The sequence below is a fragment of the Ascaphus truei genome, chromosome 6 (genome assembly GCF_040206685.1).
Source record: "Ascaphus truei isolate aAscTru1 chromosome 6, aAscTru1.hap1, whole genome shotgun sequence".
Taxonomy (NCBI): Eukaryota; Metazoa; Chordata; class Amphibia; order Anura; family Ascaphidae; genus Ascaphus; species Ascaphus truei.
Genome location: NC_134488.1, coordinates 8,629,276 through 8,773,454, shown reverse-complemented (window position 1 = coordinate 8,773,454; position 144,179 = coordinate 8,629,276). Strand labels below are relative to the sequence as shown.

The 144,179-nt window shown below is 44.6% G+C and overlaps 1 protein-coding gene across 1 annotated transcript; it reads left to right on the top strand.

The window, feature by feature from the left end:
* The first annotated feature begins 36,322 nt into the window (after positions 1–36,322).
* ADAMTS8 (ADAM metallopeptidase with thrombospondin type 1 motif 8) lies at positions 36,323–95,487 on the top strand. Its single transcript, XM_075603363.1, has 9 exons — positions 36,323–38,329; positions 60,593–60,832; positions 61,407–61,539; positions 62,067–62,234; positions 83,770–84,068; positions 85,718–85,901; positions 86,708–86,880; positions 88,204–88,379; positions 90,699–95,487. The coding sequence occupies exons 1-9, from the start codon at positions 37,451–37,453 to the stop codon at positions 91,438–91,440; spliced, it is 2,994 nt and encodes a 997-aa protein (XP_075459478.1). The 5' UTR covers positions 36,323–37,450; the 3' UTR covers positions 91,441–95,487.
* Positions 95,488–144,179: the final 48,692 nt, after the last annotated feature.

Below are 144,179 nucleotides of genomic sequence, written 5' to 3'. Positions count from 1 at the left end.
ACCAACCCAGTCAGAGAGGGCTGAGCTACATGTGTAGATAGTCTCCAAAGCGGAGATAGGTTTTTGTTTGGCTTATTTGCATATGTTTTGCTGTGTAAAAGGGACAGGCGCAATAAAGCCTTATTTTAATTTCACCTTAAAACAGTCTCCATTGCATACCTCTGAACACGTCTCTTACAGGAAGGAATGAGGGGATGTGGTTTGTATGCAGGAAACTCATTTAAAAAAAGATATGTTTCCTACATTTTATGATGAGTATTATCCTAATTGTTATACATCCTCTGCAATTGTTAAAAAAAAGAGTAGCAATTTTGATAAACAAAAACTCCCCATTTACATTTCAAGACTCGTTTTCAGATGAATAGAGTAAATACGTCTTTTTAATTTGCTCTATTAGAGACACAATATTTACTATTGGAAAAAAATTTTTACGCAAATTAAAATCAATTAGAATTTCTCCAAACAAGCTCCGAACGGCTGGCAGCAGTTCATAGGGATCTGCTGTTGATCTGGGTGACTTCAACTTAGTGATGAATCCTAACATGGATAGGTCCAGCACTCCTTCTACAATGGGTACTTAATCAGATAAATGCGATGCTTGTAGAAGCATAAACCATAAGGAGAATATAGTTTTTATTCTGCCCCCATTCTAACTACTCTAGGATCCATTATATTTTTTACAATTATTCAATTAACGTCTTCCCTTATTAGTGTCAAGATCAGCCTAATTACTTGGTCAGATGATGCCCCTACAGCAATCACTTGAAATAACCCTCGTCTACATTTCGATAAACCACGGTGGAGATTAAATGACTTGATCCTAAACTTTCCTAGCAATGTTGAATACTTGAAAACACATTTACAAGATTATCTTTCCATCAATAAGTCCCCCGAGGTCAGTGACTTTACCCTTTGTCTGGCACATAAATCTGTTATGAGGGGTTACTTCATTAGCCTTTCCTCTTTTCTTAAGAGGAGCAGAGAGGAAGACATACTGTATGCAAACTCCAAAAACAGCTTGTCAAGCTTGAAACATTTAACAAGAGATTCACTATGAAGAAACTAATAAATCAAATAACCTTTGCTAGAGCTCAACTCAACTCTCTTCTACTGGAAAAATCACTAAAATGCACAAAACAAACGTTTATAAAGCAGATACATTTCTGGCAAAGGAGCTTAGGAAAAGGCTATATAATTAATAGGAACTTCAATTAGGAACCAAAAAAATGACTTGGCCTACAATCCGTGTACAACCAACGTTTTTGCACAATACTACTCGAATCTACAGTATATAACTTAAACACTGATGGAAATGATAATCACGTGAGAGAGGGTCTTATTGATGCAATTTGGAATAATATTCAAAAAAAGTTCATGGAATTAAACAAATACAATTAGATGCCCCTATAACACTCAAGGAAATGACCTTAGCTATAAATGATCTTACAACTACTAAGTCACCTGGCTCATACGGCTTTTGCTGACATTTTTTCACCTCATCTTGTTCTTATGTTCAATATATGCATTTCTCTCGCAAAACTCCCCTCTGAGATGTTACAGGCAACAATAGTCACGTTCCCTAAAGAAGGGAAAGATCACTGCATTTGTTCAAATTACAGACCTATATCTTTGCTTAACACTGACAGAAAACTATTGTGAGGAATCACCAACCCGGCAGTTCTGCCCCCTTAACCCTCACCTCTCCTGCAGGTTCCAGAGGCGGTCCTGTCAGGCACTCCAGTGCGGGTTCTCGTGTGCGGCGCGCAGTCGGTGTGCGGTTCCTGTCTGCAACCGCGGTTCCCAAGTCTAGGTTGCGCAGGCCCTCCAGCAGCGGTGACGCTTTACGCATGCGCAGTGAACGTTCCTCCTGGTCTTCCGTGGCCTCCGTTCCCCGACTCTGCCCCCACCCTGATGACAGTGGTGGGCGGCGCAGCAGCCGCACATGCTCCTTACCCTTCGTGTCTGGTCCGCCTCCGGTCTCCGCCCCCGTACCGACGCGGGTGTTGAGGCCTCCCTTGCTTCCTGGTTGCCTCCCATTGGTGGGAGGACCTATTTATACCCTCTCTATGCTCTCCTGCCTTGCCGAGCATAACTCCTGTTTGGGTGACGCTAGTTTCATCGCCTTGTGCCTGTCTGCCTGAACCCTGCTGCCTGACACTGCCTGGATACTACTCTGTGATACTCTCCTTCACTGACCTTGGCTTGGATACGACTACTCTACTCTCTCCTGCACTGACCCTGGCTTGGCTCTACAACTACTCTACGCTCTTCAATCCTGACTCTGGCTACGTATCCCGACGATCCGCTAATCTATACTCAAAGACCCGGCAAGTACCTCATTACACTGCCTTCTATTACCCTGATCCGGCTTGCAAGACTAATATACACTCTAGATGTGCCCTTGCGGTTGTGGTCGGCCTTCTATACAATTCCCTACCTCAGCCCCGCGGTCGCGCCTCGTTTGTGGTGAGCTACGCGTTACAACTATACGCCAAGATTTTGTCAACCAGCTTGGGGAGACTCGATCTTCATTGACTCACCCTGAGTGCGGGTAGGGTTTGTGCCTAGACGACAAGCAACAAACAACAGCAGGACAAATGTCAAACTTATCATGATGAAAAGTCTCAAAAAGCCCCTTAGTTCTCATTTCCTTAGAGGGAGGGGAGATTGGGGGAAATATTGTCTCGTTTATAGTGCATGCTCGCACGCAACCGCGTGATGTCACGCACGCGAAACATGCATAGCAGGCATTGGGAGGCTTACATGTAGGCGTGGCAATGATGTCACGGTAGCGGTTCACCCTCATTGGCTGAACCGCTCACGTGACGTGGCCGTCGCCCGGGAAAATCAATTTCTTAAATCTGTTAGAGATTTGCGCCCTTGGATATGTCTATCGTACGCACTATGTGCGCGCTCAATTGACACCATTACTTTGTTTTGGCATTGTGCGGCGTCGCACACATGCGCACTGCCATTATAAGCCTAAGATTCCCCTACTGCGAGGGTCAACGCTGCTTTTCTCTCATTGAATAGGACACACAAGGGGTGCTCCCTTTCTCCTTTGAGCTTTGCATTGGCTATTGAACCACTAGCTATAAGTATAAGCAACAATCCAGACATTTCAGGGCTCATGGTAGGACAGGCCGAAAATAAACTATTATAATCTATTTGCTGATGGTATTCTCTTAACACTAACAAATCCACTAGTATCCCTACAAAATTTACAAACAGCATTACAAAATGTTGGTATAATATCAAATTTCAAAAGTAAGTCCTCTAAATCAGAGGCTCTCGCTATAGGTGTGCACCAGGCCCTAGAGGAAGCTCTTAAATCTTAATTTTCCTACCGCTGGAAAAACTGCTCCATAAAATACTTGGGTATTTTACAAAGGATCCAGCTGATCTTTTCATAGAAAATTATCCTCATTTATTTGAGATACTTCTAAATGATTATTGGGACAAATTGGAGATTTCTTAGCTGGGCATAATCGCCACAATTAAGATGAATATTCTGCCCAAGCTGTTATACATCTTCCAGTTCCTCCCAATTGCTGTCCCTCAAAGAGAATTGAATATTTTTCAGACAAAAATAAACCAGTTCCTTATGGTTTGGAGAAAAAAATAGAACCTCCATGACTATATTGCAAAGAGCAACTATATTAAAGGTGGTTCATCTCTCTCTAACTTGACTTTCTATTTTGTAGTTGCCCCGATCTCAGCTCTCACTGACTGGCATAATACTATCAATTTAAAAAAAAAGGATGGAAGTTGAACAGACACTATACCCATTCCACTTGCAAATTTACTTTGGATACCCAAATCCACACTCCCTAGAGAAATGCATGACATCCCGTCTGTTTCTTGCTCCCTTCTCAACTGGGACAGATGGTCTACTAAGGCAGGCTTTACACAATGCCCCTCCCCGCTCCAACAATTACTTTTCAACCTGCAATTCCCAACTGGATGTAACGCTTAGAGCTTTCTCACATGGCAGGAAGCTGGAATTATGAGATCCACACCTTTTAGAGTCAGGAGTGCTATGATCCCTTACATATTGTGATAGAGTGGCCTGTAGGCGAGGTCAGTTAAGAGTCCACAAGATGCATTTTAGGGGAAACCAAAACATTGAGTGTTTTTATATGCTCCAAAACTACAACAAAACATTAGGGATACTGCCCCTTTAAGGCAAAACACAAAGCCTAAAGCAAACAACACCTACTCTTTTTTGAAGACTGACTAAACAGGACAGCCCTAACTCTCTGACTGGCTCGGTAGGCCAGTTCCCAGTTCTAAAACATATACAACTATACCAAGGAACAATATATAAAGTCTTATCTTAGTGTTGGTCCGGCATCTCCGGTTTCTCCAGGCATACTTAAGATGCAGGCGTTGAAGTTCTGCTTCTCCCAGGAAGTAATTTGCCCTATTTCTGTGTAGGCTTCTCTGCTGTGTGGGGCTTTGGGTTCCCAACTGTTCCCAGGCAAATCCCTGTGGTGAACAAGCCTGGATCTCTGCGGGCTGGAGCTCTGTTATAGCTGGGTGGGAATCCCAGCTGGGTCACGGGAAAGCCTCTGTGACCCTCTTCTCTTGCAGAGCAGGACGTCTAACAGAGACTCCAACTGGGACTCCGACAAGCAGTTATTTCCTGAATTTAATCCCTGCTCAATCAGGAGTTAATTACATCAACCTCCCAGTTCAGGTAGGAAACCGACACCAGTGCAGTTTCCTACCCTGTAACAGGAGTTTAACTCCTTGACTCCCTTACACATATATACACAAACAAAATATGGTCTCTCCAATTCTGAATTTTATTGATTTCTCCATTGAACACACTACACTCTGTCTGAACCTGCCTGGAGGGAAATTAGAACAGATAACTGTTGTCAAAGATTACCCACCTGGGTGGGAAGACAGCAGAAGGATCCAAGTAGCGTGAACTTGTTGCTTGTTAGAATAATATGTGTGGAAAAATTATACTCATATGAGACCGTGGCACAACCTATAACGCAATATATACAGGTCCACAAGGCAAAGAAAAAAGGTCCCACAGTGATGAGTTGTAAGGAGGAATAATTATAGAATCAATTTATTTCTAAATAATTAAATATTAAAATACTAGGGACCACAATATACATGATAGACGTCAAACTCAACCCACAAGCCCTATATAATGGGCAATAGACCGGGCAAATTAGCCCAAAAATGACTTTTGTGAGTAAGACTACTGTGTGAGTGTCTGGTGAGTGGGGAATTGGATGTAAATAGTTATCCCTGAATACATACACTGGCGACACACTTTATTCGAGCTCGGCTAGTCCCACGAATTCGGGTATACCCGGGTGTATTGAGGTTTGTGACTGTTTTCTGCCCGAGTGCATTGAGTTATTTTCCGGCAGGGATTGAAGCATTTTATTCCCGCTGGCTGCAATACTGCACAGTACATATATATATACTGCATTACAATTCATGAATTTATGCCATCTGGTAGACACGCGAAGCATTGCAGCCTATTAAATCCTAATCATTATCATTTAACAGATCAGCCGCCCGTCAGCCAGGCATGAACCCAGGCTGGGAAGGCAAATGCAACGGGGCTTGTCAGAGGTGAGGAGCGGCGCATTCCAGGTATCTGCCAGGTACATACCAGGTATTTGCTCGAATAAAGTGTGTCGGTGCAGTATTCCTACAAACAGAGGGAAACAGGGGATTATCGGGTGAAGGAAGGGAAGATACCCTAAGACCTAAACCTCCATTGACCCTATTTTCGATTCCCAGTGAATTGGACGTAGCGGAATAAATTCCTGAGAGTCAAGTGACCAATATCACAAAAATCAGAGTGGATTCACTGTACAATAGATGATAGTACTGCAACTAGTACGTATGGTCATAAAAGCAGATCATTGCAGTGCTATTGCAGACCTAGTATCAAACTGTGGTAATTAATAGAAACCACTAGAGTGCTGTTGTACAGTAGATATCACTGATAACAGGTATCAAATTAACCACTGTACAGGTTAATAGGCTGTATAGGTATGCAGCGTTGCATGGTTGATTTAAATGGGGGTGGATGTCAATAGTACCATTTATATGAACACTGAGAGTATGCCAATATATCAAATGACAGGTGTGTCGAATATAGACTTGCAATATCCACAAAGTATGTCTGTGGGTAGCCATTTATAGTGGAATGGAAGCAGAATAGCAAAGTGTAATAGCAATACAGCGTCCAATATAGTTAGTCCTTGTTACGCTGTGCTCACCACAAACAAGATGAGACCCTGGTACTGAGATGGAATAGGTTAACACCAGCCACAGACACGGGGTCACGTCCAGAGTGTAGAGTAGTCTTGGTAGCCGGGTCTGGGGTGGAGAAGTCAGGGTTGTCGTTATACTTGCCGCAGTCAGAGTAGGAGAGGTCCGGAGTGTAGAAGGAGCTATAGCCGAGGTCGGGTTTGGAGAGAGCAGGATGGTCGAGGTACAAAGCCGTGGTCAGGGTAGGAGAGTAGCGGAGGGTCAAGGATAGCCGAGTCTAGTAATCCAGAGAAGTGGTAGTCCAAAGGCAAGCCGGGTCAGTACACAGGTGATCACAAAGGGAGGCAAGGCAGGATATCTAGAACACAGGAGAGGTAATCACAGAGAACAAGAATCTATGCTCAGCCAAAGTGCCAGTGGTACAGCTGAGCATAAATAGCCAATCCCCAAGGTGGGTGGAGCGGAGGAGCGGCCTCCGCGGGGGTAGCGGTAGGCTGGAGGAAAAAGGCAGGAGAAGGTGATGGAGCTGATGAGCTCTGTTGCCACAGGGCTCGGGTGCGATCTGGAGGCGGAGGCTATTCCCGCGACATCTGGGGATGTCGGAGGTATGCTCATGCGTGTTGCATGAGTAGAGGACGCCGCTCTGTTAGGGGGAGCCGTGCGCGTTTGCGCGGGCAGTGAGGAAACGCACGTGAGGGCACGCGGCTCTTGAGGAGTGGCAGCGGGTGCCGGAGAGAGAAGCGCGGGTCTGTGCGTGTGCGGGGGCCGTGCGGGAGGAATCCACACAGTACCCCCCCTTCAAGAGAGACCTCTGGGCAATTACCGTAGGGTTTTTGAGGGTATTTCAGGTGAAACTTCCTGATAAGCTCAGGGGCATGGATTTGATGGTGTGGGACAGCGGTGTGCAAACTGGGGGGCGCGCGAGGCTGCCTGCGGGTGGCGCGCGGTTTACTGAGGCCCCGCGCGCTTCCCGAAGGCACTTAAATTAAGTGCCGGAGGAGCTGCAGGGCCTCTGTAAACCTTTACTTACCTTAGCTCCACACGCATCGCCATGGCAACGCAGCGTCAAATGACACCGCATGGTCATGTGACGTCATGTTGCTATGGCAACTTGACATCATGACGCCGGAGCTGAGGTAAGTGAGGGTTAGGGGGGATGAAGGGGTGAGGTGACCTCCAGCAGGGGGGCGCAGGGAAAAAAGTGTGCGCCCCCTGGTGTGGGATCCAAGAACGTTCCTCTGGGCCCTATCATTTCCAGTGGACTAGATACTGAGTGGTCCTCCTTGATATCCTAGAATCAATGATTGCCTGGATCTCATGCTCCTGTTGCCCCTGCACAAGTTGAGGGGCTGGTGGTGCGGGAGAGGGGTCCGGAAAATGGGAACTGCAGTAGGCAGGTTTAAGCAAGGAAACATGAAATACAAATGGTATTTTCATAGAGGAAGAGAGTTGTAGGCGGTATGCCACCAGGTTAATCTTCTCCAAAATTTGGAAAGGGCCCAATAATCTTGGGGCTAGCTTGAGTGTGGGGACCTTTAAGTGTATGCTCCTAGAAGATAGCCATACCTTGTCTCCTGAACTCAGCTCTGGGATCTCGTGGTGGTGGCGGTCTGCTTGGAACTTCTGTCTGGAAGAAGCTATCCTCAAATTCTTGAATCTTGGTCCATGAAGATTGCAAGGTCTGGATCTGGTTGTCTGCTGCAGGAACCCCTGAAGAAGAGGGAGTGATGGGTAGCCGTGCAGGATGAAATCCGTAATTCACAAAGAAGGTGGAGACTTGTGTAGATTAATTCCGTAAGGAATTATGGGAAAATTTTGCACAGAGAAGGAGATCCGTCCAATCGTCTTGAGTATCAGTGATGAAGCAGCGTAGGTACTGCTCCAAAGACTGGTTGGTCCTCTCTGTTTGATCGTTAGTCTGGGGGTGGTACCTGGATGAGAAGTGCAGGGATATGCCTAACTTTTCAGAAAAAGCGTGCCAGAATTTGGAGATAAACTGGGAACCCCTGTCAGAGACGATGGTCGCGGGGATTCCGTGAAGGCGGAAGATCTCTTTACAAAAAATATCTGCTAATGTGGGCGAATCCGATAGACCCTTGAGTGGGACAAAATGTGCCTCCTTGGTGAAGCGATCGATAACTACGAGGATTGTGTTCATGCCCCTGGAAATAGGCAGTTCTACAATGAAGTCCATTGACAAATTGTTCCAGGGGTGATCCAGTTTAGGAAGAGGGCGTAAGAGTCCCAGAGGTTTACTGCGGGGAACCTTGTTCCAAGCACATGTGGTGCATGCCTTGACGAACTCCTTAACGTCTGCTTTAATGTTGGGCCCACAGAACGTCCATGTGATGAGATCTGAAGTTCTCTTGGAACCAGGATGCCCGGCAGTCTTGGAAGAGTGACCACACTCCAGAATCTTCCTGCGAAAAGGTGGTGTAGCAAAGAGACAACCGTCCGGGACCTCCAGGCCCTCAGGAATGTTGATCTGATCTCGAAAAATGTCATCTAGTACGTCAAACATGTTGGCGGATATGATGACTTTGGAGGGAAGGAAGGTTTCAGTTCTGGCTTTGGTCTTGTCCTCGACTAGAAATTGACAGGAGAGAGCATCTGTTTTAAGGTTCTTGGAATCGGGTATAAAAGAAATAATATAATTAAAGTATGAAAAAAGAGACCAGCGGGCCTGACGAGCTCCCAGACATTTAGCGCTGTCCAGATACATGAGATTTTTATGATCAGTCAATATAGTAATTGGACTCTCCGTACCCTCTAATAGGTGCCTCCATTCCTCAAAAGCGAGTTTGATAGCTAGTAGCTTTCTGTTGCCCACATCGTACAGCCGCGGCCCCTTTTATTCTCCAACATCTCCGAATTTTTTCGGGGAATTTTTCAGAATGCCACGCACTTCACCGCACTTCACCACGTTCATGCCGCATGCTGACCGCATTCATACTGCATTCATGTTGCATTCACACCCGCGCTTGATGCGCGGTTGATAATGGTTCGGATTTAATTGGTTGCTATTCTTCGCGTATCCGCCAGATGGCAGATATTCATGAATTGTAATGCGCATGCGCTTCAGTAATGTGTCGACTTGCAGGTGTTTAAAAGAATACCACAGTGATCCATTGTAAATTGGCCTTGGGACTGAAGAAGTTACAATAATGTACAGTATCAATTTAGGCTTTTCAAATTAAAACTAAACGCGCAGTGTCTGGTGTTCTATTGTCCTGAGAGTTCCGAGATGAGTGCACAACTGCAGTCCATGTTGCAAAAACCCGTCAGAACGTACGCTTATTTAATATGGGCCGCGATCAATGCAACAGTTGATAAGATGGCAACAGTTGGTCAAATTTATCAGTATTTTATTGAAAACTATGACTTTTACAAATTTTCACCAGATGCTCATGTGTGGAAGCGTGCAATAAGGAAAAAGTTATGTATCGATCCATGTTTTTTTCGTATTGATCCCGATGTTATTTGAGGGTATTTGTGTGTATCACCGGGTTTTTCCCGTATCTATGATCATGAAGACTTCAAAAGGTGAAAGGTCATGTTAAAACCAACTAAGAAACGTCAGTCGCAGGCAAGCAATGCGCCAGCACCAGCACTGGCTTAAATACGGTCCGACCTTCAGTGAAAACCTGGTGACAGACAACACTTGCTGTCTGTCCCCGCCCGGATACCTGCAACCTGAGCGTACAGATCCCACCAAGCTTGCATGTACCTAAGCGATTTCCAGCCTTATCAGCTGACTACAGGTGTAGTAGTCCCGCTGGCAGTGACTTGGCGCCAGCTTATTGGCAAAGTCTATGGTGAGTAATGTTGCCGTATTTTATTCTGTTTTTGAAATATCAATATCAATGCACAGTCAAGCAATTCTCCTGTAAGCAATATCATTGGCTGAGCAGCTTCTACAATAGATAGACTACTCGTGGACGAGTAGTGGAGAAGATGGGCTGTAGATTTCAGGGAGAGCAGCGGCAGAGACATCAAAGCGTAATCGAGGAAGTGGCCTGCGGGTTCGATGGGTTGACTGCGATTTGTTTTGCCTTGAGTGTACATCACAGAATTTCTTCTTGACATAATAAGGCTTACGTGTATTAAAACCCTTAGCCTTTGGGATCAGCAGAAGGTTTTCTTTATTAGCCTTAGCCTGTCGCTTTGGCCTTGGCTTGGAAACGGCTGCCGCCTTTCGCCTTTTCTGTGTGATAGGCACGGCAGAGGCGAGTGGTTTCTTGCGTCCGTAGAATCGGGGTTGATCCATGGAAGCAGATGGCACAATGCAGTATCTGGACAAGGGCAAGTTCAGATACAGATCATCGAGTGGGAGGCTATTCAAAGTGTGTAACCTTTTATGCATGGCGACGAGGTACAGGTGTTGAAAGTGGGCGTACTCTAATGTGAGTCATTAACGTATAAATACACCATCCATTTTGTGGATTCACTGCACATTGAATACACATCGACTAAATATCGAATATACATTCTTGTGTTTCTATTTCTTTCTACTTGCAGTAATGCCTGTTAAAAAGATTTCAAAGAATCTCAGCATGAGAATTAAGGAGATGTACACGAGCGGACAACGAATTGCAGAATTCCAACACTGGTTAGCTGCTTCTGGCCTCAACCACTTTGTGTTATCATGCACACGGAAAAACCAAACAACGCACGAGGACACCAACGGTAACTAACGCGTAAGTATATTTATATAACTATATAATACAGTATATCTATTATTGTTTATATTGTAGATCTATCTAATTTTATAGTTATTTCAGTATATTTATATAACTACAGTATATTATACAGAATATATAAATTATTATATTATATTATTATTGTTTATATTGCTGCATATTAATAGAACTATATATTGTGTAGATCTATCTAATTTTATAGTTATTTCGGTATATTTCTACAGTATAACTACAGTATATAATACAGTATATCTATTATTCTTTATATTGCTGCATATTAATAAAACTATATATTGTGTAGATCTATCTAATTTTATAGTTATTTCGGTATATTTATATAACTACAGTATATTATACAGTATATCTATTATTGTTTATTTTGCTGCACATTAATAGAACAATATATTGTGTAGATCTATCAAATTTTATACTATTTTTTACTGTAAATGATGTGCTGTACTTGTGGCCTACTGCACTGTAACTTACCGGATTGTTGTTTTTCTGTACACTGTAGGGAGACAACTCTTCTGGTCGACAAAATAAGTGAAGAAAATGATGAGAAGAGTGCCTTAAGGGCCAAATACACCTTGCAGCAAAATTACAATCTCACTGTATCCGAGACCAGCATAAAGAAGATGAGACGCAGAATTGGATGGAAATATGGACGTGTGAGGTTAGTACTGGACAGTACAGGAGGTTAAAGTGTTGTTTAAGAAACTGTACTGTACCTATAAAATTATTCCTTGTCATTACAGAGCGTACCCTATGATAAGGGACGTTAACAAGATCAAGAGAGTGGTCCAGGCCCAGGCATGGATCGACAGTGGAGAAACTTTCCAGGATTGCATCTTCACTGACGAGTCTACTGTATCGCTGGAGAGATTTGCCACCTTTGCATTCCACAAAAAAGGTTGCATATCTATGAAGCCGCGTACAAAACACCCAGTGAAGATGCATGTGTGGGGTGCCATCTCTAGACGTGGACCAGGATGCATTGTCATCTTTGAAGGTAAAATAAGTCACACGCTTTTGCCTTATGCAGTGTATTGTACTAGTGTGCAGTTTTGTGAGCACTTATCTTTTCTTGTTATAGGAATCATGAATAAAGCTTTTTTCCCAGAGCAAATTGTGCCTGAGATTGTGGAATACATCACACGTGAGTTCCCAGATGGTCACCGTTTCTACCAGGACAACGATCCGAAGCACACCGCGTCAACAGCGCATATTCTTGAGCGCGGTATCAACTGGGTGAAGACGCCAGCGGAGTAAGTGCGGTAACCGTGTCTCATTTTTTCCCCACTGTTTTTACTGTGTACTGTATCTCTTTAACTAATTGTCCTTTTTTTCCCCCTCCAATGACAGATCGCCAGACTTCAATCTTATCGAAAAGGTCTGGCATTAGCTGAGGGACCATATCCGAAAAGTAGTGAAACCCTCCAAAAGGGATGAGTTGGTGCAAGGCATACTGAGTTTTTGGAACGATGTGCTCACTGTGGAACAATGCAATAAATATATTGACCATATTGCGACTGTGTTGCCCATTGTGATCGCGCGTAATGGGCAAGCATCAGGAAGGTAGTATGGTATAGTACTGTACTGTAGTATTGTAAGTACAGTATGATACAGGTAAGTATGGCACAGATTTTTTCTTTCCTGAGAGAGCAGCACTAACCATCTGGTTACAAAGTATTTAACAGTAGTCACAGTATACAGTAGTTCCAGTATAGACTAGTTTGACCGTACTAACTGTATACTGTAGTCCAATATGGAGTAGCTATACAGTACACAATGCCATAATATGCACCTAACTGCTCAATTTTTTTCTTTCCTGAGAGAGCAGCACCAGCCATCTGGTTGCAAAGTATTTAACAGAAGTTCCAGTATACAGTAGTTCCAGTATACTGTAGACTAGTTTGACAGTACTAACTGCATATTGTAGTCAAATATGGAGTAGCTATACTGTACAGTGCACAATGTCATAATATGCACCTAACTGTACAATTTTTTTCCAGTGTTCTTGATCATCCACAGCGATAGTTTGCAGCGGGACTAGTCCACCTGTAGTCAGCTGATGAGGCTGGAAATTGCTTAGGTACATGCAAGCTTGATCGAAACTGCACGCGAAATCTGACTCAGGCTCAGGGTTGTCACTGACGGTGGGACCGTTATCGGAAGCCGGTGCCGGTGCATTGCTTGGCAGCGACTGTCGTTTCTTAGTTGGTTTTAACACGACCCTTCGATTTTTGCCGTCTGCATGATCATAGATACAGGAAAAAGCCAGTGATACACACCAATACCCTCCAACAAATTGTGGCTCAATACGATAAAAACAGGGATCGCTACATAACCATTTCCTTATTGCAAGCTTCCACGTATGAGGAGCTGGCGAAAATTTGTAAAAGTCATAGTTTTCAATAAAATACTGATAAATTTGAACAACTGTTGCCATCTTATCATCTTTGCATTAATCGCGGCCCATATCAAATACGCGTAACTTCTGGTGGGTTTTTGTAATTTTGTAATACTGTAACCGAAACTGGTCTTTGTCTTTCTTTAATATGAAAAGCCTAAATTGATACATTTTTGCAACCTCTTCCTTCAGTCTCAAGGCCAAGTTACAATAGCACACTGTGGTATTTTTTTTAAACGAAACACCTGCAAGTTGACACATTACTGAAGCGCATGCACATTACAATTCACGAATATCTGCCATCTGGCGGACACGCGAAGAATTGCAACCTATTAAATCCGAACCATTCTCAATAAACGCGTCAACCGTGCATGACCCGTGGCTGAGAACGCAAAATGAATGCGGCATGCTCCAGGTGAAGTGCGTCGCATTCCAGGAAAAAGCCAGGGAAAAACCGGCGATGTGTTAGACTCAGATGCGCCGCAGCAGTAGAACTATATATTGTGTAGATCTATCTAATTTTATAGTTATTTCGGTATATTTATATAACTACAGTATATCTATTGTTTATATTGCTGCATATTAATAGAACTATATATTGTGTAGATCTATCTAATTTTATAGTTATTTCGGTATATTTATATAACTACAGTATATCTATTGTTTATATTGCTGCATTTTAATAGAACTATACATTGTGTAGATCTATCTCATTGTAGGCAAAGTAACCTCACCAAGGAGGAAGGACAGCGGGTACGGCCGCGCAGCAAATGGACAGAGGCTGGACTGTGCTATAGAAAAAACTTTATTACGGCATGGATTATTGGCTGGACTATCTCATTGTATACTATTTTTACTGCAAATGATGTGCTGTGCTTGTGGCCTACTGCACTGTAACTTACCGGATTGTTGTTTTTCTGTACACTGTAGGGAGACAACTCTTCTGGTCGACAAAATAAGTGAGGAGAATGATGAGAAGAGTGCATTAAGGGTCAAATACACTCTGCAGCAAAATCACAATCTCACTGTATCCGAGACCAGCATAAAGAAGATGAGACGCAGAATTGGATGGAAATATGGACGTGTGAGGTTAGTACTGGACAGTACAGGAGGTTAAAGTGTTGTTTAAGAAACTGTACTGTACCTATAAAATTATTCCTTGTCATTACAGAGCGTACCCTATGATAAGGGACGCTAACAAAATCAAGAGAGTGGTCCAGGCCCAGGCATCGATCGACAGTGGAGAAACTTTCCAGGATTGCATCTTCACTGACGAGTCTACTGTTTTGCTGGAGAGATTTGCCACCTTTTTATTCCACAAAAAAGGTTGTCCAAAACACCCAGTGAAGATGCATGTGTGGGGTGCCATCTCTAGGCGTGGACCAGGATGCATCGTCATCTTTGAAGGTACAGTAAAATGTATGTAACACGCTGTAGACGGACATTAACAGAGGTACACAATTGGAGGCTTTTATAAGGTGAAATTATAATAAGGCTTTATTGTGCCTTTTCTTTTTATCAGGAAATCATCCAAACAAGGGGGGGGGGGGACAAAGCTTCATTCACTTGGAAGTATTTCTAGTGAAATCCCATGCAATTCACAACTCCTAGTTAAGCAGGTCTCCCAGCCCCAAACACATAGCATGACATAAGCAGATATAAGAAGTCTCTTTAGAATGAAAGTCTTATCTGTTAGCTGCTGTAGAGTAAGCTTCTCTGCTCTCCTGAAACCGCACCCGTGCATGCACAGAAAATCAGCATCCAGCTCTGCTGTTTCTTCTTGACAGAGCTCAAGACAAGTCAGCTCCAGAGATCTGTGTTCTCCAAAGTTCAGCCCACAAGTGAGCTAAGGAGCTCCTTCCTGTCTCAACAGAAAGGCTTTTGTAAGCAATCTAAATCAGGCAGGTGGTGTTTCATTAATTGACTACCAGCAGTTTAACCACCACACTGCTAGATTAAACGCACATTACTTGAACAGGGATTACTCCCCTGTTACACACGCTTTTGCCTTATGCACTGTACTGTACTAGTGTGCAGTTTTTTGAGCACTTTTCTTTTCTTGTTATAGGAATCATGAATAAAGCTTTCTTCCAAGAGAAAATTGTGCCTAAGATTGTGGAATACATCACACGTGAGTTCCCGGATGGTCACCGTTTCTACCAGGACAACGATCCAAAGCACACCGCGTCAACAGCGCATATCCTTGAACGTGGTATCAACTGGGTGAAGACGCCAGCGGAGTAAGTGCGGTAACCGTGTCTCATTTTTTCCCACTGTTTTTACTGTGTACTGTGTCTCTTTAACTAATTGTCCTTTTTTTCCCCCTCCAATGACAGATCGCTAGACTTCAATCCTATCGAAATGGTCTGGCATCAGCTGAAGGACCATATCCGAAAAATTGTGAAACCCTCCAAAAAGGATGAGTTGGCGCAAGGCATACTGACTTTTTGGAACGATGTACTCACAGTGGAACAATGCAATAAATATATTGAACATATTGCGACTGTGTTGCCCATTGTGATCACGCGTAATGGGCAAGCATCAGGAAGGTAGTATGGTATAGTACTGTACTGTAGTATTGTAAGTACAGTATGATACAGGTAAGTATGGCACAGATTTTTTCTTTCCTAGTAGTCACAGTATACAGTAGTTCCAGTATAGACTAGTTTGACAGTACTAACTGCATACTGCAGTCCAATATGGAGTAGCTATACAGTACACAATGCCATAATACAGTATGCACCTAACTGCTCAATTTTTTTCCCCTGAGAGAGCAGCACCAGCCATATGGTTACAAAGTATTTAACAGTAGTCACAGTATACAGTAGTTCCAGTATAGACTAGTTTGACAGTACTATACAGCACATAATGCCATAATACAGAATGCACACAACTGCACTCATTTTTTGTTTTCTTGTCTTTTCAGAAAAAAAGGATGGACTGTAAAGTTTGTGAACTGTTTGTACAGTTAAGTGTACAGTATCTAAACTGCAGTCATGATGTACACAAAACCTTTCCTCTCTCAATGAACTACTATACTGTACACAGAATGAGGAAGAAGATAAAGACGGAAAAAAATATATTATTATATAAATATATTATTATATATTATATATTATTAATGAATATTATTAGCAATGTGCATTATTCATGATTATCCACCGGCCCTCAATTTCCATCTGACAGAAGAACTAAATAAAGACTGCATTTTATATTATTCATGATTATTTTTATATTTGTTTTTTTTGTTCCTGATAAAATAAAATAAATTTTTATTTACATTCATTATAATCATAATCATGAATCATTTTTTTTTTGGTCACTCACTCTTCAACTTCTCAAGCAAGCAGTGGTGAATTTACAGACGCATGCGCAGTAATTATCAGCTATGTACTGTAGCTCCCATCTCAAAGAGGATTACACGCAGGCGCAGAGATGTGATACTCGGCTAGGGACGGATTAAAAACACAATGGCAAGCTTTAGAAACGGAATGGCTCTGGAGAGGTGTCTATGGAGAAGAGGTTCAAATCCTTGAGCGAGCCTTGTGTGTGTGCGTGGAGGAGGGTGTACAGGGTACAGCTGCATGAAGGATTAGCTGTACTGCAGTTCAAAGAAATTACATATTTTCAAAAGGCAGGTCAACATAATAATTTGATCCCTACACCCCCAAATATAGTACATAAAAAGCACACAAATCAACCATGTGCAGTCAAACGCACAGTGTCGCAGTCAAAAGCTACAGCACAGATTGAATATCGTAATATCAAGATGGTTTAGGCAGGCTTGTGGAGAAAATAAAAATAAAAAATGAGGAGAAAAAAATATATATTTTTTTTTGGTCACTCACTCTTGAACTTCTCAAGCAAGCAGTGGTGAACTTACGGCATGTGCAGTAATCATCAGCTATCAAGCAGGAATGTGATTGAAACCAGAAAGACACACATTCAAAGGAATGGTGTGGGAGAGGTGTACTGCACTGTAGAGAAGATAAGAAGTTGAAATACTGCAGTGCAGTAAACTATCCTGTGTGTGTGCGGGGGCGAGCGAGGGGAGAGCGCTGTATATGCCGAAATGTGATACTGTTACAGTACTGTACACGCCTATGAGTTTCAATAATTTTCAAATGAGACATACAGCACTGCAAATGCATGTATAAATATGCAAATTTACAATTACTGCGCGCGCACACGCAGACTGTGTACTGATGTATGGTTGAACTGCTGAAGTATTAGACTTCAAAGACAACAGCTGGCGAACGCCCCTCAGAGTTTTTAGACGGTATTGCAGTATTGCAGACAGCGCTAATAAAATACTAATATTACGAACGCTAAAATACAGCAATACTCTCCGGACAAAAAAAAAACAAAATGCATCTGTCCGTGGTTATCAGATTTGCGCCGCTACGGCCACACGAGGCTAAAGGCGGCCGCCACTGTATGTAAAACCATAGAATTAAAAGAGGGTGTACTTTCTTATATACACAACTGTATATACAGGCATACCCCACTTTAACATACGCAATTGGACCGGAGCATGTATGTAAAGTAAAAATATACTTAAAGTGAAGCACTACTTTGTCCATGTCTCTCACAACACCCCCCCATGTCCCTCACATCACCCCCCCCATGTCCCTCACATCACCCCCCATGTCCCCCCATGTCCCTCACATCACCCCCCCCTTGTCTCTCACATTACACAACCCCCCATGTCCCTCACAATACCCCCCCCCCTGCATGTCCCTCCTCCCTTTCTTCCCCTACCTCAAGCAGCGTGCAGGTTGCGGGCGGCGGAAGCATGGCAGTAAGCAGCGGCACACGCACGCTAGAGAGCAGCTCGGAAGGGTAATCGGAAGAGCCGGGGAGGTGACCGGAAGAGCCGGGGGGGTGATTGGAAGAGCTGGGGAGAGGGGGGTGATCGGAAGAGCCGGGGAGAGGGGGGGTGATCGGAAGAGCCAGGGAGAGGTGATTGGAAGAGCCGGGGAGGGGGGGGTGAACAGAAGAGCCGGGGAGCGGTGGGGGTGATCAGAAGAACCGGGGAGATGATGAGCCGGGGAAAGGAAGAGCTGGGGGAGCCGGGTAAAGGACGAGCTGGGGAGAGGAAGAGAGGGCACACCGCTGCAGCACGCGCACGCCACCCCCTGGTGTCCATACTCGAAAAGCACGCGTACGTACACAGGGGGTAAGGTGCAATTAAAAAAAATGTACGTACTTGCGAGTGTACGTAAAACAGGTGTACTTAAAACGGGGTATGCCTGTACACAACAGGTTTACTGAACTCCGCTAAGCACCTGGGTATCGCCCAAGAGCATGCAGGGATCCGCTGATCCAGCGACATTGTTGGCAGCAAAGCCTCCACCTCTGCGTGGGGTGGACTCCCGCTGAAGTGTCCCACCATGAAGAGTCTCTAATTCGTTGTTGGTCTGGTCCCAGTCCACAGGCTGCAATACTGCGTGGCATCTTGCTGTGTCCCTGACACTTTGCAACTACAGGGGCAGTGTCCCTATCCTTTGGGCCTGTCCCTGTAACAGACACAAGCTTATGGGGGAGTCGGGGTCTAGCTGCGTTACGCCGGTGCTGCCCGTAGACCAGACCCGTCCCCTATGCTGAAGAGGGAAGTAGGAATACACACACCCGCAGCAAAGGGAGCGTGTCCGCAGTGTGGTATTAAGCGTGCCAGGCCAAATGTATGTAAGGTAGACAATACTTGCCGGTACCGGGTGTAGGAGTAGAATAGTGGTCGCCTTGCCGAGGTCAGGGAGCGGAGAGATGAGGAGGGTCGACGTCCAAGCCGTGATCGTGGGATGCCAGAAAATACGTAGTCCGAGGAGAGCCGAGGTCGGGAGCCAAAGGGGGTAGTCATACGAGCCGTGTCAGAACCTGTAGAATCACCAATGGAACACCAAACAACTTCCATACAGAAACTATGTCGAGCGATGAGTCAGGGCTCAGAGATGCCTGATAAGGCTGGACAGACCAATCAGGGATGGGGGCAGATCAGGAGGACTGCAGGAAGCCTTTCCGGATTGGTGCAGCTGATACATCCCAGGTGAGTACTGGTAGTACTCTGAGTACACCCGTGCGGCGTACGGGGGCGGAGTGGAAGCAGAAGAGCGGATGCTGGGCGCGTGCTCTGTAAGCTGCATGTGCATGCGACCAGCATTGGAGGAGGACACACGTGTGCGCGCGGGACGGAGGGGCCGTGCCTCCCAGTGAGCAGGAGGGGGAGCAGTGGGACTGCCGAGGGGAGCGACCCTGCGGTGACGGAGGAGCTGACGACCCGTGGAGGCAGGTAGGCAGAGGTTGCGCTGCACGCCCTGAGTCTCCCTGAGGGTTGTCTGTGTGTTGCGCGGACAGCCCTGAGAAATCAGATTCCTAACAAGCTGGGGCCTATATGCGGGTTTCTCACCTAGTGCATGGGCATTGGCCTACTGACATCCTGCACACACACCCCTACCCTTCCATGTCCCAGCTCTGACTGGCATGGTCTGCAGGACAACCCAGGTGCCTTATTGGCTGTTGTGGGCCATGTATCTCTATTCCCAGAGGCTCATAGAGTTGTTGTTCCCCTAAGGAGCTATGTGAGTAATGGTCTCCGCTTGCAATGACGTCTGTGCATGCGTGAGGTGTACCAAGATGTCCACCAGACCTGGAAACGCTTTGCGCATGCGCTACAGCTCTAAAGTGCATGCGCGACTACTAACAACATGGCGATGCCCTGCTAAGGGAGCCGCCGTGGACCTCTAGCGAACCGGTCGCCCCTCCAACTCCTGCAGCATTCCGGCAGCCTCCCCCACACACCACTGTCCCCTGCCTCAACCTCCACTGTCAGCCGCAGTCGCACCGGGAGGTAAGAAGATAGAAGGGGGACCAAGGGGAACCCAGGCTATACTCTCCCCCCCGGTGAAAGAACCAACGTACCCAATTGGGAATATTGCAACATATAACCATCAACATAACTTATATAATGAAAAATACATGACATGAATATACAACTTAACGCATTGCAATGGCTCTAAACAATATTACATACTTCAATGAGCTACAGTATGGCTATTACCAACATTAGTCTGCTACGAGACCACTGCTGAGACTCATAGTGGGGTGCCCCAAATGAATTGTAGGCCACCCTAGAGGGAGGGTGCCTGTGGTTGCTGCAAAGCTCTTCTTCGGCTACTCCCTCTGAGGAGTAATAATCATAAGGTTGAGGCTCTGGCATAGGGGGTGTAACCGTCTCTTTCTGGTATGAAACTTGGACTCCTTGGGTCCAGAGGAGGGCTTCCATTGGACCCTCAGTAGGTTCTATTACTGCTTCCAGGTTCTCTTCAGATCCCTCTGGCTCACTGGCCAATGGTGTAGCCTCTATTTCTGGATCATCATCCCCCACTTGCGGGACAGACAGGAGATTGTTGCGGTTCCAGACCTTAATCTTGCCATCCCATCGTGTATGCGGTAGACAGGGTGGACCGGCATCTGAGATTCCACCTCAAATACCCCGTCGCGCCAGTGGTCAATCAGTTTGTGTTTGCCGGGGTCCCTAGGTTGCGGAGGAGAACGTAGTCTCCAGGATGAATCTTATGGTCGTAGCGCCGTGTGTTACCGGCATTCAGATGAGCTGATGCTTTCTCCACTAGTTGGTATGCTCGTGGCAGGCTTTCTTGGAGTCGCTGTACGTACTTGAAATGCGTCCTGTTGGGTATCCCATCGATAGATACCCTCAGTCGTATATCTATTGGTAGCCGTGCTTCTCGCCCAAAAAATTAGAATTTAGTGAGTAAATCCTGTAGATTCGTGGCGGATGCAGTTATAGGTGTGCACCAAGGACTCCACGTGTTTACTCTACTCACTCTTCTGAGAGCCTTCAGGGTGCCGAGCATGTCGAGGAGGGTTAAACCTCTCCGGCAGAGCATCTCCCTCCGGATGGTAAGGAGTCGTTCGGGAATTGGTGATGTTTAGTAATTTCAGCAACTTCCATATGAGCTTGCTTTTAAAGTCCCGCCCTTGATCTGAGTGTCGGCAATTGGGTAGTTCGTAATGTATGTAGTACCGTCCCACAGGATCTTAGCCACCATAATGGCCTTTTGGTCTTTGGTGGGGAAGGCTTGGGCATAGCAAGTGTAGTGGTCCGTGATCACAAGTACATTCCCAATACCTCTGGCATCTGGCTCAATACATAAGAAATCCATGCATATAAGGTCCAGGGGACCCGAGCTCTTCAGATGAGCCATTCGAGTGGCTCTGTTAGGGAGTGTCTTCCGTTGGAGCATCGGCGGCAATGGTGTTCTACCGACTCTTTCATCCTTGGATAGAAGAACTGGTCTCGTATTAAGCCGAAGGTCTTGACTACTCGAAGATGCCCATGTTCATCATGTAACGATCTTAAGACCATATGCTGTAGGTTCCTGGGTAGAACCAGCTGCCTTCTATCTGGGTGGTTATGGTATTGAACCACCCGATAGACTAGACCCTTATCGAGCTCAAACATGTCAATTTTACGCATTATTATTGCGACTGTCATTGGGAGCACGTTTCATCAAGGAGGACTTGTTTTGCAGAAGGGCCTGGCGGATAGCTCCAGCCACTGGTTCCCTTGTCTGGTACCAGGCGATGATCTTGTCGGAGGTGATGTTCATTCCATATGGGTGGTAATAGGTAGCAGGGAGAGCCTTGGATTCGCATCCCAGTGAGTCAGCAACCCTTAACTCTGAGAATGCCACTTTGTCCTCTACTATGGCAGCAGTGGAGCATATGGCCCGCATCTCTGGTCCAGGGATTACTTCCCAGAGACTGTCGTCCGGTGTGGCACTCAGTCCCAGCCTTCTGGACAGAGCATCAGCTCCGATGTTCACGGGCCCCGGTTTATACTTGAGGGTGAACTGATAGTTCGAGAGGGCCGCCAACCACCGGTGGCCCGTGGCGTCCAGTTTGGCGGACATTAAGATGTACGTCAACGGGTTTGTTGTCCGTTCTTCGAATGTGACTCCATATAGGTAGTCATGGAGCTTGTCCACTATTGCCCACTTAAGAACGAGGAATTCCAGCTTGTGGACGGGATCATTTTGTTCTCTGGGGGTCAAGCTATGGCTGACGTATGCTACTGGCCGGAGGCCAGTCGGGTACTTTTGATGCAAGACCGCACCCAGGCCGTTGAAGCTCGCATCCACGTGAAGCATTTAGGACTGCTCTGGATCGGCGTAAGCTAAGACAGGCACCTCTGTTAGGCTCTTCTTCAGGCCAATGAACGACTTCTCACAGGCGGATGTCTATTTGTCGTCAAAGGGTAGCCTAGCAGAGGTGGCCTTCTGATGAGTATCCTCAGGATATATTTTTAGAAGTTTATTGAGGTTATTGGCCTTGCTCGAGTAGCTTTCCATGAAGCGGCAATAGTACCTGCAAAATCCTAAAAAGGAGCATAGCTCCATTACGTTTTCTGGTCTCAGACAGTTCACCACGGCTTCGACCTTAGCGGGATCAGTGTCTATTCCGTCGGTGGACAACACGTGTCCCACGTAGGTCTAGGTCACTTATGTGCGGCAGAACCAGCATTTGTCCAGGGACAACTTCAAGCCTTCCTTGCCCAGCCGATCTAGCACTTTCAGCAGGCGTTCCTCGTGCTCTTCCAGAGTCTTACCGAAGACGATGATATCGTCCAGGTAGACTAGGCACTCCTGTGGCTGGTCTTTTCCATCAATCGTTGCAATGTGGCCAGAGTAACACATGCCTTAGGGCATGCAGGTGAATTGAAAAAGGCCAAGGGGACATACAAATGCTGTCTTCTCTTGGTCTTTGGCCCTCATAGGTAACTGGTAGTACCCGATCTTAGGACCAGTACACTGACCACTGGCTTCCCGACAGCGCATTGAGTATTTCTTCAATCCGCGGCAGAGTGTACTGGTTGGGTACATTGTGATTGTTCAGGGTCCGATAGTCTACACATAAGTGGACCGACCCATTTTTCTTTTGGACCACCACGATCGGGGACGCGTAGGGGCTACGGCATTCCGTCACTATGCCCGCCATCTCCATCTTTTGTAGGATGTCCCTCATGTCCTCCACATCTCGGGGAGCAATGCGGCGGGAACGCTTACAGAATGGCGTGGTGTTATTCAGCCGGATAGTGTGCTGGGCATTTTTGCTACACCCCACGTCCATTTTGCTGGTAGAGATCACTTCCCGGCATTCTTCTTCTTGCAGCACTCTTCCTTCAGAACCAGATAGATCCAGAGAGAAGATAGGGGTTGTTCGCCGGTCTCCTGTAGGTAAGCCCAGATCACCGTGCGCACCACATAGGCGTTGGTCCCCAGGATGATTGGAGAGCTTGGATGTTCGTGGGGCTCTGGGCATATCAGGGCCTCCACATCCATGGTGTGAGACTTGCCGGTGTTCAGCTGCGGTATATCTAGCCGCACTTTTATCACGCCATCGATAGGGTAATCCTCATTGCTGAGTCCCCACAACTTCATCTTGTCCGCCGACAGCAAGGGCAGGTGCTTAAGATGTAGGTGATAGAAGGGGCTGTATACAATTGCCACTTGGGACCCGGTGACCAGCAAAACTGATGTGTAGATACCTTTAACACCAAAGTGATCTAAACAGGCGCTTACACACAATAAAGTAAAGGATAAATTATCCAGTGATGTTCTATTCATATAAATAGTGAATTAAAGTGAAAAAAACGAAGTCTCAACCTCCATGGAGAAAATGTACACAATCTCCGCTAACAGACAGCACTTCCAGGATTAGGAGGGAGCATATTCATCAGGAATCCACCCCAAATAAAGAGAAAAACAATATAGTGCACTTCTGTGTGTGCAGTGTGACAGGAACAATTTGCTAAATCTTGGCTCATATAGAGAGTCTACTTACAGACTGGCAGATGTCAAACAGCAGTGAGTATAGGTGGTATCAGCCGATCTGAATCCAATCTTGTCTTGTATGTCTCAGAGAAAGACAAATGAGAGCCAAGAGTGCTGACCAATTAAAAGTTTTATCATACATAAAACAAAGAACAGTAATGTACTCACATTCTGTACAGAAAATACAGGGACATTAGGTAGGGTGTAACTTTGATACTGCCGAGAAGATGGGTAGTAGCAGCCGTCTCTATCAGTCAAATCCTCCCGCAGCACGATCGCTTCGGATGGCGTCTGACGTCACATCTGCTGGAGTCACTGTCTCTTCCGGGTTCTCGGGGGAAAAGGGCAGATGTGGCGATGGCTGATCCTCTCGGCGTCACGTCACACTCTGTTAGCTCAACACGTTTCGCTGATTGAAATCAGCTTCATCAGGAGCACAATATTACCCATAATGGGTGTTCTATTTATATAGCAATATGCAAATTTAACCATCAATTATATATGCAAATTAGTAGTTAAATTAACCACAGGCTATCTCTTATGAGTACATAATACTGTGTTCAAATGCTAAAAATGAATTTAATAAACTCAAACATGTAAATGAAAAACAATGTGAATAAAATTATAAAATGTAAAATAATAATAAAGGAGGGAGAGAAAAAGAAACTGGGATTAATCACATGGGAATGATAATGTTGTCAGGGAGGGGGGAGTGAGACCCAAGGATAAACCATATATTATAGTAAATTATTTGAAAAAAGGTGCTAATTCAAATTCAACATTTAAACCATGTGGAATAAGAGTATGAAGTTTGAATATCCAATACATCTCACGTTTAGCGAGGCCGGTATCCCTACTTCGACCTCTCCAATGTTGGGCTACAAGCTCAATAGCTGTACTGTACATTTTAAACCTCTAGGATTAGACTGGAGCATCAACGCAAAATGCTTTGACACACTGTGTGTCATAACACCCATTTAACCAGAATCCTTATGATAGCGGCCAGTAACACGCACTGCCGGCGTCCGATTGGGATGTTCCCTCAGAGCGTGGTGCTGGGGCACTCTCTGAGGACGTGGAGGGTGTTTCTGTCAACAGTACCTCGCAGGTCATGGACTTGGGCTTGAATGTCCGGGTTTCTCTGGGCTTTGGGCAGTTCCGAGAGAAGTGACCCTTCTGGCCACAGTTGTAGCAGATGGCGTCACTCTGGTTCACCTCGGTCATGGAGGTAGGAGATCCTCTCCTGGGTATTCGCGGCACAGAGGCAGGTGCTCTCCGTGAGGAGCTGTCCATGGCAGTTGCTGCCTCCTTGACCTTTGAGGCCGACTTTGTAGGAGTATGCAGACGGGTATATGCCTTGTGCCCTTTCTCTAGCCCCAATAGCTCTTCAAAGGTAGGGGGCGGTCCTTGAAACAGGGAGCACCAGATCATAATGACGATGTGATGCGTAGGCGTGCCCCTCGGAAGAACTGCTTGCGACAATATTCATCCACTGTTGTTGTTGGAATTATATTGTGAGTCCTCAGCTTCCATAGGACCAACTGGATCCGTTGAATGAAGGTGGACAGGTCTTCCCATTCCTTCTGCCTAAGACCATAGTTCTTGGACCACAGTTCACTCTCGTCTTCTTCTATACTGTAGATGCACATCAGTAGGACCACGATCCTCTGGGCTGAGATGTTGGCGTTCTGATCCCAGTGCATGCTCACCATGGTGAAGGCTGGAGGTCGGAGGCTCTCCATTATCTTTTGCCGCTTCAACGCCTCAGTGCAGGATCATTCCTCCAGTACCTTAAGAGTGTGTTCCTTCCAGAAATCGATCCCTTCTTCTTCCAGGGGTGTGGGGGTTATCCCGAAGAAGGCATTGAGCTTCCTATAGTTCTGAGACTGAGAAGACATTGTTAAGGCCTCCACTAGCGGTAGGGTCACTCCCAGCTCGGGGCCGCATATTTGACAGATGACTGTAGTATGCTGGCACTGGACTAGGAGTCTGCATAGGGCTACTCTCATACCGGGTGTGGGTAGCTGATGGGTATGGGATCTCAGCTCGGCGGGATGCCTCTAGCAGGGTACTGGGAGTGAAAGTTACCCTGGGTATGGGAAAGTCTGCCCGTGTTGGCACCTGTACTTGAGACCAGGGCTTTAGTCCTCCATCCCCCAGGGGTGTAGGAGGAGGTGGACCCTTCAGCTGGATAGGGGACAATTGAGGAGAGTCTCGAGGTGGACGCGGCCATGGGAGGTGATAGCCCAGGGTATATGAATGGTTAACCCTCGGGCAGGGCTTCTGATTGATTTAGGGCCTGAGGAGCATCTTCTAGGCATATTTCTTGCCCGGTGGCCAGTAGCATGGCACTCCAACGATAAATCGGCCAGACTAGGAGAGTTTCTCGCGTGGTCGCAGACAGCAATTATGGACATAAGGGAGGGGTTACATGGCATTCTAAGGCCTAGTCGTGGACATCTTTCTGGGAGAGTACAAATATGATGTTCTAGTTTGGTTTGTTAATTGAACTGCTGATTCGGGCACCACAGGTCAGAATCTCAGCAGCGCCTCCGAATGTAGCCCCCTTTACCCCATGTCTAGGGTGACTACGTGTGGTGCGCTGTTACCTGTAGGCTCACAGGAGGCCTGAACCTTCACTGCAGGGAGCCAGGGGTGTACCTGGTTCGTCCGGTGACAGCGCCTCCACCTGTGAACGATCCTAGCACTGTTGGATACCCCTTGCACAGGACCCAATACAATACACACACACACTTGTATGTATATATATATATATATATATGCAAATAAAACTGTATGCTCATCTGCATGTCTTAGGCAGGTTTGCAATATATATTGTGATTCCGTCACTGCCTTCTAAGGGATAGAATGGGGCAGTTGTGGGACTTTACAGCTCTCATAGAGTTAATCATTCTGGAAAGGTCTGTTCAGCTGTGAGTTAATGAGCTAATTAGCCTAGCCTGTATAGCCAGATTTCCACCCCCCCCCCCCCCCACCCCATGCTGCCAGACACACACTGTTGAGAGTTATACAGTTAGGGTGAGAGACGCTGCTGCTATACTGATCTGAAGGCACACACAGACAGCCCAGTGAGAGACTGAAAGGGAACCTGCTGCAGGTACACTGGGTAAAGTGGGGAAAGAGTTTAGTTCTCCCACGATTAGTTAGGGACTAAGCAGTATTAGTCAGTACTCCTGGAAGGAGTTAGGTCTTTTTGTTTCTGTTTTGTGTTATGAGTTAACCCTGTACCTGCTTTGTACCTTGTTAATAAACCCCTGCTTAGAAAGTACAGTGTTTCCTGCCTTTGATCTGGACAAAAGATCCGACGCTGGGACTGAGACGTCACAATTGGTGGAGTTTAACGCGGGCAGTCCAGAAGGCAGTGGAAGGGGAAAATGGAGGAATTTCTGACCTCGCTTCAGTACAAACAAACAGAAAATTCTGCAATTCTAATGCAGGGTTTGCAGCAACTGGCAAAGACCCAAAAGGAGATGTCAAAATTCTATAATGAGAGTTTACTACAGATGACAAAGTCACAAACTCAAAGTACGGCGGCATTAGTACAGCAGATGGCGCTGTCCCTACATCAAACGCTAAAAGAAGAACAAAACGAGGTGCAACTTCACCTACACCAGGAGCTACGAGTATTGGGAGAGAAATTTACCGCCCAGCCTAGAGTGGCCCCACAGGTCGCTCACCAGGTAAAAAAGCACATCATTCAGAAAATGACGATGGACGATGACGTTGAGGCGTACTTGTCAATCTTCAAGCGCACCGCAGTACGCGAAGGGTGGCCAGCTGAGCAGTGGGCGGGAATAATTGCTCCCTTCCTGGTGGGTGACTTACAACAAGCCTATTATGACTTAGAGCCCGAGCAAGCTAAAGACTATGACAGCCTGAAGGCGGAGATTATTGCACGGCTAGGGGCCACCCTCGCGGTTCGGGCCCAACGGTTCCATTCCTGGCGTTTTGATATAGAGAAGACACCCCGCTCTCAACTCTATAACCTTATACACTCTGCAAGGAAGTGGCTCCAGCCTGAGGTATGTTCCATCGCTGCAGTTGTCGAAAGAGTCGTTATAGACCGATTCCTGAGGGGTCTCCCCCGCACCATCCAGAAGTGGATGAGCCAGAGAGACTCCAAAGACGCCGAACAGTTGGTCGCTTTAGTCAAATGTTACTTGACTGCCGAAGAGATGTCCAAGAGTTCAAGTCAGATGAGTGCTCCGGTTCTCGCTTCCTGCGCTCCAGGAGGTCCGATAAGACTGTTCAACCGAATAGGAATCCCCAAGGACTCATTGACTTGCGAAAAGGAGTAGGACGTCCCACAGCACCTAGGAGGGACTCTGGTCTTGTTGTTCCCAGTAGACTGGAGACAAAACACCGACCCAGTTTTGGAAGGTTTATAGAGTGCTACAGATGCCATGAACTTGGACACGTGGCTGCAGTTTGCCCTCGGAATGCGGAACCAATGGAATGTAACTTTTCTGTGGGGCATGGTTTGCGCTGGGTTTCTACAGTTCAGAACAGTTCTTGCAGTTCAGAAGAGGACGATGAGGAGTTCTATGTGGCCCCGCGGAAAGGAAAACCTTCGTGTGCAACAGAAGCTGCAGGGAAAGTTTACCCCGTGTCATTAGAAAAGACCAGAGGTGGACTACAACACAGAGCGCTTGGCGCAATCGTCACAGGAGTGACTACTAGCCTTGGTATGACAAAGGCTACCGATACCGCCATAAGCAGAAATCCAAGTGAGTCAGACCAAAAGAGTGTTGACTGGAAATGGTTCTATGAGGCGTTCAACGCCTCATCGGCAAGCAAGAAGTTTCTCAGCGAGAGGTCTGCACGTTAATAACAGAGCTGGGTAAAGTAAAAAAGCAAGTGCTACAGGAGCGACTGAGTACCCAGTGGGTCCCCGCCGAGCAGCAAGATAAGCTGAAGGCCACCCTGAGCCTTACCCGAGCATCACTGGAAGCAGAATACGAAAAAACTAAAAATGTCCAAACCTTGGAATCTGAAAAACTGAAGTTGGATAAAAGGCTTCTAGAGCTAAAGCGGATAACTGAACACATGTCCCAGCAACTCACAACTATAAAGGAGGACAACCTCAAGCTGGAGAAAGAGCTGGAGAAACAGAGAGCCTGCTCCATCACCAAAAATCAGTACTCTCAGGAGAAAGAGGCATGGAAAACTGAAGCAGCAGCAATCCTAGCGACAAAAACTACAGAGATCCAAAATCTGAAGGATGCGCTGACAAAAACCCAGAGCAAGCACCGGGAAGAGATGAAGGCCCTGAGAGGAATTGAATTGGCAGCTGCATTGAGCCAGAAAAGAAGTATAGAAGGACAGCTTCAAGACCTGAGGAAGGACCTGGAGTTTGAGCGTGCTGGCTGCAAGATGGCAGAGAAACAATAGCTTGACCTAGGCGAAGAGCTCAAAGCTCTGAAGACCGAGTGGGACACTACGCTGGACTCTATTACTGCTCAGCATGGGGTCTAATATGAAGAAAACCCTTAAGAAGAGGTGGATGTCAGACATGTCTGACAAAGAGGTTGGTGCACGGGATAGTGCACGGGCCGCTCACAGGACAGTGTTTCGTTGGGGGAGGGATATTGATGCCATCACTGCCCTCTAAGGGCTAGAATGGGGCAGTTGTGGGACTTTACAGCTCTCATAGAGTTAATCATTCTGGAAAGGTCTGTTCAGCTGTGAGTTAATGAGCTAATTAGCCTAGCCTGTATAGTCAGGAAGTGATACAGAGATTCCCCCCCCCCCCCCCCCCATGCTGCCAGACACACACTGTTGAGAGTTATACAGGGAGGGTGAGAGACGCTGCTGCTATACTGATCTGAAGGCACACACAGACAGCCCTGTGAGAGATTGAAAGGGGACCTGCTGCAGGTACACTTGGTAAAGTGGGGAAAGAGTTTAGTTCTCCCACGATTAGTTAGGGACTAAGCAGTATTAGTCAGTACTCCTGGAAGGAGTTAGGTCTTTTTGTTTCTGTTTTATGTTATGAGTAAACCCTGTACCTGCTTTGTACCCTGTAAATAAACCCCTGCTTAGAAAGTACAGTGTTTCCTGCCTTTGATCTGGACAAAAGATCCAGCGCTGGGACTGAGACGTCACAATATGGTGAGCCCAAGAAGAAAGCTGCCCGGACCATATTTTTCTTTTTAAAAGGACTCATATGGACATTTAAGTATTGTTTCATCATTTTCGTTTTTTGTCATTCTTTACATTTTTATAGAGATTTTTTCTTTTATGATATATTTGTCCCATATGATTAGATTTTTTTTCAATTGTTATTTTTATTGTTTATTTTTTAATAACTACACACTTTTTTCATTTTTTTCAATTAATAATATTTGTTCAATTTTTCATATATCATTTATACATCCACCTGTTCCTAACCACAACTTTATTTAATTCAATTGTTATTAGGCATCTGTGCTGGGTGTGTCATCTTGCTGTGTGGGATCAGGGTTGCAGCAATTTGGGTGTGTACTGATAAGGGCGCTGTCTTATATTTTTCTTTACATATATATATATATATATATATGTATGTATATATATATATATATATATATATATATATATATATATATATATACATGTAGAGGTATCAGTACCGTGTTAGCCGAGCTTCAATAATCAAAAAATAAATAGATGATACCGTTCTGTGGCTAACGAACGGTATCATTTATTTATTTTTTTATTATATATATATATATATATATATATATATATATATTATATATATATATATATATATATATATATATATATACACACAACAGGTTTACTGAACTCAGCTAAGAACATATATATAACTGAATACCATATACAATGTATGCCTCACACAGCCGTAACCCCACAGTGCCCCTGTAACGGAGTGCTCACCACAAACAAGGCGTGACCGCGAGGCCGGGGTGGGGATTTGATATTACACCAACCCACAGCCGCGTGGGTGCGTTTGGAGTGTAGATTGGTCGAGGTAGCCGGGTCGGGGTAGGAGAGGTCTGGAAGGTCAGTAATACTTGCCGAGGTCAGTGTTGGAGATTAGCAGATCGTAGGAGGTACTTAGCCATGGTCTGGATTGGAGAGAGGCGAATCGTCGTGGTACTTTGCCGAGGTCAGTATTGGAGAGGAGCGGATAGTCGAGGTATTTTGCCGAGGTCGGGATGGAGAGGTGCTGATCGTCATAGGTAGCTATGGTCAGGAGAACAGAAGAGCGGAGTCCGGAGGAATAGCTAAGGTCAGAAGCAAAGATCAGGAAGCACGACAAGACTGTGGAGGCAAGACAGCAGTAAACACTTTGCACGTAGGAAGGTTTATGCTCAGCCGATGAGCTAGTGGGCCGACTAAGCATATAAGGAATACTGGGACCAATGAGGACAAGGCGAGAGTGGGGGCATCAGGAGCGCCTACTGTAATTGGCTGAAGAGCTGCAGGAGACAGGTGTGGGAAGTTTTACTAACACGGATTGGTGATGCGGTATCTGCGCGTGTAGAGCGCGAGTTGCACATGTAGAGCGCATGTCCTGCGCTTACGTGGCGCGCCAATGACACCCCACATGCGAGCGCAACCTGGACAGACCCGGGCAGACCCAGAGTCTGCATTAATTCAAGCGCGTGTCGCGCATCCCCGTAGACCGGAGGCTGGTAGATGGCCCTGGTGACACGTCGAAGGAGGCGGGGGAAGCGGAGCACCCAATAGAGGGCTGAGGTAAGCAAGAAGCACGCCGAGGGTAGCGAGACTCACGGATCCTTACAGCCCCCAACCGCCTGGTCCACACCCTGGTGGGGTTTCCCCCTAAAGTACTGAGGTGCTCTGGGCACCTAACCACCTGGTGTCCTGAGGAGCCAACCCACCCAATGTGTGTCTGACAGTGCTGCCCACAATAAGAGTGTTGTTGTTGGTGCACTTGTCGAGGTACCTGCCCAGGTGCTCCAGCACCTGGGTATTTCCGAAGAGCAAGCAGGGATCCGCTGATCCAGCGACGTTGTTGTGAGAGAAGCCTCTGCCTCTGCATGGGGTGGACTCCCGCTGTAGTGTCCCACCATGAAGAGAGTCTCTAATTCGTTGGTGGTCTGGTCCCAGACCACAGGCCGCCGATACTGCGCAGCGTCTTGCTGTGTCCCTGACACTTTGCAACCACATGGGCAGTGTCCCTATCTATTGGGCTTGTCCCTGTAGCAGCCACAAGCTTATGGGAGAGTCGGGGCCTAGCTGGGGCCTATAAAGGGGTCTCTGGCTTAATGCAGGGGCCTACGGACACCCTGCACACACCCTCACGCTTTCGTGTCCCAGTTCCGACTGGCGTGGTCTGCAGAGCGTGCTAAATGTATCCAGTCCGTGCAGGACAATCCGTGGCGTTCTATTAGCTGTTGTGGGTCATGTGTCTCTATTACCAGAGGCTCATGGGATTTGTAGTTCTCCTTCGAATCTATGTGAGTAATGGCCGCCTCCTACGCATGTGCAAGGTGTACCGAGGTGGCCACCGGACCTGGGAACACTCCGCGCATGCACAATAGCTCTAATGCGCATGTGCTGCTGACTTCCGGCGACCTGATCTCCCCTCCAACTCCTGCAGCACTCTGGCAGCCTCCTCCACACGCCACTGACCCCTGCCTCAACCTCCGCTGCCAGCCTCAGCTGCACGGGGTAACGGACAGAAGGGGGACCCAGGCTGTACGTACTAGGTGCAGTACTATCATCTATTGTACAGTGAACCCACTCTGATTTTTGTTATATGGGTCACTTGACTCTCAGGTATTGTTTACGCTACGTCCAATTCACTGGGAATCGGAAATTGGAAGTTTAGATCTTAGGGTACCTTCCCCTCCTTCATCCATTTATTCTCTGTTTGGAGATGTAGCCGAGTCCCCCTACCCTGCCTCCAGTGCGGGGGATCTGTTTTGTGGCTCCCCTGCTCCGCGCGATCGGGGAGACATGGTGGCTGCCATTTTGGGTTCATCCAGAGTGGCGGCCATCTGACAATGGATGCAAACGCCATCATAGACTACAGGTCCCAGAACGCCTTGCAAGAAAAGGCGCGAGTGGCCATTTTGGGTCTCGGGAGTCCTCCATGGGACGAGGAAGCAGCAAGGGAAGAGGTAGTTTCCAGGGAGCTAGTAAGCCCTTGGACTAGGCCAGACTTCCCTGCAAGCCCCAGGTAGACCCCTCACAGTAGTGGATGCATGAGGGACCGCCCATAGTATAGGGAATTACCCTTAGTGAGTATTGCAGCAGGAGCAGGACAGTGGCAGTACGCAAGGCCCTCCGGAGACGCACCGTGTGCAATGGCCCAGCGGAAAGTGAGGAGTGAGGGGATTTATGTTGGAGGTATATGTGTGGAGTTATTCCAGTTTCTCACATGTTAAGTTTCAGATAGTGATTGGACACCCATGAGGAGATAACAAAAATACTTTTAGTGACACAAGACTGGAGAGAAAAGGAGCACTCAGGAGAGGGCAAGTAGATTTGGGTATCTTCAGTATAGAGTTGGTCGTAAAAACTGAATGACTGTATTGTTTACCAATGGAAGAGCTGTAAATGGAGACTAGTAGAAGTCCTAGAGCAGAGTTCTGGGGTACACCAACTGCATTTTATTTTTGCATTTTTGTATTTTTATTTATCTACCTCAGTATTGGCTTTTCGGTTTTCACTTCTTGGAAGATAAACCAGCAGCAGTTTCACTGGCAACAGCTTGTGAATAATGATGTAGGCATACCTACAAGAACAAGTACTTTCTCTTGTGTCCTTCCTGTGCCCTGTGCACCTGGTACATATTTCCAGCCCTCTTCTGCCCTCTACCTCTTCCTTGGATGCTTCTAATAACTACTAAATTTGTTCATTTTGACTCATCAGTACAGGCAGTCCTCGGTTATCCAACGGAATCCGTTCTGGAAGTATCGTTGGATAGTGAAACCGTTGTTAAGTGAGTCCCATGTTAATCAGTGGTGGTGAGCGTTGGATAGCGCATTCAGGCGTCGAAAAATGTCCTGTAGATTTGCATTTTAAAGCGTTGGATATGCCAGTCGTTGTAAAGTGAAACGTTGGATAACGAGGACTACCTGTAGTGTTGGGCACAGTATTAAATCCCCTGGGAGTCACATGGACAGCATTTAACAATCTCATGTTCGTCTATGTAAATTGATACTGTAATCCCTTTGCTGCCAGACTGAGTATTTTTGTATTATCGTGATCTACGGTTTTGAAGTAGAAATATTAACAACTTTCCTAAAAAGATGAACAGAGGCAATTACTTTGGTCTTTTTATAAAGCTGCCTCTGTGTGCTCTCCTGGGGGTGAGGAAGAGGGAATGCAAAAATGCTCTTAAACAACCCATGTTTATATTGCGTAACTAGTGATAGGGAAAACATTTTCACAGCCCTAAAATGGATGTGAGCACACTGTGCTATCGCACAATCCCGGATTTGGCATTGCCAAATTGCTGCAGGCCCACAGGGTGTGGATTAACTCTTTGGCTCCTGGAGAGGCCAATACAGAAGTGTTTTGCTGGTTTGCACAGCAGAAGCAGGGTTAAAACATTTCTAGAAAGGCTACTCGAACAAGGAAGTATGTAGAGCAACAATTACTTCCATTGACTGGAATATTGGAAAAAGTCATTGTCCCCTTACACAGCTGGATACGCTTACAGCTTAATGCAGGTGATCAAGTTTGCAGCATTTGTGATAATATATATAATTACTTAAACGCTCAGAGGTTTATCACAAGAATAAATGAGAGACATGCCTTAAAGCTGTATTTCCCCTTCAACATTCTCATCTTCTGGAAAGGATCATACTGCAATGTTTAGCAATACTGAGTACCATCATACACAGGAGTCCAGATCAAAGAGCCGAGGGTTAAGTAAATTTTTTTTTTTTTTGGGGGGGGGTTTAATACAAGGATTTGTGTTCTTTAATGGTAAAATCTGTTTAGTAAAAAAATGTTTTCAGCATTGTATTTTGAATTGTTTCCTCTTCTTACAAATCAAAGAATGTGCATGTAAAGATAACAAGCAAATTACAACAGGTACAACACAGTATTTCTAGAAAACGACATAAACGAAAGAATCACTATATAAAGTATAAAAATATATGTAAACGCAACCCAAGCAAATTATTTTATTCTTAACTTTTAGAGCCAGAGGATCCAGCATAATGTTCAGCAATGCTTGGTGGACCCTGTGTGTACTGTACACACCACTTCACTCTTGTTTTCAATAGGGTGTGAAGACTGAATCAAATGACTATTTTTACCTCTTTTCTGCCAGACATGTCTGCAACACATTGATTTAACCCGTTCAATGCTGCTGATATTTGTAAGGATATGCAAGTGCCCCCCTCCCCCCCCCTTACAAACTCACAAAAGACTTTAGCAACTCAGTCGGTATTTGTTAAAACAAAGTGCCTGTGTATTTTATGATTACTGCCAGTTAAAAATATAAAGAGAAAAAAAAATTAAATTGAAACTCAACTGGAAGTGGTGTGTTCCCATATATCTTTTAATCCTCGGGATAAGGTTTTTTTTTATACTACACTGAGGGATTTTGGATACTCTCAAATGAATCTCTGTGGAGGACTTTTAGTCTCCAAAGGTAAACCTCTAGAGGCTCACAAAATCCTTAACTGTCTCAAAACAAATACTTGACCTCCTGATATCCCAAACCTTTCCATACACGATAAACAGAGCTGTCAGGACCCACTAATGTTTCAGTCTCACAGTGACACTCAGCAACAAGTGCCTTATTGACTTCAATGGAAACCACGCTATAGGCAGCCAGACTTAGTCCATCTAATTGTCATTCTTGGCACAAAGTACCCAAACTTAACTAACTGTGATCACCGTGCCTTGAAAGTTGACTGTACTGTAGATTGCAACACAGGTCCTCGTGCAAATACTACAGTAGTTGAGGAACGGGTTAAAATACTTACAGATCCTTTTTTTTTTTTGTCTCCCCTTCTCTCCTCCTTCTCTTGTATGACAAGGGAGAAAGAAGGGAGGAGACACGAGAGTAGCTAAAGATCAAAAATAAACCTCTCAGGGGGTGGGGAAAGCAGCGTGTATAAATACTGGGACCTTTGCAACTTGCTGTGGTGCTTCAGCTAGTTCTGGGAAATCAGGGGAAGGAGAGAAGGGGACATGAGACAGAAACAAGAGAGGGGTGGGAGCTGTCAGGAGTACCAGGGAGTGGGTGTCTGGGATCACACACATACACCTCTGCATTTTTCTTTCTGATCTGCCTGCTGCTTTCTGGGGGAATATTCCAGACAGGAGTTTGACAAGAAGTGTTTGAAGATCCTCAGGCTAAAGTGGGGGAGCCTCATCCATCACCTCACAGTCTACAGGTTATCTCTCTTTTCATTCCCGTCCTAGGAGTCATCTCTCACATCTCCATGCAGACGTTTCTAGGCTCCTCTCACGTTTTATACGAGATTTTTCCTTTAGAATTCTTGTCACTATAATTATTTTTATTGACAGTAGAGTGTTTGATGTATTGGGAGTATGTCAGTAACGTTTTAGTCTATATTTTACATGTTGTTGCATTGAAACGCTCGCATTGTGAGTTGGGTTTGTTCACATATTTCTGGTGCACTAGGACTTTTTGCAACTCTTTACAAAGTTAGGATTTTTGCATTTTACGATTGTATATAATTTTAAAATTGTATTGTTGTCGGTTTTTTAAACCATCAGTATATAGACTTTCTGAAGTGAAGTTGAGTTCTTACCTTTGAAGTAAATTGTGATTTTCTCTAATCCCCTGTTAAATATCAGTATTTTTTTCTGTTTTAATGCATGCACTTATTTATTGCATTATACCCCAGCAATTTCTTATGTCTTTTTTTTGTTTTGTTTTTTCATTTTAGTTTTTCCAGTTATACAGTAGAATTTTTTTTTTGGAGGGGTAAAATATTGTGTATTCTCAATTCCAATACACAATCCCACACCCCTGTGCCCTTTGAACTGTCCTGTATTTGTCATTCCCTAGTCTAATTATATTTCAGGCACAGTCAACTCATAGCAGACACTGAAGTCTAAGCCTTCTTATGCTGCATTGTAACTCATTTTGGGTAACACTTTTTAAGAGTTGATCTGTATCATCCCCTCTGCTATATTTTTATGTACCGCTTTATGAAAGGCATATATACACTTTAATCCATCTTTGCACTCTGATTTTCTGATTTTTTTTGGGGGGGGGGGTGGCTGGAATCATTGCTCCTTCTGCCATGGCCCAACGTAACCTTCAGGGCTTTGCCGTGATGCTCCTGATGTGGTTCCCTACCTCCCTGGCATTGCCCAAAGGGGAAGTGACAGTGCCAGAACTTCTGCCAGGTCCGAGTGGGCAAATTACCTTGCGCTTTTCCACCCTAGCTAGGGACATAGAACTCCAGCTACTACCTGATGATGCTTTCCTTGCGCCAGGGATGCAAATTGAACATGTAGGTAGGGCTGGTGGGGCTGAGAAAGGGATGGCCGGGCTACAACACTGTTTCTATTCCAGCCGAGAGCCATTGGCTGCAGTTAGTCTGTGCAAAGGGGTCCAGGGAGCCTTTCTGCTTGGCCAAGATCGCTATGTCATCCAGCCCATGGACACACGGGGCGATCAGGACAGGCTTGGTCAGCACCTAGTTTTCAAATCTGGGACTGGGGACACCCAGGGATGGGGTAGCAAATCTAGAGAATATAAACAGGACAGGAGCCCACATGAATGGAGAAAACAGGACAGTGGCACATATCAACACAAACATTCTGCAGAGACATATGGTCAAAATAGGGGCAACATGATGTGGAGCAAACAAAACCTAGTAAAGAAAGAAAAGCATAGAAATAATCACAACATCTCATCCATTGTCTGGAAGAGACATAGGAGCAGCACACAAAAGGGTCACATGAGTTCACAGGAAGGGAGCGATGATGACAGAAATTCCCAGAGCTCAGAAAAGAACACCCACTCATGGACCATCCATGAGGAGTCCACCAAGGAGAGAGACACTGCCATCGTTTACCCAGCGCGCCACCGAAGATTTGTGTCTGAGGACCGGTTTGTGGAGACCCTGCTGGTGGCAGATGCTTCCATGGTTCAATTCTATGGGGAGGATTTAAAGGTAAGAAACTACCTAATGTCGCTTCAACAAATGCAGCATAGCCTATCGTAACTTTCACAGGCGTTACAAGATCACTAATATAAATATTTGAAAACAAAGTTAGAGGGGGTCCTAGTCAGTGTAGAAGGGTTGAAAATATCTGTCAAAATCAAGCTATATATTAGGCTCTCCAAAGGTTAAATTAGAATATATTCATGCATCAAGCAGGGTTGTAGAATAAAATCATATTGAGAATGCAATCAAATGGGAAAAAAAGGATATAGAAAATGTATCATTCAGGGCTACAGTGTGTAAGGTAAGTGAGGTCATTGATCTAAAAGACGTAATAATGTAGTGAAAATGTGTGTTTTGTTTCTTCAATCCTTAAAAAAAAAATACAAAAAGATGTATCTCCGGAGCACTACAGTATATAAAAAAACCTAGAAATAGAAAAATAACAGCTTGTTAAATGGTGGCATTAACACAAAAAATTATTTCGGGGCCTTTAGCTTCATCATAATAATAATAATAATATTATGTTCTTGTATAGCGCTGCTAGTTTTACGTAGCGCTTTACAGAGACATTTTGCAGGCACAGTCCCTGCCCCGTGGAGCTTACAATCTGTGTTTTTGGTGCCTGAGACACAGGGAGATAAAGTGACTTGCCCAAGGTCACAAGGAGCTGACACCAGAAATTGAACCTGCTTCAAACTCAGTGCCAGTCAGTGTCTTTACTAACTGAGCCACTCTTTCTTCATCAGTACTCAGAGGCTGTACCACAAACTTTTCATTGGCAGGTGCTCGGATACATAGAGGACAGAGGCAGATAGGGGTCCCTGTCTGTTCCCTCCTGAATATTCTGTTATAGAGAACTGGTTTATCATTTGTAAGGACTGGGAAACCCTGCACAATTCTCTGTCTAGCAGAATGTGTTTTCATCTTCATATGCAATAGACATAACATTTCCAAAACATTTATGGAACGTTTAAGCTTATCTGCTTATGATTGAGTTAAAAATAGAAAATATAGCCAAAAAGTTAAATATCTGCCAAGGGCCCCTAATGACTTCCCCATGGAACGTAATTTTAAAACCACTGCTATAGAGAATACTTATGTCTGATATCTTTCTTATTCTGTAGCACTAACCTTTTTGGATATACGTTATAGCAGTCTCATTTGTTTTTAAATTCTGTTGTATGCTGTGAATAAAATAGGAGTACCCCATATATCCACCCGTCAGGTTTCTATGTGTGTCTTACTTGTACAACATATGGATAAGTGGCTTATATTCAGTTTTAATTCAACATAATTGTAGTGGATTTCCAGTGTGTGCTCTATTGCATTTTCTGAAATAACAATCCTTCTGTATTGATAAAACTCAGAACTTTTTATCCTAAAGTATTTTACATCAATTCTCATGTAGTCACCTCTACAGCATAGTAACAGTACATTTCTGCTTCTCTGCTCTGTAAGCCATCTCACACACAGGAGAGAAAAAATATGAACAATTATATTATTACCCAACTGCATCTGGGTTTACCTAGGAACATTAAGATAGGGATTTGTATCACACACGATCTATTGGAAGATTAGACCACAATCTTGTGTATTAAAGAAATAGGCTTTAATCACTACTCCTCATAATATTAGGAAGATGAGTACACTTTCTAGTATGCAAGTGTTTCCTGACCCTAAAGTCATTTTCATGTACAGTATATCTTTAAATTCCTAGAAGGCTAGCATGATTTTGTAGACAAAATAAGCTTTATCCCAGGGGATACTTAACCCAGTGTTTTTTTTATCCTTTTTGTGGTTAAGGAACTTTATAATTATATATTGTGAAATCACATAACCCCAACCCTGTCTCATAGTGATTCTTAGATCAGATGCATTGTAAGAAACCAGAACCCTCTAATAGCACGTCTGTGATCACATGCAGTGTAAGAAACTACAACGCTCTTTAATAGCGCGTCTGAGATCATACAGTATGTATTGTAAGGAACCTCAACCCTCTCTAATAGCGCGTCTTAGATCAGATGCGTTGTAAAGTCTTCTTTATTTTGTACAATTTTCAAATGACCTGAAAATTGCAGGGAACCCTTTAGGGATACTCGGGGAACCCCTGTTGAAAAACACTGACTTAACCTCTTGACTGCTAGTGATACTTGTGCTGAGGCCCTCATTCAATGTGTTGTGTATCTGTTTTCCCCACGCTTGGGAAGATTAAACCGCTATTTAAATGAATGGAGTGGAATTTTGCCCCAGCAAAGGAAAGAAAGTTACACAGCGTATTGAATAGTGGCCTACAATTGAAATGCACCTGGCTTTTAACTCATTTAAACCTGCAGTCCCGCCTCACTTTTACATTTTTATCCTGGTCGCATATATTATTGTGAAACCTACAGTCGTTTTCTGTTTTAGAGAAATATTGATGTAACATATTTGCAGGGATTGTTAAAAAAATGATCAATTATTGTGAAATATCCAAGACGATCACTCAGTGCTATTACATGGAATTGCTGAAGCATTCATTTTATATTACGTTCCACCCAAATAAAATCAGCATTTACTGCATATAACGCTATGCTATTCGTATACTAAATTGTTGAAAATGGTCAAGTAATCTGCTGCGTTGGTGAAGCAAGGATGCATCTAAAAGCTCTTTGCTACTTGGGGGGTAGAGTTCCTGGTCCCTTAGGCTTTGGTCCTGCTGCGGCCGGCGATGCGGCCGCGGGCCACCAGCTGCTTGCCTCCATTCTGGAGGTCCTCGCTGGCTCCTTCCGACGTGACTGACTGCGTGCTGCGACACGTCAGCCAGCCGGAGCTACAAGGAGCTTGTGGTTTCGGCGAGTGTCGCGTCACGTGACACGCAAGGGAGACAATCCGAGTTCCCCCTCTGCTCCGATCACCCTCCGTTCCGAGTTCCCCCTCTGCTCCGATCCCCCCCCCGTTCCGATTTCCCCCCTTGCTCCGATTCACCCCCCCCCGTGTGTATTTGCCTGTGTGTGTGAGTGCCTGTGTGTGTGTGAGTGGAGGGGAGCAGGGAAGGAGCTGCGGGAGGGAAGCTGTGTGTGTGTGAGTGCCTGTGTGTGTGTGAGGGGAGGAGCTGCGGGAGGGAAGCTGTGTGTGTGTGAGTGCCTGTGTGTGTGTGAGGGGAGGAGCTGCGGGAGGGAAGCTGTGTGTGTGTGTGCCTTGGGTTTTTTCTTAACTTTTGGCCGGCTTGGGAGGAGGGAGGAGGGAGCGGTGATGCGTCCAGCTGGAGAGGCAGAAAATTTGTATCTCTCGCTCCCTACAGACTGCAGGTGGCGGTCAATTGCCTCTCAGCGTGCAGCCTGTCTGCAGTGCGGGTGCGCTGACTGAGGGAGCGGGGCCTTAGGCTACGGCCCCGCTCCCTCAGTCAGCGCGCCCGCACTGCATGCAGGCAGCGTGCTGAGAGGCACAGACCGCTATCTGCAGTCTGTAGGGAGCGGGAGCGGCGGCCGTGGTTTGAGCGGAGGGGGGCGTGGTTTGAGCAGAGGGGGGCGTGGTTTGAGCGGAGGGACCCGCTACTCCCCCCCTCCCTCCAGGGCTGCAGGAGGGAGCTGCTGCGGGCTGCTGGAAGCTAAGCAGCTCCCGCTCCCTCCCTCTTCCCCCACAAATGCCCTCCTCACACACGCTGATATATACACACACACACACACACACGCTCTCTGACAGCTCCTGCTCCCGCCCCCGCCAGGCTCATCAGCGCACCACGTGACGCGTCACCGCTCGGGATCACAATTTTCTTGCATCCCCTGGCGGCTGACGCGTCACAGCGCGTTGTGAGCCGTGCAGCGAGGGGGGACTGGGACCGGGTCAATAAGGATACCCCTGCTGGTGAGGATCGCGCACGCGGCCGCGCGCGTCGCCGGACGCAGCGGGACCAAAGCTTTAGGCAGCAAACTTGTTCATGAGATTTATTTGACCTTTGTGAAATATTAAGATAAATATATAATGCAGTATAATAATACCTTTTTCTCCCAGTGGGACTCAAAGCACTTCACAATTACAGTATACGGGATTTTTTTTACAGACACAGTCCCTGCTCAGATGAGCTTACAGTGTTTTTGGTGCCCGAGGCACCAGGAGATGAGGTGACTTGCCCAGGGTCGCAGGGAGCCGAGACCAGGACACCTTGTTCTTAGAGTCAGTGCCTTTACCCACTGAGCCACTCCTTCAGCCCATATACGCTTATGGAATCAAAGAAACCCCTATTTCGCTGTCAGAGGCACCTGTAACACATGACTGCAGCCCTTCCAGAAGGAAAAACATTAGTGTCTGTAATTCCCTCCGGGTTACAGAAGGTTATGTTCTTTTATTTGATGTGGTTGGACCAGATATTTTGCGGTTGCTGATGTTTCTCAGATGGCAGCCAGGAGGGAAACTATACTTCCTTTTTTTTCCCTTCTATAAACAGTACATACTCTATATCCGAGTGTGGTTTACCTCCTTTGCCTTGAGACCGGCAAAGAGTTAACATAATCTTAACATTACAAATGTTACTATGTAGTGTTATCTGTGTGCATCTTTCCATATTAATATGGCAACAGACTAAAGCACTCAGGTAACAGAGGTTAGAGGACAAGTGTGCAGAGAATGTAGTGACGTATGTTCTAGAGACAGCTGGTTTGGAAAAGCAGTTTATCTTTTAAACCTTTTTTCCACATCTGAAACATACTGTGCTCAGATCTGTATATTGGGGCTTCTTTAAGTTATATTATCTAAAAGGCAAATTATATTTCTGTTTTCTAAAAGGTAACGTGACTCAGCACAGGACTGATGCTTTACATTGATGTTTTTTGGAAGTGTTAGATGAAACAGCCTGTTAAGATAGAAATGTGTTGCTGGACCCTCTACTTCTGACAAGAATCAGCACTTTTAGGTAACATAGAAAGTAACTGTAAAGTTACGAAGGCCAAGAAGGAGGAGCATGTAACTGTTCAGAGCATTTGCAGGATAATCCAGTACAGAATGGGTTAAACAGGATTTGAAGGTAAAGAGAGTTTGCTGTGCAAATATTTCTGATGGACCGATGCTTTTTAGTTTAGACAATATGTCTTAATGGAGATACTCCTTACCTAAATATAGTAGTGAAACAGTTGTGAAACTTGTATCTAAAGTATATCAGTGGAATACAGACATTGTAGGATGTACTGCAGACTGTTTATGGTGTATCGGAAGCAGGTGATAATGTATTTTGTCTAAGTAAGTAGTTCTGCTTTTAGATCTGTTTCTTCTCAACTAATTGACCCGTAGGAAACACTACCAACACGTTTCTATGTTATATTTGTATAGTAAGGGGGTGTGCACATCTGATTCCACCCTTCCTATATTTGTTGTACCCTGTTTATACTAAAGGAGTCTGGCTATCTATAAAGAATACTCTATTTGGAAGCCAGTCCTCAATTTTGTGACCCCTATGTTTTAGACTACCTATAGGTAACAAAAAATGCACAAAGTGTGTTATTACCATTATAGTCCCATGTGGCTTCTCAAAAGAGATTTGTCATTGCAGATCACTTTGCAAAATTGGCTCCCAAAAGTGTTGTTTAATCCCTTAACAAAGAATCCAGTGAACTGCTCCAACATCCTTTGTGCCCTCCCACCCCCTACCTGTGCGACTATAGTTTCAGAGTCAGGCAGTTCCCAGAGAAAACCGTCAGACCGCCCCAGAAGGTTTCATTATTTCGTACTGGCCCGCCCGCCCTCCCTCTTCCTATTGCAGCTCTGTGGGAAATGCAATAGCACAGCCAGTGGGTGGCACAGTGGGTCAATACTTCATTTCTGGCTTCTATCCTGGCAATTAACTCTATCACTGCTGTAAATAGCTGCAAAACATTCTGTACAGACACATTTATTATAGAGAACTATAGATCATTATTTGCAATAGGAATATTAAAGTAATATTCTCTGTTTGAGAAGGGGGTGTTTGTGTCCTCAAAATTAAGTGTCACACTTTCTATCGTATTATAGAGTATTTTCAAATACCTTCATGCGTATGGGGCTATGTATAAATCTACTGTGGAGAAACGTGTGGAGACAATATTATTTGTGTTGCTTGCTCTTCCATGACTCCTAATCTGTTAATGAAGACATTACAATTGATTCAGATCATTAGTCAGATAAGTTTACGTGAACTCACACTTGGCAGAGTAGTTTGATATTAAGAAAATAGAAACAAGCATGAGACCACAATGCAGAACTCATACATCCTATTGCAGTATACACTGGTCTACCATCATTTATCTTCTAACCATTTCCTAAGCAAGCTGATGCATATGGAGCAAAACAGGCAAAAAACATATTTTGAGACATTGATGGGGAGAGATTCATAATTAATATCTCTCACTAAGGGGCAGATTGATCAAGCACAAGTATGAGTTTGCACAACCGACCCATCGTTAATGCCCTTTTATTAGAATGGGAGTACCAATCAGGTGCGATAACCAAGTCCTATGGATCAGTTGTTACTGAGATAGGGGGAAAATGTGTGCCCCCACAAATGTACCACATTAAAATCGCGTGTTGCTCTAATTGCTACTCTATTACACGCACAACGAACCAACAGAGGATTCTAGTTTACTACATAATAATTATCTATCTATTGGTGTAGTTGGAGTTGCAAGCCACCAGTTGCAATTAATTTTGGGAAGGAAAACTCATCCAAATAATAAGTTTTGGATGACCGTTTGAAAGAGATGTGTGCAGAGGTATGCAATGGAGAAAAATTTTAAGGTGAAATTAAAAATAAGGCTTTATTGCCAGTTCCTTTAAACCATACCGCAACCAAAAATATACATAAAACAATATACACCTTATCCCTGTGTAAGAGCTAACTTACTTCCCCAGTCCCTACCTGCAAGGCAAGGGGGGGGGAAAGCCCCTTACCCACTTATCACCCCAAAGTCTCAGCTGTACCTTAACGCAGGTGGCCCTTCAGGTCAGTGGTGTCCGGGTAGGTGTCTGCTTATGGGTCCAGGCATAGAGGTCTGGTCCCCTTGTGTCTTGCTCTCAGAACACAGCCCTCCTTTTCCTTATGTCAGCTCCCTTGTGAGCTAAGGAATCTCTTTCCTGTTTCTCAGATCAGGCTTTTTCTAAAAGTCCTAATAAGCCAGGTGGAGTCTGGTTGATTGGAAGGAGTTCTCCCATCCAGGAGAAAATCGCCATGCACTGCGTTCGTGGAAGCGCCAAAAATAAGCTGATGCTGCCGGGTCACTAAAAAATGTTTTATTGGAATCTTCAAAACATACAAAAAACAGCAGGTATATTCTGGATCCAGGGTCATGTCTAGAGTATGAATGAACCCAGCTAGCTTCAAATCAGCACTCTTTCCAAAGCACAACAAGTCCTGTATATTTTCTTCACTTTATTTAGGAAACCAGCAATAAAAACAGGCACTTGTGGATAAGATGTTTGTGTTGGAAAAGTGTATCTCTGTGGATGCTTTGTAGTTAAGGGCAGGTGAAAAGAATTGGCCTTGCCATAGGGGTGTAACATGAATGTACTCACTCTGCCGGTGTCAGGAAGTAAAAGACAGTGGGTACTGCTTGTGACACAGGGATAGGGGTCAGGCCAAACTAATTGTCAGCAGGGACAGGGGGGAATGGGAAAGCCCATTAACTTGGAGGACTGGAGATGTTGCCAGGGCAACCAGGGGTGTGACAGACTGGAAGGAAAAAGGGCAACATAATGTATCCATTCCATCTGCACTGGGAGTGAAACTGCAAGGAAAGTAACATTCAAATACAGCTAGCAGGCAGAACTGCCAAGGAAAGGGGGGGGGGTGAAACAGAGAAGGCAGAAATGGGTATTTCTGTTCCATGACAAGGTATCTCGAGGAGAAGAACTCTGATGCGTTTCGTGCCGTAAGGCACTTTGTCAAAGAGTATATCCTCCTGGAAAGCGCCGGCATATGTAGTGACTGCTGCCTGATACTCCGCCCACATGCGTCATCTGGCTGTATTCTCACGATACGCGATCACGGAACACCCCCGGTGGCGCAGCGGTGGAGGTAACCAAGGCAACCAGTAAACACAAACAATGCCGGAACACATACTGTATGATTATCGTGATAAAAAGCACAAAAAACTTAACTTAAAGAAAAATATATACATAAATAGACAATATAATTGAATATAATTGACAATATAGTTCACATAAATATAAGTGAACCAGAGAGGAATAAAAAATAAGGGTCTGCCAATCAAAAAACAAATTATATATGTGCAAGAACTATACATATAAAAAATGTGCATTGAGATATAAATAAAATTTAAAAACAAACATGGAGGTACTTAATTGTCATAGATATTGTATAACTCTTGTTACTTATATATATAAATCTATACTATCATATACACATAATAGACTTATATTTTAAAATAAAAAACTTTAAAGCACATGAGTATATTAAGGACTGAACTAAATCAACTTGTCATTTAGATGGTGATTAATAGTATCATAAGAAAAGATACTTAGATCAAAGTATATAATCAACAAATCTATGCATTCTATATAGTTTAACCTTATTCTTGAAGATAGCATAGATAACAATAGTTTGAGAAAGACCTAAATCGCACAATTGTAACATACACAGGTATAGTATGAGAAAGGAACTGAATCGCACAATATTTAGGAACATATATCCTTGTTGCTAAAAATGACCAAAAGTGAGAACAATTTTGAGAAAGACCTAAATCATACAATAGTTGCTAATGTATTATTGTTCAGGATATATCTTTATATAAAGAACACTCTAAGCCAAGTCTGGTTGATTGCCTGTGTGAAATTAACCAGCACACTGCTGGATTTAGTGGCAGTTTCCCTCAACCAGTGATAAGTCCCTGTTACACACCTCCCCTGTTTGTGGGATGCTCGGGCTTACCACAGCCAAAGCCCATTCTTCCACTCGAGATATCTCTGCGGTTTGAATGAGAGTGGATGGCGAACGAGAACCCTCAGTCCCGCTGGGATTGGAGCCCTTTCTCCAGGTTATTAGTGTCTCCTCCAGAAGGTGCTTCAAATCAGCACTCCTCAGTCGCTTGAGGAGGACCACCAATTTGCGGGCATTGGCCATCTAGGCCTCATAGCGCAGTGTCAGGCTGGCCCCTTGATGAAAGGACACCTCTTCACTATCTTCCTTTTTTGCGTGCTGTATCTTGAGCTCAGCAATCTGCGTCTTCAGAGCTGCAAGTTGCTGGGATGTGTGTTTAGCTGCCAGCTTTAGCTCTTCCACTTCTAGGCTTTGCTGCAAGTTCAAATCATAAGCGAGTGATCCCTGTTTCTTGAGTGCATCCTGCAATTACCTCTCAGTGTATTTATCTCTTCACTGTGCTTTCTCTGAGCATACTTCCATTTATCCTTCATTATATTGTGGAGCACTGTGAATTTCTTCACTAGGTTCGCAGCTGCTTTCCTCAGTTTCTGGACCTTCTTGTGCTCCATCTTGTACCGAGTTACCTGGCCTCTAAGCTTGGCCTCCAGCAAAGCTCTGTTGTTGTTCAGGGTAGCCTTCTGTTCCTCATGCTGCTCTGCGGGGGGACACTGGGTAATCAGCCATTCCTGCAGCACTTCTACTTCTTTAGCAGCCTGCAGATTTTCTTCCTGCAGAGTTTACTGCTTCTCCTCGGCCTTCTGGAGGTGCGTACGCAGACCTTGCAGTTGGTTCTGCAATATGTGCTCTGCTTGTGTGCGTTATTCCAATGCTTCAAAATTTTCATCTTCCAACAGTCTATTCCTTTTTTCAAGCTCATGGAGCTTGCTATTCATTTCACTGACGTGGTCAGTCAAATCAGAATTTACCTCTTTCAGGCTGGTATTTTCTCTTTTTATAGTCTCTATAATTTTCAGGGCCTCCTTGAAGTCCTCCTTCTGAGTTTATACTCCCTGCCTCATGGCGTGGGACTTCTATCTCTAGGTTGAGGGTCTGAAGCTCTTTCTGAGAGACTTTAATATCCATATTAAGCCTGTGGACATCTTTTTGAGAGATGTCCAGCTCCTCAGCAACACTGTGTAGTTCCATTTTAGAGACTTCCAGTTCTGTGCGACAACTGCTGACCTCTTCGTGTAAGGCATCCATTTCTATGCGGAGAGTATGAACCTCATACTGCGATATGTCCACCTCTGCCCGGATACTGTTGACCTCCTGGTGACAAACATCCAGCTCTAACATGAGTGTATGGACTTCTTTCTGGAAGATCGGCCGCTCGGTACCTAGGCTGTGAAACTCTTTCTGGGAGACTTCCAGCCCGGCATGGAGACTGTGAATCTCTGTTCGAGAGACTTCAAGCTCTGTACTGAGACGATCAACCTTCTTTCGAGAGCCTCCAAGCTCTGCACTGAGACTGAGGGCCTTTTTTTAACCTCCTCCTGTTTCTGCTGCAAGTCAGCAATAACTTAGTCCGAACGGGTCTGTTTCTTGACCATGGTGGAAATAATAGTGTTCGCTGTCTTCAGATCAAGCATCCGGTCCTCTAAGTCACTACATAAGCGACGCTCCATGTTCATCACTGTCCCACAGTCAAAGGTGATTAATAACAGATCACTCTGTAGCTTGGGATTAGCTTCTATCTCCTGTTTCAATCGTTTACAGAGGATATCAGAGTCCTGCCTGGTATTTTTCAGGGCATCTTCAGGGCTGGTCAAGGGATCACCACTAATTGGTTCTGGCTCCACTTCCCTGTTATAGTTTGAGGGTTTCTTACTGTCAGCACCAGACAGACACTTCTTTCTGCTACACGACTTCTGCCTTGCGCCCTCTGGATATTCGGTCATCCGCGGGACGAATTCTCCATTTCCTCTAGGCTCAGGGCATATCAGCCCCCCTTTTCATCCGTGGATCCACTGATCCTTCCTTGGTATATGGAGAAGAAAAAAATGTGAACTAGCGCTAAAGTGTAATACACAGTGTGATATTAAAAAACTTATAATAAAGGATGGCTGCCCGGTGATACTGCCAGTACTAACAGAATAAACCAAAATAAAGAAAAACCTGGCGCCAAATAGTCAGTGGAATGTCCTGTACTCCTCAAGGGATCCGCACACTTGCTCGACAGACCATGCAAAGAAAAGAACACAAACAAACAAAAATCATAGCGCAACACTGTAGGGTAAGCAGTACTGCACTAATACACACAAACAGTTAAGAATCCTAGCGACTATTAAAATAATTATTTATTAAAAAGAACTATGCCAAGACCGACAATGGCAAATACAAGGAACCGCAGGTCATCCGGAGCACAAAAATTGGAGCCCTACTTACATACAGCAAGGTTTAAACTCGCATGGTAGGAACAAGTCCTAGGTAGAGATGATCTCCCTGGCGGGTGATGCCTCTGCTCCACTGCGGCTCAGACACCAGTCAGTCCTTACGATGGTAACCGGAACAGCTCCGGCCGTGGGGGCTGGTGTGCGGGGTCCACAGCTCTGCACCGCGTGTAGACACACGCCTCACTTCCTCCTACGGAGCAACAGGAAGTCTCTGCGCGCCCGCGCGCGATAGTGCCCGTTGCCTTAAAGGAACAGCTGGCAGGCTGAAGGGAAAGTTGGGCTCCAAGGCCAAATGTCCTTAAACGTCCAAAGTCAGTCAAATAGTGGCTGTGCCACTAGCCCTACGCGTTTCGTAGATGTCACTATTTTTTCTGCACACTGAAACAGTGGATTCACTGTTGTCTGTGCTCCTTCAAGGGAAAGGAGCTCCCTTGAAGGAGCACAGACAACAGTGAATCCACTGTTTCAGTGTGCAGAAAAAATAGTGACATCTACGAAACGCGTAGGGCTAGTGGCACAGCCACTATTTGACTGACTTTGGACGTTTAAGGACATTTGGCCTTGGAGCCCAACTTTCCCTTCAGCCTGCCAGCTGTTCCTTTAAGGCAACGGGCACTATCGCGCGCGGGCGCGCAGAGACTTCCTGTTGCTCCGTAGGAGGAAGTGAGGCGTGTGTCTACACGCGGTGCAGAGCTGTGGACCCCGCACACCAGCCCCCACGGCCGGAGCTGTTCCGGTTACCATCGTAAGGACTGACTGGTGTCTGAGCCGCAGTGGAGCAGAGGCATCACCCGCCAGGGAGATCATCTCTACCTAGGACTTGTTCCTACCATGCGAGTTTAAACCTTGCTGTATGTAAGTAGGGCTCCAATTTTTGTGCTCCGGATGACCTGCGGTTCCTTGTATTTGCCATTGTCGGTCTTGGCATAGTTCTTTTTAATAAATAATTATTTTAATAGTCGCTAGGATTCTTAACTGTTTGTGTGTATTAGTGCAGTACTGCTTACCCTACAGTGTTGCGCTATGATTTTTGTTTGTTTGTGTTCTTTTCTTTGCATGGTCTGTCTTGGTATATGGAGAACCTCTTTTTCCTCCTTTTTGCTTTGAACGACTCCGTTCCATCAGGGGTACTGGGGTCTCCTCCTTCTAGGTTTGAAACTTCAGCAGTTTCACAGCATCCACCCTGCTTTTCTTGCAATTGCATTAGCTGGCAGGAATTTTCGGGCTCATAGAGACCTGTTTATTCGGTGCATACCGAGTTTAGGCACCTTCATCCTAGGGGTGTTTTGTGGGTGCATCTTGTTTTGGGATCTGTAACGCTTGCGCTCACCACGAACAAGGCGGGACCCCCGGTACTGAGGTGGGAAAGTACAAAACTGCTCACGCACAGCAGCAGAGGCACGCCTGGGGGGTGGATAGCCAGCGTAGCCAGGTCTGGGCTGGAGAGATTGGGTTAGTCCAGATACTTGCCGGGGTCCAGGTGTGGAGCCAGTAGAATGGTCAATGTCTGTTGTGCCGTGGTCTGGGGTTGGAGCCGGGAGAGTAGTAGTGTGTCCAAAAGCCGTGGACAGGGATGGAAAGGTGCGGGTAGTCAGACGCAAGCCGGGGTTGTTATCCAGGGAGGGTCCAATAGTGAAGCTGGGTCGGTACACGTGAAAGCAACTGGAGATAAATCAGCAAGGCACAAGGCAAAACAGAACGCAGGAACACAAGACTACACAGGTTATGCTCAGCAATGAGGAAGTGGAAGAGCAGGATTTAAATAGGAGAGATGCATGACTGGGATTGAGGCGGAGCAGAGGTGCGGCCTCTGCAGAGGCAGAGATTGGACAAAAGGGATATGTGTGTAAGAGACACACGAAAAGATCCCCACTAGGGCGCACCGCAGACCTGAGTGGTATTAAATCCTGGTCTATGAATGCGCTAAATATACAACATATAAACTTTATTAGTAATTAAAATAATTCTTAAAAACCTAGGTATAGAGATGCACCTTGTCTAGGGAGTGGGAGTCTAGGGAATATTCTTGGCATGTGTAATGTAAAGTACTGCTAGTGTTTATACAGCCGGGCCACTTCGACACACACGTGGGTAAGTATGTACATCAGGAATCACGTTATATCTATCACACTCTATGTAATGATAGTATCGACTGCTATCCCAGATGTAAATGCTCAAAAGTTTCCACGAATGCTGCTCCCAGATGTATACCACTGTGTGATACATTAAGCAGGTACGTATTGTGGCCTGAAAAGTATGTTATCACTCACAGTGGTGCCACTATGTAATAATGTTGTTGAAAGTTTTAATCCTGTAATAATGCCAGATAGAGACACATCTCATGTTTTGTGCTCTTGTGGTATGACTACTGCAGCTCAGACACACAGTATGTGTTTGTGTCTATGCTGTGATGATGGGTCACACTGTGTGATCTATGGTTTGTATTATCAAATCCTATATTTGATCGTGCGCCTATCTGTGCACAAAAGTTTGGCCGAGATCACGTGTTAGTAATGCCCGCGAATCCGCAGCATTAGTACACAAATCGATACTGTTATGTAGACTGTGTGTCCCAGCATATGCAATAAAACGATCATTGATGTATATATAGCTTACACTTGGCGTGCGATCCCCAACTGAGGGTTAAGCTGCATAGCTGTAACGGACGGCGACGGCTATACGCTGGCATTAACCAGTGCCCAAACATCTCTGGAATATATTAGCAAAATATACCTACAGGAAGATACTCACTACGTCTACATAACAGTATCGATTTGTGTACTAATGCTGCGGACCCGCGGGCATTACTAACACGTGATCTCGGCCAAACTTAGAGTGTGATAGATATAACGTGATTCTTGATGTACATACTTACCCACGTGTGTGTCGAAGTGGCCCGGCTGTATAAACACTAGCACTACTTTACATTACACATGCCAAGAATATTCCCTAGACTCCCACTCCCTAGACAAGGTGCATCTCTATACCTACACTTTAGGGACTAACTTCCTATCACTCATTACTATCTATCTACATACTCATGTATACCTAGCCAACAACTGATTTCCCTCTCTGCACAATATGGTACTATAAAGGTATATTAATACCTCATCCAAAGGGATCTTTCATGAGGAGGATCAGTGATTAGTGGCATACTAGAAGGTATACCTGTCGGTTTACTGAGAGGCAAGACATCTTAGCAATATCAGTAGCTTTAGGTTTTTAAGAATTATTTTAATTACTAATAAAGTTTATGTGTTGTATGTTTAGCGCATTCATAGACCAGGATTTAATACCACTCAGGTCTGCGGTGCGCCCTAGTGGGGATCTTTTCGTGTGTCTCTTACACACATATCCCTTTTGTCCATGGGTTTATCCCTGGCAGCACGCGACCTAAACCCTTTACGGTTATAGAGTTTAGAGAGAGGTTTTGCAAACTCTTTCGAGGCAGAGATTGGCACAGGAGACAGATGTGTATACTTGCAGCTGGGGAGCGGTGCACAATGTCACATGTGCATGCCGCGTGCGTGAGACGCGCGACATGACTGGGGGGTGAAGCCAAGCTCTGTGGTACAGGTAGAAGAGCTGCATGTGCGCTCTGTAAACAGAGCGGGGGACTGAGATGCAGCAGGTAAGGAGGGAACGCGTCGCAGGGGACGTGTTCCCTGATTCCTTACAGGATCCCCATAAGAGATACCTTCATCCTTATCCTAATAGGACCGGGAGGGCCACTCTTCCGTGGGGTAGAGTTCATTACAGGAACGCCACATCTTATCCTCCATTTTGGTGGTATCGGGTGCATTTTTCTTCCTGACCTTAACGCAGGTGTTCCTTCAGGTCAGTGGTGTCCGGGTAAGTTTCTGCTTGAGGTGTGATCCCCTTTTGTCTTGTTCTCAGAACATAGCCCTCCTTTTCCTTATGTGAGAAGAAAATATATCAAAAGTGGCGCTCACACATTATATCTATATATAAACAAGTGTACAAATTGATAATAAAATGATACTAATACAAACGTATATGGATGCTGCTTAACCCAGTGGGGGGTCGTTCTCTCGATCCCGTGGACATATAGGGGTGAAGATCATCGGGAAGCGCAAAACCATGTAAAACAGAAGAAATTTTCTGATGGTGCAATATTGTGGTAATATTGTGAATAAATATTCAAGGTGCAGTGTGCTAGGTACTCACAAGTGTATGGTGAGTGATGTTCCCATAAAGGTATCTTTTCAGGGACAGCCCATCTGACCAGATTGTGGGTAGGTCTGAATGAATTTATAAGTGCTGAAGACCTTAGGTAAATAACATAGAAACGGACATAGTGCAGACTGTACTATGTCCGTTTCTATGTTATTTACCTAAGGTCTTCAGCACTTATAAATTCATTCAGACCTACCCACAATCTGGTCAGATGGGCTGTCCCTGAAAAGATACCTTTATGGGAACATCACTCACCATACACTTGTGAGTACCTAGCACACTGCACCTTGAATATTTATTCACAATATTACCACAATATTGCACCATCAGAAAATTTCTTCTGTTTTACATGGTTTTGCGCTTCCCGATGATCTTCACTCCTTTTCCTTATGTCAGCTCACTAGTGAACTAAGGAATCTCTTTCCTGTTTCTCAGATCAGGCTTTTTCTAAAAGTCCTAATCAGCCAGGTGTAGTCTGGTTGATTGCCTGTGTGCAATTAACCAGCACACTGCTGGATTTAGAGGCTGTTTCCCTCAAACAGTGATAAGTCCCTGTTACACCGTTCTTTGCCAAAAAGTGCTTGAGGCAGTTGGAATTCATGAAAAGGATTGCTTTATATTGCAAAAACGGTTTTCTTTTAAAGTAAGCAGCAATGCTAACACAGAGAGTAAGGAGCCAGATGTGCACATTTTCAATAAGATGTATTACAATAATGTAATTTTCCTGCTGAGGCTGCAAATAATAAAACAGCACACCAATGGTAGATGCAAAAATAACTACATTACCTCAAAACATAATGCAAAAACAGACATGGGGGATTTAAGGAAGGCCTCACTGAAACCCTGGTGAAAGTTCCCTTAGGAACTGATTTCAGACATTTTTTTGGCATTCATACAGTTATTCTTTTCTGCATGTACCTTTTTATGTGCTGCTTTATTCTTTGCTGCTTTGGCAGCACATTTACATTATTACATTACAACATGTGCTTTATAACCCCTTTGGACAAGCAACCTTGTCCTATAATATATTGCAGTTCTATCTGCTACAGCAGGGCTTAAAGCAGCAGTCCAAGCTGCAGTTTTTTTTATTTGATCGTTTTCCCTTTAATATGTGCATCAATACAATCCACACAATGATAAGTAATTAGCTAATTTGCCGATCAATCTGCGAAGATTCGGCTCAGGGGGTTCACAATGTCAGTGAAGCAGAACAGGACCAAAGATGCAAAGTTCGGTGGGAGATCATGTGACCAGGCAGTCACTAGATACAATTGATGCACTGCTAGGGAGGGGAGTGGAAACGACGCTCTGTCCTGCGTGTGATCTCACAACGCCCTACGTTCGAACAGCTGGAACCCTCTGCGCGTTTCGCGTTACAGAACTCAAACTTCATTGCTTTCTCTATATATTTTTTCCATCAATTTAGTGAGAACGCAAAGGATTGTTGAAGAGTTACAGCACCATTTCTAATAGAGCACCATGAATTGAACTTTTGAATGTGAACCATAGGGCATTTACTTGGCTCATTCACAAGTAGTAGTTTAACCATAGTATGATAGAGACGCCTAAAGAGTATAGTTATAATAGTCATTCCATTGATATGTGGGGTGATGACAGCTTGTAAAAGCCGAACAGATATTGTGCCAAGTGTATCTGTCAGACAGTTGTCCGAAATGCTCTACATTTATCAGTGGCATAGAAAAATGTAACTAGTATTTCAGACACCTAAATGTAGATCCAGCAGTATGTGTGCAGATAAAAACATAAGGAGTAGGAAGGTTTGGAGCATTTTTGTGTAGGTTCGTTATGATATAGAGGATACACTGGCCCCATGTTTAAAGTGCTCTAAGTAACCTTTTACTGTATCCAGCTTTAACAAGTAACATAAGCTAATAATAACATGATGATAATGATCTCTTGTGTTTATATAGCGCTTCTGCATTCCAAACAGTTTAGCAGTTATATTTTAGAGGATTTCATGCAGCCACTTCTAGGGAGGAACCCCAGCAGCACATCTTTGGTGCTCTCGTTCGCATTAGACAGAGTGAAAGGAAAATTGTATTCTTGTCCCATTAAAGGTGCAATCCCACATAGTCGGACAGTTGAATTTCTTAGGGGCCTCTGAATTGGGAAGTGTTTGTCAATCAAGTGTTTTCTTTACCTGTATCCCACCCTGTCCTTATCATAGAAGGAATGAGGTTAAGGTGAAATGGTGACGGGCGACTCTGGCTGTATAAGCACTTGCTAATCACACAGTGAGATCTCACAAAAGGGCGCAGCCAGAGGAATTTAAATCCGTCCCAAGTCCCCTAATTTAAAAAAAAAATATATATATATATACTTGTCAGATTTGAGTAAAATAAAGACATCAATTACCCGGATGAGACCCTTTAAACAGGTCACTGGAATCAGTTCACTTTGGTCACAGGAGGGATTGACTCTTTAGGAGGATAATCTGAGGCACAGATAGACAAATGGCCTAATTAACAATACAGTACATTGAAGGCTCTTCCGGCACAATAACAATCCCTGTCAGTTGAATCCAAGGTGATTTGCGCACTGTCACAGAGAAGTTGGGATTGACCAATACCTTAATTGGCGTGCCATATACACATAAATCTAACACTGATAACTTCATGGATATATACAAAGTTTACCAGAATATTTACACCTCTTGATAGAAACCTAGAGTGCATTGTCTTAGAAGAAAAACCTAGGGATTTCAGAAATTAAGTAACTTGTCTGACGGACTGATTCTTGACATTCTTGTACTACAAAAATTGCATGCCGAAGGGCAGCCAAAGGGTGCGCGTTGTTTGCTGCGGTTTCTGCTCTGCACCTGCCAACACCTCTAACTGGGAACATTGTAGCTGTATTTCATATTAAAGCTGCAGTTCGAACTGTCGTTTAAAAAAAAAAAATTCAATATGTGCATCATTACAATCTACACACTAACAAGTGATTAGCTAATTTGCTGATCAACCCGGTCTCCTGTAACCGATTGCTGAAGATTCGGCTCGGGGTTTACTATATGGGAGGCAAGAGATGAAAGAGATGAATGCACCCGCTCTAGCAATTGTGACCAACCGGTCATGAATACAGGCCGGTGCAAAAGGGCAAATAACTATACAGGCATACCCCGCTTTAAGGACACTCACTTTAAGTACACTCGCGAGTAAGTACATATCGCCCAATAGGCAAACGGCAGCTCACGCATGCGCCTGTCAGCACGTCCTGAACAGCAATACCGGCTCCCTACCTGTACTGAAGCTGTGCACAAGCGGGGAGACTATAGAGCCTGTTACAAATGCGTTATTTACATCAGTTATGATGATTGCAGTACAGTACATGCATCGATAAGTGGGAAAAGGTAGTGCTTCACTTTAAGTACATTTTCGCTTTACATATATGCTCCGGTCCCATTGCGTACGTTAATGCGGGGTATGCCTGTATAGCAAACAGGGAAGAAGACACTGTATGAAGCATAGACACTGACATACAGATAAGTCCCTTGAGATGCATTCAGAGTCTGTAGTGAAAAGTAACCTAATGAGTAATGTGATGCAGTACAAAAGAAATAGTCTGGTCCTGGTTGTATGGGTATATGACTGAATTAAAAAACGTTTATTGGATAACTAATAAAATACAATGGAGCCAGACTTGGAGTGAAATATAGAACTGACAAGGAAAAAAGAAATAGTACGTCGTGCTGATTCCCTGTAGATTCCCTATAGAAATAGCTAAAGATGTGCTATATAACCCGCATGATAGTAACTGTGCAGACCCTTTTTTCACTCATGATGCAACTAAAATCCTAATTCACTCACTCATCTTGTCCCTCCTTGACTACTGCAACCTTTTACTAGTTGGCATTCGCCTTGTCCATCTGTCCCAATACCAATGCATCTAAAATGCTGTTGCCAGACTTATCTACTTCACTCACTGCTCTACTTCTGCTGCTCCACTATGCAAATCCCTAAACTGGCTTCCTGCTGGAATCAAATTTAAAACCCTAGCTCTGATTTACAAAGCTCTCAACAGTGCTGCACCCCCACCCCGCCTTACGTCTCAGACCTCATCTCCAAATATATCTTTACACCCCCCATACGTTCTGCCCATGATATCCGCCTTTCCTCCTGCCTTATTACCTAACAGCAAACAACACCTTTTGCTTCAACATACCCTCCTGATTGTAAGCTCTCACTGTGCTTTTGCTTGTTTGTCCTTATTTGGTATGTTAACTGTGTTTATATAATTTTCTATTATCTAAATAAAATCTCTCTGTACCCTCCTTGTACTGTGCTGTGGAATAGGTTGGCGCTTTACAAATAAGCATATGAAGACAATTGGTACTCCTTGATAAAGCACGGTGTTGTGTGAAACGCGTAGGAGGGTCCACACCTCCTTGTTTGTCATGTGTGATAGACAATAAATATTTTTCTATTTTTGTACACCTGTCTCCCTGGGCAGAGCGCTGCTTTGTGCATTTATTTGCATACCTCTTGCTCCCGCTTTACAAATAAACAATAATAATAATGATACAAATTGTTTTGCTAGTAGAGGATTTGACAGCAGAATATAGACATAGTTTCTTTAGAATGACACAGATCGTCCCTACATTTCTGACACAGCAAAAGGCTATCCGGGTTTTAGATATCTTTGCACTGATCTGTCTGTTAGCATGAGGATCGAAGTTTGTTTCCTGTCTTCCTTCCTGAAAGGAAGCCCGTTGTGATACAGTAGCACTGTTATGATACAGAGTCCGGCAGTAGCACCACTTTATGGGAATTTAGATTAGCACCCATAGTAACTCATGTGTATAAGGACAGGTCAGCAAGAGGGCTGACAAGTGAAATGACAGGCAAATATTTCTCTGTTACAGTCATTAAACATACACTGAGAAGCTTGTATACCATTAAACCCCTTGTATAAGGATGCAATCACTAGTAGGTGCCAGCAAACATGTTATAAAGAACAGGAGCTATGTAGAAAGAATAGTTTTAAAAAAAATGTATTAAAAGAGTGCATTGCGTCAAAACTCTATTTCTTACCTAAAATCATTAGCGGCATATGTTTGTATGTCTTATTCGTGTTCTTAGACATGGCACACTTTTTTTTTTAATTCTTTATATGGTGTGTGTCAAGTTCATACATATGAATGCATTAGGAATAGAGATGGGCCGAACTGTCAAAATCCGTTCCCCCGGAAATTTCACAGGCTTTCCCTTCAAAGTCTGTTCTGCGGATTTGAAATCTGTCTACGGATTGGGTATTAAACAATCCGAACGGATGAATCCTAATCCGCCATTGTATACAATCCGGGATGGATTTTTAAGAATCCGCACTCAGATTCCATATTGAATCCAAAATCTGCACCGTGGATTGTTAAAAATCAGCCCTTAGATTGTTCAAAACCTAGACTCTCTCAATCTCCCTCCTCGGATTTAATCTGTGTGAGGATTAATAACAATTTGAACGCAGATTATTAGTCCGCCCTGTGGATTATCAGTGATAGAACAAAAATCCGGAAAGGGCAGATTAGCCTTTTTGAGACTAATCCGCGGAAATCCATGGACCAAAGGAACCGGACGATCGAGAATCTGCCAAATATTTTTGCCCATCTCTAATTAGGAACTGTTTGCATGATTTTGCCTTTGTCTTCTGTGCCAAGTAAAAAATTATGGACTATTTTGATGCATTGCTAGCAAACAAATGTGGCAAAAGTGTGTGCCATTTTGTTATGCATATAATTAGCATGTGTGTGTGCCATGACAATATCCAAAAATTTCGCAACGTGTGCCACACACATCAAAATCGTTCAAAGTTTTTACAACAACATTGCATTTAGCAGTACTTTATACATAGGCCTTAATCTCATTTGTTTCCTTAAACAAATAACTATGATTCCAGCAAAGATTAAGCTGCTTTGGCTCTTTTAGAAATCAAGCAAGCATTCTTTCTCTTCTGGGCTTCCGAAAAGGGGTTGTGTTTGTCAGTCAAGTCATTCCTGTAAGCTTATCCCACCCCCTTCTTATCAAAGAACCCAATAAAGATAAGGGAGGAGGAGAAAGGGTTATTTTGAGTGGGGTTTCAAACATTTTTGACCAGAAAATGACTGCATCACAACATTTCGCTGGTAACGAAAGATTGAATTATTGTGAGAGGTACAGAGAAATAGATAGAAACGTACAGAGTGATAGAGAGAAAAAAAGACAAATTGTTAGTATGTGTGCAGGTGCTGAACACATGGACATGAAAAATATATATCAGCCATTCAATTAAGTGGAGAAACCAAGAACAAGCATTGGGAGAAATAGAATTGCACTTTGGGACAGAGAAACATGGGGATTAAGAGAGAGAGGGATATACTGTAAAGACAAAGGGCGTTCATTATTCATTAAACTGCACTAATGAAGATCGGAGCACTATTGCACTGAAACTCCTGTTGGCTTCAATGGGAGATTTCATGCAAATGTGTCTTAATCAGCTCCATCACAGTTGAATGAATAATCCCTAAAGAGTAAGAGGGAAAAAGACAAATGAGAACATAGTGCAGTGTGTACCTTACTACATTTTATTTAGCTCATGTTTTACCAGGAAGTAATACATTGAAATGTACTTGTCGTTTTCAAGTGTGCCCTGGGAACAGAGTTATAAGAATACATGGTTAAATTAAATGAACAGGGTTAAATGAACATGCCACTAACTACTTAGTGGAATTATTAATGGAAGAAATATATTTAGAACGGGAGAATGAGATGAACAGCAAACATGATGCGAATGGCTGCTCCATTTCAGCTTCACCTACTGACACTGATGTCTGTGGCCGCTCGAATATACAAGCACCCAAGTCTGAGGAACTCTGTGAGTCTGGTGGTGGTGAAAGTCCTAGTGGTGGAAGATGAGGAGGCAGGGCCAGAGGTGTCGGATAATGGAGGTCTGACACTACGGAACTTCTGCAACTGGCAGCAGAGCTTCAACCCGCCCAGTGACCGTAACTCTGAGCACTATGACACAGCCATCCTTCTTACCCGGCAGGTATGTGTCTATCGACAGTGCTATGGAGGAGTGGTAAAATCTCACACCAGGCATAACGGCTATAGCTGGCTCTTTACAGCTCAGCTACTAGTGTAGGCTAGTCAGATCCACAGCAACACAACTCATTTCTTAAGTAGCACTGTCCCTATCATTATAGAAGTTGCATGGAATGAACTGCTGCCTCAAAGTGTTTAAAGACAAGTCTTTTTAGTACTTTGTTGGAAATGATAAACTGTATTGCCTCAGAGTCATAAATAACTGACATTGAAATGGAAACTCCTACTGAACTTTCGAGGCAAATACTGTATATAATGATCACAGCAATCTTTATCAAATTCTTCAGTGAATTGTAGTATTACTGCACATTTCTTTTTTATGCCCCCTATTTGCCATAGACTTGAACGATTTGCATAAGGAAATGATGCTTTCAATGCTAATGCTCTTAATTAATCAGTACAACACACATAAGAAACACATTTTACCATTGATATATCTGCATCACCACAGAACATTTATAAATGATCTCAGATATGAGGTACTGGTGTTTTGTCACATTGTGTCCTTATTGTGATAGGATTTCTGTGGACACGAGAGCTGTGACACACTGGGTGTGGCTGACATTGGTACTGTGTGCAACCCCAGCAAGAGCTGCTCAGTGATTGAAGATGATGGACTCCAGGCTGCCTATACACTGGCCCATGAGCTTGGTAATATACCAATGCATTTCTCACACACCTATGCGCACATTAAAATATTACATTCGTACATTCCGTACATAGCAGAATGATAGAGCCACAACGACTCCTCGACCTAAAGAGTATTCTTTAGATGTCATGAGCACAGGGATAAAAATTGAGACTTCAAAGAGCAGGAATATGGACTTCAACCTTAGTTGTCCACTGCCACGTAATACAATTCAGCACAGGTTGTTAGCATAAGCTTCCAATGGAAGAAAGAACCTTTGTAGGCATGTATACCAATTGATAAATTGAAGCAAATTAAAGATGGAAAATAAATATACTATTAATATTAATTGAATGGAAAGCACGTCTGTAAAGTAGAAACCTGCAGAGCACTGGAGCTATTCTTCAATGTGTTGGCATGGCACAATACATAGTTATTGCTGTCCACATCATGCAGTATTAGCCTCCCTCTCCTAGTTTGGAATGACATCCTGGGTTTACCATTCCCTAACCCAATCTCTTACATGTCCCTGTCTCCTCTATTCATTTAGGACACGTGCTCAGCATCCCACACGACAACTCCAAGAATTGTGAGAAGCTGTTTGGAGAGCTAGGCGGGCACCACCTGATGGCCCCCCTCTTTCTCCAGCTCAACAAGTCTGTACCCTGGTCCCCCTGCAGTGCCATGCACCTTACTGACTTCTTTGACACCGGCCATGGTAAGGGTATTTCATAGCTTACCCTAATACCTTATTTTATACATTTAGTGTATGACTTGGATATGCCAATTCACACTATTAACACTACACTCGATTCTGTGTTTTTTTTTTATACATTTGTATACTTTAGAATGGATACTGAAAATATTTTGGATTGTGTACTAATGTGGCAATTCATATTCGTTACTCATCCCATCTTGCAATGTAAAGCTTTGACAAGTATGAACACACTCCATTCTTCTCCTCACTTTTAAAGCTTTACACTCTTCTGCCCCTCCTTACGTCTCAGCCCTAATTTCTCGTTATGCACCATCCAGACTCTTGCGTTCTTCTCAAGGATGTGTTCTTTCTACCCCCTTTGTATCTAAAGCCCTCTCCCGCCTTAAACCTTTTTCACTGACTGCCCCACACCTCTGGAATGCCCTTCCCCTCAGTACCCGACTAGCACACTCTCTATCCACCTTTAAGACCCACCTTAAGACACACTTGCTTAAAGAAGCATATCAATAGCAAGGTGGATATTCTGAACACATGATACATAAAGCTTGGCCCCCTGCAGACGCACTTACCAGAACTCCCTCCTACTGTCTCTGTACGTTCTCCCTACCTACCAATTAGACTGTAAGCTCCTCGGGGCAGGGACTCCTCTTCTTTAATGTTACTTTTATGTCTAAAGCACTTATTCCCTTGAGCTGTTATTTATATTATCTGTTATTTATTTGATTACCACGTGTATTACTACTGTAAAGCGCTATGTACATTAATGGCGCTATATAACTCACAATTACAATCAAAAGCTGCCACGAATGCTCCGAATGCCCCAACGAGTTGAGGCACAGCGGATCCTTGAAAGAAAGAAGCCGGCATCCAGTGGACTTAGTAAAAAAGCAATTTTAGCGGGGGAATATTATACAGGAATCGGTGCTGGTGTGGACCATCTTGACAAAAGTCCAGACTAGTACTGATCCCTGTATTATTTTTCACCACTAAAATTGCTTTTTGACGAAGGCCACTGGAGGGCCGGCTTCTTTCTGTCATCTTCTGTCTTTCAAGGATCTGTGATTACAATGGGACAGGTAGTTCACTAAATCATTATAATCCTGGTGAGAGAAGAAACATCATTCTTATCTCAAGGTAAATTTGCTCTGTGGAATAACGTTGAGCCTGATAGGAATAATTGCATTCAATCATCAAATGTGGTTTTAAGTGTCAGCTTCAGAGTTTTTCATTTTCCTGCAACATCAAAGCAGTAGGAGCCTGTTTTAAAGGTTTTTGAGTAAGCTTTAATAATCAGTGTGGTTCTCATACAAGCTCATTTACTAGCAGAGACTCTGAAAGCAGGATGTACGTGCTATCAGTACAAAGAACTCAGGTCTGCCCTGCCTGGCTGACGCAGCAAAGGCCTCTAGGGATGAGAACTCTCTGTTCCTGTGTCATCTTTAACAACACCCCTGAGCTTTCACTGTGGCATGCATGGATTTTTTTTTTTTTAGCCTAGAGAAACTGAAGCACTGTGATTATAACACATTGGGGAAGCAGGCAGGCTAAATGCATCTAAGAAGATAATTATTTTACGATATCCAAAACTCCTGCAGTTCCTTGCTGCCACATTAGCCACATGTGGCACACAACATACTATATGCAGATTGTGCCACAAATAAATTGTTAGTTTCGTTAGAAAGCACTGGCAGTGCACAGGGTATAAAATAGGTAGGAACAGCAACCCCAAAATTGCTAATAATTTTAAATGGGACAGAGAAGGGATGCCGGTCAAAACTGAAATTGGACATTTGGTTGCGGCCGTCTCGCATTGACCAAGTCCCTGCTGGGATTTGGCCGCAGAGGTACACTCCACCGCAGCCACTCTGCTGCTGAACCCTCTGCCGCCAGCCACTACTATGATGAGGTACGTTTTAGAGTAGGGGGTTAACTTTAGGGGTTTTAATGGATAGGGTAGGGGTTTTAGCATTTAGGGTAAGTGCTTAGGGTAAGGGGTTAAGGTTTTTAGGGTAGGGGGTAGCGTTAGTGTTAGTGGTTACGATTAGGGGGTTTTAGGTTAAGGGCTGAGGTTAGGAACTTAATTTTGTGCACTGCGGCCCGGGGCTGAGTGTCCCTGCGGCGAGGTCACTTGCGGCTAAATGCCAGCGGTCACTTGGTTGCGGCGAAACGGCCGCAACCAAATATCCTAGACCGGGTCAGAACATGCATCTTATTAGGGGTTAGGGCTAATATTGAACTGCTGTCCCTCACTTCATAACCCTTTGTTTTAAATAGGAGCAGTTATTCAAACATACATTTAGGCTATTTTTACCATCTATCTAATGGAGTGTTTTTCAACACGGGTTCCGCGTGCATCCCTAATTGTTATTGTACCGAATACAAAATAATTTACAAAGCATCTGATCTCAGATGCGCTATTAGGGAGGGTTGGAGTTCCTTACAATGCCCGCAATTCTCTGCTAAGAGCTAACAGTGGTCACCCCACTGTTACGCGGCATACCTGTGGGACAATAACTCAGACTAAGGCGAATATGCTCTACGGATGAGACGTTCGCCAAACAGAGGTATTGAACATCAGGTTTAGGGATAGAGGCGACTCTGAGTGAGACATACACACAGCTTACATGCGAGCCTTAGAGACAAGCCGCTCAGAACTAATAGCAAAGACCAACTCTAAGAAACCAAAGAGATGGAACTCTATTAGTGGTGACAATAATAAAAGTAATGAAGATGTCCCGCTAGGTATTACTACCTATAGTAATCAAGCCAATCAAATAAAAGCTATCATAGAAAAACATTGGAAGGTTTTACATCAAGATAAAGACTTGAGAACTATGATGCAGATCTATCCTAAATGTGTATATAAAACAGCGAAAACAATTGGCCATCATCTCATAATACCAGCAGAAACAGAGTTTACCCAAAGGTTTCCACAAGTGTGGTAACTGTAACTACTGTAAATATGCGGTCCCACTCTCTTAAGATTGAATGTAAACATACGGGACAAATATATAAAATTAACCATTTCATGGCATGTGCTACAAATTATGTCATCTATAAGTTAAATTGCCCGTGTGGAAGTATCTATATTGGTAGAACTATTCGACCTTTAAAAATTTGTATATCTGAACATCTTAGATCAATAAAGAAAAACGATGATAGATTTCCAGTCTCCAAACACTTTTCCACATATACCCAGGGATCAATGGTTTACATTCAGTGCATTGGAGCACATTCCAAAACATGCGAGGGAGGCAATAGAGAGGCCATCCTCAATCAATAAGAAATGTATTGGATTTATACCCTCGGGTCCTTGACACCCAGGGGTATAAATACTGACTGGGAATTGAAACATTTTTTGGGTTGATATCTCTTCTCCCTATTCGCACTTCATTAGTATTAATCACCTCTTTCTCAATCCCATTGACTTTATTGCTCCTTTTGTCACCGAAGACGGTTTGGTGACATTTCACATTGCTATAATGATTACACTTTGGACTGTTATATTTTTAGTCTATTATTAATCTTTCAGTCCATTGTGGTTATTGTGTATATTGAGTACCAAAGCATTAATTATTATATTTGTTCATTAAGACTGCTTTTTTAGCTTGTATACACTATGTCTGAGAAAGTTGGGGTTCCTTACAATGCATCTGATCTCAGACACGCTATCAGAGAGGGTTGGGGTTCCTTACAATGCATCTGATTTCAGACGCGCTATTAGAGAGGGATGGGGTTCCTTACAATGCATCTGATCTCAGACGCGCTATTAGAGAGGGTTGGGGTTCCTTACAATGCATCTGATCTCAGACACGCTATTATAGAGGGTTGGGGTTCCTTACAATGCATCTGATCTCAGACACACTATTAGAGAGGGTTGGGGTTCCTTACAACGCATCTGATCTCAGACACGCTATCAGAGAGGGTTGGGGTTCCTTACAACGCATCTGATCTCAGACACGCTATCAGAGAGGGTTGGGGTTCCTTACAATGCATCTGATTTCAGACGCGCTATTAGAGAGGGATGGGGTTCCTCAGAATTTCACATTATAATTATAGGGTTCCTTAACAAAAAAAAGGTTAAAAAACACTGACCTAATGGATACAAAAGCCCTCCAGCTTTTTGAACAAGAAGCTATGCATTGCAGAATTACATGTATGGCTTGTTTAGCTTTCTAAGACGGCGTTCAGATAATTAGAATGCAACTGTAGTCTGTTGTACTTGTAAAGCTAAGATTTAATTTGAGAAAAAATCATGTTTTGTCACTTAGTAATTGCACACCTGCATGCAAAACGTAGAAAGAGGTTTCATTATCCCTGTCTGGTTCCAGGAAACAAGGAAATGTGAATCTAAATGTAGGTACGAGAATGGAACTGCAAAAAAACCTGGTCTCTGAATGTACAACATACTATATGATATATATATATATGTATGTATGTATGTATGTATGTATGTATGTATGTATGTATGTATGTATGTATGTATGTATGTATGTGAAGTTTGTAGCCGGCACTCCTGTAATAATGATATAAAGGCCTGGTGCTAGTCCCATAAGAAAATAGAGCATACGTTACCAGCAATGGAGATGGCAAGAAGGAGACAGCACTCAGTAAGTCAGGGATGAACAAACTTTTTATGCCGAGCCCCCCTTTTCATCCATGAAATTTCTCGGGCCCCCCCTGCCTGATGCCATCAAAATCACATGGAAAATAAAAAAAAAACTTTATTAAACGTTATACAATGTAAATACTAATATGTCTAAATACTTACATATTTCAACAGCTCGCACTTGCGAAATTAGGCTGCGTTAGCAAAATGAGGCTGCGTCCACGCTGCTCCTGAGAGCGGTGACTTCACCAACTCTCCAAGCATGAGCACAGGGTGTCCTGCATAATTTTACAAGCACGGGTGTGGGGTGATTGGATCGGGAGGGGGTGTATGTGTGTGTGCGTGCGCACGCGCATTGACTGCTGCCGAGCGTGCTTCAAAGTCCATTTTGTTTGTCTCCCCAGGCGCCAAGCTTGGGAGAGCGTATGTGCACAAAGGAAATCCTTTTGGGGGGCATTCATCCAACTCTTTGCTACCTCCCTTCCCTCTCTCCCCTCTTCCCCTTTATTTTCCCTTCCCGCTCCATTTTTTCCTTCTCCCATTTGCCTTTTTATTCTCCCTGCTCTTTGGCTTGCTGTCCCCAGTGTCATCCACACTCCTACCTACAATATTATGTATTATTATTATTTTTTTCCGTTTTGAATGTTGTGTTTTCACTTGTTTTTTTCCATTATTTCTGTACATTCCTAGTGTGATTGATACAGTGGCAGCCGACCCTTTCACTTGCAGAGGATCGCAGCGTAGCAGGTTGCCAGCGGAAGAGAGCAGGAACACAGCGCTATTGTAGGGCAGACAACGTAAGGAGGGGCGTTTGACATCACAGCGCTGGGGCGTGCTCCTCCCCCGTACCTCCAAAGCCCTCGTGCGTGCACACACCATCATGTGGCTGCCACCTGCACTATTCTGTTCGGCTGCCCGCGCACAGCTTCTTCGGCTACCCGCCCGCGCACAGCTTTTTTGTCCTCCCGCGCACAGCGTCTCCCGGCCCGCGCACACCAGGTTTCACCGCCTGCGCCCCTGGGGCACGCACACCAGTTTGCGCACCGCTGCATTCAATCACAACACCCACACATACTCAATCACAACTCACACAGACACAGCACACCTACTCAATCACAACTCACTGCACACAGACACACTGCACTCACACACTGCACTCACACTCAGCCACACTGCACACTCACACTCACACTGCACTCACACTCTCTCACACACTGCACACTCTCACACACTGTACACTCTCACACACTACACACTGTACACTCACACACTGCACACTCTCTCACACTGCACACACTTTTACCTGGGGGGGTAGTACTCGCATGCTCCGGTCCCCCGTGTGGGGGAAACAGACAGGAGGAGATGGGGCTGTCTGTGTGCAGGGAAGGCCCCCACAGCAGAGAGCAGAGAAGCAGCAAGGCCCCGCCCCCACAGCAGAGAGCAGAGAAGCAGTAAGGCCCCGCCCCCACAGCAGAGCAGAGAAGCAGCAAGGCCCCGCCGCCACAGCAGAGCAGAGAAGCAGCAAGGCCCCTCCCCCACAGCAGAGAGCAGAGAAGCAGCAAGGCCCCGCTCCCACTGCAGAGAGCAGAGAAGCAGCAAGGCCCCGCCCCCACAGCAGAGAGCAGAGAAGCAGCAAGGCCCCGCCCCCACAGCAGAGCAGAGAAGCAGCAAGGCCCCGCCCCCACAGCAGAGCAGAGAAGCAGCAAGGCCCCGCCCCCACAGCAGAGAGCAGAGAAGCAGCAAGGCCCCGCCCCCACAGCAGAGAGCAGAGAAGCAGCAAGGCCCCGCCCCCACAGCAGAGAGCAGAGAAGCAGCAAGGCCCCGCCCCCACAGCAGAGAGCAGAGAAGCAGCAAGGCCCCGCCCCCACAGCAGAGAGCAGAGAAGCAGCAAGGCCCCGCCCCCACAGCAGAGAGCAGAGAAGCAGCAAGGCCCCGCCCCCACAGCAGAGAGCAGAGAAGCAGCAAGGCCCCGCCCCCACAGCAGAGAGCAGAGAAGCAGCAAGGCCCCGCCCCCTGACACACTGTCACACTGCACACACACTGTACACTGCACACACACTCCTCATTGCTCACACTGCACACACTGACACACTGCACACACACTGCACACTGCACACAATTATTATATAGAAATAAACAGACAACTGCACTTTAACAGATGTATTTTGCCTGTACAACGTCTTGTGACTTTTGTTTGACAAAGTTAAGGGGGTGGGAAGTCATTGTGCTGTGGGGGGGTGGGGGGGTGGCGGGGCCCTGCGCTGCGGCTACGGCGGGCCCTGTACTGCGGCGGGGGGGGGTTAGCGGTCTGTGTGTGTGAGTGCGAGTGCCTGTGTGTGTGTGTGTGTGAGTGCGTGAGTGCCTGCATAAGTGTGCGCGCGTGTGTGTGTATGAGTGCCTGTGTGTGTGTGTGTGTGTATGTGTGTATGTGTGTATGTATGAGTGCTCCAGCCCGAGTCCGTGGAGGGAGGGGGGGGGGAGAGTAGCGGGTCCCTCCTGCAGCCAGTGGAGGGAGTGGGGGGAGAGTAGCAGCTCCCTCCTGCAGTCCGGGGAGGGGGGGGGGAGTAGCAGCTCCCTCCTGCAGTCCGGGGAGGGGGGGGAGAGTAGCGGGTCCCTCCGCTCAAGCCACGCCCCCCCTCCCTGTCAAACCTCCCACCTCCCGCTCACCTCCCGCTCCGGCTCTTACACTTACTTACACACACACCCAGACACTTACACACACTGACAGACACTCACACACACTTACAGACACTCACAGACACTCACACACACTTACACACACTTACGCACACTTACACACACTTACACACACTCACGCACACTCACACACACTCACAGACACTCACACACACTCACACACACTTACACACACTTAGACACTCACACACACTTACACACACTCACACACACTCACAGACACTCACACACACTCACACACACTCACACACACTCACACACACTTAGACACTCACAGACACTCACACACACTTACACACACTCACACACACTCACAGACACTCACACACACTCACACACACTCACACACACTCACACACACTTACACACACTTAGACACTCACACACACTCACACACACTCACACACACTCACAGACACTCACACACACTCACACACACTCACACACACTCACAGACACTCACACACACTCACACACACTTACACACACTTACACACACTTAGACACTCACAGACACTCACACACACTTACACACACTTACACACACACTCAGACACTTACACACACTCACAGACACTTACACCAACTCCACCACCCGCTCCCCCCCCCTCCTCCCGCGCAGGCAGCGGGAGCACCGGGGACAGCGGTGGGGAGGAGAAACCCCCCGCTACCACCTCCATGCAGGCAGCGGGAGCACCGGGCACGTGGAGGGATCTGAGGTAAGCGGCGACCTGAGGGACATCCCCGCTCCCATCTCCTGCCCCGCAGCCTGTCCCGCGGTGACAGGGGGAAGCGGGGACAGGAGGGACATCCCCGCTCCCATCTCCTGCCCCGCGGCCTGTCCCGCGGTGACAGGGGGAAGCGGGGACAGGAGGGACATCCCCGCTCCCATCTCCTGCCCCGCGGCCTGTCCCGCGGTGACAGGGGGAAGCGGGGACAGGAGGGACATCCCCGCTCCCATCTCCTGCACCGCGGCCTGTCCCGCGGTGACAGGGGGAAGCGGGGACAGGAGGGACATCCCCGCTCCCATCTCCTGCCCCGCGGGCTGTCCCGCGGTGACAGGGGGAAGCGGGGAGCGGAGGGACATGCCCGCTCCCATCTCCTGTCCCGCGGGATGAATATGCGCTAAAGCGGCGGCCATTTTTTTTTCCTCGCGACCCCGTTAGTAACGCGGTGGTCTCGGGGTGGACCCCGAGACCCGCGTTATAACGGGGTTTAGCTGTATATATATATATATATATATATATATTATATATATAATGTACTGGGGTTAGAGCTTGCAGGGAGTGTGTGTTCATATTTTTTAGTTGTGAAATGTAAATTGGTGCAAAGTCTGCATTTTTAACCGTTTGGTTGACGCAGTTAAAGGGGCAGTTCCATAAAGGACCAACATTAATTCTTAGCAGAAATGTATTAAATTACAAGTTTGAGTGTTTTAAATACATTTTAAGAGTCTTTAAACATAATTATTGTTTGTTACAAATACAGTACTGTGAATACTATGAATGATTGGGTAGGATTGTCAATTTTTTATGCTTAACTAATGATGTTTGTTTATTTATTTATAAATATGTTTTACCAGAAAGTAATACTGTACATTGAAAGTTGCCTCTCGTTTTCAAGTATGTCCTCGGCACAGAGTTATAACAATACATGGTTACATTAAAGGAACAGGGTTATACAGTCATATCACGGACATTTCATAGACAGATAGAGTTGAAAAACTGGGTACAGGGGATAAAAGGGCTGGTGAGTTTCAGATTGAAATAGAGAAGCTTTAACATCAGTACACAGCTCACACCCTTTGACTGCCCTTCAGCTGCGCCAAAGGCCGTCCGCCTTTGGGGTGACGCAGATGTACACTGAAGGGTTTCAGATTGAATGCAGCTGTGAACACAAAGTTCTTTGTCCTCTTTACCCTTCTTTGTTAGACAGTTTTTAAAGAATGTCTCCTTTTTATGCCAATTAGGAAAGATTACAAAATAAGGCTGAGATATAGCAGATATTACAGGAGAGAAATGCTCCCCAAACTTAAGGTTACAGTGTTTACAAACATTACATAGTTTAACACAGTATAAACTTAAAAAAAAACACTTAAAAATACTTAGACTTTTTTTAAGCATCTATCTTGTAGATTAACCCATAGGTTGCACTCTACAGGCCCGATGAATATCATCTGTAGTGAGTGCCAGTAGCCACTCCAGGGTTTACTATATGACTGCTTTATAAAGCTCATGGGCCCTGTGTGCTAATAGAAAGCCGTGACGTCACATAGTGTGGCTTCTTATTGGCCCAGGTGACCGGGGGCTTTGAACTGCAGAAAACTGCAGCAGATTCCGGCACCCCCTTCAGAGGTATCTCTGGAATCAGGGAGTCCCTACAGCTGAAATGAACGGGGTTCAGCTCCGGAGAACCTCTTCTTCAAACTTGTATGGGAAAAATATTTTTATTATTTATTTATTTTATTTATTTATTTATTTATGAAATGTTTTACCAAGAAGTAATACATTGAGCGAGACCTCTCGTTTTCAGGTATGTCCTGGGATACCTTACCAGCATAACCGGCATTATTAGAAAGATTCAATCTTCCGTAAAATAACAGTCTTAGGCTGTGTGGCGATGAAAGGGTTAATCAGGCCATTAATAAAGGCATTATACCCGGCTGATTAACCCTAAATCGCATTGGGAGTGAAGGGGTTAAATGTATGTGCATCACACTGATATGTTTTCCCCTACACCCTCTTTCTTGTCCCCATTTTGCTGTCCATAGCTGCAGTAATAGCAATGTATGCGAATTGGGCCAATTGTATTTCAGACACAAGGAGCAAGCTAGCACTCTAATTTTTGGAGTGCAGCTAGCTAAGGATGTACTAAGTCCATACATATTGTTTGGTGTCCCCCACACATACAGAAAGTATATATGTATATATGTATATATATATACCGTATTTCCTCGATTGTAAGACGCCATCGATTGTAAGACGCACCATCGATTTGGCCCTTACAATCAAGGAAAATTACTTTTTCACTTACCATGTTTCAGGAGAGGTCCCATGTCAGCAGAGGATGAAGTGGGCGGCGGCAGCGGGAGAGGTCCCATGTCTGCAGATGGTTGAAGATGGACAGTGGGCGGGAGTGCGGTGGCAGGACAGGTCCCAAGTCTGCTGGTGAATTAAGCTAAGAAGTCAAAGGGCGGGCGGTGGCGGCGGCAGGAGATCATAATAGCAGGAGAGCTAAGCAAGAGCAGAGCGGCATAGGGGAATGGCTGGGGTGGAGCACACTGTAACCAGAAGTCAGACACCGGTCAACTTCCGGTGTTAGTGTGCACCTCCCAAGCTGTTCCCCTTTGCCGCTCTGCTCCTGCTCAGCTCTCCTGCTATTATGATCTACTGCTGCAGCCGCCACCGCACGCCCACCCGCTGTCTTCTTATCTTCATTCACCTGCAGACTTGGGGCCGTCCTGCTGCCGCCGCACTCCCACCCGCTGTCCATTTTCAACCATCTGCAGACGTGAGACCTCTCCTGTCTCCTCCCGCTTTGTCCTCTGCTGACATGGGACCACTCCTGAAACATGGTAAGTGAAAAGAGGGGGCTAGTACTGTAGACACTTTTTTTTTTCTTCCTTATTTTAATACATCGATTCTAAGACGCACCCCAATTTCAGACATGTGAAAATTGGAAAAAAGGTGCGTCTTAGAATCGAGGAAATAAGGTATATATATATATATATATATATATATATATATATATATATATATATGTAACCCTTTTTGTGAACCGGCCGACCTACCCAATCTCACATTGGCCCCTCGTGGTCTAACCGGTCCCTTTCCCTGCAACACACCTGCTCCTAAAGGGTTACTGGTACTGCATAACACCTGTGGCTCCAGGAGATCTGAGCCTCCGCTAGCTGGGAGCCTGGGGAAACCCTTACCATTACCTGGTGCAGCGCCTCCACTTACCCAGGATCCCCCGTTATGAAAGATAGCCCTGGGTAAGAAATACAATAACACACGTATACGATAAACCAATAACTAACACTTTACTTAACACACACATATAACTCATTACATAACATCACATAACATAACCAGATGCTCTATCCGCATCACCTCAGCCCAATGTCTGGTGTTCCCACCCAGTGTCCTGTGATCCCCCACACCCAATGTCCCGTAATCCTACGGAAGGTCGTGGGTGACTGCGCAGTCACTAAATTAAGCTAGGGCCCAGTTGGTGCACTTATAATACTTCAGAGGTACCTTCCGAGCACTCCGATGCTCGGGACCGCAACACACTTCTCAAAGGGTCAGACGTCCGTCTGATCCTTTCCAGGTACTTCTGCCGGTAGACCCCAACGAGGGTCCCACCGCTCCACGGGAACTGCAACCGGATCACGGCAACACCAACCGCATGGGAACAGCAACCGCCGCTATCCCTTCCTATCACTAACTACTCCTAGAGTGACAGCAACCCTAACCTAGGCCTGTCCCTGATGAACCGCAACCTGGGATGGCTTGGGGAGAACTCCTAGGGCCTGTGGAACCATAACCTGCCCCCTCCCCTAGCTACCCAGTCCTATCTGTATCTGGCTAATCCTAACAGCCTAACTCACCTGCAGCCGACACACAGCTTCACACTTCTCTGCACGCACTGCGCCCAGCACATGCAGCGACAACACACACAGACAGCTGCAATCACACACAGCCACCTGGATCCCGCAGCAATTCCACTGCTTGCACACTGTGCCTCTTTGCCAGTGCCCACAGCCCTCTCCGCTGTGGCACTGCCAAACCTGCACCTTCCACACCTAAGGGTCACCTCCCTAGCTATGGCCGTCCCTCTTCAGTTACCCCCTGCCCTTACCGGGAATTGGGGCCTGCCTGGGGATCTAGGGAGAACCCTTACCTGGTACAGGAGCCACGCGCTCCCTGCACCCTTCCTACTCCTTCCTTCTCCTCTGCCTGACTGACGCAGCAAAGCCCGGGAAATGTATCTATATTCCCCAGCTGAGCTTCCTCCAGCCCTATTGGCCACACTCAGGCACCTGATGCCTGTCTCCCTAAGCCTCCTGGGAATTGTAGTTCCCAGGGGGCTGCCTAAGCATTGGGGCCGCGTGCGCGCTTGCCCTGCGCATGCGCGAACCTCTAATGGCCGCCTCAATCCTTTCCTCCCCTGTCCTACTCTCGCGCGATCTCCCTGGGGCCTTCCCTGAGCTTGCCGGTCCTTGCGCATGCGCGAACCTATGCGCAATGGCGGCGCCCTCTCCTTCGCAAGCCGCCGGGCCGGTGGCAACGCGATCGCGGCCCTAGCAACGGCCCGATCGCGTCCCCGGCAACCGGCCTGCGCCGCAATTCATCGCGCTGCTCCCTGCACTGGCCCCCACCCTTGCGTTCTCCCGGCGGGTCCGTCAGAGACAACAGCGGCACCTGCGATCCCCCGGCACACGCAGAGCAGGGCCAGGGAGCGAAAATATACCTCGGGGCTACATATATATATATATATATATATATATATATATATATAGGCTATACGATACCGTGTAAGCAGATATCAGAGGCAGCACTCCAGTAGATAGTCAAAAAAAAGGTGTTTAATGTGACATATAAACACCTTTTTTTTGACTATCTACTGGAGTGCTGCCTCTGATATCTGCTTACACGGTATCGTATAGCCTATTTGATTTATATAGGATTAGCACCCACCTATATCTACCTGACGGAGTGCCTTGTTCTCATTTATTCACTATATATATATATATATATATATATATATCAAAACAGAACAAAAAATCAAAGTAGCGCCTCTATAGTAACCTGCCAACTGTGAGTAAGTCTAACTAGCTGTGATTACACAACCAATGGGGTGGCTAAGATAGGTAGATGAATAAAAAAACCTATGTTAATTTAAGATAATACATTTAAAATTACAGATAATATAACTTTAATAAAAAATAAAAAATGTAAAAAAGTATTATAAGTAGAGTAAAAAGACCCCTGATGAAGTCATCATAGATGACGAAACGCGTAGGGCGTGGCTAAGGCAGAGGAGTCATTTTCCCACGGAGACCTTCGCTACGGGCTGAGAATACTGCAGGTTGTGAGAGGCAAAGCAAAACAGAAGTCCGGATCCTTCGTTTCCCCCGGTGGTGCAGCAACCAGAAGCAGGCAGCTGAAGGTCCTGGTTCCCGGAGGGATTTCCTTTGCGGGGCACCCGACCGGGTGGACGTCACTTCCAGTTGAAGGAGACCACGCGGAGAGTATACAGGAGAGGACACCATTGCTGAGTCGGACGGCAGTATTGGCTTATGAGAGCCTATCTCATACCTGCTTGTTTACCGTGTACACTTGTGAGTGGGCATTTGTCTGTTTTTATTGTTCCATAAACCGAATTGTTATACTTTAATGCACTAGGTGTGCGCCTGTTTTTTTCTTCTTTTTTTTCCATATATATATATATATATATATATATATATATATATATATACTGTATTTTAGTTATGTTTTAAAAGTTACAGGCAGGAAGCTTTTCCTGTGCCCAGCAATGAATGTATTAACATGCATATATGTTAAGAGTAAATGAGCTGAGGGTCTTTCATCTCCGCACTTCAAAGGGCCCCCTGCGAAGTGAATGCCTCAATGTCTATGAGATATCCAAAGTTGAAAAGCCTCAGAGACCCTAGGTGTTAAGACAACCAGGGAATTGTGAAGTACAAGGAACCGGTCCAACATCTGGGCTGTTCACACCTTGTGGCCAGATCCCAGACTTGCTGTCGCCAGGTAAAGGTGGTGGATCTTATATGCTAAGGAGCTCAGGTGTGAGGTTAGCACATGCTCCGTGCAAACCAGGAAGCCACTTCTCCCCATGCTATGAACTACTGGCAAGTCTGGGATAGGGAGAAAAAGTGTTCCCACGGAAGGGATTGGATGCAGATGTTAAGTATAGGACACTTAACCCTATAAAATGCCTGCAGCCCCAGTCCCAGTGTGATTCATGATTTATCCAAGCGCTGTACAAGATTTCGTCCAAGTGCAGCGGCAGCGGTTCCGGAACGCAAGGGGTTAAAACATCGTAACCAAGGATTTACCCCTACTTCAGGAATTCGTTAGCGCTGGGGATCCCAGAACGAATCCCAATGAACCAGAACGAACTCTCTACAGTTGGCAGAAATATCGGGCAGACAAGTTGCGCCTTAGCCAAAAGGATTGTGAGCCAGAGACTATTTCTTCATCTTTCGTTCTATGGACAATTTATTTTGTTTCCCCATCCCAGTAAGTGATTATTAAGTGTATTCTGAGGTTGTCGTGTGTTTGTCTGAAAATAAATAAATTACAATTTTTTCTGCCCGCCTTGTTATGCTCAATCGAGAATCCCAAAAATGTAAAAATGTTCATAAGTACTAGTCTACCGTGACTGGCCGCGTTTATGGTGGAGGCATCGCTACGTGTGTACACGTTCGGGACTCTTCTATGCTTGCTATATAAGGTAGCACTGTACTGGCGGCGATGTAGCACGTCGACGCTGCTGCAGTTTGGCGAGACAAGTAAAATTGTCTTTTCAGGCTGCAGTCGCGTGACAGCGTCATGTGAGCTGATTCAGCCAATGAGGGCGAACCAGCTTTGGGACGTGTTCCTGACACATTCACCACGCGCCCGCCACACCCTTACATCACCTCCTCAATCTCCTGCAGCCAAGTGCACAGATCGCTGGGGCTGCAGGAGTGCGCGCTGTGGCGCGCACGTTGTCGCACGGCGTCGCACGGCCGGGCCACCACCACGATTATTACAATTACTTATTACATCACATCAGATATCAAAATGCTTTTGTTTTCTCCAGGTCAGTTAAATTCAAAAAGATCAGCTACTTATGTTTATTTGTTTAACTAATGATGACTTTATAACTACAAACGTCATGCTATACAAATAATGGGCAAAACAATTGGCCAGTAGTTTTCAGGACAGAGAAATAGTCATTACAAAAATACATTGTATACAGATAGTAAAAACCCACCAAACCTTTTGCTTACTATGTAAAGTGAAATAATTATTATTATTTTTTATTTTTTTAAGGTGCCCGTAAGCTTTTAATCTGTTAAACATTTCTCTGTCCTTAGCTCACTTTTGTCCCTATACGGACTGCCCATGTAACCTTTCCTTTCAAAAGGGAGTCAGCAGAATGAACTCTTTTGCTGCCCTTTTGACACATCCGGTATGCCACGGGGGCTGGCACGCCAGGGGCCCGTTGATGGATCGGGTACGCTGTTATTATCATTTATTTGTAAAGCGCCAACATATTCCGCCACATGGTACAGTGGGGGAACAGAATATCAATTACAGAATGACATACCTAGTAAGCACAAAACAAAGTGCAAACAGATACAGAGCGGTAATGAGGGTCCTGCTCCTGAGAGGTTACAATCTCGAGGGAAAAGGGTGCACAGTTGAAACAAAAAGTGGCTGCTCATTATGGGACTGAGTATGCGTACATGGCCCCATTAAGGTTTGGAAATGTAGATGTTAGCGGCTGTTAGATAGTATGGAGTTTGGTCCAGCCACACAGCTGGTCCCAATAGGGTTAGGGTGAATGTACAGTATGTTCGGGCATTTGACCAGATAGGCTTCCTTACAAATTTGAGTTTTCAGGGAGCTTTTAAAAGTCTGAAATTGGGGAGGGGGGGAGGGGAAGTCGTATGGTGCGTGGTAGGTAATTCTAGAGACAGGGGGCAGCACGGGGGAAGTCTTGAAAGGGGGAGTGAGAGGAGGTAATAAGGGAGAAGGAGAGGCAGAGGTCATTGGCAGAAGGGAGGGGGCATTAAAGGGTATATTTTGAGACAAGGGCTGAGAAGGTAGCGGGAAAGCATAATTGGGATCTTGAACTGGGAGCTGTGAATCAGAACTAGGATTAGGATTTTGTATGTATTTCTAGAAGATATGGGAAGCCAGTGCATAGTGGAACAACCAATGCAAAGTGGTGAGTAAAGTAGATACGTCTTACAGAAGCATTCTGGGTGGATTAGAGTTGGGACAGGTGGACAACGGACAAGCCAACTAGGAGAAGGTTGCAGTAGTGGAAACCAGATGAGAGAATGAATTTGAATTTTAGTTGCATTATGAGTGAGAAAACGGTGTATTCTAGAGATATTTCAGAGGTGGAGACAGCAGGATTTAATGTTCCTCCCTTAAGGTTAGAGGAAAGGAGATATCACAAGCAACAAAGGAAAGGGTTCTTTACAGTAAGGGCAGTTATAATGTGGAATTCATTACCCATGGAGATTGTGATGGCAGATACAATAGATTTGTTCAAAAAAAGGTTGGACATCTTTTTAGAAAGGCAAGGTATACAGGGATATACCTAATAAGTAAACATGGGAAGGATGTTGATCCAGGGAGTAATCGGATTGCCAATTCTTGGAGTCAGGAAGGAGTTTATTTTTCCCCTTATGAGATGTCATTGGATGATATTTCACTGGGGTTTTTTTGTTTCTTTTTGCCTTCCTCTGGATCAATATACCGTATTCAGAGTACGGATATAGGATAAAGTATCTGTTGTTTAAATTTAGCATAGGTTGAACTTGATGGATGTATATTTTTTTTCAACCTCATCTACTAAGGAGAGGGCAGAGTCAGGCCTGGGACATAGTGTGTTGGGAGCGCGCTGAGCCGTGCTCCTGCTCTACCTCACCTGCTGAAAATGGGGCTTTTCCTGTCCTTGCAGGCGAGGCAGTGAGCGCACTCAGGGGGCGGAGCGGGGGCGTGCCAGGAGGCGGAGCGGGAGGTGGGGCTAGTCCCCCGCTCCCATTGGATGGGAGCGGTCACGTGACCGCTCCTCCGCTTCCCCGAGCGGCAAATTTAAAAACTGCCTGTCTCGGGAAAGTTTCTCAGCCTCCGCACGCATCAGCGCGCATGCGGAGGGAGAAACTATAGCCACGCTGATTACAGATGCAGGGGCTTGGTGCATCTGTTCAGCGCGGCTCAGCCCGCCTCAGCGACGCTGATTGCACTATGTCCTGGGCCTCAGAGATCTAGGCAGCAGGCTTGTGATGTTGATGTGATTGTAGTATTATTAAAGTGAGGGAGCGTTTAGGTAATGGGGTGTCAGTGGAAGTGAGAACAATTAGTCATTCTGTTTTGGACATGTTAATGATCAGAAGAAGATTGCAGAGGCAGTTGGTGACATGTGGCAAGATAGCCGAGGAAAAGTACATTTGGGTGTCGTCAGCATATCGACAGAGAAGGGAATTAATGGTGGCAAATAGGCGTTGAGGATAAAGCGTGAGCACTTTTGAAGGTAGCAGGTAAAGTTTGTGTGCTATCGTTCTGGCTTAAATTGTCAGAGGCCAGGTGCTGGCTTGTGTAAGGCTAATGAAAGTGTTCTGTTGTAAAGCGAGGTCATCAGTTTAGGACAAGAAAGGGTAGATATAGGAGAGAGGAGAGGTTGTAAAGTTGTGACAAATTGGAGGGGGTCTAGGGCATGTACTCTCTGTGAGCTATTAAACTTGTTTTCTAGGAGCTGATTGGGTTCATCACTCCATCGGAACAGTTAACATGAGGGAAGGGGGGGGGGAGCGGTCAATACCAAAGCGGACTTCCGACATCATAAAGGTTCAACTTCAAGGAATATAGTAACAGTTGTACTTAGTAAAAACCAAAGAGACAGTTTTTATTATTAAGCAGATGTTTTCATGAAAGCCTCCTTTAGTTTTACTCGCCCTTTTTTAAGCCTTGCTGTATATTTCAATCTCTTCAGTGACGAAAGTGCTCACATATAACACTGAACATGGATTTCCTGTTTCAAAGAGTTCACAGTCTAATTTGGTACTAGAGGCACAAGAAGACAACAATGTGTCCAAAGTTTACATCAAAGAAAGTTCATATTCCTGACACTGGCACATGGATTGCATACTCATCCTTATCTGCCAGAAGGTCCCACTCAGCAGTGCTAAGGTTAAATGGTGATCTTTTAACAGTACATCCTAAAAAAACAGGAGGGCACACAAGGCCCAGTCACATGGAGTAGTAGTTTTAATAAAGTCTTCAAAGGGAAAAATAAAATCCATCCTAATTTTAAAGAAAAACAAAAGTGCATCACCAAATATCCTCTGAAGGACAATATGCTGTCCCAATTGACTATTCAGTTTTATACCGGCCTCTCGTTTGTACATGGCCTCCCCCTGTTCTATTCTGCAGACTGGGGACTTTCAGCTTCTGGGCAAGTGTCGTCAGTTCTGGCAGACTCACAGAGAGCCCAGAGCGTAACCATGTTTTTATTGGACGGGTGGGAGGGGTTTACCCTTGTGACATGGTCCCAGGATAGTGGGCAGCTTTCTGTCAGATTTATAACAGAAGGTGCAGATATTGTGTGGATGTGATCCGCCCCACAGATTCACAGTCACTAAGGCTGGTGGATAGGAAATCCATACCAGACTTTCCCTCACCTGCTCTCCTAATTGTGGAACAGGAATATAGTGCAGTTGGTTTGGCTGCTTCAGTCTCTCTCTTATAGCCTGGAGGCTGGGAGGTCGCTGCTCCCCAGGATTCAGTTCAGGGTAGATGCTCCCCCCGCCCCCCACATGTTGCAGCAACTGAGGATCTATTGGGACGCTGTCCCCATCTGACAGTTAAGGACTCAATGTTATCTCTGTGTGTTATTTAAAGCCAACATTGAAGATAGGGATATGCATGTGAGTTAGACTCCTGACAGGAGTAGATGTTTCCTTTTATGATTTCTTTTGTTCTGAAAGTTTGGTGTTTAAAATGTTTAGTGTCACTAATGGAAGAATAAACCGCTGAAGGTTGAGGGTTGAGGGCTGAGTGCCCCTTGTGTGTTTACACGTGTTTGTCCTCCTTTTCTACAAAATAAACCCTAGAAGGCTGTGTCGTGAAGAGCCTGGGCAAACGGCAGCGCTACATAAAGGGAGCAGTTTGTCACACTCTGTAGAACAACATATGTTATAAAGGGAAATGCATGTAGATGTATATTAATATATATATATAAATATTTACATTAATATATGTGCAAAAAATGGATGCGCAGAAAACAAACTTCCTATAGGTGTGGTGATAGTGTCTAAATATGCTGCCACAATGTTTAATGTTCTACACAAAAACCAACCATAAGATACAAATTGAAAATAAATATAAGGCGCAATATAGAAACTCAAAGTTAACTTGATGTGTCTCACTAAAGAGGAACAGTTAAACTGAATCAGTGTGACACACGATATGAAAGTCCTGATGAAAGTAATCCTGAAAATGATAGAGAAAAGCCAATATGGTGAAGCACTGTAAGATTGTATTGTAACACACAATGGTGAAAGCTACTTACAATGTAGCAGAAGTTAACAGCATTTCGGATTCAATTCCAGCCACAATGCAGACTGCTGATGGCGGTGTCTCTGCCTCCACGCTGGGACTATGCAACTAATTTTGACAGATTTATTATAAATCATTCTTCCGTGTAGTGGCTCAAGGGCTTACAACACTTTGACCAAAATGTTAAACTAAAAGACCATTTTATTTAATAGATAGCTATACATATATTTTTAGGCACTGTACCGTGTATAGGTTTCACTGGATGTGCACTGAGCTCTGTCTGCGTTTCATGTTCTGTCTCTGGTTTTAAATATATATCACCATGCTCAGTAGCACTCCTCTGTGACACCTATATGCTTATATATATGTAGTGGTTATTTTGGGGGTTCAATATGAGCTTGCAGGTGTCTTGTATGTTCCACGCTGGGGCGCCATAAATCACCGGACCGAGTCCAAGAATCAAATAACACGCTGTTTCTCTCCCTCTGGTCACCTGACGATGTCATCAACAGGATGCAGGAGATTGCTGTGGTAGTCCTGCAGCCAGTATAGTACTTCTTGCTGTGCTCCGTCAGACTCTATTGCACTATAATATTGGGTGCTGTCTGACTTTTCAATGTTCCTTTTATGCTTACAGCAGAGGTGCTCAACTCTGCTACTCAAGACCCTGGAACAGGTTAGGTTTGCAGGATAGCCCTGCTTTAGCACAGGTGGGTCAATCAATCCCTGCTTCAGCACAGTGGGTCAATCAGTGGCTCAATCTTTAACTGAGCCACTGATTGAGCCACCTGTGCTGAAGCAGGGATATCATTAAAACCTGCCCTCTTGGGGGATCTTGAAGACTGGAGTTGAGAACCCCTGGCTTAAGGAATCTATTCCTTAAGTTCCTTTTGGTTCTTCCTACATACTGAAGACCGCAATAAATGGGATGTTGCAATTGATACAATCTTAAAGGGTAGGTAACACCTGTGACAGTGGGACCGATGGTGGTTGTCTACTAACAGGTGCAGGTGGGGCACACCGAGTGTCCACATTTGTGGAAGCCGATAATTTGGTCATGTAGGAGGATTCACCACTATTCCCCCCTCTAGTCTAAGGGCTGTAGGAGCTAGCAGGTTTTTGAGATTCTTATTTTTTCTATAGATCACACTGGGTATGTTAGATAAAACTGTACATAGAAGGGTCCTTTCTTAAAATATACTAGTGCTTTCAGGAAATGTGATGAGCTTCCTCATTGAATCTAGTATTAAAGGAAATGCTGGGCTAACCATTTATTTCCCTTGATTGGATTTGGTTTGGATGAGGAGGGAGTTCCTTTCCAGATGGAATGCTTTAGTGAAATATTTCTGGATCAGTTCAGCGTTGTATTTCTTTTCCTGAAATCTTTTCATTAAAATGTGTGAGTCATGTATAAAATCACTGTCACAAGACCAATTTCTCTGTGATCTTTGAAATTGACTTTATGGAATATTTTGTATCCAGCCAGGATGGCAGCTACTGGTGGCTTGTACATATCCATTGCAGTCCACCGTTTTATGAAACAGCTTAGTGTGAATAACACCATCCCCTACGTAGAATAATTAAATGGTGATCTTTTAGTGCAAATGTTCTAGTTCAAATTCCTCTCACTTTACTACAAGGTGTGTGATGGGTCTAAGCAATGTCACTATTTTTTTATTTACCCAAAAACACCTTTGTATTGAAAATGATAAACATTTTAAAACTGAGCTTTCCTTTTGTTCTATGGTCTAAATATCATTTAAACTATATCCTAGTCATATGACAATAATTTAAAAAAAACTTACAATTTTATAGGCTTATGCTCTGTTGAAATAGGCCACAGTACCTCTATGTTTTAGTGACCATTCCATCAGTGGACTACAGTCCTTCATGTTTTATTCTCGTCCTTTCCCTGAATTAGGGGACTGTCTGTTGGACGCACCATCCAAATCTCTGGAGCTTCCTGAGGAACTGCCCGGCACATCAGCTCAATATGACTTGGACAACCAGTGTGGACAGGTGTTTGGAAAGGAGTTCTCTCACTGCCCCAACACCAGTCAGGAAGATGTTTGCGCCCAGCTTTGGTGCCGGATACCAGGGCAGTCTGTGTGTCACACCAAAAATGGCAGCTTACACTGGGCAGACGGCACTCCCTGTGGAGAGCAGCAGCTGTGCTGGGATGGGGTTTGTCTAGTAGAAGAAGAAGTTGTGAATCCCAAGGTAAAGACACTACCTGCTGAGATATAGGACCATATTTAAGTGGTGTTACTCCATAAGACACCTTCCAGGTTTGGAAAACACCTTATTTCCTATTTATTTGAATGGGGAATAATAAGGTGTCTCCTGGAGAATGTGCCCAGTGGCATAGCATTACTTAGTAAATATGCCCTACAATACAGTTCTTTGATAAACATACTGTATATGTTTAACAGCAGGATTCTTTTGAAAACATATTTTTTTCAATGACCCCATATTCATGCTATAGACCTGCAGCATTTAATAGTACCTCATTGTATCTTTGCGAGAGCTGCAGAGCAATGCACCCAAACACAAAATCTCTTAATGCTATACAAATACAGAGCACTGCTCAATTAACCACATGACTTCTGAACAGAGATAAGTGCAATTGTTACCCAAGATCTCAAACCATGCAAAATTAGCTTTTTATTTCGCAGCAAAACAATTAGCAGTTGTTCGCAAGTAAGAGTAAATTCCAGGCACTGAAATATAGAGTATAAAGGAGAGTAAGGAGATGTGGAGAGTTACACATGAACAGACCTGACATATCTGGGAAATAAAACAATTTAAACATGCAAATATATTCTCTCGATGTTTTAAACATAGAGTCTCTGGCGAAATTCTCTTTTTCACTACAACTTTTTGGGCTGTTTTTATTTATTTTTTAAATTCTGCAAATTGTCCGCTGACTAACCAAATGCGGGTTACTTTGCTCAACTCTACTTCTGAGGGTGCCTTTAATGCATTACATAGCAATACAGTGCATGCCTCTTCAGCAAATTGTTATTAACTTCTTACTAGAGAACCGCAATCTCATGGAATTGCACACATCAGTTATTTTGGCTTTTGCTAAAATGAGACCCACAAAGCATTGTCACATGTCACAATTGATACAAAATCTGCAGAATGAGAAATGAATGCGGAGACCATGGTATAAAAAAAGAGGATAAATATAGGTACAGCACTATAAAGGGTTAATTAAATTAAATTAGCCCTCTCTGTTGCCCTCTCCCAAAATTGAGTCTGTTATATTATGTTATTCTAGTTTGTGTTACCCTGACATAAACTATCCTGAAGTGTACTGTTGCCTCTACAAGCACGTTTCTGTCTAGTCCTCATGATACATACAGTACTTAGAATAGAAAATGGAGTAGGGCCCAGGGTTGCCACCAGACTACGGGTTTTGGCCACGTATCTCCGGGCTACGGGTTTACCCAGTAAACCTCCTGGTGGCGGCATTTCCCGGCATCTCCCCCTGCAACTACTGCCAATATGGCTGCGCCACGTTGCCATGTGATGCCATGCGGTGCCGAGTTTCCATGACAGCGTGACATCACATGACGCCTAGGCACCATAAGGCATCCCTTTGTTATGGCAACTTGATGCCGCGTCCCATTGTCATGGCAATGTGGCTCCATTTGATGTCGAGCAGCTATATTGACGGAAGTTGCTGGGGGAGATGTCCCGAGGATGCTAGAGGAGACGCTGCTGAAGGTAAGCGCTACATTTAAAAATACAATTCTCTGTGTTGGCCTTTAGTAGAAGGTGGCAACCTTGGAAGGGCCACATTTACTTCTGTTTTTCACTTAATTTTTTTTGATATGGTTGTTGCTTATTGGCTCGACTTTCAGATGCCGGTGGATGGGAACTGGGGAAGTTGGTGTTCCTGGGGGGAGTGCTCACGGAGCTGTGGAGGTGGTGTGCGCTTCTCCTTTCGGGATTGCAATGACCCCGAGCCTCAGAATGGAGGGAAGTACTGCAAAGGCCAGAGGGCGATGTATAATTCATGTAACACGCAGGAGTGCTCTGTCCAGGGTGAGTGTACCACCAGAAATCATCTTTCTTGATAAGGGTAACATAAAACATGACCCTGTATCTGCAAAATGTAGAAATAACCTTGCCTCTAAAATTGATTACTTACAGAACATTATTTGCCATGATTATTGACCAAAACTGGCAACAGTAAGGTGTAGAGCAGGACAGTGTAGAGCAGGGTAGAAAATTGTGTTGGTTACACCATAATAGGAAAAGGGAATGTATAGTAGGATTTATTTGTAATGCAATATTAATGTATGCAGATCAATGTATTGCGGCCCCTTTTAGTACGAACGCTCAATGTAGAGAGACATTGGAGGAGCCTGCAGAGATTTGGGTTTGATTATCAACCACAGAAAGAAGGTCTCCTCAAGAGGGATGGGGGCCATCACTCTGGAAAAAATATAGGTGGGTGGAAGCGATTGATAATAACGTAGAAATGTAAAATGAAAGGTTTAAGCCGTTGAATATGTAAAGAATCAAATCAAAGGAGGATGAAGTAAATGTGTCTAGGGTATTGCAAGGAAGCACTTTACAGAGAAAGGTGATATCAAGGGTCATGCTATGAAGTTGAAAGAGAGCAATCTGTAAGAAGGTAATGCTTCACCTTGAGGGTAATAATACATGCAAGGAAGTGTTTTCCAAAGAAGCTAGGTTCAGGTTAAGTGTAATATGATGGAAAGACAGAGGGAAAAAAACATTTAAAGCTGAAACTCAAACTAGGTAAAATTGGCACCCTTTACTTGAAATAATGCTAACATATATCATTGCTTGATTTACAAATTGTTATATTTTCCTTTATCTAGAGCAGAGTTTCCGAGAGCAGCAGTGCGCAGAATACAATAGTTACAACTACACTGACAGGGAAGGGAACCTTCTTGAGTGGATTCCCAAGTACTCTGGTGTGTCCCCGCGGGACCGCTGCAAACTAGTGTGCCGTGCACGGGCCAGGAGTGAATTCAAAGTCTTCCAGTCTAAGGTAAAGCCAGTAGCTTGCTATTCTGTGGCTAAGGAGTAATAAGAGAAATTCTGTATTTTTATATAAAATAGTACCCCTGCAAACTGTGCTCTGCATTGTAGTATAGGAACAAAAAATCAATTATTATCAGAGTTTACAAACAAATGTTGGTGACAGGCACATTGCCCAGGATAATACACAGCTGGAGAGAGTCCGGAATTAGGATCTCCCAGTTTTGAAACAAGTTAGTCAAAAACCGGGTTCCTCCTCCCTTTATGAAAGCACATCAAGAATACTTTATACTGTAGGTTACCATTTTTGAGGAATGAATAAGGCAAAATATTTCAAAAGCATCATTCACTCACACAATTAAGCTCAACACCCACAACGAATCTTGATCCCCAGCACTTAAGCACGGCGATTGTGGAGTGATCTTGAAAATAATGGTGCATGGTAAACTTGCTATAGTAATCACACATAGGCGAGCAGACACGTCTCATGTTAAATGGTGCTATATGTTTTTGAAATAACTGAATTTGTTTTGCAAGATCTTAAATGTCACAAGTGTATGATTGATTTGTTAACAAAAGGTCCTGCACCCATTAACACATTTCTGTGGAGAGATCATGCATAAACATGCCTCCGCAGATTTTACATGCCCTATTACTTTAATCAATAATAAACTTGAGTTCTGAAATGTATTTTAGAACCATCTAACAGGAGGTGTGCCCACTTCCATACGAACATAAAGGCATTCAGTAACATTCTCCTACCATCAACATGATATAGCTGTGTCAATAAGATCAGTTGTGGTATAGGTGAGAGACAGATACAACAACAAAATACAGTGATGGGTGCACAGTAATGTGAAATGTCGTGTGGTTCATGCCAAGAACATCTGGAAAAAATTAGCATAGAAAAAAGGCCTTCAAATGATGTGAAACATTTTCGAGGGTTTATACCACTCCCTGTAAAGCCTTGTACTGTATGTCAGTATCAGAATGTATCGTTCAATTACAGCAAAGTGCTTGCACACCTGTCTGTATATGTTGCATCAGCATAGAAATGACGTCAATACTTTCATTTATGCGTACAGAGCAAAGAAAAAATACAGGGTGAAAAGGCATCGGTGTGACATCCAGAAGAAAGAAAAAATACAACCTTCCTCACCACACTTGTTATTAGAAGTTATTATTGTCTCAATGACTGTTACAGAGAAAGCACTGTTTAAATTCATTGCATCATACGTACTTGCTGAACACTTATTATTATTTTCCTCTACTTTTTCCTGTGCATCTTTCCTTCCATCCTTCTGATCCTCGCTGTTTCTGTCTGGCACTGCAGGTGGTGGATGGTACTCTCTGTGGGCCAGAGAGCCTATCTGTGTGTGTGCAGGGTCAATGCATCAAGGCCGGGTGTGACCACATCTTGGGTTCTTCCAAGAAACTGGACAAGTGTGCACTGTGTGGAGGGGATGGATCGAGCTGCAGGAAAATCTCTGGCTCCCTCAACAAGTTCAAGTAAGGAGTTGTCTGTGATGTCTCTTTCTGCATGATGACCAGGCACTTCAGTGGTGATGTTATCGTCTTTAATCTTCTTAGATTTGTTGGCATTCAAACTAAGACATAACTGCATTTAGAATTTAAGTATAGTTTCAAGAATGCCCCAGGGCCACTTGGTGATTGAACCATCGGGATTGGGTATTGTCTTTCCATGTAATCTAGAGCCGAGGTGGGCAACACTGTCGCCAATCGCCACAAGTGGCGAATTGGCCATAAAAGTGTGGCGAATTTGAGTTTGCCAGCTCTCACAGTAAAATAAACTTTTCCTGATGGCGTGTGCTGGTTTCCGCTTTCTGAATGAGTCAACGAAGTGAACCAGCAGCAGATGATAGTGCTGAGGTGAGGGAAGCAGGGGCAGGTGATAGTGCTGAGGGGGGGGGGGAGAAGCAGCAGCAGGTGATAGTGCTGAGGGGGGGGGAGAAGCAGCAGCAGGTGATAGTGCTGAGGGGGGGGAAGCAGCAGCAGGTGATAGTGCTGAGGGGGGGAAGCAGCAGCAGGTGATAGTGCTGAGGGGGGAAGCAGCAGCAGGTGATAGTGCTGAGGGGGGAGGGAAGCAGCAGCAGGTGATAGTGCTGAGGGGGGGGAAGCAGCAGCAGGTGATAGTGCTGAGGGGGGGGGGGAAGCAGCAGCAGGTGATAGTGCTGAGGGGGGGGGGAGCAGCAGCAGGTGATAGTGCTGAGGGGGGGGAAGCAACAGCAGGTGATAGTGCTGAGGGGGGGGGGAAGCAGCAGCAGGTGATAGTGCTGAGGGGGGGGGAAGCAGCAGCAGGTGATAGTGCTGAGGGGGGGAAGCAGCAGCAGGTGATAGTGCTGAGGGGGGGGGAAGCAGCAGCAGGTGATAGTGCTGAGGGGGGGGAAGCAGCAGCAGGTGATAGTGCTGAGGGGGGAAGCAGCAGCAGGTGATAGTGCTGAGGGGGGGGAAGCAGCAGCAGGTGATAGTGCTGAGGGGGGGGAACAGCAGCAGGTGATAGTGCTGAGGGGGGGGAAGCAGCAGCAGGTGATAGTGCTGAGGGGGGGGGAAGCAGCAGCAGGTGATAGTGCTGAGGTGAGTGACTCAATGTGCAAAGTCACATAGTCCTTTATCTACTGCCAATTTTGGCAAAGTTTGGGACTGTAGTCTCTCTTTATTTCTGTCAAAGAAGAACGTAGCCAATATTTTTGAAAGATTTTCAAGCAATAAAGGCATACAGTGGTCAGAGTAATATGGGAGTTATTCTCTAAAGGCAGATAAAAGCAAACGATTGTTACCAGTTGTTAAAAGTTGATCCTGATTACTGAATAACCCCATGACATGAGAGAATGGAAAGTTTGCAATGCCTCTGAATAGGGGTTTCCTAGTTTAAATATGTAAAGCTTTAATAAGCAATATCTGTGAAAAGGAGGTGTCTGCTGCCATTATCTATGCCCTGACTGTAATATAAGGCCTGATATAGCCGTGTGTGGTGGAGAAGCGGTGGGTAAGATAGAAAGACTCTACTCTCGCCTGTGCTGTACTTATTCCCTGTATTAACCGGGTGTTTGGTAAATAATTATTTGTGTTAGACTTGTGTTGTTAGTGCTTTGATTGTCTGTGTGTCAACGTTGTGCTTGGAGATACAACGTATTTTCCTATGCCTGTCTAAAAAATTGATGTGTAATAAGTCAGTAGTCACTTAGTTATCTTGTTCTGCTGCTACTCCCCCTATGTATATGTTAATGTTGTATTTAAGGCTGAGTCCCCGCTGGTGCTGAGCGCGCTCATGCTTGGAGAGCGCTCCAAGCAGGTGTCCTGCATTTACGCGCAGGGGGGAGGGGGAAGGAGCACTGCAGGTAGTTGAGCGCACAGGAAAGTATAATTTTTTTGTTTATCTAAGCTCCAAGCGCGGGTGAGCGCGAGCGCGCGCGCACAGCGTGAGTGGGGACTTACATATATCTATATATGTAAGTAACCGCCGCAAGCGCCGCCCACTCAGCGCTAGCGGGGACGCAGCCTAATGCAGCAGTAGGAGAGATTAGACAGTGAGAGAATTATATTGTACCTATATTTGTTGCTTGGCATCTCACTTTCTCTGATGGCCTATTGACCCCGTTCACCTAACCTTCTGATCTGGCATGGCAGTGTGTTTGTGGAAGGCCTGCATTGTTAATTCCTTTGCTGTCTCTATCTTTATGTAAATGGCAGGACAGTAAGTATTTACTGTATGCATAGAAACTTGCAGTGTTGCTGCTGTGGTAATATACCTTGCCTGGAACAGCAGAATCCTATAGTGACAGCACTTCCCTTTCTGTCCATGAATAGGTATGGATATACTGACATTGTCATCATACCGGCGGGTGCCACTAACATCGACATCAAACAACGCAGTCATCCTGGCGTCAAATATGATTGCAACTACCTGGCAATCAAGAGAGCGGATGACAGCTACCTGCTAAATGGAGACTTTGCCGTCTCCTCCATGGAGCAGGACTTGCATCTAAAAGGCACAATCCTGAAATACAGTGGATCCCTGACCACTCTGGAGAGAATCCAGAGCTTCCACCCCCTTCCTGAGCCATTGACCATACAACTCCTCCGTGTAGTTGGAGAGACTGTCCCACCTAAAGTGAAATATATATTCTTTGTCCCCAAGAATCTGCCATTTGAAAGGCCAAAGGCCAAAGAGAAGGAGAAGGTATCCCCTCACTCACTAAGACCACTGCTAACTTCCCAATGGATTCTGGGAGACTGGTCTCGCTGCTCCAAGAGTTGTGGTTCAGGTTGGCAGAGGCGAACAGTAGAATGCAGAGATGTGGAGGGGGGAGCCTCGGGTCATTGCTCTCAGGAGCTGAGGCCTGAGGATGTTCGGCCCTGCGGGGACCTACCCTGCCCCATCTGGAGGGTAGGGAGTTGGTCACATTGCTCTCAAAGCTGTGGGGAAGGGTTGCGGACACAGAGGGTCTTTTGTGTGGACTACACAGGTAGAGAGACAGAGGAGACCAAGTGCGATCCAGGAAAACGTCCTGTAGATGCAGTGGCTCTCTGTATGCAGGAGGAGTGCTAAGGCGAGGCCAAGGTGTGAAAAAGTGTGCATACCAGTAAGGCAGCTACTAACCTTAACACTATTGCTGCTGATGGGGATTGAAGTTTGAGCCACAAAAGCGTTAATATGCACTCAGAAGAAAGAGGAGATGGATGTTAACTCCTTTTCTGTTGGGGCCACAGAGCACCCAACTGAAAAGTTGCAAGACCAATGTTTAGTAAAAAAAAAAAAAAACATGAGTAAAATGTTTCATTAATTGTGTGTACATCATAGCAACATACTTCATTGACCTCTTCTGAATAGTGAATATGGTTTCATACTTACTCTTTGGTCAGATCCATAAAGCTGTGGCTGCAAGTGAACTTCTATCAAGGGACTCACAGCACCACACTGTGCCAAGAGGCAATACAACTGAAGAAATGTGCATTGCACTGCAATGAGCTAATCAGGAAAGATGTGTAGGCATACAGCAAGAGTATGTAAACTTTCACACCACCAGTGGATCGTCTGCTACGGTTTACAGGCCACATCAGCAGCAATTGGATTAAGCAGCGACTGTGCACTAAGCGACCAGAGCAGAACGTACCCCTGCTTTAAGGACTAACAACAGAACAGAAACACATTTTTGTTTCAAATACAGACTAGAAATCTACCTCACTAAGAAAAACAAAACCTAACCCTTTCAATGACTGCAATGTTAAATGTCTTTTTCCACCTCTTTGCGGAAGAATCATGCGGCACTATGTAACAAGCTCCACAAGCAGGTGGTTTGCTGTAAAACAAGCATGTGTTATGTACTGTATAAATCACTTTGCATCCGTTTTGACAACATGTACATCCACATAGTAAGCGGGGTGTTTTTGTGTGCACACCGTTTCTTTACACACATGAAAATATTATGTAATCATTTCAAACCTCCTGTGTCAGTTTAGTCCCCTGTATTAGCATCATTGGAAGAACCTTAGTTAGCATCATGTTGTGCCGCCTAACAAACTAATGCCAATGGGTGAAACTGATGCTAAGCAAGGAAACATTGTTCCATATCATCACTGAGCATTGAGCAGCAGGGAGGAAGCTAATATGGAAATGGTCATCAGTGTCATCAAGGGGGTGTTCATGTAATATCATGTGGGCATCCCTACATTGTTACAGTATTGGGACTTTGTTATAATGTCTTGTGGTGTTGAATGTTTTAGGAACGTTCTGGTCAGCCCTGAAAGCAAGCTGAAAAGAAGCACTGTTTTCTACATGGTGTTACTGCAGTTTTCAAGACAATCAGCTTGATACATATCCCCCTAAGCATTAAGTTGTTGTCTCTACACTGGCCTGAAATGCCCTCCAGCAGGCAAGGTTTCTATGTTGTTCTTTTGCCAGAGGGAAGAGTGTAAGGAAGAAAAAACGTCCTTCTTGTTTACTTTTTAAACAGGGAGTGTCGATCCTTAAAATTGTACATGTTCATTATGTTTTCAGGTTCTTCTCTAACCCATTCTCGTTTTAAATAGTCGGCCTGGCACATTTGCTACTGATACTAAGTTAAACATAAGCTTGTCCGTAAACACAGTACTGCAACTAAAGGGTTACTATTAGATCATCCTCATAAACATGTGTGCACCAATATTTAACCTCACAATGTTAAACCCTTTTATATCATAACTCATGGGATGAAAATAATCTAGAAAATTAAGTGACTATCCTTTATCCCGGTGTTCAGAATGTCATCTTGCTTTAATGATATCATTCTTGACAATGAAAGATCAGTTAATATTTTTCACAAACCCATAAATATTCTTCTTTCAGTGAAATTGGGGTCTATTCACTAAAACGGGATAACCATTATCACTGACCAGCAATTGTTTATAGCTGTTGCACTGTCGTGAATAGACCAAATGGTTTGAATACGTCCTGTTCCTCCTATTTCACTTGTTGGTTTCTACTACTACACCAAGGATGATTTGTGCCATTACAGAAAAAGCACAGCTTGGGGGACCCAGTGAGGAATCTCAGCAATGCAATATGTGATGCATCCTTAGAAATACTTCAAATATTACCAAACGTCATATTGAAGCAAGATGGCACCCTGCTGACCTCAAGGAACTAAAAAACGACATGGCTACATTCTGTTAAGTTGATTCTGATTGCTGTCATTGGAGAAGATGTGCAAAGCAGCATCCCAAATTCCTTTTCACCCAGCTGGATCAGAAGCTGTTACAGCCACAGAGAGTAGAAAATCTGACAGTCAATTTTGACTCCATGGGTCATTTATTAAAGCATGATAGTTGTAACTGTACTATATTTGCCAGTTTACCTACAATTTTCTTTGCGTGTGGTGTAAAACTCGTCAGATCAGAGTTGGAAAAATATCACTTTCTAAGGCTGTAGTTCGGCCTTTACTGAGTTTGATCTTCATCTCCCAGTTGTGTGGAAACCCCCATGTTAGACTGGGGATATAAATGCGATGAATTTTGTTGTACGTGAGTCTTGGTAAGCTACTCTCAGTTCCCAGATATGTCATTATTTCATATACAAATCATTCACAGGCCATATATCAGAACAAATCATTGTTAAAGGAAATGTCCAGAGTTACAGCATGTGAGAACAAACCTTCAGGTTACAGGCATCAAGGCCTAAACTGTTTCTGGGTGGTGTATCCAGTGGTTAAATAGTTAATGAAAAAGAAGTGTTCCACTGGGCAGACTGGGCGGGTTATGCTGCATTTCTCAGTTGGGGACAGCAGCTGGAAAACATCTGGGTTTTCTGTGTAAATTCCCAGATACCCTCCTAAGCGTGGGAATAGTTTTGCACAGACCATGGTCCTTTCTGAGATTCCTCATTTCACAAAGGAGGCCAGGTCACAACCGATGATCATCCTAATCTATTAACCTTTTTACTGCCGCAAAAATCCATGCTCTTGCAGTGCCTCTCTGGCATTTATGAAGCAGGCCTTTAAAATGTATATTTTTTACATACTTTCCTTAATCGTAAACCCTAGTACGCCAACCTCTTTCATAGTCCTGGTTAAGGAGATAATCTGTCAAATTCTGGGACAAAAAAATTACAGCCAATAAAAGAGTGACATTCCTTTCATTAATTGGCTTGTTGGAGGATGTTTTTATTTTACAAGATTGGAGGCAAATCAGCGGACAATATCTATTGAACCAGATGGATCCTGGGGGTAAGACATTGGCAGCCCTGCTTTGGCAGCTTTCAGTCAAGCTATAGTGTAGAAGGATGCTTGCTTTAAGGGTTTTGGTTGGTCACACCAGTGAGGCCTACAAATGAAAGACAATGAAAAATGTAAAAGATACCATCTATATATATATAGTTTGTCTGTCAGGATGTTTGTCTGTGGGCTTGTGCTCGCTGTCATTGGCTGTCAAGCTCTCCCATTGGCTGATTGCGGGGCGGGCCTTGGCTGTCATTGGCTCTCATTGCCTGACTACGGGGCGGGCCTTGGCTCTCATTGGCTCTCGCGGTCTCTGAGTGCAAGGCAGGGTGACGTCATTATATACACAGTCATTCTCCACCAGGGCTCCGTGGAGCAGTCCAAGGGGTTCTGCCTGGCCGCCCGCACTCACTGCTGTCCCTGGCTCTCCCCCCTCTGCTCTCCTCCCTTCTCCCTCTGCTCTCCCCCCTCCGCTCTCCCCCTTCTGCTCTAATCCTCCCTCCCCTCGGAGCGCGCGTGCAGTCCTCACTGACTCAAGCCTCCTGCTGCCTGAGGTATGGGATGGCAGAGGGAGATGGCCTGTGAGCTATGAGGGGAGGAGAGAGTGTGATCCGTGGTATTGGCGGAGAGGAGGAGAGCTGCTGCTTCTGAACTTTGCATGTGAGCTACGGGGGGAGGAGAGGCTGCTTCTGCTTGCATGAGTGTGAGTGACAGTGTGTGTGAGTGACAGTGTGTGTGTGTTTGTGTGTGTGACAGTGTGTGTGTGTGACAGTGTGTGTGTGTGTGTGTGTGTGTGTGACAGTGTGTGTGTGACAGTGTGTGTGTGTGTGTGTGTGACAGTGTGTGTGAGAGAGAGAGTGTGTGAGAGAGAGTGGGGGAATGGAGCTGTGAAGGGAAGGGAAACAGAGCAGTGAATGGGGGGGCCACAGCTGTGAACAGGGGGGGGTGGAGCTGTGAATGGGGGGGGGCGGAGTTGGGACCGGGGGAGGGGACCAGAGCTGTGAAGGGAGGGGGACCGGAGCTGTGAAAGCAGGGGACAAAGAGAGAGGGGGGGAGAGAGAGGGGGTTGCCGAGATAGAGGCGGAGTGGGGAAATTAGATCCCGGGTATATCAGCTAGTTTTCTATAGTGGTGATTATTTGTAGACATGCTTTACCTTTTGTCTCTTGACTGTTTAGCCTCTTTTCAATTGATGACTTTCATTTTTGGGAGCAGGTTTGTTTTGGATAGACCAAAGGGACAACCAACTGTCTTTACCGCTACATCTTGAATTTATTGGGGCACCTAAGATTATTGCTATATTATTTGCAATCACCTGATATTTCAAACAATGCAAATGTGATACCGTTAAGTTATATCAAACCGAAAAGACAATTGCCAATAGGAATGATATTTCCTTATGGTAAAACTAGCACAGTGCCTTCGCTCTGTTTTCATAGACCTTATTACAGTATGTTCAGTGATTAACCCTCCAGTACCAGAGAGACACTTCCCAGGTTTAAGTATAAGCCTAAAACTCTTGTACGTTTGAGCCTGCTCTCTCCCTTGGGATGGCCACTGGAGCAGCAGGTCTATGTTTGTGATAAATGACGCGATTTCCTAAATCAAGCTTTTTAACGAAGACAGAAAAATAATGTAAAATGTATCAATAAACTTTTTAATTTTGTAGAAAAACATGTCTGTTTTCTGATTTGTAGCATTTTCATTCAGTCGATTTCTTGAAGCACAATTGGAAGACAAGCACTTTCCCAACTCACACCTGTTGTAAAAGTTTTTCAAAATGAAGAGCTGCAAGTTACACTTTGGATATCACAAGTCAAATACCAGGAATCATACCATCTATAATTTTAGAGCCAGAGGCACGAATAATGTTTGAATCACTTCTTTTTTTTTTATTTACGCCCAAAGTCATACTTTAGACAGCATGAAAGCAAATACCAAGAACTGAAATCTATACCAGGGATTCGGGTACAACACAAGAAAAGGATACCGCACCAACTCCTATGAGGCAGTTCTGAGAAAATACTAAACGTTTATTCACCTCTCAAACCCTCTAATTTTTTTTCTCCGAAACACATGATTTTGTAGAGAGGATTTCACACTGACACATAGGCCTTATCACCATTTACTGCATGAGGCCCTATCTCGCCAGTTTTTGGGCAAATATGCCTACTGCGATTCAGTAAACCTTGTTAAGCTGGCGAGACAAGCAAATCGGGGGGGTAGGTTTTGGCGCAAAAAAAATCTGCCGCGCGCTTGGCGATAAGCCTTATCTCACCGCTCATCGCTAGCTTTTCAAACTCTCTGTATTCTAGTAGCGCCAATCAGCATCTCGGCGCTGATCGCCGCTCTAGAATGGAGAATTTTTCTCTAAATCGCCCCGCCACAAAAAGTTGCCAAGAAGCTGGGGCTGAGCGGCGAGAGAAGGGACTCAGGAAAAATCAGGCCCTTTTCCTGGCTCAGATTGATGCCGGGGTCTCCGGAGCTGATACAGGAATCTCCCGGCATGCATCCGAGGCAGGAAAAATGCATTTACAGCCACCTCATTACCTTATCGGCTAACCGCTAAAGCAATGAAGGGGTTAACCACCCCTGCCAGGCTTATTGTGGGTAGCCGGGTTGGTGAAGGGGGTATTTTGCCCTTAGTGGGTGTTTAGGCCTTGCGGGGGGGTTGCAGGTGGACTTAACCCCTTCATTACCTTAGCGGTTAATACTGCTACGGTAATAAAGGGGTTAACCCTCCCCCTACTCACCCGCAAGGCCTAAACACCCATCCTTGGGGCTAATACCACCTTCATCCACCCCCCGCTACCCACAATACAAAAAAAACACACTACAGCCCCAATACCCACCTCCTAGGCCCCAATAAACATTACAATATTTAATAAACACCCATACACCCTGTGCCCCCCATAATGTAAAACCATGATGTATTTTTTAACATACAGGATTCATACCCCAGACCTACGGTTGTTCCTGATGGGCCCGACAGGTGTCCGCAGGTCCCACAGTGCACCAGAGGGGGGTGCTCACAGGGTCTGGGTGTCTCCAGGTGGTCACCGTGGGCCCCAAATGGGGTCCAAGGGTGGGCCCGCTGGTGTCTGGGGGTCCCCGGGTCAGCCCCACAGGTGTCTGAGGGCCCTCGGGTAGTCCCTGGGGTCCGCGGGGCCCCCACAGCTGTGGGGCCCTCGGTTCTTTCCTACAGGTGTCCCCCGTGTGACCGCAGGTGGTACCCGTGGGCGTCCGGGGGTCCTCAGATGGTCTCCATAGGTCCCCGCAGACCTAAGGTACCAACTCTGTATGTAAAAACATAAAACACGAGCCTACATTTCAATCAATCTCACACAATGCTGCAGACACTCTCACACTCACACACTGCTGCAGACACTCTCACACTCACACACTGCTGCAGACACACACGCTGCTGCAGACACTCTCACACTCACACACTGCTGCAGACACTCTCACACTCACACAATGCTGCAGACACACACACACTGCTGCAGACACTCTCACACTCACACAATGCTGCAGACACTCTCACACTCACACACTGCTGCAGACACACTCTCACACTCACACACTGCTGCAGACACACACACACTGCTGCAGACACACTCACACTCACACACTGCTGCAGACACACTCTCACACTCACACACTGCTGCAGACACACACACACTGCTGCAGACACACTCTCACACTCACACACTGCTGCAGACACACTCTCACACTCACACACTGCTGCAGACACACACACACTGCTGCAGACACTCTCACACTCACACACTGCTGCAGACACTCTCACACTCACACAATGCTGCAGACACACACACACTGCTGCAGACACTCTCACACTCACACAATGCTGCAGACACTCTCACACTCACACACTGCTGCAGACACTCTCACACTCACACAATGCTGCAGACACTCACACACTGCTGCAGACACTCACACTCACACACTGCTGCAGACACACACACACTGCTGCAGACACACTCACACTCCTGCAGAAACACTCTCACACTGCTGCAGACACACTCTCACACTGCTACAGACACACTCACACTGCTGTAGACACACTCTCACACCGCTGCAGAAACACTCTCACACCCTCACACTGCTACAGACACACTCTCACACTGCTGCAGACACACTCTCACACTGCTGCACACACTCTCACACTGCTGCAGACACTCACACTGCTGCAGACAGACACACTCACACTGCTGCAAACACACTCACACTCTCACTCTGCTGCAGACACACTCACATTGCTGCAGACACACTCACACACTGCTGCAGACACTCACACACTGTTGCAGACACTCACAAACTGCTGCAGACACTCTCACACTGCTGCAGACACACACTCTCACACTGCTGCAGACACACTCTCACACTGCTGCAGACACACTCTCACACTGCTGCAGACACACTCTCACACTCTCACACTGCTGCAGACACACTCTCACACTCTCACACTGCTGATGACACACTCACACTCCTGCAGAAACACTCTCACACTGCTGCAGAAACACTCTCACACTCTCACACTGCTGCAGAGACACTCTCACACTGCTGCAGACACACACTCACACTCTCACAATGCTGCAGACACACTCTCACACTGCTGCAGACACACTCACACTCTCACACTGCTGCAGACACTCTCACACTGCTGCAGACACACTCTCACAATGCTGCAGACACACTCTCACACTGCTGCACACACTCTCACACTCACACTGCTGCAGACACACTCACACTGCTGCAGACACACTCACACACTGCTGCAGACACTCTCACACTGCTGCAGACACTCACAAACTGCTGCAGACACTCTCACACTGCTGCAGACACACACTCTCACACTGCTGCAGACACACTCTCACACTGCTGCAGACACACTCTCACACTCTCACACTGCTGCAGACACACTCTCACACTCCTGAAGACACACTCACACTCCTGCAGAAACACTCTCACACTGCTGCAGAAACACTCTCACACTCTCACACTGCTGCAGACACACTCTCACACTGCTGCAGACACACTCTCACACTCTCACAATGCTGCAGACACACTCTCACACTGCTGCAGACACACTCTCACACTGCTGCAGACACACTCTCACACTGCTGCAGACACACTCTCACAATGCTGCAGAACAACTCTCACACTGCTGCACACACTCTCACACTCTCACACTGCTGAAGACACACTCACACTCCTGCAGAAACACTCTCACACTGCTGCAGACACACACACTCACACTGCTGCAGAAACACTCTCACACTCTCACACTGCTGCAGACACACTCTCACACTCTCACAATGCTGCAGACACACTCTCACACTGCTGAAGACACACTCTCACACTCTCACAATGCTGCAGACACACTCTCACACTGCTGCAGACACTCTCACACTCTCACACTGCTGCAGACACACTCTCACACTCTCACACTGCTGAAGACACACTCACACTCTCACACTGCTGCAGACACACTCTCACACTCTCACACTGCTGAAGACACACTCACACTCCTGCAGAAACACTCTCACACTGCTGCAGAAACACTCTCACACTCTCACACTGCTGCAGACACACTCTCACACTCTCACACTGCTGCAGACACACTCTCACACTGCTGCACACTCTCACACTGCTGAAGACACACTCACACTCCTGCAGAAACACTCTCACACTGCTGCAGACACACACACTCACACTGCTGCAGAAACACTCTCACACTCTCACACTGCTGCAGACACACTCACACTGCTGCAGACACACTCTCACACTCTCACAATGCTGCAGACACACTCTCACACTGCTGCAGACACACTCTCACACTCTCACAATGCTGCAGACACACTCTCACACTGCTGCAGACACACTCACACTCTCAGAGGAAAAAACACTCCAACGCACAGCCATAAATAGAGTGGGTCCCACACCAAAAAGACTGATAAAAATATATATTCCTTTATTGATCCATATTTTTTTTTAAAAAACAGAGGTAAGTACCCTCCTACGTGTTTCGGGCCGTACGCCCTTTATCAAGGAGTGATATGCTCCCCCTATGTCAGCATTTAAATACTCTTAGAGTGTCCCCTATTCGCGCCAAAAATTGACTCCAAACAGATACGCCCACAAGCGCAGTGACGTCAGATGCAATGCGCAGAGATGTCACGCGTCATGACACGCTCCTGCACCGCCCCCCGCCATGGCAACCGGCCCGCGTCCTCCCGATAGCGCAGGAGAAACGGGCCCAACCTCGGGCAGCTCGACCCTGGTCCCCTCCCGCACTGCAAAGCAGTAAAGCAGAAGAGGAACCAGTCTGTCGATGGTTGTCCAGGGAGCCCGCCCTCCGCACCACAGGGCAGAAGATGACGCGGGCATATTGACAGCCCGGGGGCAAGATGGGATGCGCGAGCGTTCATGGTAGCATACCCACACAGGCAATACAGGAGCCCTTACATGTTTCCCATGGCATAAAACCATATCAGAAAAACAAACAATAACAGTTGAATGAAAAAATAATAATTGAATGAAAAAATATATATATACTGTACCTGCCAAAAAGAAGATATACATATAGTACAATGGAAAACATATACCCAAACACCTAATCAACACCAAAAGGCAAAAATAACATAAATCTCCCATATAAATAAAAAATAAATCAAAAAATAAAAATAATAATTAAACATCAAAAAAAAGAAGAAAAACATGGGTTAAGAACATAACCCTACCTCCTACGATACTATTTAGTAAAATCCTCTGTATGGACAAAAATACACTTATTCTATCCTTAAGAAAATGTAATGTCATATAGCAAAGATCATGTAGCAAAAAACATTATTCAAAATGGAAAATCGTCACATGACCTAAAAACACAACAATAATAATACATATTCATATGCAAAGGGTCCCATTCTTTTATAAATCTATTCAAGAAGTACGAGGAGCACACAAAATATAGTGGTATCAAAAGATTTCCAAATGTATTAATGCATCAGAGCGTTATATAGTAACGTTTCAGGACACAAAGTCTCTTCCTCAGACCAAACACCAGGTGTTTGGTGCACTAATACATTTGGAAATCTTTTGATACCACTATATTTTGTGTGCTCCTTCTTTTTTCTCTACCTTGCAATATTTAGGATCCAGCTTTGGGACGCCAGGATCAACGGAAGGTGAGCACCAAAAGCAAACACCTTGTTAAATTTCTTTAAACAGTGGTGTGCCATTTATAATCCTTTTTTGTATTCGAGAAGTACAAAATATATGCATATTGTAAAGAGTATAACGGTGAAAGCTATCCTATAGAAATGAATAATCATCAAGGAGAGAGAGAGAAGGGCACATCGATTCATCCATGTCAATAAGTATTGTGAACCATGGAACATGGATGAATCTACATGAAAAATAGAGACAATCTGTTAATAAGAATATCTTCAATCACACAAATTTACGAATGTTTCATATCCTAAAAGAGCAGAGAACATCTTCAATCGCACATCAATAGAACTATATATAAAAAATTTAATATTTGAGAAATGAGAACATCTTCAATCGCACATCAATAGAACTATATATAAAAAATTTAATATTTGAGAAATGAGAACGTCTTCAATCGCACAAGAAAAGATCTAATAGAAAAATCCTAATTCGCACACAATGAGAAAATCTTAATTTACACATTCTAAGGGAGAGACCGTAGGACCAGCAGATTGACAAATGGATTTCAATAGAAAAATACCAGTTTATCTAAGAAAGTGTCCTAGGTTCCATTCAGTATTCAAACCGTCGGGAACCCTAGTATTTAATAAGAAAATCCATTGTGATTCCCTGCGGTCAAGAAAATTGACCATATCTCCTCCCCATTGTCTCTGTAAGATTTTGTCTATATCCAGGAAACTGAAGTTCTTAATACCTCCATCTGTACATTCAGAAAAGTGCTTTGAAACAGGGTGGGAAAGACCACCTTTTTTAATTAATCTGACATGTTCCTGTATCCTTGTTTTTAAATTTCTAGTGGTTCTTCCTACGTATCTTTTTCCACATCCACATGTGAGCAAGTAAATAACGAAAATCGAATTACACTTTATAAAGCTATTAATTCTGTACCTTTTTTATGGATTGTGGGAGAAGAAATATTGGGACGGTATCATGTACAGTATCTACATATATTGCATGTCCCACAGCAAAAGGAACCCTTAGTCTCACGGTAAGTATTAGGTCTCCCTTTAGATATGTCACTATTTGAGACATACCACGCAATTGTCTTGGCCCTGCAAAAGACGCATTTAGGGCCCTGTTCTACATATTTCTTTAGGCCTGGTTCCATCATTAACAAATTCCAGTGTTTGTTTAGAATTGATTTAACCTGTTAACTCCTCCTGTTATATTGAGATATGAAAAGTGGCAGGTCAGGACAATCCCTTCCAGTCACCCCGTTCCTCTCGCATCTTTCTTCTTCATCCTTGACTCTTTTGTACCAATTAACGATTCTCTATCGATACTAGTAACTTCATCAATAGCTTTTTGTAGTAGTTCTGGTGTGTACCCCTCTCTATAAATCTTAATTTCAGTTCCTCAGACCTATCTTGGAATCTCTCCAAAGTGGAACAATTCCGTCTCAGTCTGAGGAACTGACCTTTCGGAATACCTGATATAAGAGGTTGCGGATGACAGCTGTCCGCCCTCAGGAAGGAGTTCCTAGCATTTTCCTTCCTGAAGGTATCTGTTTGTATCTACATAGAACAGAAGGTCCAAAAATTTAATTTGTTGCATATTAAAATCAAAAGTGAATTTAATATCAAAAGTGTTGGTGTTAACATATAAAAAGAAATGATGTAATGTGTCAATATCACCTTCCCAAATAAAGATAAGGTCATCAATATAACGCTTATAAAAAAACAATATTATCCCTAAAGTGATTAGTGCTACTATCAATAAAGTGTGCTTCCCACCACCCCATAAATAAATTGACATAAGAGGGGGCAAAACTTGTCCCCATTGCCATGCCTTTTTGCTGTAAATAACATTTGTGCTCAAACATAAAATAATTCAGAGTGAGTAAAAAATCAATAGCTTCCATAATAAAAGTTGTGTTAAATATGGAATTGTTTGGACCTTCTATAAAATGTCGAACAGCTGTCAAACCTAACTCATGTTTGATTATTGTATAGAGGGAGGTAACATCCATAGATACCCAGATATAGCGTTGTTTCCATTTGATTTTTTGAATTTGGTGTAGTAGGTCGCCAGAGTCAAGGATGAAAGAAGGTAACTCTCTCAAAGGGTTGTAAATACTTATCCACATAACGCGAGAGTCCATCTCCCAAAGATCCAATACTAGAGACTATTAGTCGACCAGGTGGGTCAACCAAAGTCTTATGGATCTTTGGGAGATGGTAAAAAACAGGGACGACTGGATTGGGGTTAAGGATGAATCCCGCTTCATAATGTAGCCCTTTTTCTGACACCTTCCTAAGGGACTACTGGTACTGTACTCAACCTGTGGCTCCAGGAGATCTGAGCCTCCGCTAGCTGGGAGCCTGGGGTAATACTTATACATTTACATAGCGCAGCGCCTCCACTTACCCAGGATCCCCGTGACGTGAGATTCCCCTGGGCAAGAAATACAACAACACACATACACTGTATAGATAATAACTAATACTTTACTAACGGGCATAGAGAACATAACACAACATAACCTTTTACTTAAGAACATACACACATATAGCAACCATAGAATAACAGGTGTCCCTCTACAGAGGAGACACTAATAACCAAGGCGTCTCACCAAACGCTTCCCCCAACACCGAGTGGTCCCACCCAGTGTCCGAAGAACCCCATCCAATGTCCCGCACTCTTGCAGAGATCGTGGGTGACTGCGCAGTCACTATTAACTAAGGGCCCGGTGGTGCACGTATGATAGTATGATACCTGCCGAGCACTCCGGTGCTCGGGTCAGCAACTCTTCACAAAGGATCAGTCGGGCGATGCCTCCTTCTGATCCTCCAACCGAACTCCTTGCACGTGGACCGTCAGGGCGGTCCCACTCTGGAATAGTCTCTGCGGACCCCAACGTGGGTCCGAACCGCTTTCCAGGAATAGCAGCAGCCGCTGTGTCCCTATCTATCTAAGTGGCACTAACGTGACAGGAACCCTAACCTAGGGCCTGTCCCTGTAGTACAGCAACCTGTAGTGGCTTGGGGAACTCCTATGGGCCTGCAGGGGTTATGACCTGTCCCACTCCCCTCGCTCGTCCCAGTCCTAACTGTAACTAGCACTAGCCTCGCAGCAACAACCTGCAGCAACAACATGCAGCCATAACACACCGCACACGCTGCACACACTCTCACACCTAAGGGCAGCCTCCCTACCTCGGGCCGTCCCTTATCAATTACCCACTACCCTAACAGGGATTGGGGCCTGCCTGGGACTTGGGGATCCTCACCTGGTGCAGGAGCCACTCGCTCCCTTCACCCTTCCTTCCCCTTCCTGCTCCCAGCTCCAACTGCCGTTGCTCTAAGCCCGCGAAAAGTAATCTCCTGGGCTGAGAATCCTTGGCCCTCATTGGCCACTATGAGACACCTGGTGTCTCCCTCGCTATGCCTCCTGGGAGTTGTAGTTCCCAGGAGGCTGCTATAGCATTGGGGCCGCGTGCGCACTTGCCCTGCGCATGCGCGAACGCCTAATGGCCGCCACAACCATCCCTGGGCTGTCCCTGCACTCGCGCGAGACTCTAAGGGCTGCCTTAACTTTCTGCCCCTATCTGCGCATGCGCGATCCCACGCACGCTCGCGCAACACTTCATGGCGGCCCCCGCTAGCCGGGAACGCCGCCGGAGCTCCAGGGATGCCGAGCGCTCCCTGCACTGGTCCCCACCCTCGCGAAGTGCCGGCGGGTCCGTCGCTGCCTCCGGCGGCACACGCGACCACTCGGCACTCGCGGAGGGGGGTCAGCAAGTGAAAAATAAACCCAGGGCTACATTCTCCCCCTTGTAGAATCCCAACGACCTCGCTTGGGTAGCAACCATACAGAGAGTTATATAATGAAAAATGCATGGCAAACGGTACATCACATACAACATGCATTTGTTCACCGATACCCAACATATTGGCATGGATACCCGAGGCCAGCTGAGTCTCAGAGTGGCGTGCCCCTAACTGATTGGGTGAGGGTATCCCACCTTGACTGCTGTGAGTCTTTTGGAACTCAATATCAGCCTTTACCACCAAACCACCGCCTCCCCCTCGTAGAAAAAATAGTAAGGGGTCCTGGGTATTGACCTTTGCCGGATCCTCCGGTTTCGTCTCGCGGGAGACAGGGAGGTTCAGTCTCTTGCCTCGGTCCACCACATGGCGAACAAAACGCTCCATCGTGCGCATGGAAGAGGCCACAACTACCAGAGCGGTCTCAGCACAGTCTTTGTCCGCTCCAGCAATCCCTTTAACGGTGACGTCTTCTGTGGACAGCACAACCTCTTCGTGCAGGCCTGTGTCTTGAGAAGGCCAAGCTTGGAGATTCCTCTCGCAGGAGTAAGTGTCGCTCCTGGCCGGTGTACCGGATACCTTGATGAGGTCAAATCCGCTCCCTGGTCTGCAGAGATCTTCTGGGGGAGACACCTCCACCAGGACGTGATGACGAGGTGAGCCCATCGCCCGGGTGACCCTACCTTTGGAGCCACCAGGCCCCACGATCACCGGGGAGCTCACACCCGACACCCCTGGGGCAGTCAACTTGCCCCTGTCGTCGTTGGCAGGTACTGATCCCAAGCCTGGGACCGCTGGTACCGTCGTAGAAGGCCGGACTGGCCACAGTAGGGCCCACGGGACCACTGCAGGCTCTGTATCCGCCGAGATAGCTGGCTCTGTGACTTGGCATGAGTGGTCCGCCGGCAGGCGCATCACCACGAGTGGTTGGTCGCTGGAATCACCAAACAAGGATGGGGGTATAGACACCTTACCCTGGGATTCCGGAATCTGCGGTTCTGGTCTCGGTGGTTCCTGCTCAAGAACCGGGTCTGGAACCGACATCTGGGGTTCCAACATCTGTAGCTCTGCCTTCGGCGGCTCCGGCTCAGGACCTGAATCTAGAATGTCCATCTGGGCACACGGCCCCTCCACCACCTCCATCGCTGACGTGGGAGAACTAGTAGCGGCTTCACCCGCCTCGGTAGAACCATCAGGCGCCTCTTTCTCCGCTGGTTCCGTAGCCTGGGGTATGATAGGCTTTAAGAACCAGGCACCGCAGAAGTCACATTGGGGCTCCAACGCCAGTGCACCTCTAGAACAGTCACAGGTGGTGCTAAAACACTGGGTAAACGTTTCTCCGTCCACCTCGGTTGTCTTGAAGCCTAGCGGTAACTGGGACAGGACGGCTCCCTGAGCACGGGCTTCTTGCTTCTTGTCCCCTATAGTCCACATAATCATTCCTTATGGATTATACACCTAGGAATGAATTTGTATAGCTAATAATACATAGTATATTGAATTAGAGTGTATACCTTTAAATCCGTCCTCCATTTTTTCTAAAGTTGCTAGTCTAATCTTTCAACATATGTTCTATCAGCCTTTTGTTTTTAAACCCATGTTTTTATTCTGTTTTAACATGTTTTGTAATCATAGTATGTATTTTGTATCTCATATGGGGCGTCTATTATATAGGTATCTATGACAGATCACGACTTTATGCTCATTACGGGCTACCCCACTTACAGCTGAGAAGGGGAGTATTATACTCCTGTGGCCAATCAGAAGTTGTCATGGTGTATATAGTAGACTCCGCATGTGAAAGGAACTCACTCTTTGAAAAAGTCTGATCCCAGACGAAACGCGTCAGAGTGTTCACCCGCTGTTGTTCATGTTGCATAACAAATAAAGTTTTTTATTTTTTCTACCTTGCGTGAGGCTGATTGGAGGAGCTGTGACCGCCGCGTCATTTCCTTTTCCTTCCCTTACCTGGCTTACTATACACGGCTGGAGCACGCCGACATCACCCCGCAGACATCACCACGCAGCTGGACATCGTGCTGCTTCATCTTCAGCTACACTGGCAGATCACGCAGGCAATTCGTGAGTACTGACCGCTGAACTCTTCTCCGCTGGACACAGGGTGCAGGTGAGGTTGTATCGGATTGCATGGACTTACCTTTGGGCATCTCCCAGGAGGTGTCCAGCTGTACTTCCACCGAATAATGCCCCCCACCCTGTAGTAGTCTACAATTGGATGAGCTTTATTGTTTATATCTCACTAAGTGATGTCTTCCTCCTCATGCACTATGGACTGAAAAACAGCCTTGGTTTTAGTAGCCCCAGGGATACAAGGGGGTCATTCCCCAAAATTCTTTGTTTCTCTGTACATTTCCCAGGGTGCTCACCTCGGCTAATTTTAGTATTACTTATGAAGTTTACTAAAGCATATATGAATGATGAAACATGACTTCTAATGCTAGTGAAGTCTTTTCTTTTTGATAATTTTTGGTTTTTCATTCCTAATCAGCCCACGCATTACTTTTTTACTTTTTTCGTGTTAAAAAAAGTTTTTTTCATATAAGTATTTTTAAACTATCAAGTTTTGTATAAAATGGAGGAAACTGATACAGATACGGATTTTACTGATGTGGATACCTATGTTAATATTTGTGAGGACAATACAAAGCGCTCTAAGAAGGCGGCACATTTATTTGACGAGAGTAAGGAGGTCATATGTGAAGAACCATCTGACTTAACCCATTATTTTGTAAAACTGGAGAGACTTTTGGTACAGAATATAAGACTTTGGTGGGACATAACGTCGCTTGAGAATTATATCAGGAGCAAAAGGATCCCTAGGGGACTACGAATCAAAAAAAACACCCACATTCGGATTTACAAATAAGCAATTTGAACTGGATTGGTCCAATGTATTGGATCAATGTTCAGCTAAATTGATGGATTTGATTATACAACATAAAACTAAAGAGAAGGAAATATTAATGGCAGAAATCAGTGTTCTTAGGAACAATTTGAAACCGTTCGCCAAAATGGAACAGTTTATCAAAAATGATAAAACTCTTTTATCTAACATAGAATCCATCGAGGATGAAATTAGCGATAAGAAACAGTTCAAATTCGAACGAGACCGCACAGATTATATAAAGGGTCAGGTCTATTGCTGGCAAAAGCCTCAATTTCGGGATAATGTGGGGTCCAGTACACCAAAGGGCCAAAAATCATTTAATAAAGGATGGTCTAAAAAGACACCGAAGAAGTCCATTCTAAAAAATAAACCCATAGAGGCTTCTAGCTTAGACTCAGATTTCTCTGACCATGAACAAAGGTCCCATTCAGTCTCGTTTGAAAGCTCCTCTGATCAAATAAGGGACACACAAGGAAGATCTAGAAGTGATAGTAGATCCTCAATTCAAGCACCAATTGTTAAACCTAAATCTTCTAAATCTTCGGAAAAATCTTCTTCTTTTTTAGCCTCAGGTTCCAGAAACCCCAGAGAACCCGACGATCAAGGAGGAAACGGGGAGGCACGCGGACGTACAAAGAGAAAGAAATATACCTAGATGAGTCCAATACTAACAATGTTATTAACCTTTCAGGAGTTGAACTTTCCTACGAACAGTTAACCCTACTCAATAGGGGTTTGGGGTTTGCACCAGATCAGGACTTTCAATTATTTCAAACGGTCATCGACCTGCAAAAATTCACAAGGAAGTTAACCTTAAAAAAGTTTTTTTCTTCAAGGGGACGCTTTGAGACATTGGAACCTGATGTTGCATCTTTGGATGTTACCTCATCTGATAATATTGATTCTTGTTTATCTAATTCTGTACAGGCTGATAACCCCAACTTCAATTTTCAGGAGACATGTGCGTTGTCAGATTTGAACACGTTGTTGGAATACCAGGGAGAACCACTCAATAACTTTAAACAAACATTTTTTGGCACTCATTCAACAGGCCTTAAAAAAAAGTCAATTTTTTGCCCCAATTATAACAGGGGCCCCTTCATCACTACATTTGAAAAACTAGTAGAAAGAGACTTAAAAATATTGTCTCAAGGTTTTTCCCATTCCAACATACGCACTAACAATCTGACGTACACGGAAGTTCAACAATTGAACATACTGAAAAAAAGAAATGACATTATATTCAGAAATGCAGATAAGGGGGGTGCCATTGTGGTACTATCAACTGAACAATATCAACGGGAGGCACTCAGACAATTGAGCGATAGAACCAATTATTCATTGTTAAAGGGAGATCCAACGTTGAGATTTAATTCTGAGCTCAATGAACTGATTGAGTTCGGAAAGATCTTATGTGTTGTTAATCAAAAAGAATTTCAGTACTTGAGTTGTCCACATCCCGTGATTCCGGTATTCCACCACCTCCCGAAGATCCATAAATCGCTACTGGACCCTCCGGGTCGTCCAATAGTGGCGAGCATTGGATCTTTGGGAGATGGGTTATCGCGGTATGTGGACAACTATTTACAACCCTTGGTATCTTGTTTACCATCATACATCAAAGATTCAACAGATCTTATGGTCGATCTACAGGATGTGGTCTGGAAGTCACAATATAGGTGGGTAACACTTGATGTTGTTTCTTTATATTCAATAATTAATCACGATCACGGCCTTTTGGCCATAAATCACTTTTTGGATTTATCTGAACTTTCCACCTCACTTTGCACATTTCTTCTTGACTCGGTCAAGTTTTCGTTAACACATAATTATTTTTTATTTGATTCACTATTTTATTTACAGAATTTAGGCACCGCAATGGGCACAAGCTTTGCACCGTCATACGCAAATTTATTTATGGGTTTTTGGGAAGCACAGCACATTTATCACAGTAATAATTTGTTTCGCTCTAATATTATTTACTTTAAAAGATTTATAGACGATTTAATAATGATATGGGAGGGTGATGAAGCATCTCTCATATCATTTGTTGATTCCATCAATAAGAATGATTACAACATTCGGTTCACATATGAGAATAATATTAATCACATCAACTATCTAGACCTCCTCCTGTACATCGACCATAATTCTACTATACAAACGGATATCTTCCGTAAATCAAATTCTAGAAACACATTACTATGCGCTCAGAGTTGCCACCCTCGTCCACTTATAAAAAGCATCCCCAAGGCACAGTTCATCAGATTGAGGAGACTGTGCTCAGACCAGGATAAGTTCCTTGAACAATCAGCTGTACTGTCTAAAAGATTTGCGGCAAGAGGTTATAGTAGTGCTGACGTTAATTCGGCTTTTGAAATAGCCAACTCTATTGATAGAAAGACCCTTATAAAACAAAAAACAGCACGATGTAGCAGGGTCAAACAATCGTCCTTTTCCAATGACAATGAAGCAAGTCCGTTGTTTATTACCACCTATAATCGTCAATCACGTTCAATTTGTGATATTTTTAGAAAACATTGGCAAACATTGTCCCTGGATAAAGACATTACAGAATTTGTAAAGAAGGGGCCACGTTTCGTTTTTCGAAAGGGAAAAACAATTGCCTCCCACTTATCACCCAGTCTGTTCAAGTCCCAGGTGGGAAACTTGAGAAACATTCCAAAGGGATTTTTCTCCTGTGGAAGCTGCACTATGTGCAAATATTCCAATTCCACCAAAGTGATAAAATTCAATAAGAATAAGAATAAATACTATATGACTAGCTTTTTGAATTGTAACTCCAGTTATGTAGTTTACCTCTTGTCATGTGGGTGTGACAAAAAATATGTCGGGCGAACTATAAGACCTGTAAAGTCAAGAATTGCAGAACATGTTCGCTTGATTAAGAAAAGGGATCAAACACATCCGGTATCCCGCCATTTTTCTACGTGCCATATGGGGGGTATTGATAACTTCAAATTTTCTGTCATAGAACATATCCCTTGTCATATTCGAGGTGGGGACAGAGAAAATGTACTTAATAGGCGAGAAATGTACTGGATTTATACCTTGGGCACCCTTCACCCATTGGGTATCAACCAGGACTGGGAGTTGAAACATTTCCTGGTGGATTAAATCAGACTCAGAGGGGTGTCCAGGTGTTATTCTACTATATCACCTTATGAATTAGTACAGTTCAGGAATGAATAAGATATTAAGTTTCAAACTATGTGTGATATATATTGTTTGATAACATTTATTTTTTTGTCTACAATTGGTACATTTGTCCCCTATAGTCCACATAATCATTCCTTATGGATTATACACCTAGGAATGAATTTGTATAGCTAATAATACATAGTATATTGAATTAGAGTGTATACCTTTAAATCCGTCCTCCATTTTTTCTAAAGTTGCTAGTCTAATCTTTCAACATATGTTCTATCAGCCTTTTGTTTTTAAACCCATGTTTTTATTCTGTTTTAACATGTTTTGTAATCATAGTATGTATTTTGTATCTCATATGGGGCGTCTATTATATAGGTATCTATGACAGATCACGAGTTTATGCTCATTACGGGCTACCCCACTTACAGCTGAGAAGGGGAGTATTATACTCCTGTGGCCAATCAGAAGCTGTCATGGTGTATATAGTAGACTCCGCATGTGAAAGGAACTCACTCTTTGAAAAAGTCTGATCCCAGACGAAACGCGTCAGAGTGTTCACCCGCTGTTGTTCATGTTGCATAACAAATAAAGTTTTTTATTTTTTCTACCTGGCGTGAGGCTGATTGGAGGAGCTGTGACCGCCGCGTCATTTCCTTTTCCTTCCCTTTTCTTGCAGGCAGGGGCATGCTAGCACAACGTCCTCTACTCCTGGCGCTTGCCAGGGCACATACACATTAGGCAGTCTACCTCATTCTCGGGGGATGAATAATCCGTTTCCACAACAGTGTCCTCCTCCTCGGACGGTGCTGTAGCCTGCGGCAGCTTGGGTTGCAGGAACTGCACCGCACAGTCAGGACACAGGGGTCCCCAGGTCAATTCACAACCTGGGAAATCACATTTAGAACAGGGACCTTGGAGACACTTCTTCCCTTCCACTTGTGTCTCGAACACCCCACGCGGTAGCTGATAGGCATCAAAGTCCTCACTACCAGGTATAGTCACGTCCCTTTGTAAGCATGGACACAAAATAACGGTTACATTCACTCCTCTTGTTCGCCAGGCTCTATACAACTGAGGGTGTATTTTACTGCAGCCGTCACCTTTCTCATCATGGTGAACAGACATGGCTGATCGCTGTTCACTGTGCTCACTCACAGTGTGGGGGCGGGGCTCGGGTTTTCCCGCCAGTCTTGGACAGAGGCTTGCAACATTCTTCTGTGCAGTCTGGCAGTCAGCCGCACATGTGCCATTTTGATTTGGCGGGAGCCGCCATTTTAGGTGGGATTCACTGTTAGCATCCCTTGCTGCAGGAGCCTCCATTTTGATTACAGCCCTGTCAACTACACTAGGGCTATCAATACAGGAGGAAACTGCCAAGTCCGGGTAAATAAAGGGGCATCCATCGGTCGGACCCCCGGGCAGATTCAAGAATTGGGGGCCGTCTTCCTCGCTTATGGCCTGGCCCATATGCATCAGTACGGTACTCCATTGCAAGGTGACATCATACCTTTGCCCTCTGACCCACGTACAAGCTAGTCCAGGGAGATTCCGAACCTGCGTCTGGACATCTAGCAGAGACACGCCAGCAGGGACTGCCCCCACGGCAACCACGCGGTTGGGAGGCACGTTAACCTTCAAGGCCCATGCATAGACCTCCTGCTTTGAGAGCGCCCACATGGTGAAACAAAAATAGGACAATTTAGTAGAAAAAAAAATATTACAGGGCACCCCAGGTCTGATTATCTCAGCAGCGCCTCCAAATGTAGCCCTTTTTCTGACACCTTCCTAAGGGACTACTGGTACTGTACTCAACCTGCGGCTCCAGGAGATCTGAGCCTCCGCTAGCTAGGAGTCTGGGGTAATACTTATACATTTACATAGCGCAGCGCCTCCACTTACCAAGGATCCCCGTGACGTGAGATTCCCCTGGGCAAGAAATACAACAACACACATACACTGTATAGATAATAACTAATACTTTACTAACGGGCATAGAGAACATAACACAACATAACCTTTTACTTAAGAACATACACACATATAGCAACCATAGAATAACAGGTGTCCCTCTACAGAGGAGACACTAATAACCAAGGCGTCTCACCAAATGCTTCTATCTATCTAAGTGGCACTAACGTGACAGGAACCCTAACCTAGGGCCTGTCCCTGTAGTACAGCAACCTGTAGTGGCTTGGGGAACTCCTATGGGCCTGCATGGGTTATGACCTGTCCCACTCCCCTCGCTCGTCCCAGTCCTAACTGTAACTAGCACTAGCCTCGCAGCAACAACCTGCAGCAACAACATGCAGCCATAACACACCGCACACGCTGCACACACTCTCACATCTAAGGGCAGCCTCCCTACCTCGGGCCGTCCCTTATCAATTACCCACTACCCTAACAGGGATTGGGGCCTGCCTGGGACTTGGGGATCCTCACCTGGTGCAGGAGCCACTCGCTCCCTGCACCCTTCCTTCCCCTTCCTGCTCCCAGCTCCAACTGCCGTTGCTCTAAGCCCGCGAAAAGTATCAATCTCCTGGGCTGAGAATCCTTGGCCCTCATTGGCCACTATGAGACACCTGGTGTCTTCCTCGCTATGCCTCCTGGGAGTTGTAGTTCCCAGGAGGCTGCTATAGCATTGGGGCCGCGTGCGCACTTGCCCTGCGCATGCGCGAACGCCTAATGGCCGCCGCAACCGTCCCTGGGCTGTCCCTGCACTCGCGCGAGACTCTAAGGGCTGCCTTAACTTTCTGCCCCTATCTGCGCATGCGCGATCCCGCGCACGCTCGCGCAACACTTCATGGCGGCCCCCGCTAGCCGGGAATGCCGCTGCAGCTCCAGGGATGCCGAGCGCTCCCTGCACTGGCCCCCACCCTGGCGAAGTGCCGGCGGGTCCGTCGCTGCCTCCGGCGGCACCCGCGACCACTCGGCACTCACGGAGGGGGGTCAGCAAGTGAAAAATAAACCCAGGGCTACACTTAGTTAAGACATTAGTAATCAAACCAAGATCTAATAAATCCATTAAGGAACCCAAGAACTACTCTGCACCACCACCGCACCCCCCTTATCCGCATTCTTTATAATTAGATCTGCATTGTCTTGGAGTGATTTTATAGCCAACCTTTCCTTCTTGTTTAGATTGTCCTGACTTCCAAAGCCTGTAAGAAAAGAGTATACTTGAGACAAAAGACAGAGATCTCTAATCACTAAGTTTTCAAACATAGTTATATAGGGACCCTTTGCATATACGGGATAGAAAATTGAACCTTTTTTAAGACAGGAATTCCAATCACTAAAGGATTGATTGACAGAATTGTCCGGCGACTCGCCCTGCTCATCCCACAAGTCGTCCATGTCCCTCAGGGTACAAAATTCCCTGAAGGAAGAGAGACGAGTTGCGGGTAGAGGGGGACGAGTGGCCAAATTAGGATTTTTCTATTAGATCTTTTCTTGTGCGATTGAAGACGTTCTCATTTCTCAAATATTAAATTCTTTATATATAGTTCTATTGATGTGCGATTGAAGATGTTCTCTGCTCTTTTAGGATATGAAACATTCGTAAATTTGTGTGATTGAAGATATTCTTATTAACAGATTGTCTTTATTTTTCATGTAGATTCATCCATATTCCATGGTTCACAATACTTATTGACATGGATGAATCAATGTGCCCTTCTCTCTCTCTCTCTTGATGATTATTCATTTCTATAGGAAATCTTTCACCGTTATACTCTTTACAATATGCATATATTTTGTACTTCTTGAATAGATTTATAAAAGAATGGGACCCTTTTCATTCGAATCTGTATGGTTATCGTTGTGTTTTTAGGTCATGTGACCATTTTCCATTTTAAATAATGTTTTTTGCTACACGATCTTTGCTATGTGACATTACATTTTCTTAAGGATAGAATAAGTGTATTTTTGTCCATACAGAGGATTTTACTAAATAGTATCGTAGGAGGTAGGGTTATGTTCTTAACCCATGTTTTTCTTCTTTTTTTGATGTTTAATTATTATTTAATATTTTGATTTATTTTTTATTTATATGGGAGATTTATGTTATTTTTGCCTTTTGGTGTTGATTAGGTGTTTGGGTATATGTTTTCCATTGTACTATATGTATATCTTCTTTTTGGCAGGTATATATATATTTTTTTATTCAATTATTATTTTTTCCTTCAACTGTTATTGTTTGTTTTTCTGATATGGTTTTATGCCATGGGAAACATGTAAGGGCTCCTGTATTGCCTGTGTGGGTATGCTACCACGGACGCGTGTGCATCCCATCTTGCCCCCGGGCTGTCAATATGCCCGCGTCATCTTCTGCCCTGTGGTGCGGAGGGCGGGCTCCCTGGACAACCATCGACAGACTGGTTCCTCTTCTGCTTTACTGCTTTGCAGTGCGGGAGGGGACCAGGGTCGAGCTGCCCGAGGTTGGGCCCGTTTCTCCTGCGCTATAGGGAGGACGCGGGCTGGTTGCCTTGGCGGGGGCGGTGCAGGAGCGCGTCATGATGCGTGACATCACTGCGAATTGCGTCTGACGTCACTGCGCTTGTGGGCGTATCTGTTTGGAGTAAATTTTTGGCGCGAATAGGGGACACTCTAAGAGTATTTAAATGCTGACATAGGGGGAGCATATCACTCCTTGATAAAGGGCGTATGGCCCGAAACGCGTAGGAGGGTACTTACCTCTGTTTTTAAAAAAAAATGGATCAATAAAGGAATATATATTTTTATCAGTCTTTTTGCTGTGGGACCCTCTCTATTTCTGGCTGTGCGTCGGAGTGTTTTTTCCTCTGGATTTCCCTGCATTCTCCTGGTTGCACGCCTATCAAGATTCACAGGACTGGGGCAATACTAATTGTGAGTATGCTATTCCTTATCTACCTGAGGACACTCCCAATGAGGTTTTAGGTCTGATTTTCTTTAATCTCAGCCTTTAACCTTCAGGGACAGAGATATCCTTATACTTGGTATTTGAAATGCTACAGTATGATTACGATCACATACCTCACTAGCCCCAGTACCTACCCTCTGCATCTTATTTAAGAACTTATATCATTTATCAGATTTGGATCTAAATGTTGGAGCGCATATCACTAATCTACTCTACGACACTCACACTCTCACACTGCTGCAGACACACTCACACTCTCACACTGGTGCAGACACACTCTCACACTGCTGCAGATACACTCTCACACTCACACTGCTGCAGACACACTCACACTCTCACACTGCTGCAGACACACTCACACTGCTGCAGACACTCACACTCACACACTGCTGTAGACACTCACACACTGCTGCAGACACTCACATACTGCTGCAGACACTCACACACTGCTGCAGACACACACACTGCTGCAGACACTCTCACACATTGCTGCAGACACTAACACACTGCTGCAGACACTCACACACACTGCTGCAGACACGCACACACTGCTGCAGTCACTCACACACTGCTGCAGACACTTTCACACACTGCTGCAGACACTGTCACACACTGCTGCAGACACACACACTACTGCAGACACTCACACACTGCTGCAGACACACACTGCTGCAGACACTCTCACACACTCACACACTGCTGCAGAAACTCACACACTGCTGCAGTCACTCACACACTGCTGCAGACACTCTCACAGACTGCTGCAGACACACACACTGTTGCAGACACACACACTGCTGCAGACACTCACACACTGCTGCAGACACTCTCACACACTGCTGCAGACACTCACACACTGCTGTAGACACTCACACACTGCTGCAGACACACACACTGCTGCAGACACTCACACACTGCTGCAGTCACTCACACACTGCTGCAGACACTCACACACTGCTGCAAACACTCTCACACACTGCTGCAGACACTCTCACACACTGCTGAAAACACGCTCACACTGCTGCAGACACTCTCACACACTGCTGCAAACACTGCATCAGACACTCTCACACACTGCTGCACACACTGCTACTGACACACTCACACACTGACTGCTGCAGACACTCACACACTGCTGCAGACACTCTCACACACTGCTGCACACACTGCTACTGACACTCTCGCACACACTTTTACCTGTGGGGGTAGTACTCCGCATGCTCCGGTCCCCGTATGGGGGCCCCGCAACAAACAGAGAGCAGGGAAGCAACACAGAGCTTGTTCAACCGCCCGCGCACAGTGTCTGCCAGCACGCCGACTGTGCCCCCCTAAATAATCCTGAGCCCTCCAAGGGGGCGCGCCCCCCAGTTTGCACACCGCTGCTCTATAGCACTCAATGGGCTACCTAATCAAAATATATGAATGCTCCAAACACACCACAATAAAACATTAGAAAACAACAAAAAAACACAATTCACTAAATAAAAACACTACAAGCAATAACCAGATCAACAATGAATTAATTAAAACATTAACCAATCAAAACAAGTAATTAATAAAACAACTCAGAATTATTTAAAACAGTAACCAATTAATTACCAAACCAACTCGAAATTAATAGTAACATTAACCAATCAAAACAATTCATTAATATAACATTAATGAATTAATTGAAACATTAAACTACAAAGAAATACATTTAAAAATATCAGAAACAACCACTAAACGCATTAGCCCACACAATATATCATTAATTAAACACTAAAAACATTTGCCAACATTTTATTTAAATAAAGCAGAAAAATACCAAACAATGACATCCACATAATAAACTGAAATTGAAAAAAACAGCAGCAATACAAAGCCAGAAATGCCCCCAAAATACTGTCCTAATAATGTATTGATCTGTACCCTAAAGTGGTACAGATTAATATATAATCAGTCAATGTGCCCAAAAAAATAATTCACAGCAGGTCCTGTCTTCCGTTGGCAGAAAGCATACATACATAATAAATACATTCTAATGGCCCCTAACCCGTTTATCACCTTAACGGTTAATAACCGCTATAGTAATTAACCGCTAATGCCCCGCTACCTACCCCAGAGGCCTAAGCACCCACCCCGGACACACTATACCCACCCTGTACCCATTGAGTAGTATAGTGGTACATAATACCCATATAATGATATGGGCATGATAAGCCTCTATAGCACTCAATGGGCATCCTAATCAAAATACATAAATGCTCCAAACACACAATAATAAAACATTAGAAAACTCCAAAAAACACAATTCACTAAATAAAAACACTAGCCAGCTAATCCAATTAATACAAGCAATAACCAGATGAACAATTAATTAATTAACCATTAACCAATCAAAACAATTAATTAATAAAACAACTCGGAATTATTTCAAACAGTAACCAATCAAACCAATTAATTACTAAACCAACTCGAAATTAATAGTAACATTAACCAATCAAAATAATTCATTAATACAATAATTAATGAATTCATTGAAACATTAAACTACAAAAAAAATAATTAAAAAAATATCAGAAAAAAACATTAAACGCATTAGCCAACACAATACATCATTAATTAAAAACTAAAAACAATCGCCAACTTTTATTTAAATAAAGCAGAAAAATACCAAACAATGACATCCACATAATAAACTGAAATTGAAAAAAAGAGCAGCAATACAAAGCCAGAAATGCCTCCCAAATATTGTCCTAATAATGTATTGATCTGTACCCTAAGGTGGTACAGATTAATATATTATCAGTCAATGTGCCCCCCCCAAAAATTCAAAAAACACATCCAATGTAAATACCTGTAAAAAAAAAAATACATTTACAAACATTCAATCTATTACTTACCATTAGAAGCGCTGGCCCTCTGACTCCCGGGGATACAGGAAGCTCACGTACCTTGAAGGCCTCAAACAGCATCCGATGCCATCCGCCATGAAGATCCGGTTCACGTACCCAAATCTTCTTTCTTCTATCTTTAATCAGCTTCTTCTATCTTCATCTGTAATTATTTATTGATCTTCTTTATCTTCTGTCTTCATCTGTCAGTTCATAAAACCCCATGGTAGATCCCAACCGATATTGTCTTGTTGTCTTCTTGGGCTCAAATGAGGCATCAGTGCCTTAAATAGGGCTTGAGACGTCACATTTAAGATGACGTCACTAAGCCGGTGTCACATGGTATTTCAATCAATCAGATCGTGGGAACCAATTTCACAATCTGATTGGTTGTTGTACACCATGTGACTCCCTTTGGATGACGTCACATACTTGACCTAGAATGACTCCGTCACATGGTGTACAACAACAAATCAGATTGAGGAATTGGTTCCCACAATCTAATTGGCTGAAATACCATGGGACGGCGGCCTTGTTGGATTTAGTGACGTCATCTTAAAGGCAAATAAAGCACAGCCAATCTGATTAGCTGGCATCATTCCCTTTAAGTGACATAATTTAAAAAAATTAAAGTCGGCACATGGTTTTAACAGCCAATCAGATGACTGTTAAACCAGTTTGAGGCAAAATGTGACGTCACAAGCCCTATTTAAGGCCGTGACACCTCATTTGAGCCCAAGAAGACGACGAGACAATATCGGTTGGGATCTATAATGGGGTTTTATGGATTGACAGATGAAGACAGAAGATCAAGAAATAGTGACAGATGAAGATAGAGGAAGCTGATTAAAGATAGAAGAAAGAAGACTTGGGTACTTGAACCGGATCTTCATGACGAATGGCATTGGATGCTGTTTGAGGCCTTCAAGGTAGGTGAGCTTCCTGTTTCCCCAGGAGTCGGAGGGCCAGCGTTTCTAAGGGTAAGTAATATATTGAATGTTTGTAAATGTATTTTTTTACAGGTTTTTACATTGGATGTGTTTTTTGATAAAAAAATTGGGGCACTGTAACAGGGTCTTATCCCTGTTAACAGGCTTGCCTCTAATCCAGCAGTGTGCTGGTTAAATTGCACAGCAGCAGTCAGCCAGGCTCCACCTGGCTCATTTGAACTATAGAAAAACCCTGTTCCCAGACACAGGAAGAGGATTCCTTAGCCCACAACTGGGCTAACCTAGGAAACAGACAGAGCAGAGGTTCCTGAGTCTCACAGGTGAGACTGACAGAGGGATCACAGATGTCTGGAGCTCTCAAGACTTCTACACCTGAATGCTGATATAGCCAGAGGAAAAGGCAGCAACCCAGGAAAGAGAGAAGCCTTCCCCTACAACTACGAGACAGATAAGACTTTTCTTATAAGACTGATTATCTATGTCTATCTATATATATATATATATATATATATATATATATATATATATAAATGTCTCTATGATTTGGACTGGTGAATCGCTGGACTACAAGTGTAAATATATTCCAACGTGGAGCAGATTTTGTTTGTGGGTTTTCACATGTTTGCTGTGTTTAAAGCTTCAGGTGCAATAAAGCCTTATTTTAATTTCACCTTAAAACATTCTCCATTGCGTACCTCTGCACATGTCCTCTTACATATGGTGTTAGAAGTAGGATTTGAATCCACGCCTCCATATAGAGACCAGAATTAAAGGGATACACATCCAGGCAGGAAATCTACACTGCACTGAAGAAAGCCACAAAACCACAGATGGACTCTTTTCCCCGATTCCAAGAGGAGAGAGACAGACTGTGCTGAAGCAGATAAACCTTACTTGCCTATCACAATAAAGTGTAATATGGTTGTTGAAATAGGGGCTTTGCCTTCCAGCCGTAGTCAGGGTTCAAGAAGTGACTAGCGCTCCAATGAAAGAAGCTAGGCTTTGTTTATTATTTTCTTTAAAAAAAAACATTTTTTTGCTGAAGCAGGGGAATTTTCAGCAAGCATGTGCTGAGTGTAAAATTGCCCCGCCGGGTAAAAAGGGATTGCTGAACTGTGTAAATGGTAACCCAAAGCCAATTGCTGAGTGTTAAGTAGCCCTGCCGGCTGTGAAAGAAAGTGAAAAAAAAGAGAATATTTTTTTTTTGCAAGTAAAGTATGCCTATGTATCTTGGGAGTACAACATGCACCCAAAGTGTGAAGAGTGAATGCCATAATACCCAAAGATGAGACTGAAAATTACTGAACTCAAGCATAAAACCAGATTCTTTTGCTGACGCGGAGGGATTGGACATAGCAAGTAAATGGTGTAAAGCAAATGCCTTTGCTGAAGCAAGGAAATGGACAGCTACACTAGCGAGCATTGTGTGAAAGAAATAGTGCCAAATCGGTCAAGGTGAAGAGTACACCTAAAAAAAAAAACCCTGGGAATTTAAAAGGGTCGTTGAGCTGAAGTCAAAGACAGACTCTGCAAGAATGGGGAAGACAATATGTTCCTTGTGTCAGTGTCCCTTCAGGCCTTATTCAGATGATGAGGATGGCCCCTACGTGGCCCCAGAAAAAGGGCAGCAGCCAGAGGGCTATGTTTTCCAATGAGCCAAGGAACTGCAGCAGCAAGCAATACGCTGTGGACCCAAGGAAGGTACTGAAGTTTTACTTAGCAACTGCACATCCAGTATCACTGATGAGAAAGAATGCATGCACAGTACTGCTGAGGTTGTAAAACATACCAAAGTAAAGAAGAAGAAAAAGTCTACAGAGACACCTGCGAGAGATATGAACTCTACAAGCAAAGTCTACCCACCTGTAGGACTACCAAAATTTGGGGTTTTAGCAAATACAGTGGCAACAGCTGCAATAGCGCCTCCAGAGGTCAGGAAGAAAAATACACCTGATGGCCCCAAAATGGAGGACAAGATGCAGCGTTCCTGTAATGAACCCTACCCCACGGAAGAGTGGCCCTTCCGGTCCGTTAAGGAGGAAGACATCTCTTACGGGGGACCCAAAGTGAATTACACCCACAAAACACCACAAGAATGGTGGGGGTGCCTGAACTCGGTACGAACTGAAAAGACCGCTCTCTATGATGACGAATGTGATCGGCAGGAGGAACAGCAGATCGCTGAATATATACGCCACCTAACACAACTGCAAGGAAAACATGGCGGATACAGTGAAGCTGCTGAAGCTTCAAATAAAGACGGAGACCCCAGTATCCCTGATGGGACTGAGTCATCAAAAACAAAAAGGCGGAAAAAGAAGAAGAAAAAAGGGTCTTCACTTACCATGGAAGTAACAGACACATCTGCAGATCCCGCGGAGGAAAAGGGGATCCAAAATGCCCTGCAGCCTAGAGAAAATGGAGAATGACCGAATATCCAGAGGGCCCAAGGCAGAAGTCGTGTACCCCAAAGAAGTGTCTGTCCGCTCCTAATAGTGAGAAACCCTCAACCAACCATACCAGGGAAGCAGAGCCGGAACCAATGAGTGACGATCACTTGACCAGCCCTGAAGATGCCCTGAAAATTGCCAGGCGTGACTGTGATCTGCTCCAGGAACAATTGAAACTGAAGAAAGATGATTACGCAGAGCTACTGAAAAATAACGTAGAGCTACAGAAGAATGTGCTCACGATGTACTCTTTGGCCAGGACAGAATTGGACAATCTCAAGACTGAGCTAGATACTGCAAATGCTACTATTACCGCCATGGATGAAAAGCAGAGTCAATCCGATAGAATGATTGCTAATCTGAAGCAAAAGTATGAGTTGGCACTGAAGGAGATTACAGGCTCTCAGAATGAGGTTCACACTCTCCGCATAGAACTGAATGCCACACACCAGGAGGTCAACAGTGTCTGGACAGAGGTGGACATATCCCAGAAGGAGGTTCACACTCTCCGCACAACACTGGATGCCTCACACCAAGAGATCAGCAGTTGCCGCACAGAACTGTAAGTCTCTAAAAAGAAACTACACAGTCTCGCTGAGGAGCTGGACATCTCTCAAAAAACTAACCTGAGTCTTAATATAGATCTCAAAGTCTCTCAGAAGGAGCTTCAGACCATCAACCTAGAGATGGAAGTCTCACGCCAGGAGACTGTCATTCTCAAAGCAGATGTGCGTAAATGGATGGCCCTGAATATTACAGAGACTGCAAAAAGAGAAAACTTAAGACTGAAAGAAGAGAATTCTCATTTGACAGACCACGTCAAGGAAAAGAATGAAAAGCTGCACGAGCTTAAAGAAATAAATAAACTTTTGGAAGAGGAAAAGTTTGAAGCAGGGCACCGACTGCAGAACCAACTGCAAGGTCTGCGTACGCACCTCCAGAATGCCGAGGAGAAGCAGCAAACTCTGCAGGAAGACAATCTGCAGGCTGCTAAAGAAGTACAAGTGCTGCAGGAACGTCTGATTACCCAGTATGTCCCCGAAAAGCTGCATGAGAAACTGAAGGCTACCCTGAGCATCACCAAAGCATCGCTAGAGGCCAAGCTTTGAGCCCAGGTGTCTCGGCACAAGAGGGAGCGCAAGAAGGTCCAGAAACTGAGACAAGTAACTGTGGCCCAAGCAAAGAAATTCACAGTGCTTCACAATACAATGAAAATGTGGAAACAAACTCAGAGAAAGCAAAGTGTGCATATAGATTCCCTGAGAAGAGACTTGAAAGAATGCACTCAAAAAACAGGGATCTCTCGCGGATGAGGTTACAGTACTGCAAGAACAAGTATTGACCCTGACCAAGCGTGAGTATCCCACAGCCACACAAACCCAAAGAAAAAAGGGTACAGTGAGAGCTGGGAACACCACTCACTTAAATAACAAGGTTGCAAAGTCTAAACCACCTAAGCAAGCACTAGCAAAGCCTTCAGCTGGCCAACAGGCAATACAAAAAGGTATACGTGCCGAATCAAAACCAGAAAAATCCTTAGCTGGTGAAGCTGAGAAGATAGGATTTTCTATGGAAAGGAAGGTGGAAGTGCAACTTAATCCCAAAGAAGCTGAACTGGCAACTCTGTTGAGTGGAGGAAGTGCAGAAAGACAGCTTCAAGGGCGGAAAACTCAAAGGGCTAGTCCTAACTGCTCTGCAACTGTCGCCATACAGTCTGCCTACAAAAAGAGGAGCGCCCGACGCAAGGGAAATCTCATGACCACACACTCAGTAAAAAGACTTTACTTGGAAAAAGTCCTCCTCGAGCGACTGAGGAGTGCTGATCTCAAGCACCTTTGGGAGGAGACAAAAATAAACTGGAGAAAGGGTTCCAATCCCAGCGGGACTGAGGGTTCTCTTCCTCCATCCACTCTCATTCAAGTCACAGAGATATCTTGAATGAGAGTGGAAGGATGGGCTTCGGCCATGGTAAGCCCGAGCTTCCCACAAACAGGGGAGGTATGTAACAGGGTCTTATCCCTGTTAACAGGCTTGCCTCTAATCCAGCAGTGTGCTGGTTAAATTGCACAGCAGAATCAGCCAGGCTCCACCTGGCTGATTTGAACTATAGAAAAACCCTGTTCTCAGACACAGGAAGAGGATTGTAGTAGTGCCGCAGGTGGAAGCCACACCTTCCATATTAATGAACCATTGGTTAACTGAGGAAAAAGTTCATAAGCGACTTGAAAAAATTAAAGTAAATAAGGCACCTGGCCCCAATGGCATACATCCAAGAGTTCTCAAGGAGTTAAGTTCAGTAATAGCCAAACCATTACATTTAATATTCAAGGACTCAATTTCCACAGGCTCAGTACTACAAGATTGGCGTAAAGCAGATGTGGTGCCTATATTTAAAAAGGGAGCTAGATAACATCCGGGAAATTGGAGACCTGTAAGCCTGACTTCAATAGTGGGGAAGCTACTTGAAGGTTTAATACATAATAATATTAAGGAATACCTAATGGAAAACAAAATTATTAGTAATAGTCAGCATGGATTTATGAAGGATAGATCATGCCAAACTAACCTTATTTGTTTCTTTGAGGAGGCAAGTAGGAATTTAGACCAGGTAATGCAATTGATGTGGTCTACTTAGATTTAGCAAAGGCTTTTGATACGGTTCCACACAAGAGGTTGGTGTACAAAATAAAGAAAATTGGACTTTATACTACAATATATGCACCTGGATTGAAAACTGGTTGAAGGTTAGACAACAGATGGTTATCATAAATGGAACTTTTTCAGGTTGGGCTAAAGTCGGGAGTGGAGTACCTCAGGGATTGGTACTGGGACACCTGCTTTTTAACTTGTTTATTAATGACCTTGAGTTTGGCATCGAGAGCGAAGTCTCCATCTCTGCTAATGATACAAAATTGTGTAAGGTAATAGAATTAGAGCAGGATGTAATTTCTCTCCAAAAGTACTTGGAGAGACTAGAAACGTGGGCAGGTAAATGGCAGGTGAGGTTTAATACAGATAAATGTAAGGTTATGCATTTGGGATTTAAATAGGCAGATAACAGTGATCCAACAGATAATTACTGTTAGGTCTATTGACCCATAGGAACCGGAAAGATCAGAAAATAATAAAGTTTTATTATTGTATTGTATGTCTTTATTTATATAGCGCCATTAATGTACATAGCGCTTCATAGTAGTAATACACATGGTGATCAAATAAATAACAGATAATATAAATAACAGATTATGGGAATAAGTGCTTTAGACATAAAAGTAACATTAAGGAAGAGGCGTCCCTGCCCCGAGGAGCTTACAGTCTAATTGGTAGGTAGGGAGAACGTACAGAGAAAGTAGGAGGAGTTCTGGTAAGTGCGTCTTCAGGGGGCCAAGCTTTATGTATCATGTGTTAAGAATATCCACAGGGCTATTCATATGCTTCTTTAAGCAAGTGTGTCTTCAGTTGGGTCTTAAAGGTGGATAGAGAGGGTGATAGTCGGGTTCTGAGGTGAAGGGCATTCCAGAGGTGTGGGGCAGTCTGTGAAAAGGGTTTTAGGCGGGAGAGGGCTTTAGATACAAAGGGGGTAGAAAGAAGACATCCTTGAGAAGAACGCAAGAGTCTGGAGGGTGCATAACGAGAAATTAGGGCTGAGATGTAAGGAGGGGCAGAAGAGTGTAAAGCTTTAAAAGTGAGGAGAAGAATGGAGTGTGATATCTGGGATTTGATCGGAAGCCAGGAGAGGGATTTCATGAGGGGAGATGCTGAGACAGATCTAGGAAAGAGTAGCGTGACTCTGGCAGCAGCATTTAGGATAGATTGTAGGGGAGAAAGGTGAGAGGCAAGAAGGCCGGACAGCAGGAGGTTACAGTAATCAAGACGGGAGAGAATGAGGGCCTGAGTCAGAGTTTTAGCAGTCGAGCAACAGAGGAAAGGGCGTATCTTTGTTATATTGTGGAGGGAAAAGCGTCAGATTTTAGAAATGTTTTAAATGTGAGGGGCGAATGTGAGAGAGGAGTCGAGTGTGACCCCTAAGCAGCGTGCTTGGGCTACTGGTTGAATGATCGTAGTTCCAACAGTAATGTGGAAGGAGGTAGTAGGGCCAGGTTTGGGAGGAAGTATGAGGAGCTCTGTTTTAGCCATGTTGAGATTAAGGCGGCGGAGGGCCATCCAGGATGATATAGCAGAGAGACATTCAGAAACTTTGGTTTGTATAGCAGGTGTAAGGTCGGGTGTTGAAAAGTACATTTGTGTGTCGTCAGCATAGAGGTGATAATTAAACCCAAAAGATGTTATTTGGTCACCTAGAGAGAGTGTGTACAGAGAAAAGAGAAGAGGTCCCAGGACAGAGCCCTGGGGTACCCCCACAGAGAGATCAATAGAGGAGGAGGTGTTAGCAGAAGAGACACTGAAAGTACGATGGGAGAGGTAGGATTAGATCCAGGATAGAGCTTTGTTCCGAATACCAAGAGTATGGAGAATGTGAAGGAGAAGAGGGTGGTCCATTGTGTCAAATGCTGCAGAGAGGTCGAGTAATATGAGCAGAGTGTAATGACCTCTGTCTTTGGCAGCATGGAGGTCGTCAGTTATTTTAGTGAGAGCTGTTTCCGTGGAGTGAGCAGTGCGGAAGCCAGATTGTAGAGGGTCTTGGAGAGAATAGGTGTTGAGAAAATGGAGCAAGCGAGAGAATACAAGACGTTCAAGGAGTTTAGAGTCAAAAGGCAGGAGGGAGACAGGTCGATAGTTAGAAAGACAGCTAGGGTCAAGCTTGATGTTTTTGAGTAATGGTATGACTGTTGCATGTTTGAAGGAGGATGGAAAGGTTCCAGAGCAGAGGGAGGAGTTAAAAATGTGTGTGAGCGTTGGGATTATAGTAGGAGCAAGAGGTTTTAGGAGATGGGAGGGAATGGGGTCAAAAGGGCAAGTGGTAGAGGGAGATGAGGCGATCAACAGTGACACATCCTCCTCTGAGACAGTGGAAAAAGAGTCAAGGAAGATAGGAGGAGAGTTAGGAAGAGGTGTAGGATGGGAGGACGAGACAGAGGGGATGTTCTGACGTATGGATTTCACCTTTTCCTTAAAATAGTCAGCAAAGTCCTGAGCGGAGATGGAGGAAGGAGAGGCAGCTGAGGGTGGTTTGAGTAGAGTATCAAAGACAGAGAACAGTCGGCATGGGTTAGACTTGTGCATGTTCATTAGTGAAGAAAAGTAGGCTTGTTTAGCTTGCGAGAGGGCAGAGCCATCAGGGCACGGAGTGTGGAAGAAGGAAAGGCCACCGTGGGAGAGGGCAGCTTCCAGAGCAGAGTCAGACTGAGTGAGCCAGGTCTCAGTTATAGCATTAAAAACACACATAAATTTATTCATACATTAAAATAACCCCATAGTGAAGTGGCTAAAACAGACAGCTTTCAAGGATAAGTATGTCTATATATCATGGATTCAAGCTGCTATCTATAAACATCAACTCCAATTTTAAACACAATGGTAATTGGAACAGTAATGTGATCCTGGCAGATAGTGAGGCTCTTACTAATATCTTTAGGTGTATTTCCACTGTATATAAATATACATATAATCTAATTAGTATCCAAAAAGACATATGTTCAATGATTAGGGTGTATATTGTAACAGGGTATGTATTCCTGCAGTAACATCTCGATACTGGATAGCCACAGGTCCTAAATACCTATAAGCACATACTGCAAAAAACTCTTTATACTGTCATGGCCCCTTTTATTCTCCAACATCTCCGATTTGTTTGGGTATTTTTTTTCGAATGCCACGCACTTCACCGCGTTTATGCTGCATTCATGCCGAGACAGCGCTAATGCAATGCACGCGGCTGCGGCTTTAAATACCGGAACATGCCGCATCAAACACTGCATCTGCCAGCGGTTTTCAGAGTTGCGCTAAAACGGCCGCAGGAGGCTAAAGGTGGCCGCCACTGTATGTCAGTGCTATTAGAGTCCGTGCTCGCACACCAAAAACAGAGCATAGCTGTGACGGTAGCTTTGAGACAGGCTATTAATAATACACACCAAATGTAACTGGGTTGAACTGAACGAGGCTTAGATATGATAAAGTATAATTTATTCCTTGAAAATGGTGAACACACGAGATTATACAAATAACAGACAAAATATGGACACTCACTTAAGATGGAAATGATGAAATAGTCATATCTCTGGACTGGCAGTTCATACAGCAATCTTCAAAATCACCAAGACACGAAAATACAATAGCCATAGACTGAGCCTGGTTCTTATACAATTATTTCCCATTGAACACAACCTAAACCCAGCCCCTCTCATAAATCAGTGGTGAGGTTGACAGTTTTCCTCAGAGTAAAACGCCTCCCACCCAAGGACGTTTAAAAACTGCTTTTCCATCTAAATAACTTCATAACTTCAGTTCAATAATACTTACTGGCACGCGAGACATATTAATACATTCCGGCACGCATGATGCTCCCAATGAGACTAAATATTACCGTGTAATACTAAAATTAAGAGAGAGATTAATATCTGTCTCTTAGGGCCTGCTAGACGTCAGGTGTCTGTAATCCTTATGTGCGAATCAGTCCCACGAATACACATATGTAGCTTTTAGCACGTTCAGCCGAGGACATCTCATAATATTCTTATATTTAATAAGGTCACTCATTCTGAGATCTCCTTGCGTAACTGCACCCCTGGCCCCCATCAAGAAATCCTTGGAAGCCGGGCTGTGTGTAGTGAACATTTGTCACCGGTGCTATATTTCACACCCAATGCCCCAGCCTGGGTCCTAGCTGTCTCTACCAGCCAAATGTGTTAACATACACCAAACCCCCTCTGTACTTTTCACACCCAACTTCAATCAAGCCTTTTGAAGCCCAGATATTTCTGAAAAGACACCATGCATCCTAATGTATTTTCCTAAACTGCAGCTCATTAACCCCTTAAGCCCCAGTGTGTGTGTGGTGCAGACACTGGCCCAGAAACAATACATTTATACAGGGGAATAAACAGTTGGATGGCTGAAGCAAGGCAAAAACACATTACTGGACCCCAGTCCAGTTAACCCCTTGCTTCCCAGGTGAGAGTAGAGGGTGGCCAAATGGGGTGTAATCCCTTTAATCCCGGGCCAAATCCCCTCTCTCTTGACACCTCCCGTGCTCAATGGGTGCCTGGTGCCTCAGCTGCCTTCCCTGGCACTAGGATACCACTGGCACCCTTGAAGCACCCCATAAATCCTGAGGGATTGGCCTGGCAAAATTGTCCTCCGGCATTGTCCAGTACATTGTCCTGGCCACAGTGGACAGTGAAGTCCAGATCCTGCTGAGCAGGGCTCCACTGTGGCCGTCAGGCATTCTCCTTTGCCTCCCTCTGCCCCCCACCCAGTGCCTGGTGAACCAAGTCCATGGTGAAGGGGCCCATTTGCAGACCAGGCTGCACACTGCCCAGAGACTGGCATGTCTCTGCACCAGCGAGAGACTAGCTATCAAGCACAGACCGTCGCTTTCCTGTCAACCAAGTCTGGGAAAGAGCTATGTCACTATCCTGTAGCTACCCTACCTGCCCTGGCTCTATGCCCACCTGTAGCTGCTCCGCTATACCCTGGACTCTCCTCCCTGGCTGCCTATCTACCCACAGCCCCTCCACTGGGATCCCTGGGGAATCTGTCAGGGAGGTCACTCCTGGCCAGTCAGAACAAGGAACCTCCTGGCTACCTAGCCCATCCCTAGCTTCTGTCAGCTGCCTGGCACCCCACTGACCTCCTATCTCCCCCTGCTCTACAGTGTCTCCCTGCCTAACCTCACCTAGGCTCAGCACCTCAGCCCCTGCTGATGACTCCTGCTGCTTACCTCCCTGCAGCCCACCTGCACTCCTCTCCCCCCTGGGCAATCCTAACCCAGACACTGGAACTACCTGAGTGCACCTACCTCCCTGACCTTGTCTCCCCCTTACCAGGGATGAGCTCAGGGGCACCTCTCCAGATGCGACCGCCTTAGCTCTCGGCTGGCAGGTATCCCTGGGGTGGTACAAGCTTGCCACTGCCCATGATACCCCCAGCCCATAGCCAGGCTGCAACAGGGGGTTGCTGATCTGAGAAACCTACTGAGGCTCTGCCAGGGTAATGGGGAACTCTAGCTGCCATACCTGCTGCTTTCCCTCCCCGGCTACCACTAGCCCTTCTTCTCCCACTGAGGTCGGATGCTGGCTACCTACCTGCAGCTACCCCTCACTCCGCTTCTCCCTAGCTAATCCTAACCTGGATCCTAGGGACACCTGAGTGAGGCCATATCCCTGACACTGCCTCCCCATTACCGGGGATGAGTTCAGGGTTGCTGGTGAAGATGCACCCACCTTAGCTCCTGGCCAGTAGGTAACCCTGGGGTGGTCTAACTTTGCCACAACCACTGATACCTCCAGCCCATAGCAAGGCTGCAACAGTGGGACTCTTAACTGAGAGTCCCCTTGTGTCTCCGCCAGGGTAATGGGGAAGCCTGGCTGCCCTACAAGCTGCCCTTCCTCCCCCTCCCCTGGTACCCCTATCTCCTGCCACCCCCCGGTCACCCCTATAATGAAACAACATGGTACAGTCATAGGAAAAAATAAGTCAGGGTCAGTCTGCGACTTGGTCTGGCTTACCTCTCTGGTCCCCGCAGAGACCGCCGCCTTCGTTGGTCCCGATTGCAGGGGGACTGGATTGGCCGCTGCCGGCATCATCTGGGCCTGGGTTGGGTACAGGTACAACGGTGCAAGACAAGGGTCCCAGGTCTTTGTCTAGTAACACGGCTCCCGCCAGACCAGGTAAAATAAACCCCTCCCACAATCCCTGTCCCTCCCCCCAAATAAAATTGCCGCTGGCAGGATGCCGGAGTGACGGCTTCTCCGCCGCCGCCGCCGGCTCGCCACCGGGATCAGATGGATGGCCGCCGTTCTCCGCCGCTGTTGCCGATGCAGCCCGGCCAGGTTCTCCAGGACTCATCCCGTGAAGGGTTGTCGCCCTGGCTGGGCGGTGCCATCAGAGGATGCCGCTAACTGGGTCATCTTGTCCGCAGCTCGTGAGAGCTGGCCCTGAGGGGCTTCTTTGCCCGACCGCGCACGGTTCGGGCACCGGGCATTATTGTGGCCCGTTTGCTGGCAGTGCCGCAGCACTGGCCGGAGCTTCTCCGCCACCGGTGGACTACCCCCAGCAAGGGGCAACGGAGTCCAGAGCAGAGTTGCCCGAGCACTGGGTTCTGGGAGGGGTAAGCGGGTCGGTGCGGCACCAACGCCATGAACTGTGTCCACTTCGCTGGGAACCACGACTTGCCCAACACACACCAGTGCTAGTTATTTCAGGGAAAATGGACGGGCCGCCACAACGGCCATTATTTCTCCTGGTGCAAGACTTCCGTGGTCTCCGAGACCACCCGCTCCCTCCACAAGTCTCTGCTGTCCCGGAGCTTGGTCCCTTCCCTCCTCTCCGGGCGGTTGAATGGTTACTGCAGCTGCAGCTGTGGATCTTTGCTCAGCCTGCCGCGTTTCATGCTCACCGATCGCTGCCTCTCTCTCAGCCTTGCCGGCTGCTGGTCCCCCCGCCGACTTGATGCACTCCTCCGGTCTCGGTGCCCGGCTCCAGTCACATGGATGGCCGGCACTTTGGTTCTGGAGGCAATGATTCTCACAAGTAGGGGAACAGTGAGGAGGTGCCATATCGTGTGTTATATGTTGTACACTGTGTGTTCAATATCTTAAGTCCCAGGAACTCGCAATTACTCTCGAGTTCCCGCTATCTCACAGAATCCCGCAGTACTCTGTAATATAGGTCCAGTTCAATCCCGCCGCTGCCACCAGTTTTATTAACACCTGTGACGGTAGCTTTGAGACAGGCTATTAATAATACACACCAAATATAACTGGGTTGAACTGAACAAGGCTTAGATATGATAAAGTATAATTTATTCCTTGAAAAAGGTGAACACACGAGATTATACAAATAACAGACAAAATATGGACACTCACTTAAGATGGAAATGATGAAACAGTCATATCTCTGGACTGGCAGTTTATACAGCAATCTTCAAAATCACCAAGACACGAAAAGACAATAGCCATAGGCTGAGCCTGGTTCTTATACAATTATTTCCCATTGAACACAACCTAAACCCAGCCCCTCTCATAAATCAGTGGTGAGGTTGACAGTTTTCCTCAGAGTAAAACGCCTCCCACCCAAGGACGTTTAAAAACTGCTTTTCCATCTAAATAACTTCATAACTTCAGTTCAATAATACTTACTGGCACGCGAGACATATTAATACATTCCGGCACGCATGATGCTCCCAATGAGACTAAATATTACCGTGTAATACTAAAATTAAGAGAGAGATTAATATCTGTCTCTTAGGGCCTGCTAGACGTCAGGTGTCTGTAATCCTTATGTCCGAATCAGTCCTACGAATACACATATGTAGCTTTTAGCACGTTCAGCCGAGGACATCTCATAATATTCTTATATTTAATAAGGTCACTCATTCTGAGATCTCCTTGTGTAACCACACCCCTGGCCCCCATCAAGAAATCCTTTGAAGCTGGGCTGTGTGTAGTGAACATTTGTCACCGGTGCTATATTTCACACCCAATGCCCCAGCCTGGGTCCTAGGTGTCTCTACTAGCCAGATGTGTTAACATACACCAAACCCCCTCTGTACTTTTCACACCCAACTTCAATCAAGCCTTTTGAAGCCCAGATATTTCTGAAAAGACACCACGCATCCTAATGTATTTTCCTAAACTGCAGCTCATTAGCCCCTTAAGCCCCAGTGTGTGTGTGGTGCAGACACTGGCCCAGAAACAATACATTTATACAGGGGAATAAACAGTTGGATGGCTGAAGCAAGGCAAAAACACATTACTGGATCCCAGTCCAGTTAACCCCTTGCTTCCCAGGTGAGAGTAGAGGGTGGCCAAATGGGGTGTAACCCCTTTAATCCCGGGCCAAATCCCATCTCTCTTGACAATAGCTATAATAGATTAAGCAATGAAGCTTGATCACAGCGGATCGAAAGTGACGCGGAGAATTCCGCAATGGATACAAGCCTGGCTATTTTGGCATTCGTCTGCTGCCCTGGATCAGAGATGTCGCCACTTCTGATGACGTCAGCTTGTGACGTATCACGTTTCCCGACGATCGTTTCGCGTGTCCACCACGCTTCTTCAGGGGGGAGGAGTCTATTCCCTGATCTAGCCGGTGAGTATTTATACCCTATTGAGATGGGATTTCCCGCCTACTATGACTCATAGGTGCGGGGTCTATGTCCATGATCCAACGGATGCATAGTATCTAATTCTACTCCAGAATCGCATGTAATAAGAATGGTAATGATACAACAGCGTCCAAAGTGTAATCATAGGTAAGTGGTATAGTACAAAACTAGGTAAAACAGCCATACACTAGTAACATTGTGATTGCCATAATATATGGAATGGTAATTGTCAAAGAGAAAATACCTGCATGGTAAGTTTGATGTATGTTGATGTATTAATCTATTTCCAATCCACTAATAAATTAATAAATACATATAGGTATCTGCTCATATGTGTGTCTTATTGTGTGTGATTATTGCTTACTCGTATGTGATAAAGGTAAATATATTTTAGCCTTACAGGTATATTGGTACATATAAACCTGAGCAACAATAGATATATAATGGCTGAATTAGTGTATATTCCTTCAAGTTAATTAATGGGATTAATAGTTATATCAACATATATATGTACAGTATATATCTATTTAGCTGTATTTCACACTTATATAGGCACACTTGGCTAACAAAATTAATAGTAACTACAATAATTAATATCCAAAACAATCAGAGTAGAAAGTGATTAAATTAGTTCATGTGAACTGTGTGAATAAATAAGGGGATGAACGATTTGTTCCTAAAAGGAATGTGAACCGTGTAGGAATGATTGAACTATTAAAGAGATCTGCCCCTAATGGTCAATACAGATCAAGTTGTGATTAATAACTATATACCTGGATCCCCAATTTTTAATCCTGTGATAAGTAGCCAAGTATGAAAACAAATGGGAGATGTGGCATGATTACCTAAATATGTATTATGATTTATGTGTAAAACTTTACCAGTTTACAGGAAGGAAGAATAAATAAATCCTTCATTGAGTCCCAGAGGGGAGAGGGTTTGTAGTTGGTATATCCAACGGCATTCTATTTGTAGAAGCCTCTTATCCCAATCCCCCCCTCTGGGATCTCTAGGGACATGTTCGATGCCACAGAAATGCATGACCCTAGGGTCTCCTTTGTGATGTTGAATGATATGTCTTGCTATAAGTGTATCTGTGGCATTTCGTACGTTCCCTATGTGTTCTAAGACTCTCATTTTTAGTTGTCTGTGAGTCTTACCTGTATATATCAGGACACAATCACAAGTCATTGAATAAATTGTACCACACGTCAAACAATTGATGAAGTCTAATTTTGAAAGTGGCTGTGTTGGCTGAATTGGAGAACTGTTTTGTAGTAGACATAAAACTACAAGCTTTATATCTTCCGCATGGAAAGGATCCATGCGGTTTGTTGCCTAGCCATGTTCTCTGTTGTACTTGGCTGAAGTGACTGTGCACTAATCTATCTCTGATTTTGGTGTTACGTCTACAACCGGTGGTCAGGTTTTCTTTCAAGATCTTATGTAGATCTATGTCTTCTAGTAGGACATGCCAATGTTTTTGGGGGTTATTTCTTATAGCCTGTCATTGGTTGTTGTAGATGGAGATGAATCTAATAGTTTCATCATTGGATTTCCTTGTATTATTTACCAAAAGACTTGATCTAGAAGATGACAATGCCCTATAGTATGCCTTTTTAATAAGTTTCTTACTATAGCCTCTCATTTTAAACCTTTGTGACATATCCTTAGATAGTTTAATAAATTCAGACGTGGTGGAGCAATTACGGCGTAACCTTAAAAACTGTCCAATCGGTATATTGTTGGTAATGTGCTTGGGATGGTGACTGTTTGCCATCAGCAGTGTGTTAGTAGCTGTTGGTTTTCTGTAAATATTGGTTTCGACATTTCCTTCTGCTGACTTGGAGATACAAATATCCAAGAATTCTATTTTCTGTTTATCCATTTGGACCGTCAACTTCAAATTATGTGAATTATGGTTCAAATTGGTAATAAACTCTTGGAGTAGCTCTTCAGTGCCCTTCAAAATCAGCAGTATGTCGTCAATATATCTGACCCACAGTTCTATTGACTCAGTATATTTTTCTTGAGTCTCTATGAAGACCACCGTTTCATCCCACCAGCCCAGATATAAATTGGTGTAGGTGGGAGCACAGGTGGTCCCCATAGCAGTACCCTGTATTTGGTGATACAGAGTATTGTGGAATAGGAAGAAATTGTGGGTCAAGACATAATCCAGTAATTTAAGGACAAGTTCATTATGAGGTACGCAATCAGTGCTCCTTGCTCTCAAAAAATGTGCTACAGCGTCAATTCCATACTTATGTGGAATACTGGAGTATAACCCCTCCACGTCTAGGCCAACCAAGAATGTACTGCACCGACACACTTTATTCGAGCAAATACCCGGTATGTACCTGGCAGATACCTGGAATGCGCCACTCCTAACCTCTGACAAGCCCCGTTGCATTTGCCTTCCCAGCCTGGGTTCATGCCTGGCTGATGGGCGGCTGATCTGTTAAATGATAATGATTAGGATTTAATAGGCTGCAATGCTTCGCGTGTCTACCAGATGGCATAAATTCATGAATTGTAATGCAGTTTATATATATATACTGTGCAGTATTGCAGCCAGCGGGAATAAAATGCTTCAATCCCTGCTTGGAAAATAACTCAATGTACTCGGGCAGAAAACAGTCACAAACCTCAATACACCCGGGTATACCCGAATTCGTGGGACTAGCCAAGCTCGAATAAAGTGTGTCGCCAGTGTATCAAAATCCAAAGTGACACCTTCAATTTTACGTAGGACATCTGTAGTATCTCTAACGTAGGATGGCAATGTTTCCACAAAAGGACGTAAAAACCGGTCAAGGTAGACACTGACATTGGAGGTCAAATTCCCAATGCTAGAGACAATAGGTCTTCCTTGTGGTGGTCTCGTTTTTTTGTGGATTTTAGGTAAGTAGTAGAAGGTTGCCACTTTGGAATTTCTGATCATCATAAACTCAAATTCTTTCTTGGATATAAGTTTCTGTTCTAGGCCTTCATTAAGTATGTCAGTCAGTTGTTTGAGATAGCGTATAGTAGGATTAGTTGGTAAAATCGAGTAACATTGTACATCAGATAGTAGGCATTTACATTCTTGTACATAATCATCTTGATTTAGGATAACCACATTTCCACCTTTGTCAGATGGTTTTATAATAATGGTTTTATCCTGTTCAAGGTCTCTTAGGGCTAATCTTTCAGGATAAGTCAAATTCTGTTGTCTTTTGATAATAGGTAAATCCTGTAGATCTTTGGTAACAATTTTGTTAAAAACATCAACATTAGTACTACAGTCATAGGAGGTACAAAGGTCAATTTCTTCCTTAGGTCAGTGAAGGGGCCTTCCCCTGGAAATCTAAGGCTTTCCACTTCAAGTTGTTCTAGAATATCAATGGTATCAAGTTGTTGTGTATTGAGTAATTCCATAGGAGTATTTGCATTCTACCATTGTCTACATATTTTAAACAGTGGAAATACACCTAAAGATATTAGTAAGAGCCTCACGATCTGCCTGGATCACATTACTGTTCCAATTACCATTGTGTTTAAAATTGGAGTTGATATTTATAGATAGCAGCTTGAATCCATGATATATAGACATACTTATCCTTGAAAGCTGTCTGTTTTAGCCACTTCACTATGGGGTTATTTTAATGTATGAATAAATTTATGTGTGTTTTTAATGAATATTTGAATTAATAAAACTTTATTATTTTCTGATCTTTCCGGTTCCTATGGATCAATAGACCTAACAGTAATTATCTGTTGGATAACTGTTATCCGCCAATTTAAATCCAGCATAGAGTGCTATATGTAGAGGGAACCTTTCTGATCCTCTTTGGATCAACACTGTTACTACAAGTTCCTTTTCCCTTCAAGCACCTGCTCATACTTACCTTTACTATTATACATACATATGGGATGCGCGGTCTCATCTCCTTTATAGTATGCATTTGGGATGCAAGAATAAACTGGCGACTTACAAATTAAATGGGGATAAATTGGGGGAATCCTTGATGGAGAAGGATTTAGGAGTGTTTGTAGATAGCAGGCTTAGCAATAGTGCCCAAAGTCATGCAGTAGTTGCAAAGGCAAACAAGATCTTATCTTGCATCAAACGGGCAATGGATGGAAGGGAAGTAAACATAATTATGTGCCTCTACAAAGCATTAGTAAGAGCACACCTTGAATATGGAGTACAATTTTGGGCACCACTCCTTAGAAAAGACATTATGGAACTAGATAGAGTGCAGAGAAGAGCCACCAAATTAATAAAGGGGATGGACAATCTAACTTATGAGGAGAAACTAGCTAAATTAGATTTATTTACATTAGAAAGAGGCATCTAAGAGGGGATATGATAACTATATACAAATATATTCGGGGACAGTACAAGGAGCTTTCAAATTAACTATTCATCCCACGGGCAGTACAAATGACTCAGGGGCATCTCTTTAGGTTGGAAGAAAGGAGAGTTCACCAGCAACAAAGGAAAGGGGTTTTTTTTTTTTTACAGTAAGAGCAGTTAAAATGTGGAATTCATTACCCATGGAGACTGTGATGGCAGATACAATAAATTTGTTCAAAAAAGTTGGACATCTTTTTAGAAAGGAAAGGTATACAGGGATATACCAAATAAGTATACATGGGAAGAATGTTGATCCAGGGATTCATCCGATTGCCAATTCTTTGAGTCAGGAAGGAATTTATTGTTCCCCTTATGAAATAACATTGGATGATATAACACTGGGGTTTTTTGTTTGCCTTCCTCTGCATCAATAATTAAATATAGATATAGGATAAAGTACAGCTGCGGCCGCCTTTATCCTAGTGCGGCCGTAGTGGCGCAACTCTGATAACCGCGGGCAGACACAATATTTTTTTTTTTCCGGAATATTTTTCGGTATTTTAGCGCTCGTAATATTAGCATATTCTTAGCGCTGTCTGGAATACTGCAATACCGTCTAAAAACTCAGGTGGGCGTTCACGAGCTGTTGTCTTCAAAGTCTAATACTTTAGCAGTTCAACCTACGTCAGTACACAGTCTGCGTGTGGGCGCGCAGTAATTGTAAATTTGCATATTTATACATGCATGTACAGTACAGTGCTGTATGTCTCATTTGAACATTGTTGAAACGCTTAGGTGTGTACTGTAACAGTATCCCATTTCGGCGTATATAGCGCTCTTCCCTCGCTCGCCCCTGCACACACACAGGATAATGTACTGCACTGCAGTATTTCAACTTCTAATCTACAGTACAGTACACCTCTCCAACACCATTCCTTTGAACGGATGGCTTTCTGGTTTCAATCACATTCCTGTCATCACATTCCTGCATGTATAACGTTCAGTTTTGATTTACTGTATTCTTCTGTGTTGATTATTAATGCTCATTGGGAGAAAAAAAGTTCAAGAGTGACCAACCAAAAAAAAATTTTTCTCGTCTTTTTATTTTTATTTTCTCAACATGAATGAACATGTGGGTGTGTAATCCTGTGTGTAATCCTCTTTGGGAAGGGAGCTGTAGTTGATTATTACTGCGCATGCGTGAATTGCTTGCGAAGTTCAAGAGTGACCAAAAAAAACCCTTTTTTTTTCTCGTAATTTTTTATTATTATTTTATCAACATGTTCCTGCCTCAACCATCTTGATATTACAATATTCAATCTGTGCTGTAGCTTTTGACTGCGACACTGTGCGTTTGACTGTACATGATTGATGTGTGTGATTTTTATGTATTTGGGGGTGTGGGGATAAAATTATTATGATGACCTGCCTGTTGAAAATATGTCATGTCTTTGAACTACAGTACAGCTAATCCTTCATGCAGCTTTACGCCCCTCCCCCCGCACACACACACAAGGCTCGCTCAAGGATTTGAACCGCTTATCGACACCTCTACAAAACCATTCATTTTCAAAAGATTGTCTTTGTGATTTTAATCCTCTCTCAGATCATTCGTTAATTTTTCTATTGTTGGCTTTCCCTTATGTTAATCTGATTATGTAACCAATTATTAAAACTGTAACCAATTATTAAAACTGTACTGTATGTCTTCTTGAAGAATCCCCCCCACACACATAATCAATAGCAACGGCCACTAAACTGTTGACTCCGGTACGTGGTTTTTCAAATCCGATTCAGCAATGTGCAGGCATTGTTACACAAAGCGATATTATCCATCGAAATCCCTCCATGTGCAGTTTTCCGCATGAGATGACAAAGTTTTCTTTTCTGAGGAAAAACAAAAGTAAAAGTTTTACTGTAATGGTCAGACAGTCCCCTAAAGAAGTTTAATTGTATGTCCTCTCCCTTTCCCTAAAGAAGTTCCCACAGTCAGTCCCACCAATAATTTTCTCGGGGGGCGTCTCCTGTTCACATGCGCATGCGCCTACTGTCGATGTGATGACACGCATATGCGTTTCAAGAAGGTTCCAATGCGCATGCGCCAAGCTTTCCACCAATTGTTCAGTATGTACTGTAGAAGCTGCTCAGCCAATGATATTGCTTACAGGAGAATCACTTGACTGTGCATTGATATTTCAAAAATAGAATAAAATACGGCAACATTACTCACCATAGGCTTTGCCAATCAGCTGGCGCCGAGCCACTGCCAGTAACGTATTCTCGATTATACACGTAGTTGACAGGTGACAGCGGGACTACTACACCTGTAGTCAGCTGATGAGGCTGGAAATCGCTTTGGTACATGCAAGCTTGCTGGAATCTGTACTCGAAATCCGGCTCAGGCTGCAGGTATCCGGGCGGGGACAGACAGCAAGGGTTGCCGGTCACCAGGTTTTCACTGATGGTCGGACCGTTATTGGAAGCTGGCGCTATCGCTGGCGCATTGCTTTCCAGCGACTGACATTTCTTAGTTGGTTTTAACATGAGATTTCGCATTTTTAAGTCTCCATAATCAAAGGTACGGGAAAAATCTGGTGCTACACACCAATACCCTCCAATAACACTGGGATCAATACGAAAAAAAACACGGATCGATACATAACTTTTTCCTTATTGCACGCTTCCACACATGAGCATCTGGTGAAAATTTGTAAAAGTCATAGTTTTCGATAAAATACTGATAAATTTGACCAACTGTTGCCATCTTATCATCTGTTGCATTAATCGCGGCCCATATTAAATAAGCGCACGTTATGTCGAGTTTTTGGTACACTGACTGCAGCGGTGCACTCATCTCGGAACTCTCAGGACAATAGAACTCCAGACACTGCGCATTTAGTTTTTAATATGAAAAGCCTAAATTTATACATTATTATAACTTCTTCAGTACCAAGGTCAATTTACAATGGACCTCTGTATTATTTTTTTAAACACCTGCAAGTCGACACATTACTGAAGCGCATGCGCATTACAATTCATGAATATCTGCTACCTGGCGGATACGCGAAGAATTGCAACCAATTAAATCCGAACCATTTTCAATAAACACATCAACCGCGGGTGATGCCTGCATGAATGCATCATGAATGCGGCATGAACGCGGTAAAGTGCGTGGCAATCGGAAAAAAATCCCCGAAAAAAATCGGAGATGTTGGGGAATAAAATGGGCCACGGCTGTATCTGTTGTCTAAATTTAGCATAGCTTGAACTTTATGGACGTACGTCTTTTTTCAACCTCATCTACTATGTAACTATGTAACTTGCTGATGAATCTCTATTAATCAACTTGAATAGCTCTGTTAGAATTGATAATTATGTCTCCAGCTGTGCAGATAACACCGGGAGATCAAAAAGAGCAGCACATGTTTTTGAAGAGACTAATGCAATTTCCTATGATGATCAGACTGATTTACCATTTTACTTTTCAAGACTGGAGAAATTTCCAAGATATACGCATCTGGTGGGATATAGCTACTCTTGAGAATTATCTAAGGGTTAAACATATCCCCAGAGGGCTGAGGATCAAAAAAATACCCTCCTTTGGTTTTCTGAATAAGGAGTTTGAGCAAAATTGGATGACTATTCTTGATAGTTGTTCTTTTAAATTAATAGAGCTAATTATTCAATCCAAGATTGCTGAAAAGATTATTACACAGAATAACATCAAGGATTTACAAAAGCAGTTGGAGAAATGTCATACTGAACCAGAGTTTTTTACCAATGATCCAAAATTATCACAGCATATTGACAGTGTGGAGAAGGAGATCATGGTCAAGAAGCAGCAAAAATTTGAATGGGACAAGCTGGACTATGAACGCAACAAATTTACATCTGGCACAAACCCAGCCACCTGCCAAGAATGACCGGTAGACCTCAACGAAGTGCCTCGGAGACTCAGTCTAGACATCAAAGTAACTCCACCCCAAGGAAATCCATTCTTAAAAAGAAGTACCCAAAGAGTTGTCAAACATGTTGGATGCTTCAGACAGCGATAGCAGATCATATGCTGTCTCTTTGTCCAATAGTGGCGTTACTGATAGAGAGGACACTTGGGGATATCAGGAACAGGAATCTTCCACTTGATGTGTTCCACAGGAATGATCACATTTTTTTCTACACAGGGACACAAAAAATCACAGAGGACCAGACGTTCGAAGAGGTGGGGTTCCTCAAAACAAAGGAAAGAAGCACTTTTGAATGATTCCAATGTTATCAATATTTCTGGGTTTGATCTATCAGTAAAAATAGAGAAACAAGGGGAGCGCAGAACAGAAACACAACAAAGGTATACAGATGGGTATAAAGCACTGTAAGCAGTAGTGGCTGACAGTCAGAGATGATACAGTAGGATAGGTGAACTACTGAAAATACTCACACGGGCCTGTGTGAGCAAAGACCTCTCGGGGCTTAACTCTGTAGAAGGTCTTCTCCTGGAATCACACACCTTCCTCTTGGCTACAGTTAGACACACGGGTCCTCAGGATGTTAAGTTGCCCCCGGAGTGGAAGAAAAGAACCAAAGGTGGGTATCGATATATATACAATGATATAAACTGGTAAAGGGATGATAAATAATCTCCAAGGAGATAATAATTATATATAAACATATACTCACACGGGCCAGTGTGAGTTAAACCGCATGAGGGTTTAGCTTTATGGAGGATTGATTTCCTGGAACTGCTCATCTTTGTTCTAACAGCTATGCTGTATACAGGTCCTCAATGTCTCCAAGGATCCCCCCAAAATAGATGGAAAGTCCAAATCTAGTGATTAATGATTTAATGATAAAAAATGGTAATAAAAAAAGCTTTACAACACATACAGTGATTCGGCGGGTGTGGACAGGCTGTGGAGGTGTTCTCCTCGCTGGCAGCTCCTTCTCTCTGGCTTCTGCAGCACGCCGAAGCGTTGGAACGCACAATGGTGTCTGGAACGCACCCCTCACTTCCTGAATGTTGGTCAGTATGACTGGGACATTGAGCTGGACATTGATCTATCAGTGAAATTTCGGTCCTTAATAAGGGCTTAAATTTCACTCCATCTGAAAGTTTCAAGTTATTTGACACGATTGATCTCCAAAAATGTATTAGAAAACTAACATTGAAAAAATTCTTTAATGCTAATAAAGGAGATAGATTGGTGGTTGCTCCCACTGTGCCCAGTTCTGGTGCTGACCCGGCGTCTCCTCTTTCTGATGGGCCGCCCGGTCCGCTACCTTTTTCTGCGCACAGTGAGAGTACACTATCCACGTTTTCTGATTTTTGCATTTTACAAGACTTGAATGACATGTTGGATGAGAATTCCTCTGCTGTAGAGGATCATGATCCCTTAGTTTCTTCTTCTTTCCTGTTGGGATCTATTAATTCTTGGTTTAAAAAGAAATTTTTACCCTACCCTACCTACGTTTTACCCTACACATTTATGTATTTATAAAATATTTTACCAGGAAGTAATACATTGAGAGTTACCTCTCGTTTTCAAGTATATCCTGGGCACAGAGTTAAGACAAATAATACATGTTTACAAATACAGTTACATAATGAGCAGGGTATACATTATATACAAGACATTGCATTCACAGTTAAAGATAATTTATATTATGGGCGTATGAACAGTTACAGACCAGATTAAAATGTGTGACAGCCTTAGATTTGAAAGAACTTAAACTGGTGGTGGATATGAGAGTCTCTGGTA

Excerpts from the sequence above, each read along its gene's own strand:
- ADAMTS8 (XM_075603363.1), top strand. The coding sequence starts at position 37,451 with ATGGCCCAACGTAACCTTCAGGGCTTTGCCGTGATGCTCCTGATGTGG. Across the intron at positions 60,833-61,406 it reads CCATCCTTCTTACCCGGCAG|GATTTCTGTGGACACGAGAG; the intron begins GTATGTGTCTAT and ends TTATTGTGATAG. Across the intron at positions 86,881-88,203 it reads TCAAAGTCTTCCAGTCTAAG|GTGGTGGATGGTACTCTCTG; the intron begins GTAAAGCCAGTA and ends CTGGCACTGCAG.